The sequence below is a fragment of the Podarcis raffonei genome, chromosome 17 (assembly GCF_027172205.1).
Source record: "Podarcis raffonei isolate rPodRaf1 chromosome 17, rPodRaf1.pri, whole genome shotgun sequence".
NCBI classification, from domain to species: Eukaryota; Metazoa; Chordata; class Lepidosauria; order Squamata; family Lacertidae; genus Podarcis; species Podarcis raffonei.
The window spans coordinates 37,471,011-37,588,107 of NC_070618.1; the positions used below are offsets into that span (position 1 = coordinate 37,471,011).

Sequence of the window (117,097 nt, forward strand, 5' to 3'; positions counted from 1 at the left end):
TCCCTTTTGCATTGTCATAGACCAAGGTTCACAATGACATACTTTGTGAAAATATAATGGGAATCTGTAGCCCTCAATGTTGTCAGAGTGAGATGCCATCTCCCATCAGCCTCAGACAGGTAATAACCAGAGGTGGTGGGAGTGATGGTTCACCAACATCTGGGGGGGGGCACCAGTTCCCCATCCCTGCACAACACAAGACCATATTTGGTATAAATCATGTGTGCTGTGTTTCTTTTACAGTTCACTGACTCATGTTTTTTACATAGTTTTCTAGTGCCTGTGGTTGACTATATTTACAGGCCTTTGCCTTTGGGGGTCTTTCCTTTAGAGTTCAGTGTTTCGCCTGTACTGTAGCAAAGGAAAAGATGCAACTGCCTCACCAGCGAAGGCCCTGGAGGCATCATTAGAGCGAACTTTCAGGGCTGGATCTTGGGCTCGCTATGCCTTGTATGTAAGATGTGGTCCAAAGCTCAGGAAAGCAACCTCAGAACAGTGGTATGTTTAGGCCACACCAAATGGTCTTACAGGGCAGTCAAACATTGGACAATAAAGTATATTATTTCGCTAACTTCAAAATGCGGTGAGTCAGCCCTGCGGCGCGCTGGGGGCTCAGGCTGCTGTCCTTTCCTGACAGCCCCACTTTCTCAAAACCCACTGGGTCATAAAGAGTAGAGATGCATCAGGGAGGGGGGGAGGTTGGAGAAAGAGACTTCCTTCCATTCTGCGCCCTTTGAAGGAGGCAAGAGATGTGCCGCGGTGCTCCTGTGAGCTGCACTCCTGGAAGCTACATCCTGGGCTCTGTTGTGCAAGAGCTGCCCCATCCCATCTCCGCTAGATGCCAAAGTAAGCCTGGCGCCATCCTGTCTTTTAAGAGGAGCTCCATCAGGTGGGTCGCCCGGTGCGAAGGGTGCGCTGGTGGGAAAGAGCTGGAGTCTGGAGGGGGGTGTCCTGCCCACCTGTCAAGGCGTCTCTCTCGCCTCTCCTCCTCCAGCCGGATCTGCCCCGGGCTCCTTCCAGCACCTCGCACGCCGCCTTCTCCGGCTCGGCTGCCAGGGACCCCCTCTCCTGGCCTCCTGCAGGTGCCGCCCTCCTCCTCGCTGGGGAGAGGCCAAAGGCGCGGCTGGCAGGATGCAAACCGCTCCCGAGGAGCGCCCCCCGGAGCCTCCTGGGCCCGCCTGGCACGAGAGGGGGCTGTTGGGACACGCAATCCTGGCGCAGGTAAAAGACCTCTCTCAGCTCCTCCGGACTCCGGACTTTGCTGCTGGAGCCAGATTCTCCCCCCCCCCCACCACCCAAAGGCTATGGGGCAGATTTGGAGGAGCGCCCCATAGAAGGCAAGGAGGCATCAAAGACACGGGCGCAGGGCTGAGACCCCCAGCTGGGGAAGGTCTTCCCCACCCCCCGCCCATCTGCCCGGACCCCTCCTGCTGGGGGAAGGAGGGGGCGCCACCCGCCCGCCCGCCCTCCTCGGGAGCGCCTTCCTCTTCGGCTCCGGGAGCAGCGAAGGGGTTAAGGCGTCCCGCCCGTCCCGGGAGAGGCGGCTCCGCTGCTCGGGCTCCAGGAGGCAGAGCAGGAACTTGCACGCCGATTCGCGCGGTGGGTTCAGCCGCTTCCCTTTCCCTCCGCAGAGTGACAAAAGGCAGGACCCCGCGGCTGGGGCGGCGGCGGGCAGCGATGCGCCTCTTCCCTTCGCGGCGAGCGGCTCTCCTCCGGAGGAACAGCGCCACCGAGAAAGTTTCGTGCGCGCCGGCGGCGGGGGGACGCGCCCGCGGGCTCTGAGTCGCCGCCTTGGTCGGGAGCCGGGAGCAGCGCGGGCGAGGGGCGGTGAGTGGCCTCTGCGCCTTGCCTTGCCGGAGACTCCGCATCCCTTGCCACGATCCTGGCCCTGCTGCTTCGCCCCTTCTGTGTCCCAGGAACAGATTGCCACCCCACCAACCTCCACTGCAATCCTTGCTCGCAACATTCCTCCTCTCCACTCCTGCTATTTATTTTTCCTCTAAAGCGGGGGGGGGGGCGCACCCACTTTGCGCCGCTTCTACTTCGCTTCTCGCTTTGGCTCTGCGCGCGTTTACCCAAAAGACGTTCCACGGGCGCTTGAGCAGGACTCCCGGGAAAGCGCGCGTTGGGGTTGCAACTTTGGTCTGAGATGCAGCCCCTTCTGGGCTGAGGGCCAGGCAGCAAATAACGGGAGGCTTCTGTCCTGCTCAAAACAAAAGTGTGGCGGATCTGGGCGCGGGGGGCGCGGACCTGAGTCTGGCACCCGAGGGGGACACGGAGTTCTTGCGTGTCGAGGGAGAGCGCGAGAGATGTGGCCCAACAGGCAAAGCACGGGCCCTCGATTTAGGGGGTGAGCCAAGGCCCTCTGGCCCCTGGGGCCATTTGGGACTCCAAGTCCCAGCATGCCCTGCTTCGCTTCGCTGCACCTGGCTCAGGTATGGAAGCGACAGGTTGCAGCACGTCGGCGGAACTAGGGACGGGACAGGCAGAGCCGCGGCGCGCACGGGCAGGGAGAGCCGAAGGGACGGGACTGGCAGGCGGATCAAAGCGCCCAGCCGAGCCCCGCTGGCACGGAGTGGGAGCTGCGTGTGCTGCTGGCATTGTCCCCTGGCACCTGTTCTGTGGCATGGGGAAGATTATAGCCCGGCTGGGGCTCGGGGAGGGATTGCTGCCGTTCCTGCCCCCTTGGGCTGAGAGTGATGGCGTCAGGAGGCCGCCGCAAGATCGGTGCCCTCTCCAGAATGAAGGGGGCCGGCCCAAGGCGAAGGGCTCCGGGCGGGGCGCCGGCAGGGGGCGCCATTTCCCGGGGTCCAGGAGCAGTCCAATGAGGTAGAGTTTTTTTGGGGGGTGCGGTGGGCTGGGAGCCAGCCCCCATTTGGGGACTCCCAGCCCGCGTCCCCCAACTTCAAAGTGCCGCCGGCCTGAGGGAAGGAGGGGAGAGCAAGAATGGCGAGGGGGGAGCGCGCCTTTGAAGTGCCCGGGAGCCGCGGCCCCGCTCGGGTTACAGCGCCTTGGCCGGGCGCCGGGGGGCCGGGCGAGGCAGCGCCTTTGATCCGGCGCCCTCGGACGCAGCGCCCTCTAGGCCTCTCCCCGCCAAGCGCCCAGGGGCGCGCGCGTAGCCCTCGCCCGCTCCCTCGCCAGGTGCCCCGGAGCCTGGCAGAAGAAGGGCGCGCCTCCAGGTCTCTCTCTCTTCCCGCCCAGGTGTCCCTCGGACTCCCTCGGCCATGGCGCCCGGGGCACCCCTGATGCTGCTGCTGGCGCTGCTGCTCCGCTGCTGCTGCTGCTGCTGCCTGGGCCAGAGCAGCCTCGCCGGCGCCCCCCGGGTCTACCTAACCTACAAAGGTAAGAAGAAGAAGAAGAGGGCGGCTCAGCGGGTCTCAGGTGAGGCTCAGGGCTGGGGGGGGGAGGAGGACAAGGCCGCGTGGGCGTCGCCTTCCAGGTGGGCACGGAAGGGAAGCGGGAGGTGTGGCACCACCGGGCAGTGCCGGCGCCGGGCTATTTTGCCCCCTGGTCAAGTACTCGGCACCCCGTCTCCCAAATTGCTAACTTCACTCTTCAGAAACACATGTCTTGTAGACATAAGATTCTTCAAAATATAAAAGTATAACATTATCAGGAATTTATAAGATGTAACCAAAACTAATCTGTATAAAATCGTGCCCCTCAGAGGTCTGCACCTGAGGCAGCTGCCTAGTTGGTCTAATGATAGTGCCGGCTCTGGTACTGGGGCAACTCTGGAAAGGGGCGCTGCTTAGAACAGAGAACTGTTATGGAGGGGTGTGTGATTTTCATTGTGTTGTATCAATGTTGTTTCATTGTGTTGGTTAGTCCTGTTCAGAGTAGACCTGCTGAAATTGATGGACATTACTAACTTGGGTCCATTAATTTCAATGGGTCTACTTTGAGTAGAACTTAGTTGGCTACAGCCCATTGCATTTTTATTTTATTTTATTGATATCCTGTCTGGAGGTTCAAGGCAATGCATTGCACACAGTTCTGGTTCCCCTCCTTTTTATCCTGTCAACAACCCTGTGAGGTAAAGAGGTAATGACTAGACAACCAGTGAACTTCGCAGCTGAGCAGAGATTTTAATCGATTTCTCCTTAGTCCAACACCAACCATTACACAACACTGTCTTTCCATACTAAAATGTGTATGTTTGCTTCTGTCAGCCAACCTAATATGGGGTTCTCATGGCAGCAGGCAGCACCAAAAGATCAGGATAGTTAGGGCTGTCAGCTGGTGAAAGAAACCGGTAAGCTGATTAAGCCATGCAAGATTTTCAGTCAATTGAACAACTGACTATATCTGCACTGGTTTGCATGTGAATAAAACTACAGTTCTGGGGCAGGAGTGTAGCATTCTTTGATAGTGGGCGCATGTGGGTGTCCCACAGAAGGTGCCCGCCCCAGAAGAGGCATTCCCTCCTTGGGAGAAAGTTGGAAGGGGGTGATTCCTCTCATCTGAATGTGCTTGCTGCCTGTGAATTCAAAAATATGTGCATGGGTAAAAACTAGTGAATTATTTTAAATCTGCTTCCCCCAGTTATATCTACAAGATTTTGAATTGCTCTGTCTCACTGATTGGCTAAACCTTTCAGCCCTACTACTAATAATAGTGCATTATTACTGTGCAGGAGCCTTGTCATAGCTGCCAACTTTTCCCTTTTCTTGCGAGGAATCCTATTCGGAATAAGGGAATTTCCCTTTAAAAAAAGGGAAATGTTGCCAGCTATGAGCCTGGTGGAGGGGGTGTTTGGGGAGAGAGATCTTTCACTCCTCGAATTTGCACTTGAGTTCATCTTGAGGATCTCCACATGTGGCTTTCTCTATAGTGTTCACTTGTTGTGCTTGTACTCCAAGCTCCTTGGAATTGTTTGAAGTCATAGCCATTCATTGAGGAGGAGGAGATTGTGTGTTGATCAGTCAGAGGGCAGGTTGTATGGGAGTAAGCAGTGACATGAGAGGAAAGAAGAAAAACAGGGGCAGATTCACAGGTGCTTGTGGCAGTGGTGGGCAAGGGCTTTGGGTTGTGTGTGTAAAATGTAGGCAATCATTTCACAACTCTAGCATGATGCAGGGCCACTTGGGCTAGAGAGATATACAATTGGCTCTAAAACTTCCTGCATGATGTTGGGCCAGTCACTATTTCTGCTCCTAGCCCACCTCACAGGGAGACTGTGAGGATATAATGGGATAATCCCATTGTGCTGCCGTGAGCTGCTCAAACAAAGGTGGACTATAAATGTTGATATCTGCCCGTGTGCAAGTGGAGGAGGACATGAAGATGCCCTTTTTGCATGCGGATGAGGCCCGTAAAGAACAATGCCACATTTCTCATCTCGAAAGTTGGTTGACGCAAGGAAGCATGGATGTTCCTTTTTGAGAACCACAGAACCCACAGTAAGGTGTTCTAGAGCAGGCATGTCCAACAGGTAGATCGTGATCTACTGGTAGATGGTGGGGTGTACCTGGTAGATCCTGGTAGATCTTTGGCCCAAGTAGACCTTTGCCTTTCCCTAAAAAGCTCAACAACTTTGGTCCATTCAATGACAGGGATGGGTAGATCGCTGCCAGTTTTTCTATATACTGTGAGTAGATTGCAGTCTATTGGGAGTTGGACGTTCCTGTTCTAGAAAATAGGTACCCTTTTCTACCTATGTTTATGCTTGTGCAGTGGGTCCCTCCATGGGGCAACAGGAAAAGGTCTCCTGTCAGATCAGGAAATTTGTTTGTTGGTATCTGACCGATGGCCTGGATTTTTTTGGCTTGGAATTCTGGCAACAGCAACCAACCAGAATCCTCAGAGAGATTTGCAAGCACAGTCTGATGCCCATGTCCATCCCTCATTGTTAAGCCTTCTGATGTGGTAGCCAGAAAGATGCTGCTTTCCTTTATGGTGGCTGATTTTTTGGCTATTATGCCTGGAAGCCACCAGCAAAGTCTGCTTTCCTCACATCCATCTAATTGTGATTTTTTTAAAAATTGCTTTTGCTCATTGTAGCAGCCGCACCACCATGTGGCAATAAGTTCCATAGTCACCACATAATCACGCAGCCTTATTCCGGCAGCTGTATGTGTGTAGTCTCACAATAAGCAACACCTTTTCATGTGCTGGCAAGTGTGTGAGCAGTTGGTTACACTTAAATGGGAACATTTAGCCACAAGCAGATCTTTGGACAGAGATTGTCAACTATATATGTGAACTATAAAGCCATTCACACATAAGCAAAAGTGAACACATTCCCACAATGGTTGCCATGAGTTGTATGTATATAAGCAGCATTTTGTGCCATGTGTAGGACAGCATGAGTGGGCCATGCAGTCAATGTGCACAGGGCCAAGTCTGCTTGTGTGGGTTTCTCTCCCTGACGGCGTCCTATACAGCAAATCATGTCAATTCATGTGCCAATGACACCTGCGAATTTGGCACAAGCGTCACCTTCAAGGCATGCCCTTGCATGCTGAGATACTGCCAGAAGGCAGGAAAATCACCTAGACTGTGTTCTTACTGTGCAAAGTGCCTTACTACAGGTGTCTTTTCCCCCCAGTTGCTCAAACGCATGCCATTGTATGTGTGGGTCCTCTGCTGTCATGTTGGCTTCTGCTGCTGCCCTCCCCCCCATCCCCAAATACATCTCCTGTGACCTTGCTGGGTTCCCCCTACACTCTGTTCTCGGGGATTCCGGGATCTGGTTACTTGCCAGTCACAGGGGGAAAGGATTTCCCAGAAGGGCTTAAAATACCCAGCATGCCATACAGAGAAGAGGCTGGAACACACTTGGATGGATTCCCCTTTTCAAAGCACATTGTTGGGAAGGGGAAGTGAGAGAGATTGGGGCAGAGAGGAGGTCGTTTAATTGCTGGGGGAGCGCGTGCCACAACCCCCATTACGGGCACCCAACCCTCTGTTCTCTTTGCAGCCCTTTTCCCCTCCTTTCCTTCAGCTAAGGCATTTGGTGCTAGCCCAGCCCTTGAAGTGGATGGGTGTGCATGTGTGTGCAAGAGAGCGAGAGAGAAACATCCTTGGCCAAAGGACAATTCATTCCTTTTGGCAGCAGCAATCCTGCCTATAAAAGGCAAAGCCCTGAACACCCCTCTGCCCAGTGTGTGCGTGCGCGTGCGCATGAATGCACACATGCATAGACACGTGTGTTTGCCTGTGTCTGTGTGCACCCGTAGGACTGTATGTGGTGAGGACGCATGTCGTGGATTGCAGCCTTGGGGAGTCATGTGGAGCCTGGCCATCTTAGGTTTCATGAAGGCAGGAGGGTGTGCAGTGGAAGTATGGCTGGGCATTGCTATTTGGGAACAGTGTGGGGAGAAGAGTGTTGTGCAGTTGCTCTTTGTGAACTGAAGCCGCTTGGTTGCTGCAGCCTAGATTGCACTGTGGGCTTGGCCAGGGTGTGGCAAAGATCTGTGCTGGGGGCGCAATGTTCTTTGTGGCTGTTCAACACGTCTGCCGCATGACGAGCCCATGCACCTTTACAAAGCGGGTTCTGCTTGTGTGCGCCTTTGATATGGTGGGTTCTCCTGCTGTTGCACAATGTGGGAAGGTCACTTTTTTGTTCATGTCCAACTGATTGTCTACCCTGTGCCAAGGCATGCAACAACATTTTATTTTTTAGTGATATAAAATAGAACCAGTGAGGCCACCCAGTGAGCTTGGGGCAGAGGGGACATCAAGTTCTATTGCAAGGGTCATTTGCCACTCGTACTGACTTCCAGAGGCTTGTTAAAGTTCATGGCTTTCCAAAAGTGTTGTAGTCTTGCTGTGCTAACCGTAGTATGTAGATGCAGGAAGTGTCAAGGCAGTTTTATTGGGAAAAGAACATAGACCCAACTAGTCCAGCATCCTCTTCCCACAGTGGCTAAGCAGATGTCTATGGGAAGCCTCAAAGCAGGACCTGAGAGCAAAGGCACTCTCCCCGCTTGTGATTCTCACCCACTGGCATTCAGGAGCATCCTGCCTCTGACTGCGGAGGTAGAACATTGCCTTGGTGGCTCGTAGCTGCTCGTAGCCTTCTCCTCCATGAATCTCCCTCATCCTCTTAGAAGCCATCCAGGTTGCTGATGACCATCACTGCATCTTGTTGGAGTGGATTCCATGGCTCAGCTGTGTGAAGAAGAACTTCCTTTTGCCCACCCTGAATCTTTGAAAGTTCAGCTTCATTGGGTGTCCCCAAGTTCTAGCGTTGTGTGAGAGAAAAACTTTTCTCTGTTCACTTTCTCCTTATGCCATGCTAAATTTTATACACCTCTGCCATGTACAGTGGTACCTCGGGTTACAGACGCTTCAGGTTACAGACACCGCTAACCCAGAAATAATACTTCAGGTTAATAACTTTGCTTCAGGATGAGAACAGAAATCGTGTTGGCGGCAGCAGGAGGCCCCATAGGTTAAAGTGGTACCTCAGGTTATGAACAGTTTCAGGTTAAGAACGGATCTCCAGAACAAATTAAGTTCTTAACCTGAGGTACCACTGTATTCTCTTACTTGCCTTTCTTCTAAACTCAAAGGCCCCCTATGTTTCCGCTGTTCCTCACAGGGGACTTGCTCCTTGATCAGTTTGGTGGCCCTTTTCTGAACCTCTCCTAGTTCCACCATATTCTTTTTTGAGGTGAGACCACCAGAACTCCACACAGTATTTAAAGTGCTGTTGCACCAAAGATTTGTATAATGGCATAATGATATCGACAGTTTTCTTTCAAATTCCTTTCCTAATGGTTCCTAGCATGGAATTTGGGGGGGCGGGGCAGCGGCGGCAACTTTTCCACGCTGTTTTCACAACGTCTTAATTGAGCTATCCACTACAAACCCACAGTCAGGTAGTGAATAGGTGTATTGGGATAGGTGTTCAAACCATTTAAACATGTTTTTCACCAACAGTTATCCAGGGCTAACAACCAAGTGCTTTATTTGAGGAACAATGAAAATAAATTCAGTCAGCTGAAGTCTGGGATGAATGCAATTAGAACCAGTAATCTCCTAAACCCATTCCCACTCAGCTAATCCCCTCTACCCTTCATCCTCTCCCCCCTCCACTGTCAAGCGACAATATTTGATCACCATCCCAACTGTCAGTCCATAACTGCCTCCCACATTTCATGCCCCAACTGATTTCCTCCAGACACTAACCCCAAACGTGGTTCCTTGCAAGAGGATACCCCACCTGGTTCTAATAAATGCCTGGTGACAGTTTTTAATACCTTCTCTGTGTGGAAATGGACAAAAGGAAGTACTTCTTCCCGCAGCACATACTCAAACTATGATATTTGCTTCCACAGGATGTGGTGATAGCCACCAATTTAGACGGCTTTGAAAAGGAGATTAGACACATTCATGGCGGATAAGGCTAGCAATGACTACTCGTCATGATAGCAGTTATGTGCTCTGAGCTCCAGTCTTTGCAGGACAACAGCAGGAGAGAGAGTATTGCACTCGTATTTGGTGTGTGGGCTTCTCAGAGACCTGTGGGTAGCCACTGTGACCACAGAATGCTGGTCTAGATGGCCTATGGTCTGATCTAGCAAGGCTCTTATTAGTGGCACATCTCTGGTCTGGATATGCATTTCAGGGAGTCTTCCTGCCCACTCCTGACAAAGTTGCCCAAATGCCTGTTGTGCGAATACAGGAGATGATGCCTGCTTTTGATTTGTTTGTTTTTTGGCTGGTAGAAGTCTCCCTCCACCTTGGCTGTGCAAATTAGGGGCAGCTTTCAAAGTATTCTGTGTATTGTTGTGGTGGAGACACATCTAAAATACCATCCATGCCACTGGTGGGCCCAATCAAGGAGAGAAGACGTGAGGGGTTTTCAGAGCCCCAGAAGGTCCTTTTCCTTGCAGATTTGTGTTCCTTAGCAACTATGCCTTTGTTTACCCAGCAACAGAATCACCACATGAATTTCCCCAGACAGAAAAAACAACAGCATGTTATTTCCAGAGAGATTCCAGATTTATCCCTTGTAAACGTCATAAACACATTCTTTCTCCAAAGTCTCTGGGGACCCATATAGACAGCCTCCCAAACTGCTGCTGGTATGGCAAGAGCACCCTGTGATATTTCTCCCCTTCCTGTCAGAGGAGAAAATCAGGGAAGTTGTACCTTCACCTAACACCTAGTAATTAATTATCATAACTGACAGTTTTCCACTGGTAATTATATAACATCCAGTTTTCATATGGCACAGGTGGGGAGTGTGTGACCCTCCAGATACTGTTGACCTCCAACTCCCATCAGCTCCAGCCAGAATGGCCAAAGGCAAAGGATACTGGGAGTCCAACAACATCCAGAGGGTCACAAGTTTACCGCCGCCACCTTCTTTATGACTGAAAAACTCTCCCATACCCTCTCAAGTTGCTGCTTATAATGCCCAAGAAATAATCCAGTATTGCTTGGTTGTGTGTATATCCCTGAAAGGGGTCCCCAGCACAGTGTTATATAATGGTCATTGTATACATCAGATCTGGGTATGCGTGACACACCCTGCCCTGGGCATCCTGCCATGGGGCTGCCTGACATTTATTGCAGGGTGGGGAATGATAGTCTCCCACCTGCCATGTGTTAATGCTTGGGGAATTCCACCAGGTTCCCTGGGTTCTGTCTCCGGCGTTCAGACTCAGTCGTTCGGCTGAATCGGAGCAGAAGGAACAGAGGAGAGGGCCCTGGAGTCCTGCTCCTGCACTTACTTTTGTTCCTTTCATTTTAATTGGATCTCAATTCCTCAGAATACTCAGGCTCCTTTCCCTCCCCGCTCCCCACCTGTCTCCCTCTCTGAGCTCCCCGGAAATCTGCTCTTCTGTCCACTTGTCCACAGGGATTAGGCCAATTTCTGTCCCTGGTCTCTGAATTCTTGCCCAGACTTGGCTGCAGAAAGTAGCTGGGCAAAGAGGCTGATTGTCCTCTGGCCACATCCCCAAGGTCACCGCAGGTGGGAAGCTCACCAGGCCACTCTCTGATCTTCGCCTCTGGAATGTGGCCAGGGGGATTGCTGGGGGATTTAGGCTCTTTGCTGTACCAGCCGCTGAGCGCCCTCCCCCCACCACCCACGTCGGCTCCGCCTTAGCCACTTCATGGGACCAAAATACCCCCTGAGCTCAGCTCAGCTCGGCCTGAGCCCAGACCAGGGATCACATAGATTAGCTTGCTCCCGCTGCTGCCCATTCTATGGGGAAGGCAGCAAGAAAGAAGGGGGATGAGGACGCTTGAGACTTACTCTCCTTTTGGAGACCAGTGGGCTGAGGGAATGGGCTGGCTTGTGGGACTGACCCTTGACTCCGAGGATGTCTCTCCCCAGAACTGCTGGAGACACGCACTGCCCGCCCCTTCAGCTTCTCCTTCAACACAAGCGATTATCGGATCCTGCTGATGGACCAAGACCAGGAGCGGCTCTACCTGGGGGCACGAGACTTCCTGGTGGCCTTGGATCTTCACAATATCAACAAGGAGCCGCTCATTGTAAGCCCTGCTGCAGAGGGCCTCAAGGAGAGCCATGCTGGGTCAGAACGAAAGGGGCCACATTGCCCACCATTACTGGGGTTGGGCTGTGGTCCACTGGATGCGTCCAGAAAAGGCTGGGTTTGGTTGGTGGGGGTGGAGGAGGTGAAGAAGAACATGGGATAGGCTGGAGCAGAGGCAGCCAGGGAGATGGGCACCCTGGATTCTTGGCCAAGCTTCAGAAGGCAGCTAACTGCAAGTGCGTGAAGGCCTGGCATGGAGGGAGAAATACCTCCAGTCTCTCAAAGCCAATCCCCATCCTGTTCATCTCTCTCTGTCTCTCTCTGCACAGATTCATTGGCCAGCACTTCCCAGCCACCAGAATGAGTGTCGCCTGGCAGGGAAGGGGCAGAGGGTGAGTCGTAGTTGCTGCTCCATTGCTCTCTTATTATCACCCTGGGTATCACCTCACAACAGCTAGTGGGTTTTTTGGTCTAAATGCCCCAAATCCCTGTGGAAAGACCATTTGTCAATGTGGCTATGGCTGTCCCTGAATCCATCTGACTCCTTATTTTAGTTTCTTACATTTATATCCCGCTTTTCTTCCATTGTGGAACCTGAGGTGGTATGCATGTGGTTCCCAGGCCCAGACTCGCCTACCTTCAACCAGATGATATGCATTCAGGCAATACCCCTTCAGGCAATACTCCTGGGTTTTCTTGTGTACCTCTAAGAACAATATTACAAAAAAAGCAAACAAAGCTGTTACCTCCATGACAGCATCTTTGCTATCCATTGATCCTGCATAGCCTGTTTCTGAGCTGTTGTGTTTCTAACAACACTACCCAATCTGAAAGTTAATCTCTGAGCAATGCCCCCCACCAGAAGTCAGCTCCCCTTCCTCTTTATTTTTTGTGGAAGGGACAGGGTAAGAAAATGGGGGTTGAACCAACGTCTGGCTGCCAGGAGGATGTCTGCCAGCTCATGCCCTGTTTCCTCTTGACCCTCCAGGGCGAATGTTTCAACTACATCCGGCTTATGCAGCCATTGAACCGCACTCACCTGTACGTGTGTGGAACAGGGGCCTACCACCCAGTCTGTGCCCTCGTCAACCGTGGCTGGCGCTCTGAAGTAAGCAGAGAACCTGGATTGCTTCCCGCCGGGAGGAGAGCCACTGCTCAGTGGTAGAGACATGATTTGTATGCCCAAAGGCCCAGGTTCAATCCTTGGCATCTCCAGGCAGAGTTGGGAAGGACCCTGGAGTGCCACTGCCAGTCAATGTAACTGAGGTGTGGGCAACCTATGGCCCCACAGATATTGCTGGGCTACAGCTCTTATGATCCCTGATCATTGGACAGGGAGGCTGAGACTGATGGGTGTTGGCAGCCAACAACATCTAGAGACCCACAGGTTTCCCTGTTGTTGACCATAGTGAGTTAGAACATAAGAAGAGCCTGTTGGATCAGGCACATGACCCATCTAATCCACCTTCCTGTTCTCCCAGTGGCCAACCAGATGCTTGTGGGAAACTTGCAAGTGGGATTCGAACACAAGAGTAACATCCCCTCCTGTAGTTTCCTGCCAGTGGAGTTGAGAAACATTGATGCCTCCAGCTGTGGAGACAGAACATAGCCGTCATGGCCAAGAGCCATTGATAGCCATCTCCGCCATGAATTTTTCTGATTCTCTTTTAAAGCCTTCCAAATTAGAGGGACCAATAGTACGCTGGACAAATGTATGCTACATACATCCTATACCACTAAAAAACATTCTGGGTTCTATAGTTTGCTCAGGATTTTTGGGCATTGTAGCTCTGTGAGGGGTGAACTACAGTGCCCAGAATTCTTTAAGAGGAAAGAATGTTCTACAAATGTGCTTTAGTGAGTACACAGCCTTAGTTTAAGGCAGTTACCTGTGTGAGCTTCTGAAGAGAGAGGGTACTTCTGAAAAGGAGAGCAGGTCAAGAGTGGGATTTTGTCCCTCCACAGTTTTGGAAATGAGCTGGGCTTTAGGTTAGGTGTTCAAGGTAGGTTTCCATGCTCATATTCATGCTCTCTTCTTTTTTCATCCCTTCAAAGGAGTACCTTTTCCGCATGGTGCCTCGTTCACTGGAGCCAGGGAAGGGCAAGTGCCCATATGACCCCCGGCAGCACAGCACGGCGGTGCTTGTCAGTAAGTGACTTTGAGTGAGTTTGCATGTGTCCCTGAATGCAACCCTGCTACCAGTTATCTCTATGAAGGACCAGTAGTGTTGTGCATATACATGTATTTGTCTTTTAACTCTTGTTTTTCTTACAAGAGAGCTCTAGATGAGTGTGATCCATCTTGCTTGTCAGCATATAAATGGCCACAGGTTGCCCAATGGAGCCAGAGACCTTGTCATTGTGTTTTTACAGCCACCATTGTTTGATGACTTGTCTTTCTCTTGCATTTACTAGACATGCTGCATTAGCTAAGCAGCCAGTTAGCGCTAAACAGCTGATTGGCAGGGAACAAGAAGCTGCTGAGGATGTTGCAGGCCAAGAAGATTTTTTCCACTGAGGGGCCATGACTTAGTTTCAGAGCACATACTTTGGAAGTATAAGGTCCCATGTTTAACCACAATTGAAAGGAGATTCAAAAAGAGGGTTAGGAGACCCATGCCTAATGTTCTGGATTTCTGTTTCTCAGTTAAAGCAGACAATACTGGAGCAGATGGACCAAAGGTCTACGCTCTTGTACCCAGTTCCCTTTCCTTCAGGTTTGCATCGGCTATATGTCTACATGCGTCTCTGTGTCTATTTGACTAATGCTGTCATGTGCCTCTTCCACCGTTCTCCTCTCCCCAGATAACACACTGTATGCTGGAGTTCATGTGGATTTCATGGGCACTGATGCTGCTGTGTTCCGAACGATGGGGCCTCGACCGGCTGTGCGCACCGAGCAACATGATTCCCGCTGGCTCTATGGTATGAGGCTGATGGAGGTAGCCAGAAGAGGGTGGGGATGAGTGCTGGGATAGCGGACTGTGGATAATGGAGAGAATTATGGCTCACCTCCTGTGGCGTGAGTGGCACAGGTAGCAGGGTGTGTGTTGCAGCACACCTGGAGAGCCTTGGACTTGGCAGTGCCATAGAGGCGAAACCTACAGCCCTGCCTGCTTCTCTCTTAGGCTGCTGCCTGCCACTCAGCTCAGCAGACTGACGCCCGTCCTCATCCTCATTATTATTTGTGTTCATTTGTCACTTTTTTCACAAAAGTGAGTTAAAGTGATTTGTGGCATAAAAAAAACACACCCTTAAAACTGAGTGCACAAAGAGCAGACTGTGAATCTGAATGCTCATCATGCAAAAGGACAGATCCAACTCACCCACCCTGTGAAAAAATGAGCATTACCCCAATGCATAAAAATATGTGTTATAGTACAGACTAAAGCAGGCTTTCTCAACCTTGGCCCTCCAGATGTTTTTGGCCTACAACTCCCATGATCCCTAGCTAGCAGGACCAGCGGTCAGGGATGATGGGAATTGTAGTCTCTCTTTTTTTTAATTTTTAATTATTTATTAAAAAGAATTTTTAATACACATATATTACAAATATACAAACATACATTTCATACAATCCTTAAAAGTGTTCAAACATATCTACACTCAATCCCACGAATAATTCATTTTCCCATCACCATCCACCACCCCTCACCCCACCTTTGTGTTTGACTTCCAATCTACTCAATTGCCATTTCTTTCCACTTCTATTACTTTCTTTCACACACCTTTAACCTAATTTCATACTTCTTTTTCTGTTACACATTGTTATCCATCTTATTTAGTATTTCAGTATTTGAAACGGAACTTGATCATTCTAATAGGAGTTCTGATTTTTCGATATGGTTTTGCAAGTATCTTTTAAACACCTTCCAGTCCCTGTCTATCTTCTCTTTTGAGATCCTTCCAATTTCTCCCATTGTTTTGGATATATTGTAGTACTCCAATAATTTGGCAAGCCACTCTATTTTTGTCGGTACAATACCGCTTTTCCAATTTTTCGCAATCAAATAGCCTTGCGGCTACTGTTGTGTATAAATATAAGGTCTTGTCTTCTTCCTTTAGGCTTCCTGGTACTATTCCCAATAGAAAACCTTCTGGTGTTTTCCTAAATGAATATCTGAACATTTTTTTCATTTCGTTATAAATTATTTCCCAAAATTGTTTAATGTTTAAACAAGGGAATTGTAGTCTCAAAACATCTGGAGGGCCGAAGCTGAGGAAGCCTGGACTAAAGTGTAGAAAATTTCCTAGATGTTGTACTTGGCTTGTTGTGGCACGCTTGCCCCCAAAGGTTGGCAGCCACTGGGCTAAAGTGTTTGCTTGTGCAGCCTAGTGGCGGACCCAGGTAACGGCACTTTTCCCCTCCCCACCAGACCCTGTCTTCCTCCACGCCCGCGTCATCCCCGACAGCTCCGACCACAACGATGACAAGCTCTACTTCTTTTTCCGTGAGAAAGCGCTTGAGGGTGCCGTGGGGCCTGCTGTGCTCGCTCGGGTGGGACGGGTTTGCCTGGTGAGCGACGCTTGGAGTGGGGGAGACACCCACCCACACGGTTGAGTTTTGGCTTGAGGCATGGGGAACCAGGCTGAGAAAGATGGAGCAGGCTGAGGGCTGCTGCCTGAGGGGTGTGTGAGCGTGTGTTTTGCTGGTGGCGATGGCTGTGTCCCTGCTCCTGCAGAGCTAAAATTGCACCTGGAGATCCTAGAAAAGGGTTCCAAATTCTGGGTTTCCTTAAGTGTAGCTAAGTCAAGGTCCAACTAGCCGTAGGATTACTGCTTGCTCAATGGGACTTCCCCCCATCTTACCTTTGAATGCATCTAAATTTCTTCTAGGGTTCCTCCAACCCCCTGGAGCAAATTTTGGGGCACATGTAGGGGGAGGAGATGGGGAGGGAGTCCTGTTGTGCTAGTGGTAATCCACACACTTACAGGATGTATTAGTTGACTACCATACAGTGTGTTTGATTTAATAACCGGACAATGCTTTACTGTACTGTAGGAATTCAGAGTATGGCAGATGCTGCTGTTGGGGAAATCTAATGGGAGCTGCCTGATGCCTTGTTTGTAAACTCCCCAAGGAACAGGATAATGGAGTAGAACTTTCATTGGTCTGTTCCAGCAGGGATCTTCTTTGGGCCATATCACTCCCTTTCAGCTAGTGAACTCTGCCACTGAGTGTCCGCAGGATTACAGCACCAAATTAGGCAACTGAGGAATAAAAGGGAGGTGTCAGCATGCTTGGGAGAACCTCAGAGTTTACAGAAGTGCAAGCTATCTTTGGCCGGGCATGTGTTTGTGCGGCAATGAAGAAACCAACACAGAAAAGCTAGCAGCCCAATGAACACTCGGTGTCTGTTGTTGTTGGGTGATGGTGTGTTGTGAAAGAGAGCACTATTGGAGGGCTGGAACCCTGAACAGGAGCCCTCCCCGCTTCCACATTACTCTGTGCCTATCTCTCTGCATTCCCACAAGCACACAGAGATGCAGACACACAAGCAAGCACACTGGTCCTGTGCCAGTTGTGGCACAACTGTGCACCATAGCGAGCCTGTGGAAGGTGTAGGTATATGCACAGCCATTCTGGTCTTCGTTGTGCACAGGTTGTGACCACAACCAGCTCAAATGTTTTCTTGCAAAATCCCTATTGAAATTCATGGGAGCTTGGAAAAGAGCCCAGATTCCCTCATCCTTTCATTGTGGCTTGTGCGGGGAACTTCCTGGTAGACTGTGTGTGATTAATATTTTAAATTTCCCTGACAACTGAACACATGGCCACTGATACCCTGTCATGTGATTAGGGAAGAGCCACTACATTCTGAGTTACGGGACATTCATGAGAGTTCAAACTGTTGTTCAGGTCTGAAATGCTCTCAGACAATTACATTAAGTATAGAACCCTACCCAGCGTGGGGGGAACCTAATGATTTACCCAGAAGCACATAATAAAGGATGCCTGAACAAATTACCCCAAATCCTTACTGTTGTTTTTTTTAAATATTATTTTTTATGTTGACAAAGCAATAATAATAAATAAAGAATAAAAATGTGCACCCCACCCACAAGACCATTCCATTGTAGCTATCCAACACCCCAAAATTTCAACACCTCTCTTGCAATGGTTTGACCCCTTTCCATTTTAACAGTAAAAATTCTACAGACACCTTCCATATCCCCTCACACTCATTTCTCTTGCATATTCCCCGTCTTACCTTAATAGCACATGTTAATTTATCATTAATAGTTATATCCCACACCTCTTTATACCATTCTTCCATTTTATATTCACCTTGCCCCTTCCACTTCCTAGCTATAATGACTTGTGCAGCTGTCAATAAATTTGTGAGGAAGTCCTTCATAGCCTGTGAACTTTCCACCCCATCGTAAATTGATAATAATGCTACCTTTGGACTTTCGGACAGCTTTTACCCAGTGATTTCTGTTATTTCCTTAAACACCCTTTGCCCCCCAAATTGTACATATTTACACCCCCGCCACATCCTGGCATCCCTTTTACTTACTGTTGTCCCTTTGGCCAGTTCATTTTTATTTTTAAACTTTTATTCCTTATTTTTCATTTCATAAGCAAACATGTACAAACAATAAACAATGTATGGCTCAAAGAAAAATGGGCCAGACCCATGTGCTTTCTTTTCTGTAACCTCTAAGTTTTTCCAGAGTGTGCTGTGAGTGGGTGGTGGGGCCCATAGAATTGTTGGGACCAAGGACAATCTTGTTCAACCTCCTGCAATGCAGGAATCGCAACTAAAGAATCCCTGACAGATGGCCATCCACCCTCTGTTTAAAAACCTCCAAGGAAGGAGAGTCCTTCACTTTCCAAGATCCACCATAGATCCTGAATCTTTAACTGTGTAGACGGTGCCACTTCCAGGCGGTGGGATTCAATCAGATACCAGCAAATTCAGGTCGCCCAATTAAAGTTGATTGTGAAGAGCTCTCCTCTGGGAATTAGTGCTGACCCAACTGTCTTCTCTATGGGTAACAGTGCTATTGCTGAAAAAGAGTTAGGGCAGGGGTAGACAGAAAGACCAAGCTCTGTTGATAGATCTCTGGCTGATTTGCAGTGGATCAGCAAAGGTTTCTGATGTGATCAGAGGGTACCCTGTTCCTTATTTCTGTGTTCCCCCTCACCAGCCACTATTTTGCACACTGCTCTGATGGGTGGACCTTGATGTTTTGGTTAAAAAAAAGATACAGTTAAATATTTCAAGCCTGAAGCCTGCCCATCCCTGGGTTAGAGAATTTTGATCCACCCCCTAATTGAGTCAACTAAGAGTCTCCTGCTGCTCTTAGATCTCCAAATCCTAGGGTCTCTGTTTGGCTTTCTCTGCTCCTCTGTGATAAAACTTTCCTACCATTTCCTTTTCCATGCCCTCCATATTCTATTTTTTTTTAAGCTTTCTGATTCTTGCTTGCATGTTGGTGTTAAGGCAAGAAGTCCCAGTACAAACAATGGCTTTCTTCATCTTCCAGCCCAGAGGTGGCTGCTGAATCTATTGTTCTTCAGGGGTGAATGAAAGCTGACCCAATGCAGATTGCAAGTACATCACCCTCTTTTCCAGAATGGGAGCATACTGGTGGCGGGGGAGAACTAAAGCGCCCCCCCCCCATATCCTAATCCAGACTGGGCTCTACATGCTGTCTATTTCTGCAAGAAAAGCTGTGCACTCAGAGACCAAAAGCATGTGATTCGCTTTGGCCACTGTAGGGGTTGGCTGACAGACCCTTGTACATCTCCCTTTTCAGAACGATGATGGTGGGCAGCGCTCTTTGGTGAACAAGTGGACGACTTTCCTTAAAGCTCGGCTTGTCTGCTCGGTGATTGGAGAGGACGGCGTGGAGACTTTCTTTGATGAGCTCCGTGAGCTGCTGTTTTGGAGAGAGATTTTGTTTTGGCGGGGCAGAAATGATTTATGTTGGCAGGGGGAGGTTAAGGCCATAAGGATTTCAGGTTCCACCCTTGGTGCAGAAACCTGAGGCTTAGTGATTGTCTCTGTGTGTGCAGGTGACTGTAAGAGGGTTGAGGCACAGGAGACAGAATTGCACCCTAAGCTCTGGAGAAAGAATTAGCTTGAATGGCTTAAAGCCAGGCATAACCAGAGGGTGGCCATTGAAATATCTTGGCTCTGTCAACTTCAAGGGGTTCTTGAGGCCATTCCAAAAGACATCTGCCAAGATGCTTGTTGTTCTTAGCATTCCAGGTCAAGGTGGAAGATCCCAGCCCTGTGTATTCCAGTGGCCATTGGGATGAACAATGCTTTTCTTCGTTTGGCCATTTGTAGATCTCCCTAAATTCACTGTGTAGCCAAGGATGGGGATCCTGTGGATTCCCAACTCCCATCAATCCCATCTCCAATGTAAGCAACCTATTTCTCTGGACTTGATCCATTCCTATGACCCTTTGGAAAGGAACCCTTGGATTTCCATGTCTGTTCATAGAATCATAGAATTGTGCGGTTGGAAGGGATCTGGGGATCATCTAATCCAACCCCTTGCCATGCCATTTGTTCGCTGCCATTTGCTTCAGTATGTCCCCCTAAGCCACAGCATAGATGTAATTGAGAGATACATGCAAGGTATAGGCCCCAACTTCTAGGGGCTGAGTTCTATTTGGCTCCCAAAAAAATATTTGAGGGGGCTGCCCCTCTAAAGTTGATGAGCATTGCCATTCAAATGGTGTATGTGCGTCTTGTGATTGATTATGCAGGGCAGAGCTTACCCCCCTCCCCCAAATATTTTATTCAGGTTGTCACGCCTGATGCAGGGGGTTGGCCATAGGCTAGATGGGGACTGGCAATCTTTCACGCACAACCTACCCACCTCCCTCAAGAAGCTCTGCCTCTTTGTTTCCCTCTTCCAGGTGACGTTTTCCTGCTGCCGACTCAGGACGAGAAGCACCCTCTGCTCTATGGGGTGTTCTCCTCATTGGGGTGAGTGAGCACCCCGTGGGGGGGACAGCTGGGCTTCAGTGTTGGGGCTTAGCCTGCTCAGCAAGCCTTGGGCCTCACACAGGTGCAAGCCCCTTTCTCCCTTCTCCCTTCCTCCAGGTCCGTGTTCCGTGGCTCTGCGGTCTGCGTTTACTCCATGGCCGACATTCGCACAGTCTTCAATGGGCCCTTTGCCCACAAGGAGGGACACAACTACCAGTGGGGCCCTTACACGGGACGGGTGCCCTACCCTCGCCCTGGAGCTGTGAGTCACCAAGGCCTCTCCCTCTCCTAATGTGTTATTCCCCTCAGCGCCTGAATTTCACTGTCTGCCTCCCTTTTCTCCTTCCCTAAGCCCCTTGCGATTTCTTCCTTATATTTACCCCCTCTCCTGCTTTACACTCAATTGTGTGTTTCCTTTGCATTATGGGTACAAAGAAGGTTAGCAGGGTAGGGTGGGGAAAGCTACAGTTCCCCCCGCCCTGGCCAAGACTCTGACTCTACTACCCGGCTCTCTTTCTCAGTGCCCAGGAGGAACCTTCACCCCAGGACTTCGCTCCACACGTGAATTTTCGGATGAGCTGGTGACGTTTGTGCGTGCCCACCCTCTGATGTACAATGCTGTTTACCCACTGCAGCGCCGCCCCCTGCTTGTGAGGACCAATGTGCCTTACAGCTTCACCACCTTGGCCGTGGACCTAGTGGATGCAGTGGACGGGCGCTATGAGGTTCTCTTTCTTGGGACAGGTAAGTAATGGGTGCTATAGTTGCTGGAGAGTGCTGAGCTAGGGATGCTTTCTGACATTGTCACTCTTCAGCCACCCCCACCGCCCCCATCAGACAGGCTGTGGTGGAAGTCACCTAGAAAACTCACCTCTTGACCTGTTCTTGTTAAAGGTGCTAATAGGTGCTTCAAGTGCATATTGAATACCACTGAATTCCCAGCTGTGACCTGAGTGACTTTTCTTTTTCTTAATTTCCCCGGCTGAATGGGAAAACTGTGACTCTCCAGATGTTCTCAGACTACAACTCCCATCATCTCTGACCGTGCTGCTTGGGGCTGAGGGGAGTTGGAGTCCCACAACCTCTAAAGAGCTACACAGGTTCCCCATCCCTAGCGTAGGGTTTTGAAGGTAAACACCAACACCTTTGAAGTTGTCCCTAAAGACCGTCCACAAGCAACCAGTTCAGCTCTTTGAAGCACTGGAGTAAAATGTCCTCCATAGCTTCTGAAGGAAGATGTCTGGTTCTTCTTCCTCCAGACCAGGGCACAGTGCAGAAGGTGATTGTGCTGCCGAAGGAACAGGGCAACTTGGAAGAGCTGACCCTGGAGGAGGTGGAAGTGTTCAGGGTGAGTGAACACGTGGCTCCCTGTTGTTGCTGCCCTAACACTGCCACCGTCTCTGCCCTCCTCAACTTTGGCCTCTCCTCTTTTTGCCCTACAGGCTCCAGCGCCTGTGAAGACCCTGTGGATATCCTCTAAACGGGTAGGTGGTTGAGGTGCCTGTTGCTGAGGAGCAAAGTAGGAGATGAGCACTCTGGGTCACTGCTCTGACAGGGGTGCAGGTACCTGAAGGACCTTGTGGGCTTAGTCCTCCAACTCTGAGAAGGGAGGTTAGGATTCCGCTGCTGTTACGCGGAGGCTGAAGACCAGGACCCTTGGCTTCATCTTGTAGGAGGCAAGCGGGTGGTCTGGCAACAAGAGGAGAAATTCAGGTTCCCATTCAGCCGCTGCTCTCTCCTCTCCTCTCTGCTCTGCAGCAACAGCTGTACGCCTCCTCAGACGTGGGGGTCTCCCAGCTGAGCCTCCATCGATGCCGCGAATACGGTGAAGCTTGTGCCGATTGCTGCCTGGCCAGGGATCCCTATTGCGCTTGGGATGGGCAGCGCTGCACACGCTACAGCCACACAGCCAAAAGGTAACATCCTGAGAGTGCGAAGTTGGGAATGCAAATGCTGTGGGAAGGAGGGAGGGAAGTGTGAATGTAAGGAGAGCCAACCATGGCCAACCATGTGCCTGTGGGGAGCCCTCAAGCTGGACCCCAGCAATTCAGAGGCATACTTCCTCTGCCAGTGTAGGCCAGCAGCCACTCCATGGATTTGTCTAATCATCTTATAAAGCCATCCGTGTTGGCGGTGACCATCACTATATCTTGTGGGAGCGAATTCCATTCCAGGGGTAGGGCTTGCTCTTTGCTCTGGCAGAGGCACCCAGAAACACCACTGGCAAGGGAAACAGAAAGAGTCCGTTTCTCCAAGCCCACTTCTACGAGGGCTATTTACTGCCATCAGGTCTGATGCCTGAGCAAAAGTACAGTGGTACCTTGGGTTACAGATGCTTCAGGTTACATACGCTTCAGGTTACAGACTCCGCTAACCCAGAAATAGTACCTCGGGTTAAGAACTTTGCTTCAGGATGAGAACAGAAATTGTGCGGTGGCGGCACGGTGGCAGTGGGAGGCCCCATTAGCTAAAGTGGGTTAAGAACAGTTAAGAACAGTTTCAGGTTAAGAATGGACCTCCAGAACAAATCTTAACTAGAGGTACCACTCAAATGTGTGGCTGTGGCTGTGGCAGAAGCATCCCTGGCCTGGCGGTTCTCTCCTCCACTCTCAGATTGGTCTGGGCGGTGGCTGCTCCGAGGCGGCTTCCCCAGCCCCCCTGCTGCCACCAATACTGAGATTTCCTCCCCTCCCCGCCTTGCCCTATTTGCCTCTGGTGTGTCCCTTCAGTGTTGACAAAGGGCAGAGAGCAAGGCAGCTTGTTCTAAGAGGAAGGTCTGCATGTGGAAACTTGACTGAAAACTATTTTGTTCAGATAGAAGCAGCCTTGAAGCACTAAACTGAAGGGAGGCAGGATGAGTCGGTTAAATCAGTGATGGGGCATCTGTGGCCCTCCAGATGCTGTTGGACTCCAACTCCCAGCAGCCCCGGTCAGCATGGCCAATGGTCAGGGGTGATGGGAGTTGTAGTGCAACAGCATCTGGAGGGCCACAGGTGCTCCATCCCTGGCTGTTAAACAGAAAAATAATAAGCACCATGATTGATGGGACGTGGGTGGTGCTGTGGGTTAAACCACAAAGCCTAGGACTTGCTGATCCGAAGGTCGGCGGTTTGAATCCCCACGGCGGGGTGAGCTCCCGTTGCTCGGTCCCTGCTCCTGCCCACCTAGCAGTTCAAAAGCACGTCAAAGTGCAAGTAGATAAATAGGTACCGCTCCGGTGGGAAGTTAAACGGCATTTCCGTGTGCTGCTCTGGTTCACCAGAAGCGGCTTAGTCATGCTGGCCACATGACCCAGAAGCTGTACGCCAGCTCCCTCGGCCAATGAAGCGAGATGAGCCCCAGAGTTAGCCACGACTGGACCTAATGGTCAGGGGTCTCTTTACCTTTACCTATCATCATGATTATGGTTGGTCGGTGTTTACCAATTTCCTTTAGCTGCTCAAAAGGAAGTCTCCTGGGTTGGAAAAGGGAATGAGTTTGACCTCTTCCCTCTCATTTAGGAGGAGCCGCCGTCAGGACATCAAACATGGCGACCCTTTGCGGCAGTGCCGGGGCTTTAATGCCAAAGGTAAGTTTTCACAGCACCACCCCAGCCTTATTCTCCAAGAGTTTGTCTAATCCTTTTTTTAAAGCCATCCAAGCTGATGGAGATCCATAGTCCATAGTCCAACTGTGTGCTGTGTGAAGAAGTGCTTGCCAACAAATGTGCCGTTTCCCTTAACGCAAATGTTGACAAAATTTGGCAAGTCTCGGGAGGGCTGCGGGGAATGGGAAGTCGGGCTCCTCTGGGGATCAAAAGGCAGAGGCAAGCTCAGTTCCTAATTGCCAAAGGAGGAAAGGGTTATCTCAGCTGCTCAGACCAGGACATGCCTGCTCAGCACTCTCAAAAGAAAAACAAATTCACTGCTTCTGCAAGGAAGGTAATGTAATAAAGGTTGAGAGAAAACTCTGTGTGGTTTGGCTGCTGCAGCAACTCCTGGCTTTATAAAAGCCAGCTCTGTTGCTGAATGAAGAGGCCATAGCACATAGGATGAATACAGAAGGTGTCAGAATCAATCCCTGGCATCTACAGCTTTTTTTAAAAGAAGGGTTGGTTTAGCAAGTGATGGGCAAGACTCTTGGCTGAAACCCTGGAGAGCTGTGGCCAGTCAGAGTACTATACTGAGCTGGATGGATAAATATTCTGACTGGTAAAAGGCAGCTGCCTTTTCCCCTAAAAGTAATGTAATCCTAAATTAGAAGGGGAGGATTGCATATGCTGTGTTAAACGTAATGAGGATTTAGAAGATTAATCGGAAGGTATTTCTTCTCTGCATTGAGTGTCAGAGGACAATCTAGATTAGAGATTTGTGGGGGTGGGAAATGAACTGAATTGACCATTTGAGGATTTACTAGTGCAGGGGAGATGGGTGCCAGGATCTTCAAAAGGGGAGCACAATGACCTTCTAGTGGATCAGGAATGGGGAGTGGATGATGCTAAGAACTGGGGTTGTGCAGGGAAAGGTGGCATGGGCAAACAATGTGATCTCCACGCATGGGAAGCATTTGTGTAAGTTGGCACAAAGCCCTCCTGATATCTCTGCCTGGCCTTCAGGAGTCTTCCCAGGCCACTTTTGATACCCCTTTTGTGCTTTTGCCTGGTGGGAATGTGTCCTTGGAGCGTGAGAACTCTGGCTTGCCCAGATAAAGTATGGAGAGAGGTTGAGTGGAGGTAGAAATCTCGTCTTTTGGCTGGCTGGAATGTAGTCCATTGGCAAAAGTAAGCATCTCCACCCCCTTTGGCTGCCAAACCACCAGCAGTTGGTTGGCAGGACTGCCAACCAACAAGCCTCCAGAAGGTTGGCCATGGGGGAATGAAAAAGATTCCCCACCCTTGTGAGACATAAACATTACTACCCCTATGCATGATACTCCTGTAATGGAAGAGTAATTCTTGCACAATGGCAAGATGGGTTGCCCCACAAGAACTGCTGCGGGTTATCAGAAGAAATGCCACCTGTGATGGGTTGTGTATGCTGGTTCTGAAAGAGAGTCTTGCTCTCTAATAAAGTTACAAGGTGCTCCAAACCTGTGTTTCTGTTTCATCCTTTTGGTGACAAAGGTGAAAGATGGGAGATCCTTTTAGAGTCTTGTTTTTTAATTGTTTATTTTGAATACTATGCTCAATTTCTTTGTTAAAGACCCTTGAGGCCACGGAAATCTTATAGAAGTGTAAGAAGAGCCCTGCTGCTTCAGAACAAAGGTCCGTCTAAGTCTGGCATCCCAGTCAGATGCTCCTGGCAAACAGAGCATGATGCCAACACAGCTCCGCTGCTTGCCCCACAGTAGTTGAAATTCAGCCTCTGAAAGTGGGTGTTCCATATAGACCTCATGGCTAATAGCTACATCCTCTGTGACTTTGGCATAAATGACTTTAAAGGAGGATTAGACAATGGCCTTCACCTTGTTGTGAGGCAGTGAATTTCATAAACCAATGATGCACTGGTTGAAAAAAATGCTTATTTTTGTCTGGCCGGGGATCTGCTGCCCATGAATTCCATTGGGTGGCCTAATGTGATGACAGAGAGAGAGAAACCTCTCTATTTACAACATGCGTAATTTTATGAACTTCTGCTGTGGTTCCCTTAGTTGTCCTCCTGCATTGTAAGCCACGAAGCTATCAGACACTTTAGGCTTGTAGTGATGATGCTTTAGCCCCTTGATCATCTGAGGTTTCTTTTTCTGCACCTCTTCCAGCGCTGTGCTCTGCTGAGGTGGGTTCAACTAGGACTGTATGCCGCTCTATCCTAGTGACCTCATTGCTACTTAGGTGTACTCTGCCTCCTTTTCTCCAGACAAATCCTCCTAAGGATTTGAGGATGGCCTGGTGGGTCCACAGGGCTTTGCTGAAGCAGTTTCAGACTGTTCAGCAATAGTCTGGGGCTCAGCACAAAATCTTCAGTACCTTTGACAAAGGGAATTTCAGCAAGTGTAAGTGGTATTCATATGTAGCACACACACACAAAACCTTTATGTACCACCAACCTCTAAGCAGTTTGCAATTTATTTATTTTTTACAAATATGGCACCTATGGCAGTGCTAATTCTGCAGATCAAAGTGGTCAAGTGGGCATACATGGCGTGATTCCACAAGTACATAATTGTGTTGCACAAATCCACACACACACCCTTTTTCACATGAACGCTGGTACATGTGTAGATACGGCTTGTGCCTATGTTCAATGTGACATGTGAACAACCCTCTATTCTGAAGACCTTAATAATGTGAAGAGCCTGCTGCATCATGCCAATGGGGCAGCTAGCATCCTGTTTTCACAGTGGCCAACCAGATGCCCAAGGGAAGCCCAAAGGACCTGAGCACAACAGCCCTCTGCCCAGCAAATACTTCCCCCTTACACACTTCCTTATGTTACTATTCCTTGTGTTAATATCTAGTTCCTTGTGTTCAGTCTAGTTCCTAATTTCTTGTGTTCTGTCTAGTTCCAAGATGTCTGGGAGGGTTTATAATTTTTTTAACAGGGGTTGGTGAGATTGCTTACAGCTATGCAGCTCTTGGGCTTCCCTGCTTATGAAGAATACCTGAGGGACATCATCGCAGAAGGAAAGACAATCTACTTTCGAGGCAACAGAAAAGAATGGGGCTAACACTATCAAGGCTTATCGTCAGGAAGGCTTACTAAAAGCCTACTCATCTTGCCAACTGAGTAGAAGCACTTGCCAAGTCATTTCCTTTCTTATTGTTATCAGTGGCAGCTTCTGACCAAGATTCTTGCAATTTATTTACTTTTTCCAAAGGAATTTGTCTAAGGCTGGCCCAAGATGTTTTGGTTCCTGGGGCAAAGAACAAGATGGTGTCCCCTGCTCCTCACACACAAACAGATTGGGGCTGAAATTGAAACAAACTTAGCACTAGCAAAGGGACGCGGGTGGCGCTGTGGGTAAAACCTCAGCGCCTAGGACTTGCCGATCGTATGGTCGGTGGTTCGAATCCCTGCGGCAGGGTGAGCTCCCATCGTTCGGTCCCAGCTCCTGCCCACCTAGCAGTTCGAAAGCACCCTTCAGTGCAAGTAGATAAATAGGTACCGCTTTATAGCGGGAAGGTAAACGGCGTTCCCGTGTGCTTCGCTGGTGCTGGCTTGCCAGAGCAGCTTCGTCACGCTGGCCACGTGACCCAGAAGTGTCTCCGGACAGCGCTGGCCCCCAGCCTCTTAAGTGAGATGGGCGCACAACCCTAGAGTCGGACACGACTGGCCCGTATGGGCAGGGGTACCTTTAGCACTAGCAATGGGACAGTGTCTTCCAGTTTAGAGGTTGCAGGAGAAGCTATAGGCCACACACAGCTCTGGTTGGCAACAGAGGGGAATGGCTGATGTTCTCAGGTGGAACATAGGCAGGCACTGCTGCAGAACACACACTTGTTGCCTGAGATGATTGCCTGCCTCCGAGTGAAAACATTGGTGGAAGAATGTGAGATGCAAAGGTTATCTTGACTGATGCCTGTCTTCATGTTAGTGTTTCCAGAAATACAACTGTCTTAGTCTGTTTCGGCAAAGACAACAAACGTTTTGTGGCACCTTAAAGAGAAATTATGGTGCTGGAGGAGACTCTTGAGAGTCCCATGGACTGCAAGAAGATCAAACCTATCCATTCTTAAGGAAATCAGCCCTGAGTGCTCACTGGAAGGACAGATCGTGAAGCTGAGGCTCCAGTACTTTGGCCACCTCATGAGAAGAGAAGACTCCCTGGAGAAGACCCTGATGTTGGGAAAGATGGAGGGCACAAGGAGAAGGGGACGACAGAGGACGAGATGGTTGGATAGTGTTTTCGAGGTTACCAGCATGAGTTTGACCAAACTGTGGGAGGAAGTGGAGGACAGAGGTGCCTGGCGTGCTCTGGTCCATGGGGTCACGAAGAGTCGGACACAACTAAACAACAACAACAACAACAACAAAGAGAAATACTTTATTATGGCACAAGCTTTGATGGACTCAAGCCTCCTTCCTTAGATACAGTGGTCATTTTTGGTGTACTTTGCTTTTGGAGTGTGGAAACTGTTGCAATGGGCAAGGCCTTCTCAAGGAATCGGAATGGAGAATTTTGTGGTCCTCCAAATGTTGTTGGACTCTAACCCCCATCAGTCCCAGACAGCAGAGCCAGTAAAGGGAGCCAGGGATGATGGGAGTTGTAGTGCAGCAACATCCAGAGGACCATAGGTTCCCTATCCCTCTTGTAGTGTGGGATTTTGCACCTCTAGGCCAGCTCTGAGAGGAGTTGGCTGTGATATCAGTCATTGTCAGGATGTGTTAGTTGCTAACTCAGTGGCTGAGAGTTTAATCAACGGGAGAAATGGTATGCAGAGCTTAATTTATTTTAAAGTTGTTTTATACTTCCCCTGGAGAATGTTTCTTTATCACTAGCCTGCCCCTTTAGCACAGTCTCCTGGGCCAAATCTTATGCAAATTGTGGCAAAGCAATCTACCTTTTAAGCCAGATCAGGACGGTCAAGATGTAATCATACACAGTTTTGCTGAAGTGGCGTTTCCAGCTTTGCTCGCTTTCCTGCCTTAGCTGGTGCTTGAGTGGGGCTGTGAGATTGTGAACATCCAGTTACTGCTTTGTCAACTGTACTGCAAGATCATCTCAAGCTTGGTAGGTTTGAGGACCACAGGAATCTCAGCTATCAAAGCAGGGTGTGTGCAATAGTACTTCTTGCTATTCTCAGCTTATCTGAAGGTTAAATTCTTCTATTAAATTCTTGGATATCAGGAATTTCCAAGTGTTGCTTGCTTGCTTCTTCTGGCTGAAAGTGTGTGTGTGTTTTTGTCATACGCCTATTCAGATGCAGAATGTTTTATCTTGGGTATACTAAAAAGATGCTACATCAGTTCCACAATGAAGGCATTCCCTCATCTCAAATTGGCAGTGAACACTTCCTAAGAGCTAACTCTATACATCCCTGTTCCTGGACTTTTCTACATTAATTTGGCAATTTTGGCAGTCTTCCTGCGTTGTGAGGTGTGGTAATGGTTGTCATTCCTCTTGTCCTCCACTTCAGAAAGTAGGAAAGTTGGAGAGGGGAATGAAAGGCATTTTTGATGGCCCAGAAGATACAGGATACAAAATGGAGTCTAACTAAAAGGAAGGTGGGCTGAAATGTGGTAGGCAAATTTAGTCTCCATAGCATTTCTGATCTCTAATAGGAAAGCAGCAAATTTCTGTTTTTTATTTAATTTTTGTAATTTTTGCAACTGAGGATATGTCCCCATCCAAAGCAACACATTTTTAAACAGATAAGGTGGGTATTTTTTGTCCATGATTAGCCTCTGTTGGAAGTTGTGACAAAGGACTCTCCTAAATTTTTGTAATACTGCTTAAGCCTTACTTACACTTTGGTCCAGAATCCAGCACTAGCTCTTTTCCTAGTGACTGACTTGGCTGCTCAGCTCTGTCACATTTAATGCAGATTCAGCAAAGTGTGATCTCCAACGTATTTACTTCTTGCCAGGTGGTTGGCAGCTTTACTAATCCTCCATTGGAAGACTTATTACGATGTATCTAAATCAGGCATAGGCAAACTCGGCCCTCCAGATGTTTTGGAACTACAACTCCCATCATCCCTGAAAGCTGGTCCTGTTAGCTAAGGATGATGGGAGTTGTAGTCCCCAAACATCTGGAGGGCCGAGTTTGCCCATGCCTGATCTAAATCAAAGGCACCATTGACTTGTGTTTTTCGTGGGTTCTTGAACAACTCATTCCTATCTGTTGGAAGCACTGGAGAATGAGGGCTGCTTGTAGGCGTTCAGTAAGGCATCACTGGTGTGATCCATAGCTCCTAATGACCAAAGTGCTTTTAATATAGTTCATAACATGCTGTTACGGCTTTAGATAACTGAACCCACACCACTCTCATCTAACAAGACTGGGATGAAATTATGTTGACTTTTGAAATGTCTAGCAGAAAAAAGCATTGGTCCTCCTGGGATTTATATTCCCAACCATTGAACAAGCTGATCTGGTTGGGCCTCTCATTAACTGAGCTCATTGCTTTGCTTTTGAAGACTTACCAGGACTTGGCCCTGTCTGCACATCTCCCTCACAGGTGCAGAAGTGCTCTGTTTTGTGCTAAGCTGTAATGCTTGTCATTTTACTGCCTTTCCAGGAGCACTGCCTATATTCTCCTCAACGTAGGTGTAGCCTAAAACTGGCTGTGCTGCAGGTAGCTGTACTTAGTCATGGTGCCCGGTTCCAAGGCTGTGGGGAATTCCTACTGCTATCTCTTACTACATGGAACAGAGATGAAGCTTTGGGCAACACAGATGTGGTGTAGGCATGGGGGACTGGGTGATGACTGCTGAATTCTTGAGTTAACTATTTCTGCAGCAACAATTCTGGAAAAGCAAACCTATGTGCTAACCAAGTAAGACAAATTTGCAGAACATACAGAATTACAGTGGGGTTATAATACTCAACAAATCCTGGACTTATTTGCAAACTTTTTTTTTTTTTTTTTTTACAGTAGAGCAACAATTACATGAGCAGGTTCAATATGGACTAGAAGGAGGAAGTGTATTCCTAGAGTGTGAACCTCGATCTCCCCATGCCTCCATCAAGTGGCTTATGCAAGCTGATAATTCTGACAAGCGCAAGGTGGTAAGTCCCTCATCCTGAATAACCTTTAGCTATGAGTGTGTGGACTGTGGAGATGTTAAACTTTTTCGGGGGGGGGGGGAGTAGTCACACTGACATTTGTCTTAAAAAAAAAGCAGTCTGATAGCATCTCTGACATGACGAATGTTGGGAGCAGCTTTTACTTATCTCACAAATTTCTAAAGAGAGAATTTAAATCCCTTCAGTTACCTCACTCTCTTCTTCCCTTTGCAGCTGCCCCGTGATCGTGTGTTGCTGCGCACACCCCAGGGTGTGCTTTTAGGCCCAGTGACACCGGCTGATGGTGGGCTCTACCAGTGCATAGGCACAGAGAACAGATTCCGCCACACACTGCGCCGTCTTCGTTTGCACGTACTTCCACATGCCTTGCTGGAGGGGGCCATCACCCAGGAGGCCCCTGCTCTTGGCATTTGCGAGAGCTACTGGCGACAGCTCAACAAAGGCCAGGATACACGGCGTAGTCGGAGCGGCCGCCAGTCCCACACTGGACCTAGTCTGTGGGACTCGGAACAGCAAAGCAGCTGGTACAGAGCCACCCAGCACTCTCTGAACTGGACCAGAAGTAGTCCCCAGCACTCCCAAAGAAGCAGCAGCATCAACAGCAGTAGCCGCCGCCGCCAGCACCACCACCGCTCCAAGCCATGGACAGGCCACCATTCCCCTCCTCGGAGTTGAGCTTCACGGGAGGGGAAAGAGCGGGGAGAGGATTTGAACCCACGTTCTCTGGCGTGAGAGAATGACATTCCAAGGGACTCTTTGTAAGAGATGGGTGGATACAGAGACGGGGGAAACCTCTCTCCTCCTCAAACTGAGGGGACAGCACTGATGCTAATAGTGTGTGTTGTGTTGTGTGTCCAGGCTAATTCCAAGGTTTTGCAGGACCAAGGCTCACTGGCTTTTCCCACAGCTGTAGATATATGACCAGTGCAGATTCCAGGGGCTTTGGTTTTAGAGTCTATTTTTTACAATGCTCATTCACTCCCACCCACCTACCACCACCACCCCTGCTAACATGACAAACTGTTTTTCCTACTGTGATAGGAAAATGGTGGGGCTTCCTTCAACATTAACCTCGTGGTTTATTATCCCTCTGTTACAGGAGCAGACTGCAGAGAATAAAAATGCCAGTTTATTTTCTAAACAAAATGCAGAGGGCCATGGTGAATTTCTGAAAGTAACAACATTCCTGCACAGTGATCCTAAAATTATATTTAAAATGTAGTTGTAATGCCCCATCCAGTTAGATCAAAGACCTACCGAGAGTGGGAGGGGTCAACACCAGAGAAGGATAAAAAACATGTTATTAAGCTGACTTTTACCTTGGCTACAACACAGGTATAAAACTGACCCTTACCCTTGAATGGAAGTAATCAACAGACAGATCTATCCTAGGTTTTGTCTGGTCTCTGGCCAAATAAGCAAATACAGTTAATTTGCATGAGTGGGAAGACCAATTGCTCTGTATATTTCAATATCCAACTTAGGAAAATACTTTTATTAAGTGAACCAAAATGTTATAAAGGTTTCAAATTCTTTAGAATGCTTCTTCGGGTAAACAAAAGCAGGGAGGGGAGAATTGGCTAGTGTTGAAACCATGGAGACTACATTTAGTCAGAATCGTAAGATGGAATGTGGGAGGATATAGCAGACATTCAAATGAAACACTGCTAGGTAATTTGCAGGTTTCATCCATCATGTGTGCCTTTTCTCCCAGCAGCCATAGATGCAACCTGAAACCTGCAACTATAGCATTTTATTTAATGTGCTTTATATACCGCTTAATCATCAAAACCTCATTGAATCATGGAACTGTTCCATTGGGAGTGTTCCCAAAGTCATCTAGTCCAACCCCTCCAAGGAAGGAATCTCAACTAGATCATACGATTCTTTGCCTTGGCAATGGTTCTCGCAAACACTGCTGGTCACCAGCAGAATGGGTGCATTTATGCCTTTTGCCATCCTTGGTGGATTGACTGGGCTCTCATTTCATAGTCTGGGGAAACAAGTCATCAGGCTCAAGTCTCTCATTTTAATGTCTGCCACCTCCTTCTACATGCCACCATAAGACTGACAAATGCTGACATCTACAGTCCCCCCTGCTTTGCTTGCCATCTAGCCTGATGAGAGTGTTCTGGATAACAATTTTGTGAGAGTTTGGTTGGGTTAAGTTGTTGCTCTAATGTGAAGTTTGGAATTTTTCTTATAAGACAAGGCTACTTTTGCTTATTATTATTTTTTTGAGTCCTGTATAAAATGCTTGTTGAACTGAAATGCAGTAGCAGGCTTTGGACTGCAGGTTATTCAGATGATTGGAGTTCTCCAGCTTTTCTGTTTTGTCTACAGCAGGAAAGACACCCTTTTACATGTTCTGTGTGTGCAGACTCCTTCTCCCCACGGCAGGGGAACTGCCTTATGCCTCAGTTGTAGGAGGGTTCTGCCTACACCCCTGCAGCCCCACCTTCAAGTGCTGGACCAAGGAGGAAGGGTAAGGGGGGAAACCTAGCAATGGTGCTACAAAGGCTCCAGAAGGACATGTATCCAGCTCAAGAACCAAAGGTTTCCCTGATGGATCAAGCCCCATCTAGTTCAACATTGTGTTTTGCAGAAGCTGCTGGAAACAATAGCCATCTTACCATTCCCCCCCCCTCCAAAAAAATATGGTGTTCCAGAACACTGTTTTGGCACATGTAATTTCCATTAAGCTTCTATTGTTGATGGGTAGCAATAGCTCTGTCCTCCACACATTTATGTAATCCTTTTTAAAAGCCATCGAAGCTTGGTGCTATTATTATAACAACTAAAAGCACATTGTGTAGGCTAGTTACACATAGCATAAAATAGTATACACCTCTGTGGAGGCCCCTTTTGAAGCTTTGCCCTGACTCCTTTGAATTTCACCATTTTGAACAAGTTGGTGTTATTTGCAGAACTTGGCTACTTACTATTCCCTGCCTATAGTTTGATTAAAAATATTACATAGCATCAATTCTAAGAGGGACACTTAAAACACTACTGGCTGCTCTTCTCCATTGTGAAAACTACTCAATCACATCTACCCTTTGCTTCTCCCTGCTTTATAGCCAGTTACTGGTCCATGGGAAAATTCTTCCTCTCATCTCTCACTGCAAAGCTTTCCTACAAAGCTATGGGGAGGGACAGTCAAAAGCATTCTGGAATCCCAAGCATCTAATGCTGATTGGTCTTAGCTCAGTGTTTGAGACACTGAATTCCAAAGATGTTAAGGAGGCAAGACTTCCTCCATGTTGATTCATCACCAGGAAGGCCAGTCCTATGTAGACTTAAGTATCTTAGTCTTAAATAATGCTTTCTACCAGTTTACCTGGGGAAATGGCTTTCTAATTTCCTGGATGTTTAAAAACCCTGTTATTCCACTGCCTGCCTTCAACTCCTCTCCAAAAAAAGGAAAAAATTAATTTTCCTGTTATCAATGATTTAATATTGGAGGAAAAATGCCTTGGTTAAAGTGTCATGCAGCCCAACCCAGCTGATGTTAATTTTTTATTTGACAATTGAGTTCTGAAATATCATCCTTTCTCACCTCTCTTTAACATAGCTTTTCAGGTGCACTCGCTGTAAAGTCTCAAAGATCATCTGACACAGAGAAATCTATTAACCTGACTCTTTCTGTCTTTGTTCAGTACCCTTCTGTCATCTACTGCTCCTTCTACTTCTCTGGGCTTTTTGGGGGGTGGCAGGGCTTCTGAAGTATTAAAAAAAGTTTTAAATATTCATTTTCAGAGCCATAACAATTTGCCCCTCAAATTCCTTCTTTGTGTCTTGTTGGCAACGTATGTAGGTTTGGCCTAAAGGACTTTCTCTTTTCTTGGTGATGTGCAATTCACTACTGGAGGGAGAGCAGGGCTTGCTACAGCTAGAGGATGGGAAACTTTCTGTCAGGAACCATGTGCCAATGATGGGCCAGGTTGCTGCCAAAAGTGGGCAACCTTTTTCTCTATTTTCCTGTCACCCACTTCTCCCTAGAGAGTGGACTGCTACGGAAAGGGACAGATTACATTTGCCACAGGACTGAACTGATCAACTGTGGAATTTTCCACCCCCCTCCTTCTCCTCTTCTGGTAGGTTCCCCACCATCACCAGCAGTATGGGAAATATGCTGACAGCTACATGCGGCCCTTGGGATGCAGGTTCCCCACTCTGGCTCTACAGTGACTATTAGGCACCTGGAAGAATCATATCACACTATTTTTTACTGAAAACTAGGCTGCCAGAACTCAGAATTTCAAAAGGAGAAAGCAGCTAACCAGGGCTTCTCAGTGCTCCACAGCTACCCTCCTACATAGCAGGAAGTTACAAGACAGGAGCAGTCACTAGACCTGTGCATGCCTACATTTTACATGACAACTGCTAAAAGCACCCCTGACGGATGAGGTGGCGCTCACCCCCAAAATCCAAGTAAGTTCATTAACCTCCAAAGTTTAATAATAATAAAAAATCATAATACAATAAAATAACACACCCCTCCCTACCCTCAACAGCCCACCCTCCCCTGCTGGAAAAAAGGAAAAACACTAAAAAGAGAAAGACAAAAGGACTTTAGTGTCAGAGCCTGAGGCAGCATGGGGCCCATGATTTGGGGTAGGAAGGTCAGGGTGGAGTAGAGGCTGGAGTGGAACGGGAAGATTCCTTGCCCCGTCCACCACCCTAAAGAACAAAGTGGTTACCCCAGTTCCTATAAAACCCAACAGGTACCAGGAGGAAGATAAGGGTGTTTGGGGAGAGCTGCCCCTCTGTGCAACAGGAGGCGCTGCCCCTGTTGTATCTAGGGAATGCTGGTACGAGGAGCAGGGCACTGCCCTTAAGAGGGCACCTGACTCCTTTTACTGCCAGAAGCAAGGAGCTGGGGATTTTCCCAGCACACACTGCTATCGCCACCCACAACAGGTCTCTGCAAGGCTCTAGTCCTTACAGCAACAGGGTGCACCCTGCTGCTTCCACCAAAGGGAACTGGTGGGTCCTGCATTTGGTGCCCATGGTGACCCCTGCAATGCCTCCCCCTGCCGAGGTATCAACAATACAAAAGGAGGAAAAGAAGAAAATGAAATATTACATCATCTGAAAATAGTCTGGTGCAGGGCCAGTGCTGAGTCCGGGTGGGGGAGATTGTAGCCTCCAGCTTCTGGGACTAGGTGCCTCCCCCCCATGCAGAGTGCTAGTCAAACCAACAGGGTGACATGGGGCTGCCAGAGTCCCTTGCAGTGCAGTATAGTCCAGGAAGGGGAAATCCAGGCATCATCTAGCCGTCACAACTGCTAGGAAAAAGGAAGACAGTTACTACACATTAACTATTCGCCTGACTTAAAAATACCAAACACCAAACCCCTGAGTGCCCCACTACTAGCTCAGAACATGCCCCATTCCACATTTACCCCAACTCCATTGTGGCTGCAATCTGTGCCTGCTGCAGGGGGAGCCCCACCCTGAGGCAGCGCTGGGTCTGCCCCCCGGATCTTCTTTGGCTCTAATTCCTCCTTGGGCAAGGGTGGGTAGTCGCCGCGCTCTGTCTTCCGCTTCCGCCTTCGCTCAGAGTCTCGGCCTCTCCCACGGGTGCCACGCCGCTCTGCTTGCTCCAGCTGAAAAGGAACAAACAAGAAAGCAGGGGCTGACAAATCCTGTTTTTTCTGATACTTATGTGGGGTTATTACGTAGTTTATGCCTCTTACAGATACACAGTGTAATATCCTAGCCTACTGCAAGTTTAGGGACGCGGGTGGCGCTGTGGGTTAAACCACAGAGCCTAGGACTTGCCGATCAGAAGGTTGGTGGTTCGAATCTCCACGACGGGGTGAGCTCCCATTGCTCGGTCCCTGCTCCTGCCAACTTAGCAGTTTCAAAGCACGTCAAAGTGCAAGTACCGCTCCGGTGGGAAGGTTAATGCTGTTTCCGTGCATTGCTCTGGTTCGCCATAAGCGGCTTAGTCATGCTGGCCACATGACCCGGAAGCTGTACGCCGGCTCCCTTGGCCAATAAAGCGAGATGAGCGCTGCAACCCCAGAGTCGGTCATGACTGGACCTAATGGTCAGGGGTCCCTTTACCTTTTACTGCAAGCTTTGGCTTAATTTCAAGTTTTTTTTCATGGCGAAACTACACCACAGATACAGATCTGTCATGTGGGCACTCATCTGTGCCTGTGAAGTTGCTGCAGCCAACTCACTCAAGGCTTTGCAAAAGTATTCAAACTATTCTGAAACCCAATATTGGGAAAATGTGAGAAATGTACAAAGTACAACAATGGGCAGGGTTGATTTCCTTGATGCCATATAGAGCAAGACCAGGGTGCTCCAATTCTGCCCCTGTGTGACTTCCAGAGAATATCACAACTGCTGCAATTACTGCAAAATGCAAAAAGGAAGAAAAAGAAAAAGGATGGATTCAAAGCTAATTCCAAGATAATCCTGTGCAGGTAATTCTAATACCTAGATAGTAATCAGTTGCTTCTACAATGCTGTTAACTTATGACTCAACCCCTCTGCACTGACCTGCATGATAAGCCCTTCCTCAGGCCCCTTCACACAGGTAATGCAACTACAGGCACACTTATTCTACACCTGAAGTCTACCACTTATTCTAATAAACCGCCTTCAGCTTTTCTGGATTCTAGATCTGCTCTCTGCTAGAGAGCAGGTTGGATAAAAGAAGCCATGTTAGGAAAACAAAGAATGTTGCAGCATTTTAAAGACACAATAAATATGACATTTTTAAAGGTGCCCCAAGGCATTTCATTGTATTTTTGTTTATTGCTGTTAGCTGAGCACCTTTTTTTTGAAAAGCAGGATACAAATGTAACATTTTTTAAAAAAAAGAACAACGAGCTGCTCAGTTCATGAGCGACTCCAGCTTTGGTAAGAGTCCCTTGACGTATGAATCTATTCCTAATTCACTGACAAATGCCACACCCACGAGTCCTCCTCCAACACTCCTGTGATGCAGGAGGCCATAATGAATTCATGGCTAATGAAAGAAGTCCCAACAAATTCAGATCAGGATTTCTGATGATAATTAGAATATGCCCCCAGAGGGGGGGAAAGCATGGTCACTTACATCTAGCAGTTGGTGGAATTTGTCGAGCTGGGGAGCAGAAGCCGCCTGCAGCAGGCGCCAAATGCTCTGGCTCTCATCTAGCGTCACCTCCAGAAGATCTCCCTCCATTAGCAGCTCCTCCAGGGGTAGGCGAATGGCATCTGTCACCTCCAGCACAGGGCCCTGCAGCCGTGGCAGGTAAGAGCAGAGCGTCTCCAGGTCTGTGAGAGGGGCAGAAAGGCAACTGAGGAGAAGAAACAGCTAGAATCCTCTGCTGCACAACAGGGCTAGGACTAATTTCCCCAAATAATTGTTAAACCAGGCAGACACCAAAAGTGCCTAAAAATAAGTGGAACACTCAAACGACAAACTTCCTAAATACTAAGTAGGGAAGCTGGCAAAATAAGGGCTTTACTAGAGAAATACCTGAGGCACAGGAGCCATTCTTTTCTGGAGCTGTGCAGTCTCCGTTCTCCAAGGAAACCTGGTTGAGGAAAAAGAAGATGTGTGATGAAATGGACTTCCAAGTCACAAATGCAGTTTCTGCACAGGAACTAATGTAGCCCTGCAGAGAGATTCATTTGATCAAGGTAGTCAAGGCAAGGCAATTCAAAAGATGTATATTACATCACACTTTGTCATGTTCAAACCTTTGAGAGACAGAGTGGCTAAACTGGTGTGATGGATTGGAATGCTCAGCTGTTTAAGGAACAAAGCAGTTGGCAAACCAGCTTTTGAGGGAAAAAAGAGGTAGGTTTGGGTGAGGCTGAAATCTCACACACAGTTTGAGGACTGTGAGGAGGTCCCAGGACATGAAACAGCTACAGAAACAGGGGTGCAGAATAAGCAATACAATAAGAGACCTGTAGAAAGCGTCAGGAGAAAAAGGCTTGCAGAAATGCAGAGAAAACTAGGAATTGAGGCAAGGGACTAATCAAGAAGAGCAGAAAAGGACACTGAATGAACTTTCCAGTGCTTAAGGAGAGGTGCTGCATACTAAGTGAGGGAGAGAGAGAGGAATGCTGGAGGTGGTGGTCCAGAAAGAGGGTGGCTAAAACCAAATGGGACAAACTAGACAGTGGCCTGAAGAACCAATGGGTAATGGACGTGGGGCAAAGTAACACACAGTGTCTGGCGATAGGACAACTGCGCATTAATAACAGGAAGTGGGCAGGCAGGGGTGTATAAGGGCTAGATGCAGGAAAATTCTGGCAGCAGTGGCTTCTCCTGTTATTATAGCAGTGTGTCAAGGGAGATGAAGGCCAAGCAATAGGGGTGGGAGATGAATTTCACATATTGATCTGAATCAAATAATTATTTGGTTTCCAGAACAGATTAAAAGATTTAAGATTGGCAAAGAATTGTATTTTTCCAAGTGGCTCCATTCTCTTGCATATTAATGGCTCCAGCACTTCTTTTTGTAAAAAGGAAAGTAGATTATTGTTCCTCCTTATCTCCCTCCCTACAGTATCTTTTTGTAATTTACGTTTTTTTAAAAAACCAAAATTACCAAATTCTTTGAAGGCCCCAAATACAGTAAAGTGTATTCAGAATTCTACCAGTAGGCGTGGGCACTAACAAATGTACAACAAAAGAAGTTCCTTATTGCAAAGGCTGGAAGGATGAACACCCACCATCCACTGACTGCACGAAGATTTCACTGCTCTTTCTACAATGGAACATGTGGATTATAACCATCAGACTCATTTAGATACCTATTTGGACAGAAAATCTATACATTTACTTTTTATTGTTATTGCTAAGCTGACCTTTCTACAAAATAAGAACATTCTGCTACTGGAAAGCAAACACACCTATTTGAAAGACAAATACATGCACCACACTTACGCTCCCAATCCAGACTTGACTAGTTAGCACTAAAAACCAACCCATCTCCCCCTGTACTCACTTACCTTGGTCTGTTCATTACAGCTGCTCTCTTTGAGAGCACCTGCCTCCTTGGCCGAATCTCCAACCAGTCGCTGCCGCAGCCCCGCCAGACGCTCCAAGGCAGCTGCTACATCTGAGGAGGCTAGGAGCTGGCGGGCACGGTCCTGCCATGTAATGGCTCGCTCTGTCAAGCACTGTAGAGCTTCTCCCTCAGGCAGTCGCACAGGAAGCTTTTGTAGGGCTACAAGCAGAGCCAGGATCGTCTCCAGGCGGGGCCGGCGAGAGCGCTGGCAGAGTGGGCAGAGGAATTTTGCTTCCCATTCCCACCATGCAGGAGAGGGGCGGGGGTTGCCAAGGCGGGGCCAAGCCACACAGGTGGTGTGGAACCAGTCCTGACACAGTTCACACTGCAGCATAGCAGGGCTTGGAGGCTGGGAACATACACAGTACTGGCCCCCAGGAGAACTGTGCGTTGATGGAACAGGCTTCTGGGCATTTGACTGACGTAGGCGTAGGATCCCCGCTTTCTCCTTCTGCTCACCTTCTTTGAAGGCCAAGATCTGCTGGCACAAGGTTACATAGTCGTGATTACACAGAAGTAAAAACTTAAGCAAAATCCCATTCTCCTCACTAGAACCTAATTTCCCCTTCTCCAAACAAGGTACTACTAGATTAGTGATGGGAAATCTGTGGTCCTCCAGATGTTGCTGCACTATCTGGCTGGGTATTTATAGGAGCTGGAAGGTTACAGCTACCTCATCTCTGAACTAAAGTAAGTTATTAGCAGAAATCCATACATGCTACCCATTTCCCAGATTCTTCAGTACTCATCTACAAAAGGACAAGTCCATCATATCAATTTTTATATTTCAATAGCAATGCAGTCCTACTTACTTTCAGAATCATTAAAATTTAAATGTGGACCTCAGCAATATCTGAAGCATTGCTATGATTTTATTGAATTGTATAAACATTGCTAAGATTTTGTTGAATTGTATCAATCATTTTGATGAATTTGTTGTTTGCTTTATTCATGTGTTACTGTGTTTGATAGTATAGTGATTGCAATGTCTGTTGTTTTTTAATGCTATTGTGATGATTGTGAGTTGCTTTGAGCTCAGAAATATTAGATCAAATCAAATCCATCACCATTGCAGGTGAAGGTATGAGAAACAATCCTACCAACCTGGGGCTAGTTCAGAACCAACACCTCTCATAGGAGAAAAGGCCCCAGACCCCATTCATAATACAAACAGCCCTCTCAAGCCAGCCACTCACAACGGAGCCAGGGTCCCTGAGGTCTTGTGCTGAGAGGCCCAGGCTTTCTGTATCAGATTTGTATAGGCCTGGTTCCTTCTCCCGCTGCCACTTGGTGCGTTTGACACTGTCCGAGTCGGCATCAGCACATGGGCACAGCACCTGGGAGAAAGAGGCGAGGTATGAAGCCTTTGATTCAAGAGGTCAGGCCCTAGAATGGCATCCACCCATCTCACATGCACAACGCCACCACTAACCTCAAGTAACGTGTAACAGGAATTCTTTTTGAGGAAGGTTTTGGAAGCCTTTTCCCGCCAGGAATGTGCAGTAGCCACTTGCACTTCTAAGTGACGCAGTTCCTCCAGACGCACCGGCAAATCCCTACCCACAGCTACAAGCCCCTCCAGGTCATCCAGGCAAGGATAATGATCCCCATTCTGTAAAGAGGTTATAGTACATATTGAAGAGGTTACTGTGTGATTCTGGGGCCTTTACAGCAAAGTTACCCAAATCCTCAGGGCTACAGCACACCTGGATCTCCTCAACATCAGCAATCCAAGCCTGTGCCTTAGAAAGAGCCTCCTTGAGTGACAGGATATTGGGCAGGTGCACTGGGATGTTCTCTGCCTCTTTGATGATGGCCTCTAGTGTAGCTGGTGGGTGCTTCTGCCTGCAAGTGATGGGGAGGGAAGTCATCAGACAAGGATTTTCATGGGCATGTTTTGGCACATACACAAATAACTAAGTTCTGTTGAGGTGAACCCTACCAACAAGAGCTGTGGATACCCAGGCATCTGAACTCTTCCCTGTCAACAATGGTGCTTAAACCTCACCTGGCCTCCAGGCACATCTGGGCTTTTTCCTCCCAACGCTGGGCAATAGTGAGTAACTCCTGTAGTTCAGCCATGGCTTTGTCCACAGCAAGGCTAGGTGCAACCCCACAACCAGAGGTGATGAGTGCTCTCATAACAGATAGAGTGACTTTATCTTGGGGTGAACGCAGAGTCTGCTTGACCTCCTCCAGCCAGACAGCCTGTTGCACCTGTCTCTCCAGTAGTTCCATCTCTGGCACCTCCACCCCTAGGCATGTTCCCTGAGCCAGCAGTCTGTGCAGCTCTGGGGAGTTGCCTGGGAGATCCTGTAGAGCTTCCTGAACCTCAGCTTGGAAAGCTTCCACCTTCTCCAACACACCCTAGAATATGATACATATCATCAAGTCAGACAGATTCCTTTACAGTCACTAAGTGTTTCACCTAGAAAGCAACACCAGTCATCAGTGTTCCCAGTGGAGCACAATATATCTCCAGTTGTGGCAGGGGGCCACAATACACCACCAATTATCCCACCTGGACTTCTTTGATTTGGTGCATGACACAAGGCAAGTTGCTCATTTGCTCTAGGAAAACACGTAATTCTTCCACTGTCATATGGACTGATGGTTCCCTGTAAGAGCAAGCAGGAAAAAGGACAGAATGCACTTAGCAGCTATAAAGAGAGAAACACAACAAAACTTGATCCCACAGAAAACTACTGAAGAAAACAGCCCCCTCACTAATACAGTACGATTAAAACAAAGAAGAGTATCCCTGCAGAAGAGGCACTTTGGAAAACGGACTGCCTCAGCCCAATGGACATATAAAGCTGGATGCAAGACTATGCCATCCACACTTTATATTGTTGTATATAAAACTCATTATCTGCAGTCTTCACTCACCCAGTTTCTTGGCTGCTTATCAGACCCAGGGCCTCTGAGACACACTTCTCTGCTTCACTCAAGCAGCTTTTGAGTCGATGAAGGAGCTCATTCTCAGGGAACTTCCTCTCACGTGCCTCAGACTCTAGGGCACGCAATTCCTCCAAGGCTGCAAGAGCAGACACACTTCATGAAGTTCAGAGCCAATTACACCTCTTCAGCTACACCTCCTGCTATCAACCTCAGGAACCCAGGTCAGAAAAAAGCCCATGAGTTGCCAAAAGCTTTCCAACGATTGTGGGATTCTTGTCTCTCAATCAGTGGGTGACACATTACCTGATTCCCAGCTCCATCACTCTCATTCTGAATTTTATGCTTCAGTTCCTACTACCGTGTCCCACTTGTCACTGCTTTTCTCACATTCTGCTTTACAAAAGGAAGCCCTAATGCTTACAGCAAGGGTGCATACTTTCTGCTCACATCATACCTCAGCCTGTATGCAGGGCCTTGGGGGATAATTGCACACTTCCCCACTGAGACCAGAGAGATTAACCTTATTCGTTAGAAGACACCAGTGCCTTATGAAATAAGAAGCCCAAGGTCACTTACTTCTTTTGCGTCCGTCTTCGACTTCCAAAGCAATTCGAACCTTGTTGGCCCACATGTCAAAGCACTCAGCTCGAACCTTCAGCTTGTGTAACATGGCTGGGAGCTCATCCAGAGTGTACCGATACCTGAATGGAGGAGTAAAAAGAAGGGATCAGTCTGATCTCAAAATCAGAGCAAAGCCCACAAAAGTCCATTCATCAACCCTTAAATCATACCTAACAACCTGTACTGAAACTATTATTTCCTCCTCTCACAAAGCAACACACCATCTTTTTAAGACTTTGAATGTACCTACAATTTATTTTAGTGTCAATCTTCCTATCACTTTCATTGTGTTGTAGTTACTAGAGTGGCTGGGGAAACTGAGCCAGATGGGTGGGGTATAAATAATAAATTATTATTATAATAAATTATTATTATTACTACTGGCTACTGCTTATCACTTCCAAGTTAGCATCTCTGAAAAAGTGAAACCTTCAGCATTCCTATTCTGCAGCCTTTTTACAGACAATAGGTTTATAGGAGCACTTCAGAGCACTCTTAACATAGTAATAAGGTATCCTCCAAACTTCCACATGCAAGCCTGAAATGTCAGGCAGGCACAGATGTGCCACTATCTTGCAATGTTCTCAACAAGTTTCCCAAGCCCACCCACCCCTTTTCCCCATGGTGTCTCCCAACCCCAACATCTGAGTCAGGGTACCAAGATGTTGCCGTGTGGACCACTGGGGTAAACACATCACTCCTAGAACAGTTGTGACTGTTGCCAATTTTGTGTGCTAGACAGATGGCTGCTTATGTTAATTTTGTTTTTGAATGAAGTGTGACAGTCATGACGATTTCACCTATACAGAAGCTGAGCCTAGTAACACTTCAGGAGTCATAAACCATACATTTCCCTGTGTCCAACTCAGCACCTCTCCTCTAAAGTCACACCAAGAAAACAGTCTTAAGATCTTAGCTGCTTTTAAAAAAAAGCAGTGTCACATGTTTCCAATGCTGCTATAATACTCAAATCAATGTAAAACACCTAGAGAGCCAGTGTGGTGTAGTGGTTAAGAGCGGTAGTCTTGTAATCTGGGGAACCGGGTTCGTGTCTCCGCTCCTCCACATGCAGCTGCAGGGTGACCTTGGGCCAGTCACACTTCTCTGAAGTCTCTCAGCCCCACTCACCTCACAGAGTGTTTGTTGTGGGGGAGGAAGGGAAAGGAGAATGTGAGCCGCTTTGAGACTCCTTAAAGGGAGTGAAAGGCGGGATATCAAATCCAAAACTCTTCTTCTTCTTCAGCATTGAAAGGGCCAGTCAGCCAGATGCAGGGTAACAAATACAAATAAGGGGTGGAGACAAAGAACTTGTTCAAAATAACTCATTTAAAAAGATTTATCTTTTTGCTCTGGCTGGTTAAATTACCTGATTTCTTCTTTTCATGTGCTTTTAAACTGTTTTATTGCTTTTATGTTACACACTGCTTAGAGCTTTTAAGAAGTCTAAAGTTGTTTATAAATGCATTTAAATGAACAAACAAAGCAGTCTACTTCTTTCTGCCCACCTGAGGTACTGCTTGCTGCTGGGGCACTTGCAGAGGTCATTGATGTGGTAGAGGCAGACAAGACAATCTGGACAATCATAGCAAGCTAGTGCTGACAAGAAGCATGTTGTCTTGCACTTGTCACATTGGCGCTCATCATCTGGGAGCAGCTCAAAGGCTTCCCGCTCTGCCTCCGTGATACCCTGGGGTGGGAGGAAACAATGATCAACTGCTCAGGAATCCACAGCTATCATACAATTGTTCCCTGTCCCTGCATCATATACCCATCATATTTCCCTGCACCTTGTCAAGAAGAGCCTTGCGCAATTTGCGCTCCTCTTGCACCAGAATAAACATCTCTTTGTGCACAGCAGCTGCCAAGTTCAAGTCCAGCTTCTCAGGGCATGCCGCCATCTTACAGATAAGCTCCTCATGTGAGAACACACAATATCGACGGAGGCGGCGGTAGTGCTCAATGCACTGGCGACCAGCTGGCAACTAAGAAGAAAAAGAAAGAAGTCCATTCGTCAATACAACTGAGGATCTCTGGCTCCCAGGATTGTCAGGTGAACCTTACATACGCCACAGTCATAAACTGCAACCCACGTTCATCACCCTGAAGTCCTGCTTTGGTATCCCACCACACTCTTTCTTACAAGAAAAATATTCTAAAAATGCAGAAATATGACTCACCCAGTCAGCAGTACAGAAGTTTACTGCTTCAGCAAAGTTATAGCCCTGGTTGAAACCACTGTGGTAGGCTCTAGGGAAGGTAATGACAAACTCTCCAGCACACTGGTTGGTTCGGACAACCTGCAGAAGCATACAGGGGGAAGCAGTGAGAACAGGGCAGTGCAAGGGAGACACACATACATGCTACTTAGACAGATAGATTACTCACTGGGACCCCATGAGCCATGAGTGTGTTGGGGTTCATGAGCGTCACCAACTGGTGCAACAAGTCTGGTTGACTCTCAAACAGTTCTGGGGTCAGCTTCTTCATTACATCTTCCAGATGTTCAGCAGCAAATGATGGGACCCCATACCAGGTTTTGGGCTCACCCCTGAAAAAGAAATTGAGTCAGAAGTGCTGCTTTCAGCTATCCCTAAAATACGGGAGAAGGCAGCCTGAGCATCCACTGATTTGCAGCCTCAAAATGCCCCCTCAAGACATATGGTTACTGAAGTGTATAGAAAGAGGCAAATTTTATTTCAGACAATTTTGTCTCCCAAACTGGTTCACATCAAGGTTCAAAACAGGTGGTAATGAAGGAAGTCAGAAAAAGAGAGGAAAACTGACAGAGTAACAAAAGAAAGCGTACTCGCTGCACTGCTTATTTTAAAGGCTTATTATTTAAATACTACATAATGCAAGCTCCATTATAGCAGAATTCTTTCTGGGGTCCTCTAAATTCCATGCAAAGTGCCACGAAAGCAGACTTGTGTTCACTGTTTTCTCTTTCATCTGTCTTTCTAATTAGATTTAATAAAAATAAAATAAAATATTCTTTCGGCCTTATTTGTGATTTTTAAATTTTTACTGTTTGTAATAGACTTTCTTACTTCCAACTTGGGCTGCCTTTAGAGAAGCCTTGCACTCGACAACAAATCCAGCCTCCATGGCCCCTCCCCTCCCCACCCCAGATGTCTTACCAGTGGAGGTAGTTAATAGAGTAACTCCAATGATCCTCGATGTGCCAGCAGAAAGCAGAGAACACCATGCCCACGTAGAGCCATGGAACCTTCATGCCCGAAATATCAGCATTTATGTGGCATAGCACTGATTGCTTCAGCACTGGCATCACATTGAGGTTCCAACCGCTAGCTGCATACTCCTGCAATCACATGTAGAGAGCTAAGAAAGAGGGTAAGGCTAGTAGTACAATGTAAGCCTCAAGTTACAAAGGGTGAGGGGCTTAAGATATGTAGGCAAGAGGACGTCTGCCTTCAATAGGGTACACACCGCTTCCTCTGGAGAGAGCTGCCTTTTGCCATCATTGATGGGGAAGCCACTTCCAAATTCCTTGGAATGGATATCAGCCCCATACTCCACTGTTACATCTTCTTCAATGCTGTTTACTAAGCGCCAGAACTCCTTTTCCACCAGCTCTGTTGGCACCATCTGGGAAAAGAAGCAGAGGAAGAAGTCAAGAATACAGACCCCACATTTTTAAACTCAAGAAACTAGAAACTGCATGGCAGAATCTGCAAAATAACGGGATGCTGTGTTCCTTCCTTCCAACACCCAGCATATTCCACAACCTTCCCAGAAATAAGGTGAGTCCTACTAGCCCATGGCCTAGCCTACAGTGAGGGTACTGTGACTCACATGTACAGGCATATTGAAATAGTCTGCCTTGAAAGAATCTGCCATCTCGCCAAAGCTCTGTAGTGTGTACTCTCGAGTGGCCTGCTCAAACCCAAAAGCCTCTGGGGGGCGTTTGCATTCCTATAGAAGAACAAAGACAGAAAAAAATAAGTAAAAGGATTCAGACATGGCCACTGCCCCCTCCCACCAAATTATCAATGATGATCAGGTTAGCAGTAGATTCATAATTATTTTTTAATCAAAAACAGATCCATTTAGATCAGGCATCTTCACATCTAGACACACAAAAAATGTTCCACTGTGCCTGCTGTCAAGAGGCAGAAAGGGACCCCTTACCGCCATGACACATTTAGGACACCTCCAGACGCCTTTTGGAATTTCAGGTAAGGGGGGCAATAGGCAGAAGATGTGGTAGTTGTCATCACAGCCATCACATAACAAGAGCTTGTCATCCTCATCTCCCCGTGCACAGATACGACAAACAAAAGACTCAATCTGGAAGAAAATAGAGCAAACCCTAAGCACTCATATAAGAATCAAGAACATGTGTCTGCTAAACCCCATCAATGGTGTTTCTTTGACAGCAGCCATCACTGCATGTTCCAAAGGAAAGTACAGGACGCTGATTCAGCTATTGAATACAAGCAGGCAAAGTGTGACTGAGGTCACATCTCCCTGCAACCAGCATCTATTAGTCACTCTTGATCCATTCCATCACTGATAAAGAGGAAAATGAGATCCTGAGACCTTGAACAAGAGAGAGGAGGTAACCCGCTCTAGATGCCCTCCTCCGCCAACAAAGGATACTTAATGCAAAGGCAGGATATAGAGGGGCAAATGGAGGGCACCTGACTAATGAGTAGGAACACAGAAGATTCCACTTACAAACTGTGTGTTGTGGTTGCGACGCAGGCGCATTGTCATCTTGGTGCAAGGTTCTGGACTGTGCCTCAGCTCCTCCTTCATGTTTGCATAGCGTCGGGGTGATGTGGGCTCCAGCTTAGTCTCTGGAACAGGGGCCTCCTCTTTCACTATCACTGTTGGAGGGCACTCAGGCATCTCCTTGTCTATATTTGGGGAGAAAAAACCTTAGGAATGGAGAGGGCCGACTCTGCCTCCGGCTTTTCAAATGCAGGGCTAGCTCACAATTCCCACCTTTCTTGCGCATATTCTTGTCCTTGGCCACAAGCCCCAAACCGAGCATTTTAGGACCAGCACCATAAATCTGCAGTTTCTTCAGTTCTGGATTCTTCTCAATGTCTTCCTCTGTTGGCTCTGGCTGCAAGGAAGGTGTAATTAGAAAGGGGATAACTATATAAGGTTACCAGCCTTAAACGGTGTCACAAACACTCGAAGAAAGCAGCAGCAAAGGAAAGCAACAGTAGAAGATAGACTGGGGAGAAGAACTGTTGCATAGGGAGAACTGGATAATGCAAGGATAGTGCTAAGCTGTGACTGAGCTCCTGGGGCAGAACCTCACATTGTGCAACAGAATTCTTGATTACATACATCCCTGATGTGAAACATGCCATACTGCAACATAAACAAAAGTCAAGAGTGTATTATGGGAGATTTAGTCTCCTTAGGCCGTATTTCCCATTTTATGTGGTCTATGGACTTCCAGCCATGAAGCAGGATAAGTAAGAGTAAAAGAGAGGCAGGAGAGATGGACAGAACAGGAACTGTACCCATGCTTGAGGCGCTTGCTCAGGTAACAGAGCTGGGGCGCTGGGAGGCTCAAGGCACGATTCGGATTCCTGTAGGAGGGCGACAAAATGAGTGGGGAGTAGGGATCAACAACAGGGCTGCAGGAATTTTTATGAAGGGAGTAGTACTGGATTGTAATGAAGGAGATGGCTGCCTGGTCTATGACTTCTTTTTCTTGAACATCTAGAAATGAAAGGAATTAAGGTGCCTTACAATTGAAAGCCATCTGCTACAATGGAGCTAAAACTGGTTAGGCTTTACTCTCTCCTGGAATTCCTCAAGAATTTCAGGGTAGTCATGGTGGGGGAAGGGGCAAGAAGAAAAGGGGGGGGAAACAACAACTATTTTGTGGCTCATTTTACTGATGGGGAATCAAGAGGGGAACTATTCAGCAACACAGCAAAGCTTAAAACGTGGGAAGGGAGAAATAATCCTGAAATTTTAATTCTTACCACCACCCCTCATCCTCTATAGACACCCAAGGCACCTTAATGTAGATTAGCTAGCCATTCACACCTTTAAACCATGCTGTCACCCTAGTTCTTTCAGAGTTTTGAGAGTAGGAAAATGTGGATTTTGAGCTATCCTTTCACTGTAAACAGACAAAGTGGGGATTCTAATCCATATTCATGATGAAGACCATGGAATCATGAGGTTATTTCAGATTAATTCATGCCAAAGATCTAACCTTGTTTGCGAGACATACCCCAATAAATTTCCATGCTCCTAAAGATGAGCAACTCCCAACCCCTTTGCTATTATCGGTTGTGTCTTTCATTTTATAACTGAAAACAAAATATGAGGCTACGCTCCAACTGCACACTGTTAACCACAAGACTCATGTCCCTGCCAACTCTGAGAGAAGTTCTTAAAAGGTTGGGACAAGGTCATCCAAAATGTCGTTTGCTCTTCATGATCCTGCTCACCCGCTGAGATATGGCAGAAAGGTCTTGCTCCATGTTCCACCACTGCCTAAAGTAGGGATGGGGAACTGCCAACTTCTGAACCAGATACAGAACTCAGCGGAACTCCTTCAGGCTCGCCAGTTCCAATCCCACCCATCAGCTGTTCAGCAGGGAATAGCTGAGAGGGAAGACTGCTTTGGTGTTGTGCAAAGTGTGCAAATACAGATCCTTTCTTTGTAAGAAGATCAGCCAAGAGGTAGTCTTGTGTTCCTGGCAAATATGCAAAAAGAATCTGTACATATTGCAACTGAATGCATGAAATGAGGCTTTGAATAGCTGCAAAGCAGGGCCTGAAGTTCACCGATGCATTGAGGTTATCTGCATTCTTCTGCTGGTATTATAGGGTATTTTTTGTTTTTTGTGTGCCTTTTGCAGTCAGGATAAAGGGTTTTGAAGAACTTTTTTTTTACACGTTTAAAAACAAACTAGAAATGGTGAAACTAGAGCAGATTCACTAAGAATTAAACATACGTCTCTGTTTCCATGGGAAATAGCTTTGCGTGTGAGTGTGTGTGAATATGACTGTGTGGTCTGGCTCCATCCACTTTTGGGGCTGGTGCCCCCCCCCCCCCCCGCTACTGGAATGCAGCTGACAACTTCCCACTGGGGTAATATGGTTTTTCACCTATGAGTTTTCCCTACCTCTAGACAAAAGGATAGCAAGTGGCTATGCAGGACAGGGCTCCCTCAAGTTGCAGCACCCATACTCTGGAATGCTCTCTCTTGTGAGTCTGCTCTACCCCTTTCCTCTACTGAAAGACGGCCTCTTTAGGCAGGCCTTCATCTTGGAATAATACACACTCCACAAACCAGCATATTTTTATCCAACTCTTAATGACATGGTGTCTGCTGTTCTTTTATTGAATCTTTATCATATTTTAGTTATTTTATTGCATGCCACTTTCAAAGAAGCTGCTGCAAAGCAGCTTATGTATTTTAATTAATAAAAATGCATAAACACACCTGTCCCTTGAACATGCTCTAAACAACTAGATTCAACATTTACACATACTGTACTATACAAGAATAGTCAGCTTTTGCTTTTTTAAAACCAACCAACAAAAAACATAACTTTTTTTTTAAAAAAAACCCAAATCTACATTCCAATAAACCTTTAGTGGTTCACAGCTGACTAAGGCTTAAACCTACATTGTTAGCTCATAAAGATGAAGCACGCACACAAAAAAGTGAGGCAATATCCCTTCTATAGAAAAGAACACCCACGTTTGTAAACTCTCATCTACTTGGTCTTATCACCATTCCTTTCTCTTCCTGCCATAGTAATTTAAAATCACTGAGCTTGTTCCTTCCAAAAGCAAAGCTTTGTCCCAGAAGAGCCAAAGACAAACATTTCCAGTCTTTAAGACCTGTGAGGACAAGACTTCTTTATGTGGGAGGGATGCACCCCAGCAGGTCTAGGAAGAAACAAGGCTTTCTGCAGAGTCAGGGAGATGCTTGTGTGTAACAGCCCTGGGAGTTAGTGACTGGCCCAACCCAGAACAAAAATTGTAATTAGGGCTGAAGGTGTGTCTTATACTCACCTCCTGCTGCAGACGCTTGGCCCGGCGCCCATAGCTGTTGAACTTAGATGGCTGAACCGATTGGCGCAATGGGATGCTGTGTGGCTTATACTCCTTGTCTTTCTCTTCGTTGTCAAATGGATGGGTATTGCACTGCTGGGGGAGAGTAGAATTAGCACCAAACAGACCTCATGACTACAGTGACCCCATCACTAGGGATCAGATAACAAGTGCCTAATCCAGCTCTCTCACAAGAGCAAGAGACTAACACCAGGGAGCACATGACATCTTTGTGCAGCTCAAGTCTCTGCCTTGCTGCCTACAAAAAATCATTTTCCAGAACAGAATAGTTCCCAAGGGGAATGCATTCAGGAGGTTCCAATCTTTCCTATAAGCATCTAAAATAAGAAGGAAATGGCAAGCGCAATGAGGTTTTAAGAAGTTGCGGAACACTGTTGTAAAGAGATCTGCTACTCACCACCAGGTTGGCACCGGACTGGTACATTTCATAAGGGTAAATTATGCGCTCATAGTGGGAGCGAAGAAGGGATCCAATGTTCTTTCCCGATGGATAGGAAAGGCGTTGAGCCACTCGTGCCCACCGCCGATCCTTGCAGATGGCTTCATATCCACCTTCCTCCATCACAATCTGGAATACAAAAATATTGAGAAATACTATTCCTCCCAAGCTTGGCTAATTTCGCACAATCATCACACAAAAGGAATGCATATTCCAGTATCATACTTGGTTTTTCCTATCCCTGTCTCCAAATCGATCCACAGCAACCCAAGGCTGAGCCCTGGCAGTCCCTTCACCAAACCAGTAATGAAATCCATCCATTCTACCATCCCTTTTAAACTTTACATATTATCTCCCATCTCTGTTTTTAAGGAATAGCTTATTTTCAATGGAGGAATTTAGTTTCCAACTTACTTTGCTGAGGCTGTACAAGTCAAGGATTCGCCTCTCTACATTGGGGATTTTCAGTGCAGAACCTTGGATTTCCCAAAACTTTGCAATCTGGTCTAAATAGTTCAGCTTCACTCTGGTCTGTGCCTGGCAATAGGGACATGACAAACTGCAGTCAGCTTTTCTCATATCAATGACTTACATTAGTTTCCGACTAATCATGGAATCTTTCAATCACCAATTACTGACCTCTAACATATTTTCATGATGCCATGATGAAATCAGTTTTGTAGATAGCAGACACACTCATTGAACTTGGCTTAGACATGTACACTACAGTAATATTTCAACTTTTCTCATCTACATAGCTAAGACTTTAAACTTTGACTCCTTCACTCCAAAAAGGAAGCTAGAGTGCTAGGTCACCATCTCACACCTTAACTCCTTACAGCACAATCCTATGTAAGTAATTCTCAGTGCCTCCAACAGGGCTTAACAAGTGCATTTAGGATTGCAGCCTCAGAATGTTCACTTATTTCATCAAGTACAACTCAAGCTGCAATCCTATACACATTTAAGTGGGAGAAAGACTCGCTGAATTCAATGGCGCTTTCTTCTGAGTAGACATGTATAAGATTGTACCATCTTGCCAGTACCTTATGCACATAAATTGTTTGAAAACTACAAGAGAAGAAAGAACAAGAGCAGAGAATCAGAGATACTCTAATTAAAGCAATGAAGATGTGGGGAAACCCTTAAAATACATTGTAAAACAATTACTACAATACAAATAAATATACTACATACAAATCTGACGCAGAAATCCCACAATTTCTCATTATCCTCCAGGATGCTCTCATATTTCTCGAATTATATTAATTTTGCTGCAATTGATTAAAGGCTTCTCCTGATAACCTTTTCCAGTACCAAAAAACAAGAAGGCACGGCATCTGTATTAGCTAGCCTATTCATTCTATCAAAAATGTGCAAGGAACCTTACAGTTCTCTGTCTGTACACTTGCAAGACTCACCTCTAGTTCATTGAGCCTCTGTATTCGTGGGGTAAACCGGAAGTTATCCACTTCCACAGCAAAGGGAGGCTGCCAGTCCTGAGAATGAGAGGGAAAGATGGTGTGGTTAGGATCCCAATGCTCTTTGTGCACACATGTAAATCTTTTAAATCTAAACAGCAAGAGATTCCAGTACTTTTGCTCACAACACACCACCATGAGCAAGGATTAAGCTAAATATCTACGTGCCTTGAAGCTCAGAAAGTAGTCTCACAGGATCCCGTTTGATTTTAAGCTTAGACTGCTTAAGCACGTTAGTTAGATTAAAAACAGGAAAACTTTGGCAGAAGGGGGAATACCCTTGATGTAACAACAAAACAGCCCCCCATACACAAGAGAGATCAAGCAGAGACACAGCTGACACTTGAAAGAGGCCTAGCTTTCCACATGGATGCCTCCTAGTGAAGCATGAATGCATTAGGCAGTGTAAAGTGGTGCGCATGTGTATGTCTTCATCTTGACCATTTACAAGCACAGGACATCATCAGTGTCTCTTTCACCCATTAGCAATATTCTTCCCCAAGGCACTGGACATACAGGAACTGAACTATGCTGATGCTGATACACAGGCACTTCAAGGGTGGGGCAACTGCTTATGGTCATCAAATGCCAGACATAAAGACAAGGGAAGGCCTGTGAAGGAGTGTGTGTGTGTGTGTGTGTGTGTGTGTGAGAGAGAGAGAGAGAGAGAGAGAGAGAGAGAGAGAGAGAGACAGACAGACAGACAGAGGGAGACAGAGACAGAGAGATTCCAGGTCTCCTAACAAAAGTGGGTCAAATTGATGGTTACACATTTTAATTTCATTCAGCTTAAACAGCCACCAGGATTTGTGTGTCCCCCCCTTCCGATATGATTCATATAAATATGTGCTATTTCTTGGACTTGTGGCAGCAAAGAATAGTATTTTATTGGTTTCTAACAGTATAACTCAACTAAAAAAACAAACTTAAGAGACAGGCTAAGTTGGAAAATTCCTGTTTTCTCAGTTGCAAGGCATTTTATCACGTTGCTGATTTCTAGTAAAATGCTTGCTTAAGGAATAAAGCAGATCTACAATGCCATACATTCTACTAAATGTTAGCACACACACAAAATCATGACAAAGATATCAAATAGTAATGCCTCTTAAAATTCCAAAACCTAAAAATGGAAGAGGAAAACCAAACATGCTAACAAGACAACTCTTAGGCACCATTGTCCAGACTCACATCATTGTCCAGACTCACATTGTCCAGGTTCCCATCCTACATCAAGCTTGACTACAGCAGAAACAGTCGATATGGAGGACACTGACTAGTTTCAACTACAGCATATAGCTCTCTAGAAACAAATGTGGAACAAACCACTTGTTCAAAATGTTCCATTTTACCTTCACAAAAACGCTTTTCACTGGACAGACGTTGGTACACTGACTAAAAACCACAATAGTTTCTCAGTGAAGAAGAGAAAGAAGGGTGGGTGGAGTTGTTTCAATAGCTTAAGTGGGACCAGAGGGCAAGAAATGCTAAAACAGATGGGCCCCCTCCTCTAGACACACCTACCTGAATTCCATTTCACCATCTCTTCTGGTCCCACAGAAGAATCAAAACTCTATGCAATGCCTCGTTTGATACAATCTCTGCTAGAAAAGCAGCATTGCTCTAATAATACTTACTAGCCTTTCCCTCTACTGCTTCTTAGAAAAAGTTTATGTCATTTGGACATTACAGAAATGCTGTCTGTTTTGGGTTTTGAAATCTTTAGGCTATGACCAGTTCCCCTGCATCAAAATAATACAACAGGGAAAGAACTAAATAACATACATGCAAATCAATAATATAAGCTTAACTTCATCACTGTTGAATGAAACTGTTAGCTGTAGTGCAGTTTACAGCTGAGGCCCAGCAAGGGAAAAACTAAGAAATTCATGAGACATCAGAATGTAGAAATAATCATGAAGTAATAGAAGCAGGAGATAACCCAATCTACAACTTCTACAACTTTGCAAAAGAACAAGCTCTACATCAAAACACACATTTCACCACATCTTGACAACTCAATCAGAAACTGAGGCCTCTTCCAAGCCCACAAAAATATGACAGAGGTTGATACAAATATTATGAAGACCGAGAATCAACATTCTTCCAAACAAAGCCAATCACTCCATCAACTTGCTCATCTACTCAGCATCCATTCACTGATTATGTCACAAGTGATTCTCCAATGTGAATGCAGATGGCTCAGCTCCCAAACAGCATGCTGGGCATCACTGCCTCTAGCATCCACAGATGCTACGTATCCATTCGTATTATCATGCCAAGACAAGCATCCCAAAGACTGGTGATCTCCAGATATTGTTGGACTACAACTCCAATCATCCTTGATCTTAGGCCACTCTGGTTGGTGCTGATGGGAACTGGAGTTCAACAACCTCTGGTGGGCACTGGGTTGGCTCTCACTGCTATGACTTGCTGGAAGAACCCAAATATTTCAAACCCACCAAGGCCACACATCTTCCACATCACACTCTATTCTTTCCATAACTATGACAGCTCTCAATAATTCCTTTCAGGAGTTACAACAGCCCCCTACATCCTTATGACAGCTCTCAATAGTTCCTTTCAGGAGTTACAACAGCCCCATACATCCTTAAAGTCATGTTATCCACACCCAAGCTCTGTCACTGGTGCTTCTTGAAATTGAACTCTCTCACCCACTGAAAGGGGAGCACCCCAATACAATTCCCACTCAATCTACTCCACTTGCTCACTGGCGGACACCAGCCCCAACGGCACTCAACTGCTCTAAGCACCTGCCTGTCGCACACCAAGAACCTGCTGTTCCAAATTCCGCATGCCCACTGGCAGGCACGGGCTACTCCGAAATCCACAGGCGCCCCCCAACTCGTGTCCCCTTGCCCACTGTATTCCATACTTACGGCAGGAGGGCGGATCTTGCAGATGCCGCTCTTCTCTGCGATGGGCCGGATTTTCGCAATGTAACCTAGTGGGTCGCTGAATTCTGCCCAACTGGGCTCAAAGACGGGACACTCGGGCGGCGGCAAGAAATCCTCCGGGGGCAACGGGGGTTCGGCTTCCCCGGCCCAGGCCGGGCCACGCTCCACCCACTCGCCTTGCTCTGCCCCCCACAGCCCCCGGTCCGCCTGGTCCGCCCCTCTGGGAGCCCGAAGAGCTCGATCTCCCCGGGGACCCCCATCCCCTTGCTCAGCCTTGTCGCCCCTGGGAGCCCCTCGCTCCCCCTTGGCAGCCCGCTCGGCCTTCTCGGACCTGGGACCACGCTCCCCACAATCCCCGTGCTCCCAACTCTCGCCTGAAGGGCCTCTCTCCGCCCTCGAACCCCGCACCCCTCGCTCCCCTTTCTCCTCGCGAGGCGCCCAGTCTCCCGGGCCTTGGTCTCCCGCCTCGGTCTGCTCCCCCAGCTCCTCCCGGGACTCCATGCCCCCCGCCCGCTCCTCCCTCCCGGGGCCCCTCAGGGGGCCATACCCGGCCCCTCCCCCTCACTTGAGCCGCAGGCCTGACTGAAGAGGGTTAACTAGGCCGCTCGGCCGTAGCGGTTCCCCGGGGTCGCCGCTCCCCTTAGCCTTGCTCCCGCCTCCTCTCCGGGGTCTCCCTGGGGCCTCTCCGGGCCCGGTGCCGCTCTCACAGCCCTCCCTTCCCGGACTCAGGGCCTGCCGGGTCCCCTCGGCCTGGCAGCCGCCGCCATCTTGGACTTTCTCAATACCCTCCGCTGAGGCTGTGCCATCACAACAAAGCGTCTCCCTCCGCCACTCTCCTCAGGTACGAAAGGAGCCTCCCCCAAATGTCGCCGCGCGCCTCTAAAACGACCTATCTCATGCAGGAACCCCCATCCAAACGGCTCAGCTAAGTGCGTTGAGTTACGTCGGGAGCTCCAGAAGCAAAAGAAAGCAGAAGAAAAAGTCCCTCAGGGCCAAGGCGGAAGGATTCAACCAGCAGGGGAATGTGGTTGCTGGAACTCCTTGCGCACGTTTAAAGGACCGCATCGCGCCTGCGCCAGAGAACAGAAAACAGGAAGAGGGGGAGGACGGTCGAGTGGGCGGGGCAAGTTCTAGCCCCACCCATTCAGTTGTCAGAAGAGCCTGAACCTCACAGCTGGTTCGGTTCAGTTCAGTTTCTATCAGCAGGATCATTACCTGCATATTGTTGACAGATTACCTCATGCGGACTCCTTTAGGCGTATATGCGATGCGTTTAGGAACAAGGCCAAGTCAAACTTTTGACTCCCGATTCTTTGCGATCTAGTTTTCAAATATATCTTGGTCCAGCAGCTGGCTTTTCCATTTTAATTGTAATCCATCCAACAGGGTTCAGCATGAGCTTCTTCAGCGCACACAGGGCAAGGCAATCTTGTCCCTAAGAGAACTGCTATAATATAGAAGTTTATTTCTTGGAGCCTGACAATGCTGGAGGACAATGCGGGTGGCAACAAGCAGGGTAGTAACTAAGATGTTGGCATGTTGCTGCTGTCTCCTGGTTTGATAATTTCAGAAAAGTATTCTATTAGATGTTCCTTTCTACACTCATAATGTCTACAAGGGTGTGTTGCATACTGCTTGTGGAACAGGCCAATGCTTATCACTGATGCAATCTATCCTTATTGTTTTTCTTGTTTTTCTTTTTTTAAAAAATTACATGGAAATAGTGAAGTTATCAGGGGTCCTTTGCCAAATATCTTTTTTTTTAAAGAATATTTATTAGATTTTACAATTTTTAAAACAAACAAACAAAAACAGAACAAACAAAAACATTAAAAAAGACATACAGTTCATAAATCATACTTTTGAATAACAAATTTCTCAGACCTCCTCATACTTCTCTTCCTTGTATCCCAATTAGAATTATTAGTTCAGCAAATCCTTCATTTAAAAATATCAGTGGGCAAGGAAAATTACCAAATGCCTAAAGTAACTGGGGTCTCAAACAGGTAAGAGACCTTCTCAAAATAGATTAGGGAAAATAACTTAGGATTCTGCCTATATCACAAATGATATAGAGTGGCTGGGAAAACCCAGCCAGTTGGGCAGAGTATAAATAATAAAATTATTATAATGATTATAATGATTATTAATGCTCATTTTTGTGGCTATACCACTTCAAGAACACCGGAGTATATTCTTTCCATTTTTTATATAAAACAAACAAACAAACAAACAAACCTGAAGTTCATTCCCATGTTTACAAAAGAAAAAAAGAGAGGGAGACATAACAGAGCACTGCTGAGATCCACTGAACCCAGAAGTAAATTCCACTCTAGGGAGTCATGCAGTGCAAGGTTGACTTTGTCTTGACACAGGAGTTGTAACACTGATTTTGAGTATTTGAGTAATGTTAATTTGGCAGGGAGAACTTATTGAAGTTATTTATTGATCTGTTTATTTATATGCTGCTTAATGCCAAAATAGGCTTCCAATTGGTTTGCAAGTAAAAAAAACCAATTAACAATGAACTCCGTATTTCATCTAGGCATTTTTTTTTTCACTTCTGCTATGAACCCAAAATTTCACTTCTGCTGTACATCTTCTGATTTCTTCTCTAGGGCTTCCTGATAGCCTAATGAGGAATTTAAATTAACATTGCAGGGTCTAACTTACCTCAATAATTTTTTTTTGTTAAATTCTACTTTTGAAGCATGTTACTAGTAAAATTACTTTTTAAAAGTTAAAGTGTAGTCATTTTGAAATCAATCATTTACTTTATTTCCAGGTAGGTCTTCAAAGGGGGCTTTTCAACCACAATAGCAGATTGATAGTGGCAAAAGTTGGGGGCAGGTGAGATTTGTGACGGCTTGATATATTCCACCATTATAAAAACCTGGATGTTCTAAAAAAGAATAAAATGAAGAAAACTTGTCTAAACTTTCTGTAATTTATCATGACATATCTACCTGATGAGTGCTATGAGCTAGCCATGTTTCAGGCAGCTATGTTGAGAAATGGCTATAATGCAACACTTTAAATCCATTTCCCTTCTTCAGCAATTTTCCTTTTACGGCCATTACTCCACATAAAGTTCCTTCTATCTCCCTCCCCCCCCCCCAATACATATATTTTGAAGAAAAATGGTAGAGAATATTGCAATGGTCTTGGTTTTCCCATGTTTGTGAAAACCATAATGCCCTCATAAAGATATGCACGTTTAAAGCTACTATTGTAAAACAGGGCAAATATTTCAACCCATGCTCGGTGTCAGATTTGTTTCTTCTCAGATTTGTACCTTGGCCAGCAGTTGTCCTGGTGCTGGTCAGCAGTAACCTGTGCCTTGTGCATGCAAGTAAGTGCCAGGGCAGTGGGGGGGGGGGAGAGAGAAAGGCCCTGGTGGTCTGGATTGGCAGCACAGAAGCAGTCCTCCCACATGCATGGCGCGATGCCCCCAGCCCCTAAATCTTGGACCTAAGCTGGCACCTCTGGTTGAGGGAGCTAGGTATGTTCAGCCTGGAAAAGAGGAGGCTGAGAGGAAATATGATAGCCATCTTCAAATATCTCAAGGACTGTCACATGGAAGATAGAGGTGGGGGAAGAAAGTATACCTGTCCTTAAGCAAAGCAAAGTGTGTTAAGTCCTGGGGAGAGCTGGGTAAGTTGTCCTGTTGAATGTGGAAAGCTAACTGCCTACTAGGAAACTCCCCCCCCCCCGAATTATAGTTGGATGATCATCTACCTTCTGCAATGCAGGCATCTCAACTAGATCACACATGACAGATGGCAATCCAACCTCAGCTTAAAATTTTTCAAGGAAGGAGAGTCCACCACCTCTTGTGGGAATCTGTTCCACTGTCAAACTGCTCTTACTATCAGAAAGTTCTTGCTGATGTTTTGTTGAAATCTCCTTCCATTGGTCCCAGTCCTAGCCTTGAGAGGAGAAAATAAGCTTGCTCTGTCCTTGTGTTGAACCGAAGGTGAAGTGTTCCAGCTTTGCTAATGTAACCTTGGTAGTCAAAATAACCCCACCATTAATTGGTAGCAATGAGGTCATATATGTTTATATTCAGTTGCTTTGATATAAGCTACCATACTTTTCACTCTATAAGACGCACCAGACCACAAGACGCACCTAGTTTTTGGAGGAGGAAAACAATAAAAAAAATATTCTGAATCTCAGAAGCCAGAACAGCAAGAGGGATCGCTGCACAGTGAAAGCAGCAATCACTCTTGCTGTTCTGGCTTCTGGGATAGCTGCGCAACCTGCATTCGCTCCATAAGACGCACACACATTTCCCCTGACTTTTTAGGAGGGAAAAAGTGAGTCTTATAGAGCAAAAAATACGGTAATTGGCTTGCTGTGATGTTATCCTTATCTGTGGGCTTGGGGTGCTGGGCTCTGAGCTCAGAAAGGGGAACTATTTGTAAGACTTGGGTATTTGCCACCTATGCCATCATTTGGGCAGGTGAAGTGATGGAAAATCCCAGACAAAGAGGGTATGGAGTTATGCAACCCCCGAGCCAAGGAGAGAAGTAACTTAAAAACCTTTAAGAAGACATTTGAAGGCAGCCCCGTATAGGGACTTTTTATTGTTTAATGTTTTTATATGTTGGAAACCGCCCAGAGTGGATGGGACAACCCAGTCAAATGGGCAGGGTATAAATAAAAATGGTTTTTGTAAACCTAATTTACCCTTCCTACATATTTAGGGCTTCTGAATGAATACTGACTCCCACTGTCCCCAATTATCATTTAACTTTTTCCTGCCTCCCCCCCCCCCAGCTGTCCCAGCTTCCTTTTTTTGTTTAGTCATTTAGTCGTGTCCGACTCATCGTGACCCCATGGACCAGAGCATGCCAGGCACTCCTGTCTTCCACTGCCTCCCGCAGTTTGGTCAAACTCATGCTGGCAGCTTTGAGAACACTGTCCAACTATCTCACCCTCTGTCATCCCCTTCTCCTTGTGCCCTCAATCTTTCCCAACACCAGGGTCTTTTCCAGGGAGTCTTCTCTTCTCATGAGGTGGCCAAAGTATTGGAGCCAGCTTCCTACTTATGTACAACAAACTCTGGGATGGGTAGTTCATGAAAGACAGAGGAACTATTTGGATGCCGTGCTGCCTCTTACCTTCCTTTTGCACTTTTGAGCAGTGTGCATGTATGTGGCAACAGTATACAAGGTTTGAACCACTGTGTTGCAGGAACTCCTGGAGACCAGCAGTACACTGTGCAGTGGAGGGTGCTCTGTCATCTGGAAGGTGCCATGGGAGCACAGTCCCATCAGTGCGAGTGGATTGGCTCCTTCCTTGGAGGAGTGACACAGGGATGTTGTCACCACCATAACCCATTGTAATAAGAATTTTAAGGTCTTGGGCATATAATAAATGTTCATAAATGTACCAAGCAAACACATACATAAATATATAAACCACATGCGGCAGCTATAGCATACATGAACAAATTTTGATCTCCCATTTTAATTTCTGTTCCTATTAAGCCTAATAGACACGCTTCCGGTCTTTTGGGGAAAGTATATCTAAATATTTTTTTGAGTTCATTATAAATTGATTCCCAAATTTTTTTTACCATATCGCAGGTCCACCATATATGGAAATAGTCCCCATCTGCCTTTTTACATTTCCAACATTTTCTTTCTTTTTTTCTGTACATTTTACCTAATTTTACTGGCGTCAAATGCCATCTATACATCATTTTTAGCAAGTTTTCCTTTAGAGCCATGCATCCTGTAAATCTCGAACCCTCCTTCCATAATCTTTTCCACGCATCCAATTCAATGTTATGCCCAATATTGATTGCCCATTTTATCATTGATTCCTTTACTTCTTCGTCTTTTGTATACCATTCTAGCAATAAACTATACATTCTTGATAAAATTTTATCTTTACAGTCTATTAACTCGATTTGGAATTTCAAATTTTTTATCTTTGAACCCATTTCTCTTTTTATCTTCCTTTAATAAGTCACTAATCTGGTGGTATTGCAGCCACCCTGTTAACATCTTTTCAATTTGGTCATATGGTTTGAGCTTTATCCCTTGGTCTGTTTTTCTAGTAATATCCTCATATGTTACTCTTTCCCCTTCCATGTTTACTTTTTTTGTTGTCAGCACCTCAATTGGTGATATCCACCATGGTGTCTTTCTTTCCAGGAGGTTTTTATTCCGATCCCATACTTCATATAAAGATTTCCTAATCACATGGTTCAGAAAACCTTTATGTACCTTTACTTTGTTATACCATAGGTACGAATGCCAACCATATCTATTATCGTGGCCCTCTAGATCTAATAGGTCAGTGTTTTCTAAAGTCAGTCAATCTTTTAACCATACCAAGCACGGAGCTTCATAATATAAAGTCAAACCTGGTAAATCAAAACCTCCTCTCTCTTTCTTATCTACTAGTATCTTCATTTTTATCCTTGGCCTTTTCCCCTGGCCCAAAGATGGAAAGTACAAGATATACCAACTATCCAGGAGTGGCAAGTCAAGTTGACAGAATATGTAGAACTTGCCAAACTGTCAGGGAGGATCCGTGACCCGGAAGATCAAAGATACCAAAATAACTGGAGTAAATTTATTGAATATTTCAAGAAGAACTGTAAAGAGGTCAAGACACTAGCAGGATTGACATAATACCTCCAATGTATAATAGTACTAATATGAGAATGATGTGTGCGATGGAAAGGGGTTAAATATACCAGTTGTGGGGAGGGAGGGGGGTCGCGACTCGGCAGAGGCAAAGGGAATGTATGGTGTCATTACAATTTCTTGGAAAAGAATATGTAAGGAAAACAATAAAAATTTACTATATATATAAACCACATGTCTGAAGCAGCACATGAAGACAGTCCTGAAACCATTTTAACTCTCCCAAACTGACCAAATGTTTCTCTGCAAGGAAAGAGGGAATGAAAAAAACCTTCCCCTTGTCTTAGGAATTAAGTAATTACCATCTCAAAGGAGTGAGAAGACTACCAGAAAAGGCAATCAGATAAGGCATTATCAGATAACCTGGCAGACAGGAAAACAACAACATTCAGATTTCTGTTGTAGACCGCCTCTTCTGTGATCTTTGTATGATGTATGGAGAGGTGGTCTTGAGCTCCAGGGCAGGGAATTTCAAAATGGCTATATAACGGCAAGCACACATGGTTCGTGGTCCTCCTCCTCTCTCCTGCGTGTGGGGGGAACACCCCGTTGCAACAGTTTAATAAAGATCAGGCTTACTAGCTGCTTTGCTTCTCAATATTCTCTGGTTGGCCTCTGTTATTTTCTCCTACCGATGGAGAACCTACAAAGGACTCAAGGAAATAAGGGCAGATTTTGTTTACAACACCATAAATGGTAATGGACAACAGTGTTGCCACTACTTTAGGGTTGCCATATGTCCAGATTTTCATTATTTGAAATATGGCAATCATACACTAGTTTTGGATGTGTGCTTTTTTTTTTTTACTGCGGCTCTGCCCTCTCTCCACTTATGTACTGGGAATATATATAGTGCATGTTGCGATACCACTATTTTGCTGGCATAAATGTCCCTCCTCCCTTGTGTAAGTGGAGTAGAAGAGCCTGTGCTTGTAGCAAGGTGAGGGGTGGGGAATGCACAGATGTTCAGACCTTATGCCAAACCAGTGATAGGGATCCTGTGGCCCTGCAGATGTTGTGGGACTAAAACTCCCATTGTGGAATAGCTGCCCCTGGTCCTATTACTGGTGACCCCCTTAAAATACTGAAACTGAGCTTGCAGTGAAAAATGAAATCTGAATTTTGGAGGATAAAACAATGCAGCTAACACCAGCTGCAGTCCCAAATGCATGTGTATAATAAAGCTACTTTAACTTGCAACACCCTTGACAAAGTTCAGCATGAGTCACCCAGATGTCACAGTGCAATATCTTAGGTAGTTAGCATTATAAAAATTTAGGTTGCACAAACATAGCAGATACACACTCAACAGAAAACCAATCCTTCACCCTTCAAAATTTAGGAAATGTTCCCTAAGAAAATTGCACCTTATTTTAACACACAGAGCAATCCCAAAAAGTCATCTTGGCTCTCCTGGTGACTCTAAATATTTCCTGTACAGAAGAGAAACCTTTTCCAATAGTTCTTTCACTTACAAATCCTAGGGGCATATTTTGTACATGAATAGGGTAGGACTGTGACCTGGATTCAAGAACCAAAGCATTTACCATCTGAAAAGAATGGTCAGACTGCCCAGGTAATGTAATCAGTAAAGCATTATCTTGGCAGGCAGGGGAGAGCCTCACTCTCAAATTTCTGTTGTGTAGACCACCTCCTGTGATGTACACATGATGCCTTGAGGGTGGTCTTTGGCTAAGGGGTTGGGCAATGTCTTTAAAGGTTCCTGCACACTTTTGCTCTGGGTCTCTCCTACCTCCTTGCAAGAAGGTGGTGGGACTCTGTTGCAAACAGAAAAAATAAAAGATCTGCCTTGCTTTCTATGGATCTTGCCTCCATCCATTCATCTCTGACCCATGATGGACTTAGGGGACTCAGTCCCTTGGGGAATTGGGCAGCAAAAGCCAAACCCCCCCCCCCTATTTTTTCTGCAACAATAGCTATGCGACTTATCAACATTTATTTTTTTGATTTTTTTTTACTGCTTTTTGCCAAGGCACCCAAGGCAGTTTACCATTGTAAAGCACTGGTTCTATATACGTTATATAAAACGTCGAGAGACTGAGAGCTCTCATGCCAGCATTGGCGTCCTCCGTGGCCTGGGCGCCGTCCCTGCCGCCTTCCCTCAGGGCGCCCAGGTAGCAGCGCCTCAGGTGAGGTGGGGGAGCAGCTGCCCCGGGACTCCCGCTCTCAGGCCTCGCGCGCTTGATGGTCCCGTCAGGAGCAGGTGGTGTTATGGGCGCCGCTCCGTGGAGCTGGCGCGGGTCGCCTCAGCTAGCGCCTCTGCCTGCGCCGGCTGCCTCGGGGCGCTGGGCGGAGCCGGCGGGAGGAGCCGCTGCCGCCGCCGCCGCCGCCGAGCTCCAGTAGCAGGAAGATCCTGCTGGAGGCCGGATCCGGGGGAGGCGGCGCAGGAGCGGCGGGATTCGGAGGCCTCTCGGAGGCGCTTTTCCAGGCCGGCGCCTCAGGGCGAGGATCGAGGGGCGCCATGAGGAGGAGATCGCTGGGCGGGGGAGTTGAGTATGTGGGCCGCTGGACGAGGGGCTGCCTTGGGGTTTGGGGGCGGGCGGAAGGGACGGGGGTGCGCGAGGGGCTGTCGGTGGGTGGTCGAGCGAGAACAACGGGGGGAGCCGTCCTCTCTCACGACGAGGGCCCGGCGTCCTTTCCAGGGGCGCGGCAGGCAGAAGTGCAACAGGTCTCGCTTCCCTGCAGCATCTTCTGCGTAGCGACTGGTGGGCGGGAGGGAGGCTTCAGGAGCTGCGCCGCTGCCGCCCGGGCAGCTGTTAAAGGCTCGGGGCCCGCCTGTCACCTGAGGGGAGGGAGGGAGGGAGAAATTTTTTTAAAGGGTTGATTTTAGAGTAACGTGGGGAGGGTTGAAGAACAGGATAGGGGGTTGAGCTCCGCTGCCCCAAAGGTCCAGCTTGGAGGGAAATCCGAGCAGCTTTAAATTCTCTCCGTGTGTGTATCAGATTCCCTTCCCGTGTCGAGCGATGAGTGGATCATTGGCTCCCCAGCCCCGAAGCTGTCGGGAGAGAGGTGATCCAGGGCAGGTTAAAAGGAAACGAGCCCCAGGGTCAAACAAGGAGCGGTTCACTGATGGCAATTGTGGCAGGTCAGGCCCCACCACCATATCCTGGGCTGAGGAAAGATATGGAGGTCAATTCAACTCCATAGAAGTCAGGGGGTTGTTATTAACTACAGTACTGTGCAATTTCTTTGAGGTGATTACCCATTTTTCCCCCTGTGGCTTTTGAGGACAAATGATGATGTGGTGCAGAGAGGAACAGGATTAGCCAAGGTCCCATGACCAGAGAGATCATAGTGGAGTAGGAACTTGAACCCTAGGCCAATGCTGCTAATATACAGTGGAAGCCACTTCAAGCCTGGTCTGCAGACAGGCGGCAGAATAAGAGGGTGATAGAGATTTCTGAGGTTCTGCAATGCATTGTACCACTTCAGTCACTAGGCCAGAAGCCACATTCTTTCCCCAAAACTCTCCAATGTAAACAAGCAAGTGAACAGAAACCACCTAAAAACATAGCAGAATGGGAGGAGAGTTCTAGCCCAGATCTCCCTCACAGTCTACTGTGCACCTGTTTTTTGTTTAATGTGAGAGAGCATTCAAAACATTGCTCCTGCCAAAAAGGGTATAATCCATCCTACCACCTCGTTTTGCTGCAGACCAGGCCTCACTGCTGTCCAGTGAGTGGTTTGACAACATTTCTGGGACATTCCTTAGTCACTGCATCTCAGTTGTAAAACATCTTTACCATGGTGACTTGCTGAAGTCCTCTTCATGTGTTGGATTTTTAAACAGGACAAAGACATATTTAAAACAGAACACAGTTGTTTGCACAGCTAGCCATAAAGATTCCTGCTCTGTTTACTTTGAGATTGGACAGTGTCCAGTAGTTACAATTGGTTAAAAAATGTAGGTGCAAAACTGTTGCTTGAAGTCTTGTAGTATAATGCCTACTTTGAAGGAGCTGCACTGGTTACAGATAAGTTGTCAGGTGCAATTCTTGGGCTTATGTTGACCTTCAATCCAAACCCACTGATATTTGACTAAGTCCCATGGAACCCAGGGAGACTAGCTAGGGTCTTGGGTATCTGGAGACTGGATGTATCTGGATACATCCAAACCTGCCTTACAGGTTTACGAGGAAGTCCTATTGGACATACTATTGTACTTTTTCAGGTTGCTTCTTTTTGGATGAGCTAGCATGCCTGTAACTTTATTGTCCAATAATTGCACAACTTCAATTGTACTCACAGGAAAGTTTAAGTTACTGAAGTTACTGATCATAGTTGGGTTTTGAAAACATTTGTTGAGGGAGTTTGGGGGCAACATTCTTTCTTGCCCATCTTCTTAAGCTGGAGGCCAACCCATCTGACATGTCCAAGGACATGGAGATGTACTTGTTAGACAGACTGGCCCTTCATTCACCACCATTCGGTATCCCCTCCTCAGCCCTAATTGAGTTGCACATTTATTGCCCACAATAATTAAGTATCCAAGAAGAGCATCATCAGAATTTTGCTCTTGAGAGAACTGAGCAATAAGATTCTTGGGAACCACTAGGAAATGGGTTGGAGCTTGTGGGGAAATGTCACAGAAGGCAAGGCACTTATTGTCCTCGAAGATAATCTTCCCTGGGATCTCTTTGTGGGTGAACTTCCCAAAGATAGTGTTTCTGCCTGGCTGCACCACATGTGCTTTGCTGATCTTGTCAGCCATCGCTCTCCCCACCGCCTCACCTGCTCACTTTTCGTATGTTTGATTGAGAGGTATTGCAAATGTTGGCTTAGTAGCTCTGAGCTGGAGAGAAAGAATTCAAAACTCATTTCTGTCATTCTTCCTTTAGGGGTGCAACAAATGCTTCTGATGCTAATACAAGTCCAAGGATAAGCTCCCCCCCCCCCAGTTCGGAGCTGGGGTAGAAGGCAAGGATGAGACACTTCATCCTGTTGTAACATAAACTAAGGACAGAGAATAGGCAGGGGTTTCACCCTGAATTTTTGTCTAGCTCCCAAGTCACTCAGAAAGCAGTGAGATGCTAGGTGCCTCTGAGGTCAGGGAAAGCCAGGTCTGTTTGTCAGTCATACGCCATTGAGGAATTGGCAGGTATAATTGTGGTCCCTTTATGGTTGGCAACAACATGATTGAGGGTTGTGATGTTCCAGAAATGGAATTCCCCTGATTGGTCTAAATACTTAGGAGGTTAATGAAAACTATTCATTTTTAGAAGAGTATTTGGATAATTGGTTTAGCACAGGGTTGGGGGACTTAGTGTCCTCCAGATGTTGGACGCCAGCTCCACCATCCTTACAGCAGCCAGCATGGCCAGCAGTCAGTGAGGTATAGTGGTTTGCATGTCAGACTATGACCTGGGAGACCAGGGTTCCAATCTCCACTTGGCTATGAAGCTCACTGGGTGACCTGTGGCCAATCATTACCTCTCAACCTAACCTACCTCACAGGGTTGTTGGGATTAAGCTCTTTGTGATATAAAAGCAATAAAGCAATAATGATGGGAATTGTAGTCCAACTACACCTGGAGGGTACAGGTTCCCCTTCCCTGTGGGTTGATGGGGTTTTTTAGGCAGTCTGATGTTGATATATTTTATTTATTCATTTCATAAAATTTATATATATATACCACTTGATTGGAAGAAAAAGCCTCAGAACAGTTTTAAGTAATTGAGGGTTTTGGTTTTGTACAGATTCATTTATTAGTACATAAATTATTCTTAATGATTTGCCACCACAGGGGTCTGTATTGACTGTTTTGGCAGAATAAATCTATTTCAAATAAAATTAAAATTGGGTTTCACTGTGGCTCCCTGCTGAGAGGGCAAACCAGGGTTTGTTGCTGTGTAAATGTATGAAATGGCCCATAGTCTGGAAATAGTACAGGATTGTTATCTTGGTTGTCTCGTTGGGTGCTGTGAAAGTAGTACTTTAATATTTGTTTGAGATTTTTATGTTTATGTCTTTTTGAGTAGTGCAGACTACAGTATGGGCTGTTTGCGTTTTAAAAATTCTTTGGGCTGATTCAGATTACCATTTCTGATCTTTGTAGTTTGAAGGGTGCATGTGACTAACCCATCTCAGAATCCCTCACCTGCCCTGGCACTTCAGGAGCCTAGTAGCATTGGATTGTCGCTGGTTCCGGACACCCTCAAGGGGCCATGAGACTAGCAGGTGAGTTTTAGCTTGAAAGAAGCATTGGAAGTTTTAGCTTGAAAGAAACATTTAGATTTGGTTAAGACACAGAATTGCAGCACTTAGCCAGTGATATCAGATATGCCTTTTGGAGCCCTTAAGCTCCTGGGACAACAAGGGAAAGATGTAGTAAGAAGGACTGCATTATGGCGGCAGTTAGGTTCAATCATTCAGGGGTTTGCTGGTGTTGTTGCAGATCTGACTTTGTCTGTCTTAACCATCTCAGGTCCCCTTCGTGTTGTTGTGATCGTCTTGACAGCAGGACTGACCTGGATCCTTGTCAGCGTCTTGTTGGGTACCCAGAGTGGCTTCTCTCGCCTGCAGCAGTTCCTCAGGAGTAAGAACCAGAACAGCTAGGAGTGGGGATGGTGGGCTATGGTGGGGAAGGGTCGGAGCACTGGGTCATGGCGGAAAAGTTGCCTTTGCAGCTGCCACTGCCTTACCTGTGCCTGCTTCTTCATGCTTCAGTCCCAGCCATGTTGTTGGGTTCAGGAAAAGGAGAAAGAGGACAACTATGGTTGTTAAACCTGGAGCAGGGATTGGATCAGTGGCCCTCCAGATGTTGTTGGACTCTGATCATCTGATCATCTCTGGCCATTCGCTATGCTGGTTGAGGCTAATAGAAGTTGGAGTCCAACAGTCTCTGGAGAGCCACAGGTTCTTCATACCTGATCTAGTGGTGGCTGTGTGGAACTGGCAGCAGAATAACTGGAAGGCTAGGGTGATTTTTAGATTAGCATTGCATAGGTCTAGTAACAGCTATTAGCCATGAGATCCCAGTGGATCTTTTCAGACAGTGTAACTCCAAATACCAGCTGCTAGGGACGGACAAGGGGAGAAGGCCCCTGCCTTCATTCATTTCATGCTTGTCATCTGCTCCATGAGGGCTGCATGGTGAACTGCAGAGAAAGTTCCACTGTGCTATGAGCATATTGTATCTGTGAGTGTTTCAGTGTCTTGGGCTAGCCCTACATGGCCCTAAAAAAGGAAGTGAGATTAGAGACCTTTATGGAGCCCAGTCGCAGGTCACTAAAGTCTCTGTGCCTATAACATGTGACTTTAGAAGAGTAATTAGGCTTAAAACAGAAGCTCCCTCATGGCAAAATCTTCTGACATTTACTGAGTGCAATTTATTTTCTGCTGATGTTTTCACACTTACTTCCTCAGACATGAGATGTTACTCTAATGAATAATTCCAAGAGTACTAATTATGTAACTTCTGCAGAATTTGCACTTACTGTTCCAATGCAGTTTATTTATTCCCCCCTTTCCCTGCCTTGCTAATTTTTTGTAACCCAAGGGAGTTGAGGGCCATGTACATGGGCTTTAACACTTCCCCCCCCATCAATGTTCCTGTAAAGGAGGTTAGGCCAGCCTTGTATTTAAGCACTTGTTTGTTAGCCATAGCATGTAGGCTGGTAGAAGATTGACAGGGTGCACCATCACACCTCTGAACCTAGCATGAGATCCAAGCAGGCTGCTGAGGTGGGGGGCAGCTGTCTCCTTCATGCCTAGTGTAGAAATGCTGGAGAATATACAGAGCTTAATAATATAGATATAGACATACATATAGATATATCCCAGCCATCTGGCTGGGTTTCCTCAGCCACTCTGGGTGGCTCACAACAGAATTAAAAGCATAATAAAACATCAAACATTAAATACTTCCCTAAACAGGGCTGCCTTCAGATGTCTTCTAAAAGTCAGGTAGTTGTTTATTTCCTTGACATCTGGTGGGAGGGCATTCCACAGGGCGGGCGCCACTACCGAGAAGGCCCTCCGACTGGTTCCCTGTAACCTCACTTCTTGCAGGGAGGGAACCGCCAGAAGGCCCTTGGAGCTGGACCCCTCAATTCCTCCACTGCAAACCCCCAGCAGGCTACTAAGAAATTTTGAATGCTTCTAACTTTTTGTGAGCTTGTTTACTAGTCTGGGTTGGATCAGACAGAAAGTGATGGACTTAGGGCCACTGAGTGAGCTTTGTGACAATGTAGGGGAAAGATGGGGAACCTGTAGCCCTCCAGATGTTGTTGGACTCCACCTCACATCAGCCTGAGCCAGCATGGTCAGTAGCCAAGCCTGATAGGAGTTGTAGTCCAACACCTGGAGAGCCACAGGTGCCTAATCCCTGAAACATAGATTTGGACTCTGAAGACCCATGTTGAAGTGGATAGTGTCAAACTTGATCACATTTATTTATTTATTTATTTATTTATTCATTCATTCATTCATTCATTCATTCATTCATTCATTCATTTGATTTATATACCACCCTTTATCACAGCTTATAGTGTGGAAATGCAGGAGCCATCCCATATGGTGTTTTTTTAACTGACATAATTAAATTTTACTAGTCAGAGTAGGGGTGGGAAACCTGTGGCCCTACTGTTGCTGGACTACAACTCCCATCATCAGCCTGGGGCTGATGGGAGTTGTAATCCAGCATTGTCTGGAGGACCACAGGTTCCCCATCCCTGAGCTAAAGTGTGATCTACATTTTTTTCTGGCACCTGAGATTTCACTCCTGTTAAATGTCTAGACCCTACATCTAAATCCTCATTTGCCTAGTTCTTATAGTGCTTTAGAGATGTTACACATTTATTTCTTCAGTGATGGAATATATGTATGCTCAGGTAGCCTTTGGCACCCTTGGTTGCTTGGCTGGGAAGTTCTAATCTACTTTTCACCATAAAGAAGCTGACTTTCCCCCTGCAAAGCATTACACTGTTATTTTAATGATGAAATGGAGACTTGTAAAAAGTGATTTTGCAAACTGGATAGCTCAACCTAGTGATACAAGCCACATAATTTCCAAGTTTGCAAGAAGAGTGTTTCTTTTCTTGCTTTTTGAGTATTGCCTCCAAGCCTTAGAATTTTATATATATCTCCTGACCTAGTATTGCATTGTGATGATGGGTGGGATAAAATACTTTAAATAAATAAACCGAAGAGGATTTAAATCAGTTCTTTGGCACCTGTCCTGTTGGGGTGTTTTGAGTAAAAGAATTTTAATCTTGACATATTGCTGCTACATCCTTGAAGTGATGAGGCAAAGCACAAGATCTGGAGTGGATCTTGCTAATACAGCTGTTTCTTTGCTTCCTTGCAGGTCCTGAGAATCCTCCTACATCAGGTAGATGGCTTTGGCTACATTCTTATGGGGTCTACACTAACACACACCCGGTTTGCAAACCCATCGTTCACTCTGACTTTGTTGGAAGCAACACAGGTTTTGGAGCTTGGGCACTCTTAAACTGTGTTGAACTGTTCTGCCACTTAATGGAGAGACTTTTTAAACTTCCCATAGTGCAACTGAGATAAACCAGAGAGATCCTGCTTGTTTTACAGTGCTGATTGTCACTTTGGATCAAGGAGAAGGCAAAGGGAAAGAGCAAGGAAATCCTCAGGGGGAAATGGGGAGATTTATCTCATCATAGCCCATCATACAGCATCACCAGCTGAGGGACATACAGTTTGTCATGTAGCACCAACTACCAAGCAGTGGTGGGAGACCAAACAAAATGCACACAGAAATTAAGGGGGTGGCAGAAAGAAGTCTTCATTGGCTGTCTAGGACAGTTCTGTGCTGTATTGCAGTTCTCAGTAGCTGTCTGATAGAGTGGGGTTCAGTTTGGGGTGGCTTTGTGGTATAGCTTAAGATAAAGTGGAATCATTAATTTCCCTTAGCAGCAGATGTGGTGGTAGTGACTCCCTGCCACTCCACTGTGGTAGGAAATGAGTTTGTGGTGACCAGTTCAGGAGGGATTATGTTGTACTGTGAACTCCAACTCCCATCATCCCTGGTCGTTGGCTATACTGGCTGGGGTTGATGGGCATTGGACTCCAACAGCATCTAGAGCAGAGTTTTCCAAACTTTTCATGCTGTGGCACATTTATTACATGCATCATTTCACGACACAGTAATACAGTTTTACTAGCAAACCAGAGGTTAAACTAACCCCTTTCCAGCCCTGGGAGAAGCACATGGAGCATTTGTGTGACGCGCTGACACACTAACTTGTCATGAGACACAGTTTGGAAAGCTCTGATCTAGAGGGTTTGCCCATCCCTGCTTGTTAGGGTAAGTGGGAAATGAGGGTTCCACATCTCTTTTTCTTCTGCATCTCCTCTGGCTCTTTATGTGTGTTTTGCCATCCCTAGAAAATACTGGTTTACCTCAATGTCCTCGGGTTATTCGCCAAGAATTGGCCAGCATGCTTGATGAGATCAGAGTGGTCACGGCAGAGAAAGCAGGCAGCAACAGTAGACACCGCAGTGAGTTCAGATGAGCTGAGAGAGTGGAAGTAGAGGATAGTACAGTGGAGCATATGAAGGCCTGTTGAAAGCAAGACTTATTCCCAGCTTTCTGCTTTTGGTCCTGCTGGCTGGGGAACTGATAGGAGCTGGAGTCCAAAAGGAGCATCAGAAAGCCTCATTCCTACTTCTAAGCGAAGGTCTGGCCTGCCCTAGCTGTCAGAAGAAGTATTATCATAGTTCAGTCACAGAGCACGTGATTTCCATGTAACTTTCTGCTGTCTTTGGGTTTAAAATAATGTTTGCTTTGATGTCAGGAAAATCCACAACCTGGCATCTTGGAGAGCTGTTGCCACTTCCATGGAAAAGTCTCCTTCAGTTCCTGGCAACAGCTTTCCTTCAGCTGGCTATCAGTGGAAGGGAGATGTCCAGACATGGGGTGTCTCCCTCAAGACAGGCAGGGTTAATTGATGCAGCTTTGAGGACTGAGGCAGGTAGAGGAGGCTCCCCCCTGGTTCCTTCCCTGCCTTGCCCAAGTTCAGATTAGTTACACTTGCCTCTCTTGGCCTTTTTTTTGCCTGGTCCACTCTTAAGCCTTTTATCTTTCTTGTCTAGTTTTGCCCTAAAACTTACTTGCCTTGTTGTACTGCATTCCTTATCCTAATAGGAAAAAACCCATTGCCTCTGTTATTCCCCCTCTGCTGTCCCTTCTTTTTTTCTCCTTTCTAGAATTGGGGGGGGGCAAGGATGGTCACTCTTGCAGTGAGAAAAGCAAAAGAAAGCACGTCAGCCTACTTGGGGAGGAGACGAAAAGCATCACTTAGTCCTGTGGCATTGGCAGCCATCAAAGAATCTCCTGCAAGGCATTCCCAGAGAGAATTGCCCCAGGAATTCCATTATTATAATGTATAAGGTGGGCAGGATCTTTTAGGTGACGTTCACTGCTGTATCTTGGGGCTGGATGACTAAAGCACTGTCACGCCTCTCCTCACCACCAGCAGTTAAGAGCAATGCAGCAGTGTGGGGTTGGGGAACCTGTGGCCCTCCAGATGTTGCTGGATTCCCATCCTTGACCATTGACCCTGTCGGCTGGGGCTGATGGGAATTGGAGTCCACAGATTGCTCAGCTCTTGACAGGGCAAGAAATCATCCTGTTTGGCGCAAAAGGATACTTGTAACGATGGGGCTTTACGATTTCTTCTTTGCTGTCTACTTAGAACCTAGGCCTAAGAAGTACAAGTGTGGCCTTCCTCGAGCCTGCCCAGACAACTCGTTCGCCTTCCGGATCATGAGTGGTGCAGCTAATGTCATTGGGCCCAAGATCTGCCTTGAGGATAAAATGTGAGTCATTTCCACTAAGGAGGACTGTGGCTCTCAAAGCCTTTCTGTAACCAACCTGACTGGAGTTGGTGATGCTCATGGGCTGCATCTACCTGCTCAGGTGCAATCCCCTATGGGTGGCTATTGGAGTGGGGGAAGAAACTAGGGGAAAGCCTTACCAACCAGATGTGACCCCACTCTAGCCTCACTTTGATCTCTTGATGGGACATTTTCTGACCAGCCCTGATCTTCCTTTCAGGCTAATGAGCAGCGTGAAGAACAATGTAGGCCGGGGCCTGAACGTTGCACTGGTGAATGGTAAGGTGGGCTTTTGAGGGTGGTGGGCATGAATGATGGTGTTGTAGGGCATCATAAAAACTAGTCACCAACACTGTCCTGTTCTGCTCTGCTTTGCAGGAGTGAATGGAGAACTGATTGATGCGAAGTTCTTTGACATGTGGGCAGGAGGTGAGTGTGCTGTGTTGGTAGGAGTTTGGTACTCAAGATGGGGCAAAAAGAAGGGGAGATAACAGGGATTATTTGAGAAATCTTAAGGATGTGTTCCAATATGGTTATGGGGGCACAAGCAGCCTTTGGATTTGGAGGAAGGCAAAATAATTTTAAAATAATAATAATAATAATTTTTATTCATTTTAAAACATATTAATTGTAATACATTCCACAAAATTTCACCTCTTATACAATCTTTTGGACTTCCATCAGCACCTCTGATGATCTCCCATTTTTATGATTTCTTCTGCATTTCTTAAATTCATATTGCCTTTAATTATCATAACTAACGTCATCCTTTTCGTTCAATAATGCAATAATTCAAATTATTCCCCTTACAAAACTTCCTGCAAACCTACAAATGTAATCTGATCATCACAATTACTTTTCAAATAGTCCGTAAATTTACGCCAATCTTCTGTGAATCTCTGGTCCCGCCGGTTTCAAATTCTTCCCATTAGTTTATCTAGTTCTGCATAGTCCATCAATTTTAGGAGGAAGGCCAAATAATTTCAAGGAAGGTTGCCATGTTGACTAACATTCAGTGGATTACAGAAGATGGAGGTTGCCTAAGAAGAGGCTGTAGCATAGGGTTGCTGTCGCTTTATACTGCCTTTTCACCAGGCCAAGAGCTCTGGGCAGGAGGTGGAACAACAGTGGATGGATTTGCAGACTAGGTCTGTGTGAACAGGGGCACCTGAGGCTGTGCAAATAGCTTGTGGTACTGGTGCATACTGGACCTGAATGGAGACCAGAATGTGCTTTGACACCCAGCACAACTCCAGATGCTTGATGGGAATGGGCCCTGGGTCAAGCAGAAGACCCAGTACAAATGCATGTGCTGTAGGCTCCTCAAAGGTCAAGACACTGCATCAAGAGGGCACATCCAGATTGCAACATATTGATGATGTGGAGGGCATCCCTTGTAAAGGAACAGACTTTAGGGGTCATGGCCATAAAATAATTGCTTTGCACATTGATCACACTTGCATATTTTCTGTGTTGATACTTACTTACACCCTTTTTTGCACATTGTATTCCTAATTTGTCTCTGCTAGTACTGAGGAAGGGCTAGAGGTTAAGCAGAGTGCTGAAACCTCACACCTAACCTCTGAGAATTGGGTCCAGCCACCCTTCTATCATCTAATAATTCAGCAGGCATTGCCCACTTGCACTTTGGAGCAAATCTGCCCCAACCACTTTGGAGTTTTTAAAGTTAAGTTTTTCATAATGCTGAATTCTACACCCTATGCCACCATCTCTGCAGAATTGCACTTCTGCAGAATTGTAGCCTTTATGCAAGCCTTTGGTCTATGACACTTGGGAGGAACAGTTGTTCTGAGATCTCCTTCCATTCTCTCCCTACCCTTCCAGATGTGAACGAGTTGTTAAAATTTATCCGGCCGCTGCACGAGGGGACGCTGGTGTTTGTGGCCTCATACGATGATCCTGCGACAAAGTAAGTGTTAACAGGGGGACAGTTATACTTACTTCTGTAAAACAAGAAAATCTTTAATAAAAAACAAAACAAAACAAAAACAAAACGGGGACAGCCAGCACAGGTTACGCTCAACTCATGTAGTAAAAATGTACTCAACCTGAAAGGAAGCTACCTAACTTATATAAAACTAATGCAAAGCAGTTGTTGGGGAGGCTGGGGAATCCCCCTTTTAACAGGTACTCAAGTAAAATTGGGAGTGTATTAAGAAAAGACAGCCGTTTGTTGCATCTGTTTTTCGATGCCTAGCATTTGAGACTCTGAGATCCAAAGTTGGTCTCCTTCAGAGGACTGAGAGGGTGGTCTATCCTATATCTAGCATGGGGGCCACTGAGGGCTTATTCAGACCTGCATGCCCATGGCTTGATTACGTATCCTTTGGTTACTCAGCCTTTGTGTCCTGAACCGCTGGCTCAAAGGAGGGATCATGGGAGTGGCTGAGTGCAGGTACCCTGAAGAAGGATGCCAAAAACACCAGAGTGCTTTATTAAAGAAAGGAGTAGACTTACAGCCTGCCAGGTCTCCTAGCCGTTACATGTTCGAGACAGACACAGCAGCAGGGAGATGGCTTGTCTGCACCCAAGCAAATGTGCACACATTCTTTATATACAAAGCAGTACATCACTTTGACTAGAATTTCCCATCACTTCTCCTCCCCAGATGAAGGCATAGACTGGCAAATATCCAAGTCAAAACAAAAAAAATTTTTCCTTCCAGTAGCACCTTAAAGACCAACTAAGTTAGTTCTTGGTATGAGCTTTCGTGTGCATGCACACTTCTTCAGATACACTTGAAACAGAAGTTGCCAGATCCCTCTATATAGTGAGAAGGTGGGGAGGGGTATTACTCAGAAGGGTGGTGGGAATGGGTGATTGGCAGATAGCTGTGATGAGCCTGTTGACGACTCTTTCTCAAGCTCTGGGAGGAAGACCTTTCATTGCCTACAGACAGCCACCCAATCTTAAACAACTCCTAACCCACAATAATACTACAACCAGACGTAACACGGACACTGGCACCAGAGCCTGCAATAAACCCAGATGCCAACTTTGCTGCCACATACACCCGGACAACACCATTACTGGCCCCAACAACATCACACATACCATCTCGGGACTATTTAATTGCTCATCGTCTAACATTGTATATGCCATCAAATGCCAACAGTGTCCTTCAGCTCTCTATATTGGACAAACAGGCCAAACCTTACGCCAAAGAATAAACGGACATAAATCGGACATCAAGAATCACAAGACAGAGAAACCAGTAGGAGAACACTTCAATCTCCCAGGACATTCTATACAAGATCTCAAAGTAGCTGTTTTACTACAAAGGAATTTCAGAAATAGACTGGAAAGAGAAGCTGCTGAATTGCAACTCATTACCAAACTTAAAACCATGGAGAGACCTGGTCTGAACAAAGACATTGGATTCTTATCTCATTATACATGACAAAGCCATTTTTCACCTTCTCACCCCTTGCTTTTTCCTGTAAGACCTATTGCAGTCGTTAAGAGTCGTCAACAGGCTCATCACAGCTATCTGCCAATCACCCATTCCCACCACCCTTCTGAGTAATACCCCTCCCCACCTTCTCACTATATAGAGGGATCTGGCAACTTCTGTTTCAAGTGTATCTGAAGAAGTGTGCATGCACACGAAAGCTCATACCAAGAACTAACTTAGTTGGTCTTTAAGGTGCTACTGGAAGGAAAAAATTTTTTTGTTTTGACTATGGCAGACCAACACGGCTACCTTTCTGTAAATATCCAAGTCTTACAGATAGCTCCCCTTTCTGGGCTCAAAGCCCAGTACCCTAAACCCACAGATAACGACAGCATCAAAGCAAGCCAATTAGCTTATATCAAAGCAAGTGAATATAAACAGTGCTTTTTTTCTAGAAAAACAGGTGCAGGAAAGCTGCCCTGCCCCTCCTGCTTCTGCACCAGTGGAAGAGGGAGGGCTGCTGTGTGAACGGGCAGAGATAATGCGCAGGGAAGAAGCCTCCCTGTGTGTCTGCTCTGCAAGCTGCCCTGTCCCTCCTGCTTCCGTGCACAAGCAGGAGGGGCAGGGCAACTCTATGGAGGGGGAAGAGCAGATGAGCAGAGAAGCTTTTTCCCTGCGTGTCTGCTCTGCAAGCTACCCTGTCCCTTCTGCTTGCTTGCACAAGCTGGAGACGCAGGGCAGCTTGCAGAGCTGAGGCTGGGGAGGTATTCTTCCCGCGCACCAGCTGTTAGCCCAGGAGGCTGAAGAGCCTCATTAAAGCCCCGGTGCACCTCTGGCTCATGCGAAGACCCTCTCCATTGCCCATAGAGGATGTCCTCTTTGCGCTCCAGGGAGAATCTTCTTGTGAGCCAGAGGTGTGGTGAGAGGTGCCGGAACAATTTTTATTCATACCCCAATTTTTATTTATTGCCCCAGCCACGCTGGGCGGCTTCCAACATATATAAAAAACATAACAAAACATTAAGCAATAAAAAGTCCTTATACAGGGCTGCCTTCAGATGTCTTCTAAAGGTTTTTAAGTTACCGTATTTTTCGCTCTATAAGACACACTTTTTCCCTCCTAAAAAGTAAGGGGAAATATGTATGCATCTTATGGAGCAAATGCAGGCTGTGCCGCTATCCCAGAAGCAAGAACAGCAAGAGGGATCGCTGTGCAGTGATCCCTCTTGCTGTTCTGGCTTCTGGGATTCAGAATATTTTTTTTCTTGTTTTCCTCATCCAAAAACTAGGTGCGTCTTATGGTCTGGTGCGTCTTATAGAGCGAAAAATACGGTACTTCTCTCCTTGGCTCAGGAGTTGCATAACTCCATATCATCCAACATATGTTACTTTGTCCATCACTTCACCTGCCCAAATGACAGCATAGGTGGCAAATACCCAAGTCTTACAGATAGTTCCCCTTTCTGAGCTCAGAGCCCAGCACCCCAAGCCCACAGATAAGGATAACATCAAAGCAAGCCAATTAGCTTATATCAAAGCAACTGAATATAAACATATATGACCTCATTGCTACAGCAACTGCCAATTAATGGTGGGGTTATTTTGACTAACAAGATGGCGTTAGCAAAGCCTCTGGAACAGTTCACCTTTGGTTCAACACACCTTGATGAACATGCAGCCTAGGCCTGTTAACAAGCACATGTGTCCAAATGTCCTGAGAAATGTTTGGTATGCTTATATGCCACCATTCAATGTAAAGTTGCCACAGAGACTCTCATGTTAACATAATAGGGTAATGACAAAAGTGTTTGAAATATGAAAACATGAAATATGAAAGTTCCATCTGATTGGTAATTCCTCCACACAGGCAATGTGTGGTGCTTGATGCTGCAATTTTCAAATGATGGGCATGCATGTATGAATAAGCTTATAAGAGAGAGGGTTTGAAAATTAAGATATTGTGGCTTTATATTATGGTTTAGGACAGATATGGGGAACCAGGTGTTGTTGGACTCCTAACTCCCAGCAGTCCCAGCCAGCATGGCCAGTCATTGGGGATGATGGTAGTTGTAGACAAGAAACATGGTGGGGGCACTGGTTCCCCATCGTTGGATCAAAGGGAGATTGCCAGACTTGGTGCAGGACAGGGCTTTTTCACCTGAAGGAATAACTTGTGTTTAAGTACAACTTCTCACACCACTACAGCATTTGGATGGGAGAAGAAATTCCAGTTGAAAGTCTTGCTCTGTACAGTAGTTTCTTGGCACCACACTGAACTTTTTCCAGAAAGAAGAATGTTTTACTGTGTTGATGGGACCGGAGGAGTGAATAGTAGAGGTTTGTTTACTCACATTTTCTGTTCCCTCTAGGATGAATGAGGAGACCCGTAAAATCTTCTCAGAACTGGGCAGCAAGGTTGCCAAAGACCTAGCTTTTCGAGATAGCTGGGTTTTTGTAGGAGCCAAAGGGGTGCAGAACAAAAGTCCTTTTGAACAGGTACTGAACCATTTTTCCTTTTCACAGATATCACCTTGAAATGTCTGTATTTCAGAGAAATTCTGAAATCATTAGCTCACACATGAGGGAAACTGGAGCACTCCAGATATTGTTGGTCTCCAACTTCCATTGATTCTGACTTATTGGCCATGGTGGCTAGGCTGATGGGAGGTGGAGTCCAACAATATATGGAGGGCTGGAGGTTCTCTACCTCTGCCTTATATAAAATCTGGGAGGAGAAGCAGAGGAGTGTGACATATCCATGTAAACCCTGATTTTGTTATTTTCATAGCACGTCAAGAACAAAAAGAGCTCCAACAAGTATGAGGGCTGGCCTGAAGCACTTGAGATGGAGGGCTGCATTCCACAGCGAACTGCTGAGGTCTAGTGAGGACCTGTTTCCTTGAAGCCTGCGGTGTCTTTTTGTGGTGGGGGAAAGGTCCTTGCTTGTCCACCTGTTATTGTCTTCCCATATGGTGGCAGCTATCCATTCTCCTCTCCAGCAGCCTCTGCCTCAACTAGGCAATCAAGTTTTCCTTTCCAAAAGGCATGTCTGGCCCAAACCCTGGGAAAGGAAGTGAGGTATATGTGAGGCCACCCCCCCAACTCTCCCCTAGTGCCTTATTTTTCTCTTGGCTGGAAGAACTCATCCTACTTCCCCTTTCCCTGTTGCTCTGAATGTGATGAGCAGATTGGTGCCCTCTGCTCAGAGGAAGCAAGTGTATTTATGTGACAGTCTTTCTTTTTCCACAGTGATCTGCTCACATGGTGGGGAACCTGTGGCCCTTTGGATGTTGCTGGACTCCAGCTCCCATCAGCCCCAGTCAGCCCTGCCAGTGGTTATGGGGTGATGGGAGTTGTAGTCCCAACTACGTTGGGAGGCCCACAGGTTCTTCATTCCTGCATTAAAGGGGCCACTACTTTTCTATAATAGTTTATGTGGTTTATGTTAGTTCTTCCACTACTACAGACACTAATATATTGGAGGAAGGAGATTAAGGACAATCCTTTTTTTGGTTTTGGTGAATCTCTTGAAAAATGTCAAGTTGCTGTTTCCTGAAAGACAATGTTGGTACTTAAACTGTGATGGGAATTGGAGATGGATCACTGTTCATACATTGTTGTGGAAAGGAATCAAAGCTGAGTTTCTTTTTTTCAGAACACTTGTTGATAAACGGTATCTCCAATAAACAATGTGCACAGCAGCTGTTGGTTAATTGTTGTTCTTCAAGAGCAGAACCAGTGCTGTTCCCTTGGGATCCCCAATTAGTGGCCAAGAGAGTGATTGCACTCTTGTAAACTCTTCCATTTCTGCTGTAGGTAGAGGTCTGCCACCAGCATTTTGGCCTTCCACTGCAGATAACGCCTAATCTGCCCTTGGGGAGTGGGCTCCTAATTTCTTTCCTGTTGCAGTAGGAGGACCCAGCTCACACATTCTTGGAAGGAAAGGATGCTACCTATGTCTGAAGCTGGGCTACTGCAGCTCTTTTAATAGCTGGGGTGGGGAACCTTAGGGACTGAAGACAAATGCTTCCCTTGGGACTCTTCTCAGCCCTACCCCCTCCTAGTCTTGTTTTGTGCTCTCCTTGAGTGTTTTTGTCTAGCCTGGCTAGAATGTGTCCTTGACTCTGATAAAGCCTCTTGCTTCCCTGGATGGAGGGAAAACAAAGAAGAGTGTGAGTAGAAACTAGCCTAGTGTACAAAGGTAAAACTTTACATTCTTTGCTCTTCTCACCTTTGCCTCTGGCTTTGCACACAACTGAGTTGCCCAGAGGTGAATACAGCTGGAAAGGTTCTCTAGCCCTTTTCCAGGATTTGGGCTTACTATCTTCTCCCTCACCTGTTCCCCTGCTTTCTCCCCAACATGTACCCTGCCCAAGGTTTTTCATCACCGCGAGCATAATGTAAGACTGTGCACAGAGTTATGGTGATCCAAATCATGTTGCCACCAGATGGGCTTATCCACACCTTAGTTTGCCCCAGCACTTTCCTCAGGAAAACCCTCTGTTTAGCCCTGACTTGGAACAAATGGCAGTCAGATTTTCTGTGGACTGCCTTTGTTCCAATTGAGTGCTAAAGAGTAGGATTTCCAGGGGAAAGTGGCAAAGGCAAAACTGCTCAGACTTGTGCCTAGAAAGCACAGGACAAGCAGCAGGGTGGACAAGCCTGATGTCCTCTGTAACTGGGAGCATCATCCAGAAGAGGGAAGCACTTCTACCAATCTCACAATCACCCTGATGCTTGGGACTTGGGACATACATGTGTCTCTGTGCTGAAGACTAAACTGGATTTTACTCACACTTCTTTTTTAAAACTAACCACTTATGTTGAAGAAAAAGTAGCCACTGCCCCATTCCAGTATTCGCTTCTTATCATATCAGTTTTTTCTCTCAACATCACCTTGCTCTCAAAGGTGCTGTTTGCATTCATTGGCACCTTTGAGGGTAAATAGCAGCTGAGGATGGAGACTTAGGTTAGGAAACTGGCATGGGACCTTGTGAACTGCCCTGAGATCTACAGAGCAATATGTAATAATAATAATAATAATAATAATAATAATAATAATAATAATACTGGGGCCCCAATCCAGATCAGCAGCTGCTTTTTCTTTAAAATAGTGGACACTTGACACATGTTTCTAGAGTGTGAATAACATGTAGTTTTTCCTTGGATCATGTCCATAATAGCTGGGCTGGCTGCATCCTATGACTGCTGTTGTGCAGTTTTAATAGAGCATTTAGGGAAGCCTAGCTTAAACTAATCACTTTTGCCTGTTGAACAGAGAGCAAAAGGTGTCCTCGGACAGTACCTGCAGAAGAAGTTCCAGGTAATCTCAACTTTTGCCTGCCCGGGATGGGGATTCTTCTGGATCCATAGGTAGCCATTCTTTCAAGTGTTGCCGAGTACCTGGGGCAGCCTTCCCCAGCCTGGAGTCCTCCAGATGTTTAGGACTCCACCTCCCAGCTGGCCAGTGATCAGCAATGATGGGAGTTGTAGCCCAATGATCTCTGGGGGGTACCAAGTTGTGGAAGGCTGACCTGGGTCAATCACTTTCTGCTGGAAAGGGGGGAAGGAAACAAAGATATGCTGCCTTGGGTTTACAGGTGCTCTTCACATACTTATGGTCATCTAAGGCACAGATTTGCAGTCAGTTCTCGTTAGTAAAGAAACAATACCTACCATGCCATGCCTTGTGCAACAAATTCCTTGTGGAATGGGAATGGTTTGAGGAAGAGAACTTAGACAAGTTCCTTGAGCTGCAGAAAATCAAGATGCATCAGAGGAGCAAGACACAGGAGCATGTCTCATGGCCAGTGGAGCCTGGTGCAAAAAACAGAATTAAGAATATGCTGGCTCTGGGCCACTGCTGAACAAATGGATTTAGTTTAAGTGCCAGAACTGAGCTGAGCTCACAGTCCTTCCATACAAAAATCAATTGTTGTCACTGTTAAACAATAGGGAGTCAGAAACCTTGCCAACTTCTCACCCAGTGATTTACCAATGGAGCTCGCTCTGCCTTCTGCTGGTGTCAGTGACCAAAGTAAGCACACTGGAGAGAAGGAGCTGCCTTGTATGGAGTTGGACAACTGGCACATCTAACTCTTAGAACAGCTGATCTACTGACAGGAGCTCTTCTGGGATTTGACATGGGGTTTTTCAGTTCTGCTTTCCAAGACTGACCACAGGCTCTAGGGTGCTCAAGGCACCCCTAAGCTGTCTCCCTCTCTCTGTCCCCTCACACTTTTTGCTATTGACACATACTTGGTGGTGTTCTCCCTCCACTGGGCTTTGTTGCAGCTTTGTGACTTCTGAGTGGGCAGCAACAAAGCAAAGGATTGAAGTATTTTGTCTGCATGGTAATATTCCTTTTGTTCCCCTGCCCCGTTTTCCTGAAAGCAATAATAAAGCAATTATTTTAAAAAGTCTATCTGTTTTGGCCCACCAGAGTCCCTCATCTTTGCTCACAATTATAGTGATCATTACCATGCAGACAAAATACATAAGAACCAACCTAGATCAGACCCAAGGCCTATGTAAGCTGGCATCCTGTCTCCACAAAGACCGCCTTTGGCAAGGGGTGAAACTAGGCTTTATTTCACCCGAGTCAAAGACCCTGTTTGGAACACACACACCCCATGTGCATTTGCACACACACAGGCTGGGAGCCTCAATAGAGTCCCTCTGGAGGCTTCACCCAGGGCAAAAAAACCTGGCTAGCCTCCCTGTAGCAACGGCTCTGCCTTTGGGAAGTCCACAAGGGGATTTTACATGCAGGCGAAACTCCTGAGTGGTGAGAGATCTCAGGGATACCAATACACACCTTGAGTGTGCTACCCGTAGAAATAAGGATGCTAGAGACACATCTTTATACAGGTTGAGTATAAGATGGAAAGGTTCACAGCATTAGCACTCAAACACACCATGCTCTACCATTAAGTTTCCAGACTTCCACAAAAGCCAAAACTGACCTAGCTGAGGATCTCCTCTCCTCCAACATTCACTGATGATATCACTTCAAGGGTGGGGCAGCGACAGGGAACCTGTCAGCTTCTGAAAGCATCTCCAGTCATAGTTTCTGCGGCAAATCAGTCACTTGGACTTCTTAGTCATGCAAAGAGATGCTAAACAGGCCTGGCTAGCGCTATTAAGAGACTGGTTTGACTACTTCAGTAGCCTTTCTTTCTTCAGAATATAATTTTACAGAATTAAAACTACAGGCTTGGAGGGAACCTACAGACAGGGTCGTACCTAGGGGTCCGCTAGGTTGGCCCCCACCCAGGAAAGGGTGCAAAAATCATACCTCTCCACAGCAAAACATCTTGCCAAAGGTGCACATGACTCTGTGTGTGTGTGTGTGTGTGTGTGTGTGTTTGTGTGTACCAATGCAGTTCCTTGTCAATGACACAAGGGAGCCTAGGTATGCCTCTGGCCACAGGTGATATCCAGACCACCACTCCCCCCAGTCCCATAACAAGGGGATGAGGGCAATCACCCTCTCCTGCTGCTCTTCCCCAGTGACTGGAACTCAGATGCACAAAGACTAGAATTGCAGCAATCAAGCTTGCCAGTCATTAAGGTGGTTAAATTGATATACTTGTTACATCTTTTGAAGGCCTAATCATAGGAGCTTTTAATAGGTGATGGGACTACAAAGCAGGAGGGAAATATCTTGAGATGGAGCTATAAAACAAGGAAAATTATGATTGCAGTCCCAATCATAATCCCTACAGATGTTAAAAATTTAAAAAAACACAGATAAACCATGTGTTTTGAAAAAACCTCCATTGTTATCAAGTGCCATTTGTTCCACTTTAATGTGGTGGTTTGGAGTGAGTTACATAATTTAGCAAGTTGAAACAATACAGTCTTGTGGCTAATAGTACAATCCTATTTCATATCATAGCTGTCAACTTTTCTCTTTTCTTACGAGGAATCCTATTCAGAAGAAGGGAATTTCCCTTAAAAAAGGGAAACGTTGACAGCTATGTTTCATATATATTTAGAAGCAAGCCCTGTTTAGTAAAATAGGGATAACGCCCAGGTAAATACGTACAGTATTGCAAAAGACATGATGAGTAAAGTGCTTTGAGCAATCTGAAGTGGTATATAAATCACAGAGAATCATAGAGTTGGAAGGGAGCCCCAGGATCATCTACTCCAACCCCCTAAAATGCAGGAATCTTTTTGCCGAATGTGGGGCTCAAACCCCAAACCCTAGAATTAAGAGTTTCATGTTCTACCAACTGAGCTATCCCAGATCCTAAATATTAAGTTCCATCCATTATCTTCTATCAACCTCTGCTTAGCACAGCCTCTGGTGCCATATTGTTACTGAGCTGACAGGAAATGGCATTGGGAGGACTCTTCTTGCTTTTTTGTTTTCTTCCTTGCGTTTATATCTTCCCCACAACATTGCACAAGGGGAACAATGATTAAAGTCCTCCCTCTCATCATCCCTGAATAAAAATAATAATCCCAAACCCCCTGCTTGAGCACAGGAAATACTCTAACTAAATGTATTTAATTGATACAAGTGAATCCGTAATCCCAGCAGAGCAAAAAGCCTCCCAATCCCATCAATCCGAGGATAGAAGGCCTTTAAATTGCCCAATCGAATAAAAGGATGAGCATAATCCTGTCCATCACATCACCGCCTAATCCCATTGAGATAGTTAGCGGTGGGGTGCATCCGTTTCTTCCAATCAGCGCTCAGCGAGTTTCTGATCCAGCCAACCAGGCAAAGGGTTTTTGCTAAACGGAGCAGAATGTAACTATTAATCTCCCATTTAGGACAGACGTGGTTGTCCACTTCCTCCAATCAGAACCCAGAGGGCCCCTATGATCCTATTTATCGAGGCACAGAGGGAGCTTAATGCCTCCTGCTGCTCTCTGAGATTTAAAAACACACACAAGCCAGCCAACCAGCGCATGGCAGGGAATTCTTCTTGCTTATACCAGATCCGAAGTGTTTTCCCTGTTGTTCTCTGCGCCTAAAGAGCATTTGTTTATTTTTTGCGGGGGAGACTACAAATCCCAGCATGCCCTGCTAAACTCCCGGGGTGATCCTGCCATGAATTCGCATTCAGTTGGTGTGGGCGTAGCTATGATTGTGATGCGCCGCCACCCCCGGGGGGCGGAGTCGGAGAGGAAGGAAGAAGGAAGGAAGGAGGAGAACGCGAGCAAATCCAGCGGCGGAGTTCAGCTCTGGGGCGGCGGCGGCGGCGGCAGGTGAGGCGGTGGGAGCGCGATAGAGGCGGAGGGGTCAGACCAGGACAGATTTTCGGGCTGAGGATCGGGGCTTCCCTGAGCGCTCCTTTGCAGAGGACTTGTTTAATGGACGGCTGGGGAGAGAATCGGGAGGGGGGGAGCTGCCCAAGGCTCTTGCTGGATCGTTGGTGACTTTGGGGGGGTCCTTTTTGGTAAGACTCGTGTAGCGGGTTTTTTTGGCGGGGGTAGGGGGAGGGAGAGAGATAAGAGGACGCACTGGGTGGGGGGGGTGAAGGGACGGGCCGCCTCCCTTTCAGGGAAAGTGGAATCGGTTTGGAGGAAAGTGTTGCGAGAGCGCTGCGAGCTTTTCCTCTTGCCTAAGAAAAAAGGGGCAAGAGAGAGAAAGCAAGTTTTGTGGCCAGCGGGCTCTTTCCCAACAGGTGCTTATGGCTCGGAGAGAGAAGTGACTCAGCTGAACTGCAGGGGAAGCAGGAGAGCAAAGCGGGGGGGGGGGCTGCTGGTGCCCTGCGCCTCCTGCTCCCCTTCATCTCCCTGCCCCTTTCTCGCTCACACGCGCGCCCCCCCCTCTTCCAAAGGGGCCACTGAGTGCAATGGGTGGTGGGCCAATTCCTGCGGGAAACAGCTTGCCCTCGTGGGCTTTAACAATGTTTGAGGAGTTGGAAACACTTCAGGCCTGGACAGAGCAGCTTAAAAACACGCGCACCTCAGATAGAAAGCCAAAACAAATGGAACACACCTAGAGCGAGTACATTTATGGCAAGCCTGGTGCTATTTAAAACAGTCCTGAGATGGAAAGGCAGGGGAAATCATTGTTTAGTCTTTCTCTGCATAGGGGAAGTGGCAAGGTTCTCTCTTTTTAAAACTATCTGCTAAATTTAAAAGGGAGGTTAAGGGGAAACGTACTTCCTTGTCAGGTTTTTAAGAAAAGATAAATGTAGGGCTGCCCCGTGTATTATTGCTGCCCTAGGCTAGCTGAAATGTTGACACACTGATTGTTATGCCCGTCTTTACCTTTAACACAGGGCAGCCAATGAAGGTCTGAGGGTCACTGGGGTGCTGCCAAGCTTGAAAGTGCAGGCAGGCGCTTCCTCATACCATTGTTTAGCTATTTGGGGCAGGCACCCCTGGAATTTGGGTGCCCCAGTAGGTTGCCCAGCTTGCCTTTTTGTTGGATTAGCTCTGTTGAGCAAAGGGTTGCATAGACTGGGAGCACTCTGGCAATCCCTCTGCCCCTCTCATAATCCTGATTATGTCATCCACCCTCCCATATTCAAGCCAGCCTGTGAAATTGCCCGCAGATGGGGTTTCCTGGCCATGCTCATTGTCTCAGCACCCACTCTGTGGGCCTTCCTGCCTTAGGGTCAAATGAATGAGAGCCCTCCTTGTTCCAGTTGTTGGGAATGGAGGGAACAGTGGAACTGTAGCTGCGAGACTGTTAAAGATTAGAGGGTTCTACATTTTGTATTATGACAACCCTCACTTGGGATGCTCTAGGCCAAGGGTAGCTAAACTCACTGGCCGTTGGCTGAGGCTGATGGGAGTTGGAGTGTAGCAACGTCTGGAGGGTGTCACATTGCTATAGGCCCAGAATACCCTTCCTTGGGTTAGGACATGGGTAGGCAAACTAAGGTCCGGGGGCCAGATCCGACCCAATCGCCTTTTAAATCCGGCCCGCGGACAGTCCGGGAATCAGCATGTTTTTACATGAGTAGAATGTGTCCTTTTATTTAAAATGCATCGCTGGGTTATTTGTGGGGCATAGGAATTTGTTCTTTTTAAATATATATATATATATAGTCCGGCCCCCCACAAGGTCTGAGGGACAGTGGACCGATCCCCTGCTGAAAAAGTTTGCTGACCCCTGGTAGAAGATCAAATGAAGTGGTTTACTTGGTCATGGTGTGTGTGCCTCTAAGAATTATCCAATGTTTATTTCCTTGTAGGTGAACACTGTGCACTGTGCTTGAACACTCTGCCTCCCTATCCACTCCCTGATTTGGTTGGATGCTTCTGCACCATCACTGTTGCATCAGCAGAGGGTGCCCTTGGACCTGAGCCCAAAAAGAGAATGACCCCAGCCCAGTGAATCCATGTTTTGTCCATGCTGGAGAGGGAAAGAAGTTCTGCATGGAATGAGTCCTTTACATGACTTTGCCAGCCAGCTGTGCCATGGGTGGGGCAGCCCTCTTCTTTCTCCACCTGTTGGTGGCTGGTTGGGCTCAGGGAGCGACTGCTGACAGCCCTTACCTTAGTGTGGGGGACGGGACAGCATTGGAATTTGACTTCCCTGCACACAGCCGCGGTGTCTTGCTGGTTTCCTGCCGCTATTCAGGGCCCAACGCCTGGCTGAGCGTGGAATCTCTAGAACCTACCGTTGTTGCCATTGAGAACGTCAGCGCTTCCTGGGGAGGAGGTTTTATGGTTGGGTTTCAGTCCAGCTTAGCTGGCCTAGCTCCGCTGCAGCTGCAGTTGCTGGAGCAGAACCGACTTATCGAGAAAGCCGATTTCCAGATCCGTGTCAGTGCTCCAGAGCCGGTGGCATCATCAGGGCTGGGCCACTTCTCTGAGAACCCCATCCTCTATGCTCTCCTGCCTCTCATCTTCCTCAACAAATGTGCATTTGGCTGCAAGGTGGAGGTGGAGGTTCTGTGGAACCTGGTGCGCCAACCCCACCCGGTCATGCTAGGCATACTAGGCCAGTTTGTCGTCATGCCGCTATACGGCTACCTCATGTCCGTGGCCTTCTCCTTGCCTAAGCCACTGGCCTTGGGACTGGTCATTTCTTGCTCCTCACCTGGTGGTGGTGGCGGCTACCTGTACAGTCTGCTGCTGGGTGGCGACGTCACCGTGGCCATCTCTATGACCCTCCTGTCCACAATTGCAGCCACGGGGCTGATGCCGCTCTCCTCGACGTTCTACGGCTGGTTGCTGGGCGCCCACGAGACTCTCCACGTCCCCTTCCTCAAGATCTTCATCACCCTGCTCTTCATCGCTGTGCCCATCTCCACTGGCATGTTGGTCAAGTGCAAGCTGCCTCGCCTCGCCCGCCTCCTGCTGCTTCTGATCAAGCCGTTCAGCTTCACCCTCATTATAGGAGGACTCTTCATGGCGTATCACATGGGCGCCTTTATCCTGGCGAATGTGCAGGCCCCGATTGTGCTGGCGGGCGTCACTGTGCCCCTCTTTGGCCTGCTGTTGGGCTACTTGCTAGCTTGGTGCTTAGCGCTGCCTGGGCCACAGCGCCGGACGGTTAGTATTGAGGTTGGGGTACAGAACAGCCTGCTGGCTCTGGCTGTGCTGCAACTCTCCTTCCAGCGGGCCCAGGCTGACTTTGCCTCACAGGCTCCTTTCATCGTGGCCCTGAGCAGCACTTCCGAGATGTTGTTGCTGGTTTTGGGGAACCTGGCATACAACAGACTCTGTTCTGCTGGCTCCTGAGTGCTCCTGGGTAAGGGGAGGCAGATACCAAAGATGTCAAAACATTGGCTGTGGCCGGCAAGAAGAGACGGATACCATAGGCCTTAGAAGCTGGTTTTGGGGTGCTTTCCCCCATCCCTGGGGTGTGGATTCCAAGGCCTCAGCCTCTCAACCTTTCAAGGGGTGGCTTGGGTACCAAAGGGGCCCTTTGAAGTGAGAAGCACACACCTCCCAGAGGCTGCTTGTGTGTTAGGAATCCACATCATCTGGCCTTTTTGTTTTCTTTTTTCTTGTCTACTTGTTTTTCTACACAGCAAGTGGTGCCTCTGGAGCTTAGAGCTAGAGCTGTACTGACTGTGAGGTGGAAGATGGGGGGTGGAACTGACCCATTTCTTCTCTCCCATTCACCAGGGATACAGGGTTTGAATAAAATGAAAGAGATAATATGTTCTGTGTGGCTGTCTTTCTTCTTATTTCCTTCCAGGAGCTGCAGAAATGGGGCTTTGTGGAGTGATGGGCAGATGTGGAGGCAGTCTAGGAGGATTTTTTCACATTTTTTAAAAAAGCTAGCATCCCTGAAATGTGCTTGAAGGCTTGGGTGAAAATGTCAGAAACAAATAAAAACTCCAAAATCCACACTTGTGCGATGCCTTTTATTACGGCCAACCAAAATGTCACTTGTAGGACCTAATAAAGGTGTTGCCCAACTGTGGATTTTGGATTATTATTATTTTCTTATAGACCGAGATGGCTACCTTTGCTTTTTATATAATGAAGTAAAAAAAAGTTTGGAGTTGGGTGATCGTTTTCTTCAGAGAATTACAGGGAATATGAGAGGGGCATTGTAGTCTCCCTCCCTGTGTGTGCATAAGTGTGCGTAAGAATATATATGCATCCTCTCTACTGTTGCCTCTGGTAAACAAATTTCTTATTAATGTTTTTGCACCGTTAAACAAGTTTTTTAAATGGAGGCAGTGAGGAATATGCAGTGTGAGTATATGCAGACCATGCTGTCGCTCAGCCGTCTGAACAAAAGGAACTCTACCTCTGGCCTGTGAAGAGTCAGCTCTGCTTCGTCAACATTCAGTATCCTCTGACTCCAGCACGGCCAGTGGTCAGGGGTGAAGGGAGCTAAAATCCAACAACAGTGGGAAAACCACACGTTGGCCACCTCTGAGCTAGTTCAACTTCAGCTCTCGCTACTCATGCGGAATGCCTGCTGAGTATAGATCACAGTCTGCTTGCCTTTCACTATTTCCAGGCTGGCTGTGTCTGGCATACCACAGGGGAGGGTGGTGACATTTGTGCCCAGTCCTCTCGTCTAGCACAGTTTGTTCTGAGGGCAGTGATCGTTTGCTGCGGTTGGGTGTCTCAGTTAAAGGTGTTTGATCTTGTGCCAGAGGGAAACAGTGACTTTACTACTACTAAACTGCCCTTCTCACCTGTCAGCTTAAAGAGTCCAATCTACTTTTTCAACTATGGCCCCAAATCCATTTTATGGACCACTTTCCCTTTCATCACCCACCTCACCCTCCCCTGCACTGCCTGGTTGGGTGGACAGTGCTGGAGATGGATTAACAATCAGGCAGAGAATGGAGTAGAGTAGGGCACACCCCCCCACACACACACCTAAACTGAGAGCCCCTTCTGTGTTGTAAGTATTAAGGAGAGGTAAGGAGACGCCTGTTCTGTTCTACGCTTGGTGGGGAGAGGCATGTTCTGCTCCAAAAGTCTTCATGGAATGGTTTGTTTCATTGTTTGATAGGGCAATAAGAATGAGTACTAGCTAATGTTTGCAATCCTACCCGCACTAGGGAGTAGATCTCATTGAAATTCAGTGGGAATTGTTTCTGAGTAAATAGGCATAGGATTACATTGTAAATTTGAGTAATGGTCGGGGTGTGCGTGATGGCAGTTGTAATCTAGCTTTGAAGAGGAAGTTAAATGAAAAAGAGAAGTGGTATCATAGATGCATTCTGGAAATGGTCGGGGTGGGGTTTCAACTAATGAAAATTGTGGGATTAGCAGGACGTTCATAACTGTTCCGCATCTGAGGATGAGGGTTGCCTAAGGGCATCAGATGTATAGAATTCAAATTCAGTCGTCGTAGAGCTCCCGTATCCTTTAATCCATTGCTGGGCATTATCTTTGTCGATTTGCTGGGCTATTTCCATTACTTAGAAGTGGGTGTTGGAGGACGGTTACTTTCCACTCTCGAAATAACTTCTTTGTGGTCAGGTGTCGTGTTTTTCTCTCCTCCTTGCATATCCCATGTCAGCCCAGATAGAGCTGCTCTTCCAAGATGTCTGCATCAATTTTACCAACACCTCCACTCAGCAGCCCCGTTGGGTAGCAGAGCTGGAACTTGCTCACCTAAGAGCTTCTTTCTGGGCAATGTCTTTATTAACATAGGCTTCACAGATTAAAAAGAAAAAAGTGTTGGCATGAAGGCCACTTGGTAGAGCCCACCTAGAGTGCCAAGTGCACCCAAAGGTAGGCTGTTGAAGGGGCAGAACTAGCAGGACTGCCATATTGTGCTTTGCTAAGTAGAAGTGGTCGACTAATATTTCCCAACCCCTGCTGATAAAAGAAAAATCCCATATCCTCTAAACTCCTCTACTTCCCGTGAAGGGAGTATGAGATAGGGCTTGAAAGGCAAGATGGGGGGACACTCATGTGTTGGAATAAAAGTATTTGGGGAGATTTTATGAGGACTTTTTGCTCATTTCCCCCCTTTGATATCTTTCTTAGTTCCCACAGCGTTAGAGGTTGTGATGTGTAGATAGCCATTCAAAGGAGCAGGTTGAAATTTGTCAGTTTGGCTTAGGAGTTTCTGTGACTATGTTAACACAAAAACAGTGATTCCATACAAGTATTATATTATTAATTCCATATCAGCATCTGTTTCTACAAATAAATAAAATGTGTAGATTAGCAATTGGGAGTAAATGGCTGAAGGGCACAAGAGGCTCCTGCCAAAAGCACAGGGGAGCTACAAAGGTGAGGAGTTCTTCTCAGGCAAGATATTGCCCAACTCATTTCAGGAGGAATACCTTTGAAAGCGCAGGTCAGGGCTGTGTACACACCATACATTCAAAGCCCCCACACCCCAAATCCTGGTAACTGCAGTTTACCCTTCGCAAAGCATCTTAACAAGCTGCAGTTCTCAGGATTCCTTTACATGCAGCCCAGCCTGGGTGTTAGTGGGCCCAGTTTGCACTTTCAGAGCACTGGACAGCCTCTTAAATGAGGTGAGCTGACTGAAGGTACTGATCAGACTGGCTGACAGCCAACCTGATTCATGTTTTCAAATGTGTCCCTCTGGCCACTGACCCATGGGGTGGGGAATCCAAGCTCCTCACTGATTTTTCTTCTGTAGGTTAATGGTCCCTGATAAGACGTACCTCACCCCTATGCCAAAGAATCATTTGTGTAAGGAGTGAGTCAGTGAGTGGAGCAAGTGTTGGTGACTTAGCATGTTACCAACATGGAATTTGAGGGCTCTTATTGAAATAAGACTTATTTATCTGAAGATAAGCATGCCCACATTAAAAACTCTTGCTTCTCTCCCCATATTCTACACCCACTCCTAAAATCTTGAAGAATGTGGAATATCCCATAATCAGATGATGACCAGTGGATGGTTGATAGGTTGGGGGGGAGTGGCTCATAGTTTTAGAATAGTTCTACAAATCTCTTCATCTTGTACTCCTCACATGCATAGAGCTTTGATGGTCTTTCTCAGTCCCCAGCCTACTACTGCTGAGCTCTTGATTTTTCAATAAACGAAAGCAAAAATATAAACATTTTGTGCAAATACCGGTACATATATTATGCATTTGTAAAAGTTGCAAGAAACCCCATCAGGCTTTTCTTTGGGGGAAGTTATAGAACTGTAATGCTCATTTCTGAGAACTGGACTTCAAGGTGGTGGAGCTTTACCTCAGATGTTCTTTGGAGTGGTATTGCCAGCCCAGGCAATTGGATTGGACGTTATATTGTGGCAATGCCTCCACTAGTTTTTAAAACTAAGAAATGCAAACATAACATGTCTAAGTCTGGCATTTCTTTTTCTTTTGTTGCTTTGCCTAAGATATTGAATCCAAAAATACAGGCTATTCAGCACCTGCTCCCATCATGCACACAGATAAATTATCCACAAATACCTATATATTATCCTTTGAGTCAGGTCAGAGGCAAAAAAAAAAAAAGGAAAGAGAGACTGATAAGTGGAAAGGAATGAAGAGAACTAATTTGAGGGCAAGGTTAATCTAACTTGACAGGGCAGGTGGAATGCAATCCGCTCTGCACACCTGTGCGGGCATGCACATGCCTGCAGTGGCACTGTAGACAGGAAATTTCCATGAGATAAGATCACACTCCGTAATTACCTCCAGTTTACAAAAGAAAAAACACCTTCTCCCTCTGTAACTAGAGACATATATGCCACAACAGTGGAAGATGATTCCGCAATATCAGCAGCATTAACGGACGGAATACAGTGAGACTCACAAATAGCAGATTGGCTTTATTTCTGAAATAATAATAACACTGTGCCTGTCTGGCCACTACAAGCATCTCCTAACATATGAAAAAAATACAAAGGGGGGGGGGCACTTCACTAAGATGTGAAACTGGTTAAATATCAGTCTTTACAGAGGTTGCCAAGCTTTTGGAGCAGGTGGACACATTTGCAAAGTGGAGAAACCTCGCATACAAGGCAGGCTATTGGGGAAGGACCATCGCTCAGTGGTAGAGCATCTGCTTTCCCAAGTTCAATCCCCACTGGCATCTCCAGGTATAGCTGGGAAATAACCCTACCTGGAATCCTGGAGAGCAGCTGCCAGTCAGTGTGGACAGTACTGAGCTAGATGTACCAAGGGTCTGACTCAGTAGAAGGCAACTTTCTATTCTATTGACTACAATGAAGTGATTGTTTCAAGGTTAATTTCAGCAGGGAGAGGGTAGGTGGACACTGGGCTCCAGAGAAGGCCTGGGTGGTCGTAGAGGAGTACTGGGAGGGGCCAAGTTGGCAACCCTGTAGGTATTTCAAATCTCAGTTTTAAAACTCTTATTCCTCTGGCACAGGTATTTATGTGCAATGCTATTTATTGATGTTGAAACTGTCTCGATTGACTCACTTGTGAATTGAATCGGATCAGAGATGTTTGTTTTTTAATCACAATAGATGGGTTAATTAGCTGATCAATATGCTACAATGTCTGTGACTGAAAAACTTTGTGTTTCAGATTCCAGTATCTTTTGTTCCAGCCCAAGTTTCACCCCTCTGCAGATATCTTTCTGTGCCTTCCTGACAGACAGCTGTAGCAATATCCCAAGGGACATGGCTAATTGTGGTAATAAGATTTTACCTGCCTCAGATCCCAGTGCTGTTACCTTCCTGTTGTTCAATCCATGTGTTAATTAGCTTGCCATGGTAGACAGAATAGGCTTGAACTGGTGAAATGCCAATTCAAATCCTCACAAAGCCATGAAGCTCACTTAGGGCTCAACTACACTTACTTTTGCTATGCACTTTCCAGGCACAGGTCTGGGCTTTCCAGGTCTGCGTCTGAGCAGGGGTTTTTCCTGGCGCTTTCCCTAGGAAAACCAGCATTTCACTGCTGAAGCAGATCAAATGGCAATCCATGGACACATGGCACAAAAGGAAATGTGGATGAGCCCTTAGTGGGCCTTTGATGACCAACCAACTGGAGAACTACAACACATATATAAAGGAGGGCGTTGGCTTTCCCCAAGAATCCTGGAACTGTAATGGTGGCGGGAACTGTAGCTCTGGGAGGGGCACATTACTGTCCCCAGGATTCTTCAGAGGGAGCCATGTGATTTAAATATGCTTTAAATGTATGGGGTGTGTGCAGTCTCAGTATAAGGCAGCTTCCTATGTACCTATGATCTCTCCTTCCTTCTGTTTCAGTCTGGTACTCAGAAATGCTGCTTGTGTGCTATAACTTGAACACCTGCCCCTGGAGCAACTGGGTTACTGCTGCCTGTTCCACTGGACTCTTGGGAGGGTTTGATTTTTTGTTTTTTACAAAATGATTTTTATTGCAATTTAAAATTCCAGGTACACATCAACTTTTTCTTTACATTGACATACATCTTCTACTTTATTCTTCTACACATATTTGCATACTCTAAATAATAATTATTGACTTCCCTCTACCTCTTAACAGCTTCTTCTTCTCTATTTCATTTTCTTTTGTACTGTGTCAAAATCCTACCAACCTTCTCTTTATATATGATTAAATATTTTGTAATTTTGTGAAATTTACTCTAGGCACATCCAAGCTTTGATTTGGGAACCATGTTTACACATATAATTTTTAAAACAATCCCATTCTTTTTTTATCCTTAAGCTCGAGTGATATAACAATATCACCAAGTGTTCCATGCTGCCCATATTTCCAGTGCAATTGGCACACTCAGAGTGAAGGGGCAAGAACAGAGGGGGCTCAGGAAACGAAGCAAACTTTTAAAGCAGGGCTGAGTTATATTCCCATTTTGTTCAAGTGTTTTGAAATAACCATGCCCATTTGCTCCCAAAGAGTTGTATCACTTGCTAGAGGAGCCTGCTTCATCTTTGATTGTTAAGAAGAAAAGATTTTACGGAGAAAAAGGCAGCCCAATTTATTAGAATGGAACACTTCCCCATGAAGAAAGGCTATATAGATTACAGGTGTACTTTGGATCCTGAACGCCTTGCAAGTTTAACGTTTTTGCTCCCGAACGCCACAAACCTGGAAGTGAGTGTTCCGGTTTGTGAATGTTATTTGGAACCTGAATGTCTGACATGGCTTCCTGCAGCCAATCGGAAGCCATGCCTTGGTTTCTGAACATTCTGGAAGTCGAACGGACTTCTGGAACAGATTCCGTTGGACTTCCGAGTTACCACTGTAGTACCTTTTGGTTTATGAAAAAGGTAAGTAAGAGGGGTTGGGATGGATGATAACAGCATGACAATCATAGAACTGTAGAGTTGGAAGGGACCCCAAGAGTCATCTACTATAACCCCCTGCAATGCAGTAATAAAAAAGCCTTACCGGATCATGCTAATGCCTTATCTAACACAACATTCTGTTTCCAACAGCCACTACATTCATGCCTATGGGAAGTCCGCAGGCAGGCTATGAGTACAATAGCCTGCTGACAACGCTAAAGTTGGTATTATTAATTAATTTCCCTGCCTTTTTCCCTGATGGGACTCATGCATGAAAACTTTAAAAAGAAGCACCTGCCTAGCCAGCAAAAAGAGCAGATGGCTTGTAAAGGCAAAATTATAGATATGATATGCTTTCACAAATCAGAACCACCAGTTTTGTAGGCAAGTGCACAGGCGAGTCCACTGAATGTGCTCTGGTGTGTGTGTCAGGGACCCCTTTGTATTTTTTTGTTTTTTGGAAGGAAAAAAAAACAAAACTCAACATTTTGCTCTCTCCATAACAGAGGAAAGAAAGTGAGGACCAACCTACTGAAGTTCATCCTTAGTTGAAAGAAGGCTTAAAGAAAAGAAGGTTAAGAAATTATACGTGTTTATATGTTTGTTTGTTTCTGTATTGTTTTGTATTGTCTTTTAATATGTGTTGGAAAATTAATAAAAATTTATTAAAAAAAAAAAAGAAGTTCATCCTTAGTGTTTTATAGACACATGACAGACACATGATGTAAAGGAGTGTCAGCTTGGCCCTGCGACTGTGGGTGCCCGCAGTGCCCATGGTCCTGGCACTGAAATCTGTGGGTCCCCAGCCCCTTTCACGGGGAATTTTATGGGTGCTTCCAGGGCCCCAGGAAGTTGGCATCTCTGTGAGTGAGCCTGCCCAGAGAGAGAGCGACACAGCGACATTTTCTAGCCCGGGCCTCCGATTCCAAAGGGGGCCTCGGTCAGCATATTTATCTATATTTTCCATTTTGTCTTTCTATGCAGATACGGTTCAAGGCTTGAAATAAAATTATTTGTCAGCATAACTTCTGTGAAAATTATTTATATACTTACTTATTTATAAGACTTCAGTTATCCCCAGGGTAAAAGGGGGGGGGCCACATGATCTACCTGGCTCGGGCCTCTGCCTGGCTCTGCAAGGCCCTGGCGGCACAACTACTGTGTTTATTTCAAAGCACTTCAGCGAAGGAAAGCTTCGAGTCCGCCTGGATTTCGGCCTTTTATCTTGCCTCCTGTTCATTTCTACTGATTTCGCCCCGCGCTTGGCAGATTTTAAGCGCCGCAATGTACAATCTGGAATCAGTTAATCAAATAATTAATTTCATAAAATTTACACACCTCAAAAACCCTCAAAGCGGTTTACAAAAAGATAAAACAACAGAATCGGGGGGGAAACTCACAACCCTGCTTCAAAACATACACAAGTTAAAATACCGAAAATGAAAATAAAATTACCTTCGCTTTCTAAGCATCTTATTAAAGTCTCTCAGGCTGCGGCCCCGAGTCTCCCTTATTCCCGCTCTACCCCACCTCCACTCTATGGTTAATCACTCCCGGGCACGTGAGCCTTTGCATCATAGAGTTTCATATGACGTGAAAGAGGTTGGGTTTCGCCGCGCCCGCCGCCTTCCGGTCTCTCGGGTGTTGCCCTCCTCCTGCAGACTCAACTTCCGCCTCTCTGGCCGCTTTCTCTCTCTGGCAGCTTCACTGCGCGTGCGGCCCCCGTCGAGATGAGAGGCCTCCGCGTCTTTCTTTCGCCTACGTAGCTTCCCTTCGCCGCGCCGCTCTGTCTTCCGGACAGCTTCTTCCGCGCGTGTCTATGGTTCAGTTAAAGGGGCCGCTTCTGGCTTTCCGAGCTGCGGGGTCCCGAGATGCTGCTTACGGTGAAGGCGCTCCAGGGCCGGGAATGCAGCCTCCAGGTATCCCTCCTCCTGCTGCTCCCGGGCGGTGGGATGCTGAGTCAGGGGCCGAGGCCCGAGCGGGGTGTGGGCTGTTGCCTGGGTGGAGCCCCGAGGAGCCACCGGGAGGAAGGAGGCCGAGGGCGGCAGGAGCGGGTGGGGGGTCGGAGGGCGGCGAGGGGTCCCTTCCAGGATGAAGAGAGCGCAGCACAGGTTCTATTTTCTGAGAATCTTCCGGAAAAACAATCTCTCAAAGGACCTGCTGGTGGCATTTCACCATTGTACACTGTGGAGAGGAGTGTCTTAACTTATGGTCTGTGTGTGTGGTTTGGGAGCTGCACAGTCAGGGGAAAAACAATGCTGTCCAGGGTTGTAAACACTGCGGAGAGAATAATTGGGCGCACTCTTCCCACCTTGGATCAAATCTACGCTTCCAGGTGTCATAAGAAAGCTGCAGAGATAGTGCAGGACAGTGTGCACCCCAGAAATGATCTCTTTCAGCTTCTGCCCTTCTAGAAGAAGGTACAGGGTTATAAAGAATAGGACTGGCTGCCTGAGAAACAGTTTCTATTCAAATGCGATTTTGGTTTTAAACGCAGTGTAAGGCAGTCTCCAAAGGAGTGTATTGCATTTAATTATGGGGTATCAGTTTTTTTAGGGACGCGGGTGGCGCTGTGGGTTAAACCACAGAGCCTAGGACTTGCTGATCAGAAGGTCGGCGGTTCGAATCCCCGCGACAGGGTGAGCTCCCGTTGCTCGGTCCCTGCTCCTGCCAACCTAGCAGTTCAAAAGCACGTCAAAGTGCAAGTAGATAAATAGGTACAGCTCCGGCGGGAAGGTAAACGGCGTTTCCGTGCGCTGCTCTGGTTCGCCGGAAGCGGCTTAGTCATGCTGGCCACATGACCCGGAAGCTGTAAGCCGGTTCCCTCGGCCAATAAAGCGAGATGAGCGCCACAAGCCCAGAGTCGGCCACGACTGGACCTAATGGTCAGGGGCCCCTTTACCTTTATCAGAGTTTTTAGGGGGCTAACAAGGCTGGGATAGCTGGGATAGCAGGCTTGTTGGGTTTTGAATGTTTGATGTAGATTTTTTCAATTTTGTTGTTCTGTATGGGACAATGGCAATAAAGATTATCGTATCATATAGATGGCTGTGAAGGGATCTCATGCACTCTGGGGGTGGGGGGCTCCTGGGCAGATCTGACACCTCCCGGCCTTCAGCTGTTTCTCCTGCCGCCTTTTTCTTCCTCTGTTTACGAAGTCGAATTCAGCTCTGCTGCTGGAATATTTATTTTCATAGAGTCATAGAACGGTAGAGTTGGAAGGGACCCCGAGGGTCGTCTCGTTCCTTTCAGTCTCCTCTTCTCCAGGCTGAACACACCCAGCTCCTTCAACCGTTCCTCATAAGGCTTGGTTTCCAGACCCTTGAGCCTCTTGGTCTCCCCCCTCTGCGCATGTTCCAGCTTGTCAAATATCCTTCTTAAATTATGCTGCACAGAACTGGGCACAGTATTCCTGGTGTGGTCTGACCAAGGCAAAATAGAGTGGTGGTATTGCTTCATTTCATAAAATGTGTACACAGCTTGGTTGTAAAAGAGAAACAAACAAAAAAACCTCAGAAACACAAAACGGCAGAATCAAGTTAAAATGCTAAAACAGATTAAAAGTGGCATCAAGTTCTACGTATCTGGGTGGGGTAGGCTTGTCTAAACAGCCTGTACCTATTTGAGATCAAGCAGGAACCCTCACTGTACCAAAAGGAGTACAGTGAGGGCTCCTGCTTGATCTCAATAGGCAGGGAGTTCCAAAGTGCAGGCGTGGGCATGCTAAACAGCCAAGTTCTTACAAATGTGGAATGGGTACGGCACCTGTAGTAGTGCCAATTGTATCCATTGGATGAGTTGATTAGGGTAACGCGATCTTATAGGTAAACTGGTCCTAAGTTCTTAAGGGCTTTATAGTGTCTGCTATCACTAGGGCTCACACCCAGGATCTGGATAGAGGAAGGTAAGTGTTTCTAACCATGCATTCTGTGCCTTCCCTTCGCAGGAAAGTAACCACATGCCTTCGGGTCAGGGTTAAGGGCTCTTATTACTAGGTTGGGGTACCTGTGGAAGTTGGGAGCCCAGCAACATCTGGAGGGTCAGAGGTTCCCCATCCCTGATTTAGCACATTTATACCCCACATTTCTTCCATAACGCTCAAAGCAGACCAGACCCAAACCACCTCAGCTTCAGCAAGTGGTTGCATCATGTGGGGGGGTTGTTGTACTCGTGTTCTGTTTGCAAACTTCCCACAGGCGTCTGGTTAGTCACATTGGAAACAGAATGCCGGACTAGATGGTTTTTCATCCGACCCAGCAAGGTTCCTCTTGTGCTTTTATATCCCCTCAGATTGTACCTTGAAAAAAGATTACTTCCTTCCAAGGTTGGAACATCCAGTAATGTTAGAAGTACATAAAAAATGTATTTCATTTTTCATAAATCTCAAGTGATTTAGCAGTAAAAAAATCAACAACTAAGACAGTTTCTCATATAAGAGCAAAACAATCTCCACTTAAAAGAACTGTTGAAAAATCAGAAGGTCTTCAGCAACACCAAAAAGACAATAGAGATGGTGTCTGTCTGATATGCAGTGGGAGGGAGTTCCAAAGGATAGATGCTGCCACACTAAGAACTCAATTCCTACATTGTATGGAACAGACCTCTTGCTGAGATAAGTGTTTGCAAGAGGCCCTCTCCTACCGAGTGCAGTAGTTCGTTGGCTATATAAAGGGTGAGACCATGTTTTAGGACCAAGCTGTATAGAAGGCTTTGAGCACCAGGACCAACACATTGAACTTAATGTGCGTTGCTCTTCCTAAGCATTGCACACGCATGAACATGGTCGTTCTTATAACAATTGCGTAAGGCATCCCTGTATTTATAAAGATATCAATAAATGATAATAGTATTGTCATGTTACAGCTGGGGGAACAGACTTTCAGTGGTTTCAAGGGAAAAGAGAGATTTTAACTATGAATTTCCAGTTCATACCTTGTACAGTCAAACCTTGGCTCCCATTTTGGAACGTTACGGCTTCCAAACACCGAAAACCCAGGAGTAAATGCTCCAGTTTTCAAACGTTTTTCGGAAGCCGAATGTCTCACACGGCTTCCGCTTGAGTGCAGGAAGCTACTGCAACCAGTCAGAAGCAGCACCTCAGTTGTCAAACATTTCGGAAGCCGAATGGACTTCCGGAACAGATTACTTTCACCAGTGAGGTTTGACTGTATTTTCTACCTTCAAATGATTTCAGCATTTTCATGCCTGGGAGAAAAAGGGGCCAACACTAATTTAAGTTGAAAAACACTATATGCATACTTAGTAATATTATTTAACAACTACCTGAAAAGCAGAAAATATTCATGATGTGAAAAGCTGCACTTACTGATCTTCTCCCTTTCACAGGAGCTTTGCCAGAAGGAGGAAGAAAAAAATGCCAGCCATAAATAGAACAAAATTATTTCCTGTGGACCAATTTGTCAATGTGGCAAGCTTCTTAGAGCAACTGGAGGGGTGGGGGGTGGGAATTCACTCTGAAAAGGACCTGAGATCGGACAGGTACTGTAAGTGTAGGGTATATTACTGAACAAAAGGTTTGATCAGCTTTTCTAGTTCTGTGCTTGACCAGGGCCTATATTCTCCAGCATATGAAAGCCCTTGCTCTGAGCCTGTCAGTTTTGGGGGCCAGCTCCACTTCAGCACATTCTTCCTTCTTAGGTCTCCCCAGATGAACGGATCTCCTCTCTCAAACGCTTGGTCTCCGAGAAGTTGAATGTCCCAGTATCCCAGCAGCGCCTGCTTTTCAAAGGCAAAGCTTTGGCAGGTGGGTGCCAATGGTGGTTTAGTGTGACTGTGTTGGTGGCCCCCTATGTTAAGAGTATTTCAAGGCCAGTCCTATCATTAGGTAGAATAGGCGCCAGGTGAAAACGTTCCTCTCCAGGCCTTTGGCTAAGTGGCATCCGATACCCTCGCTGTGGGTTAAACCACAGAGCCTAGGACTTGGCGATCAGAAGGCCGGCGGTTCGAATCCCCGCAACGGGGTGAGCTCCTGTTGCTCGGTCCCTGCTCCTGCCAACCTAGCAGTTCGAAAGCACGTCAGAGTGCAAGTAGATAAATAGGTACCGCTCCAGCAGGAAGGTAAATGGCGTTTCCGTGCACTGCTCTGGTTTGCCAGAAGCAGCTAAGTCATGCTGGCCACATGACCCGGAAGCTGCACGCCGGCTCCCTCGGCCAGTAAAGCGAAATGAGTGCCGCAACCCCAGAGTCGGTCACGGCTGGACCTAATGGTCAGGGGTCCCTTTACCTTTTACCCTTTTAAATGTGTGATGGGAGGGAGGTGTTATTGGTTTGTTTTTGTTCTTATTTTTATTATATATTTTGTGTTTTTTATATTGCAATGTTATGTTGTAAACTGCTCTGGGATCTGCAGATGAAGGGCGGTATACAAGTTTAATAAATAATAATAATAATGAAGCAGCTGTCTCAGGCAGCTAAGTTTATTGAAAGGGTAGGAAGAAGTTTATTTATTATTATTGTATTTTACTCTCAGAGTGAGGTGTTTGTGGGATTTCCTATCTTGGACCAGACCTGACTGTGTGTGAGGGAAGGAGGATATATTTGGATAGGGATCAATGGGATTGGTTTTGGGGCATGTAAGTGGGGTTGTAAATTGTGGAGGGAGGAACATAGTAGCATAAATGGAGTAGAGATTGCTTGTGTGGAAGAGTATAAGAATGACCTGTATGTACTGCTACCTACAAAAATTGCTACCTACAAATGGAGCTTGATAACTTCCTTTCATTTCCCTAATGTCTTCCCGAAGCATCCCAGCTATAGCTCTGATTTGTGCTGTTTTTTTGTCTAAGCCTTTTCAAATCTCATTTGCCCTTATTTCATTTTAGACTCATGGCAGTGAGATTTGTGACATGTTTCATAGAAAAGAATAGTCTGTTAAGATTTGCCAATGTGCCCGCAAAAAACCCTGCTATGTCACTGTGGGGACTGGATGTTCTGTGACAATATGAAATAACCTGGTTTTCATAAGCCAAAACACAGATTTATTTTGCAGCAGATATTAAGAATCTCTAATCTTTGCCTTTATGGGGGGCATATATTTTCTGCTCTGAACTCACAGCAAATGATGTTTTGACTTTGAATGCAAATGGAGATGTGACTAGGATTGTGGAAAATTTAGCACTCTAGATGAACAACTCCCATAATAATAATGATATTAATTTATTCCATACCCTGCTCATCTAACTGGGTTTCCCCATCCATTCTGGGCAGCTTCCAGCTTAATAAAAGCACAGCAAAAACATCAGACAATAAAAACTTCCTGATACAGGGCTGCCTTCAGATGTCTTCAGAAAGTTGTGTAGTAGCTTATCTGTTTGACATCTGATGGAAGGGCGTTCCACAGGGTGGGTGCCACTACCAAGAAGGCCCTGTGCCTAGTTCCCTGTAACTTCACTTCTTGCAGCGGGGGGGACGGACACTCCTGATCATTGGCTATGCCTGCTTGGGGTTGTTGGGAGTTGTAGTTCAGCAGCAGGGGTGCCAACTTGAATAAAATATTGGGGTGGGGGGAGCTAAGCCCCACCCCACATAACTGATCACATGACACAACACACACACACACACACACCATTTGAATGACAATGCCCATGAACTTTGTGGGGGCGCCAGGCCCCTCAATTATTTTATAGAGGGAGCTGAAAGAACCTCGGCCCCTAAAAGTTGGCTCCCACATTCAGCAGCATCAGGAAAAACAGAGGTTCGCCACACCTGCACTAGCTGGATGCTTTGTCCTTTAGTTTTCTGTAGTAAATTGTATCCTTCCAGTCCGTGCAAAGCTATGGCTGGTGTGAGACCATAGCTTTGTGGCCCTGTGGAAGTTCTGGTTGCTAGAGTGAGGCCTCTTACTGGCTGGCACCTGGCTTTTCAGCAGCTTGTGCTTCCTTCCCAGATGAACACCGTCTCTCTGATTACTCTATTGGACCCGAGTCAAAACTGAACCTCGTGATCAAGCCGCCAGAGAAGGCATCGCCTGAGGAACCTGGCCGCAGAGCTGGACCCCCACAGAACCCTGTCATCTGGCACACACTGGCCCAAGTCCTAGGCAGGCATTTCAGCGTAGCTGATGCTGAGAAGGTGTTGGAGCAACTGCAAAAGGTAACTTTCTAACAGGAGTGTCAGGGCCGTCTTAAGCATATCTGGCGCCGTGGTGCAAAGCTCCCTCCTGTCGTCCCCCCCCCCCCCCCATTTCCCAGAGTTTTTTAGGGAGGACGGCAGGGCTGGAGGAGACGGGCAGCTGCTGGAGGGCGGCTCCTCCAACGGGGAAGAGGCGGAGGCTGGGTGTGGCTCCTCCCAGCTCAGCTGGCCGCTTCGTGCCGTGGTGGCCATGGCAGACAAAGGCTCTGTGCGTGGTGCTGCTTCGGCGCGGCATGGCGGCGGCGGGCGAGGGCGGCAAGCTGATGCCGGGAGGCGCACGTCCCTGGCGCCCTCTAGAACTTGGCACCCTGCGCCACTAGCCTCTATGCGTAAGACTGAAGAGTGTAGGTGGGAATCCCCTCAGGTTTGGCTTATTGGTTCCTCTGACACTTGTGCAGCCTGATCCTAAGTGCCTTTAAAGGTAAAGGGTAAAGGGACCCCTGACCATTAGGTCCAGTCGTGACTGACTCTGGGGTTGCGGCGCTCATCTCGCTTTATTGGCCGAGGGAGCCGGTGTACAGCTTCCGGGTCATGTGGCCAGCAGGACTAAGTCGCTTCTGGCGAACCAGAACAGCACACGGAAACGCCGTTTACCTTCCCGCCGGAGCGGTACCCATTTATCTACTTGCACTTTGACGTGCTTTCGAACTGCTAGGTTGGCAGGAGCTGGGACTGAGCAATGGGAGCTCACCCCGTCGTGGGGATTCAAACCGCCGACCTTCTGATCGGCAAGTCCTAGGCTCTGAGGTTTAACCCACAGCGCCACCCGCATCCTTTAAGTGCCTTTACTTGGAGGTAATTCCTTCCGAGTTCAGTGAGGCTTACAGTGCAATCTTAACTATGTGCCATGGAGGGGGGCAGGAATCTCATTAAACTCAGTGGGCTTACACCCAGGCAAGTGGGGTTAGGACTGCAGCCTTGATCTTGACTGAGTGTGCTTGTGTTTGCAGTTTCAGCCTGCAAAACATTATTGCTGTCTTTATCTTATTCAGGCTGCAGTTCTGTACCCAGTTATCTGGGAGTAAGTCGCATTAAACTCAGTGGGATTTACTTCTGAGAAGACATATATAAGCTGTCGTGCTGCCGGTGTCCCAGCAGCTCCTTGGGAATAACCTGCTTTTATTTGATGGCAGCGGGAGCTGAGAATGAGCCAGGCACCTGGTTCACTCGCACACATGCATCAAGTGTGTATGAATCAGACTCCAATGACTTGCCCAAGATCACCCAATAAGCAGGATTTTTAGCTTTTGTCTCCCACATCAAAATCTGCCACTGTATTTTAAAAGATTGCATTGGCTAACCTCCTGCAAATCTACACACACAGCAGTTTCTCATTGGGACCCTTTTAACTACAAAATGTCTGACTACCTAGCAGGTGTGCTTCTGAACGCTGTGTTCAATTCTCTCTTTCTTTCTCTCTCTCCTCTCCCCCCCCCCATCCCAGGATTATGAGCGGAGCCTTCGATTACTGAGCTTGGATGACATTGAGCGCTTGGCCACACGCTTGCTTCACCCTGAGGTGGCTGAAGCTGTAGAAATGGGCTTTCTGGATTAGCTGGTGAACTTGGGGACTGAGCCTGCCTTTTTGGACAGAGAGCCCCTGGGCAGGGCCCAGCTTGGGGCTTAATGGGGGCCATCCCTCTGGACTGCTGTTAAAGGGGCACAGAGCATCTGTAGCCACTCCCCGTCCATTAAAGGTGGTGATGGCTGAGGCTGATCTACTCTGTCTGGTGTGTTCGTCCGAAGTGGGGGAATGACTCTTGGGGAAAGATTGCTTGCCCAGTGCTGAGAGATGCAGCTGCCATTGGGGTTGGGTGCTGCTGTGTTTAATAATATGGGGAGTTTCTTTTTCATCACCTAAGCCTGGTTGCATCTAATAGATTCATATTTATTGTTGTATCCAAAGGCCATCCTAAAAATAAAGTTTACCAAAATTTTCAGACAGAAAATCAAATCTGAATAACCCAAATTTAAAATACAAGTTTTGAAAACTTGCTTTCATGTGTGTGTGTGTGTGTGGAGAGAGAGAGAGAGAGAGAGAGAGAGAGAGAGAGAGAGAGAGAGAGAGAGAGAAGCAGACTTGCATTGTGCTGTGAGCAGAACGATTTGCCTTTTTGCCAGTGGAACATCCACTGAATCCAATATATGCTCATTGGAGGAGGAAAAATGCACAGCCCAACACAAAACCAGGAAATCAACAGGAGATGCTTACAGCATTCCTGGACACCCTACTAAAAACCATTAACCAGGGACTGTGCTGGCACTGCCGCCTGTATAATGCTTACCAGAGCATAAAGACAGCCAATGGAATCACCAAGGTGCAGACATGTTCTCATCACACAGCCCTCCATCACTGCACACATAATGTCAACAGTAATGCCAGTGTGCCCACTTTCCATCAGTTCCTGTAGCACAAACAGCAGTGGCCCCAGCAGCACTAGTCCCTGGGCATTCCTATAATCGGAGGTTTTAATATTCTGATGCTCCTTATGAACACAACACACAAATGCACAGAGGGGAGAGATGATGACCCTCATAATGAACGTAGCACCTCCATAGTTCCTTGGGTAGGGGTCCTGCAGGAAGTATACATGGCCCTCCTATGGACAAGGGTTCAAGACCTGCCCTGGGTGGAGAAGATTCCTTTGCCAAGCAGCCAAAGGCAGGGGCGAAGACACACTGGTAGTAGCCCCCATAGGCTCACTGCATGGGCCATAGGGGCTGAGAAGCAGGAGCCAGGAGTGTGAGCCCCTTAGGAGGAAAGGATAACTATGGTCCTAGTTGCCTTCTGAATGCCTGTGAAGCAAGGGAAGTACTGTATTTTTCGCTCTATAAGATGCACAGTTTTAGAGGAGGAGAACAAGAAAAAAAATTCTCTCCCTCTCTGCGCAGCGCCCCTTCAGCGAAGCAGCAGGAGAAACGGAGCCCCTTCCATTTCTCTTCCCACTTCGCTGAAGGGGTGCTGTGCAGAGAGGGAAAGCTGTGCAGTGCCTCTCCAGCACCGATCCCTCTTGCTCTCCTGGCTTCAGCAAAAACAACACGAAGCCTCCGGTGTGCAGCGGGAGCTCCATAAGACGCGCACACATTTCCCCTTACTTTTTAGGAGGGGAAAAGTGCGTTTTATAGAGCGAAAAATACGGTAATATCATTTGCAAAAGAGTAAAGTGATGTGCAATTGGTTCTCAAGCCCATCCTGCAGATCTCACAAAGCAGGTCCCTCACCACTCAGAAACAGCAGCAGACAGGGATCAGGCAGATCATTCATCTTCCCCCACCACCTCCAGCCTCAGCATCCAATCAGATGCCAGTAGGAGGGGAAAGGGGAGGCAAAAGTTACAGAATGATTTGTCCCTTTCTAAGAGTACAGATCATTCTTGACTCATCCTGTTCAGATTGTATGAAAGATTCCCCACCTCATTCAAAAAGCATGGTAGATCCTCCATCTTCAGGATGCCACAAACAAACGCTCTGAAGATGTTTAGTTGTTGCTTATGTGGCTGTCAGAGGCAATTGCTAATATTTCTTTGTGTGGTGTTTCTGGATGGTGGCCAGATAACCAGCTCAAGGAAACTGGATCTGTCTTACGGAAAGGCATCCCAAATCAAGGCTGTGTATATTCCAGGATTGTGCAGAAGAAAAAGACACTGTTCACTACTGGCAAGCCAAAATGGACATGATGCAGGAGATCTGGGACTGAATATCCAACATTTTTTTCTTTTTCACTTAAAAGCAGCTGCAGAGAGCTATGCATGTCGTCAGAGCCATGGCTCAGGGGAGGGGAGAGAGTGACCAGCCCCTACCCCACCAGCGATGCTGTCAGTTCTAAATCTCCCTGCCCAAAAGGTGCTTTGAGTATTTCCTAGCAAGAAAAGGCAAGCCTCTCTTTCTCCCCTCTTCAGCACTGTGGGGATCATAGCATCTTTGGTGTTTGTGTGTCTAGATAGGGTAATTTAGATCTGGGAAACAATCATAGAATTGTTAGGAAGGGTTTAATTCCTATTTCTCCCAATATCTTTGCTTTTTAAGTAGGTGAATAAACACATAGGAAAGTCCAGTCATTGATCTCTTTGTTTCAGGCCTTACTTACAAGTTCTGCTTACTTACTTACAGTGTATAGCCCAGGGGTCAGCAACCTTTTTCAGCCGTGGGCCGGTCCACCGTCTCAGACCATGTGATGGGCCACAAATAACCCAGAGATGCATTTTAAATAAAAGGACACATTCTACTCATGTAAAAACACGCTGATTCCCGGACTGTCCGTGGGCCGGATTGATAAGGCGATTGGGCCGCATCCGGCCCCTGGGCCTTAGGTTGCCTACCCCGGTATAGCCCATACTGCAGTGGGAATCGGGGGTAACATCTGCCACTCCAGATGTTGCTGGACTCCTATCATCCCTAACCATTGGCCTCATTGGCTGGGGCTGATGGAGTCCAGCAACATATTGGGGGCAGAGGAGAACCGATTCCTCACTCCAGATCTACGCCAAGATGTTGCCACTTGCGTAATCAACACCATAGACGGATGTTGGCACAATATTATCAATCTATGCTCTCGGACTTAGACAATGAACAATCTGGATTCTGCAAGGTATTCATGAACGTTGTTCCTGTGAGGTGAAAAGGCAACAGTTCAAGTTCAGATTTATTTGGATTAAGGCGCAAGCCAATTAGCCATGCCATAAACTTAAAATATAGCACATTTCACATGAAATACTTAACTCTCAGGCATAAGGTCAGGCCAAGAGAGCCTGAGAGGAGGAGGAGGGGGTGGTGGTGATGGTGGCTAGCAATAACATAATTTACAGAGATGTGAAGCAGCAGCAGCAGGCTGCTATGGACTGAAGAGAGATGTGCCAGCAGTGGCAGCAGGGGTTATGGGAGAAAGGGCTGGTGGGGTTTCTCTTGGCCCTATGACACTGCAGCTAATTTTAACAGGGATTATATTTTGAGTTAAATAGAAGCTATCAAAACAGTTGGCTCTGCCTCTTCATTCTCTCCCATCCATGTGAACTAGAATGCAAACAGACAGTTCTTTAACACCTTTCTTCCCAGTGTGGGTAGCAAACATCCTTGATAGAAGAATAAGCTTCCTTTAATTTTGACAACTCCTTCCCCTTGTTATTGTTCATACTGGGAGGGTGGGATGGTCAAGTGCCCTTTGCCAGTAGGCTTTGGAAGAAGCAGCTGCTGTGTGTGTAATAAAGTCAGGAGATGCTCAGGGCCAGTTGGAGGCTCTGTGCTCGCCCAGCAATTATTTTTGTTACGTGGCCTTCAGTGGTTCCCTTCCAAAGCAAAACAGCCAGCTGTGCAGTGCTGAGTTGCTGTCTTTGTGATTGCTCTGCACCCTGATTTCTGACATGTGCAGGCAGGCTCGGCCTAAACAATGGGGAGGGAAATGTGTGCTGTGTACATTCAAAGGCATATGCTTGGCTGCTGCTGTTGTTTGGTGAGGGAGGTTAAAATCATATTCTGCACTGAGCCCTGCACCTCAAGGTTAGGCACTGTTGGGCTGGCATCACTGTAGATATTGGAGTCTAAAGGAGGGAGGTAATTCTGCACTAGGAACAGAAGGCAAACCTTTGCACAGCTCAATAGTGGAAGAGAACTGGGAATGATGGTTCTGCTAATGGCTAGAGCAGGGAAGGGGAACCTGTGTCCTCTAAGATGCTGATGAGCTCCCAACGGCCATCAGCCCTGCCACCATAGCCAAGTGGTCAGGGATGATGGGAGCTGTGGTCCAACAACGTGTGGAAGGGCACAGGCTTCCTCACTCCTCAGCTAAATGGAGCCTCCCTATTCAGTGGCAAAATACCTCTGAATATAAGCGGCTTGCGGAGCAATGGCAGGAAATTGATGTTGTTGCTTTCATGCTTTGCTTGCGGGCTGCCCAGAAGCATTTGGCTGGCTATGTTTGGGAAGAGGATGCTGAATTATAGAGAGCTTTTGATCGGATCTAGCAGGTCTCTTCTCATCATTCTATTTCTGATGTTGCATGCTGTGAGTGCTATTGTTTATTGTATCCTAAACAGCATCTCTCCCCCAACTAAGAGAGAGGTAGCAGCAGAAGTACACAAACCAGGTACAAAAAGGCTAGAGAATCCAGAACCATAGGACCAAGCATGCTCTGTGGCCACATAGGACTGATTGATTGTTGGAGGAGCTGAAAGCCAGTGCGGGGAGAGGGGGAAATAGAATAGAGTGGCATAGATGAGGGTGGGGGGAGAAAGAGACACAGTCATAAAAAGTTCAGAGAGCACCATCTCATTGTCTGGAAAGGTCAGTTCCTGATTCACATTGAGATGCTATTTACAAATTTCCCCAGGGGGGAACGGATGCGAGAACTGCCCAGTGGTGTAAGTGGAGAAATGAAATGATTGTACCTGGCGTTGAGGACAAGCATGTCTATCACATACAGAGAAAATTAAAACACAGAAAACCCAAATGGAGAGGGGAAATCCCCCAAACAGGTCAAAGAGGATTCAGCATGCCCAGTGGCCACGAAATGCCAGCTGAGTGTTGGGAAGAAAGGGAATTTCGGGGCCTGGGGAATTCTGAACAGGGAACCCTCCACAATTAAATGTGTGCTCTTCAAATGAATGAAATGCCCCGGCTGCAGGGGAAGTGAATGGAATTTTCTTCCTTGTTGAGGATCTAAATGGAAGGGAGAGCTATAGCACGTACACACCCATGTTTTTTTGCAAGCTTTCTTTGAATACTGAAAACCTTGGCTTTCGTTTTACAATAGTGAGCTCTGAAAACGAAACTTCTAGCCCAACCCACACGGCTTAAGGAAGGAATAAATGAGAACTTCAAATAGTATGCAGCATGATGTACCCAAAGCTGAGCGGGCAACTCCATTTTCTCTAATGCAAATGGTTAAAGGCAAAAATCTAGCAAACACACGCTTCCTTCTGATTGCTGTACTTACGTGTTTTGCATACACACAGTGCATTTTTCTGGGGATACGCACACCCCTAAACATTTTGTGAATCTTTGTACTTTTGTCCATTTACTGTATTTATTTTCCCTGATTTGAACTATAAAATGGTGATTTTCTTGAGTCAAAATGAGAGTACCCCTAAACATTTTTTAGGGGGGAAAGCACTGCATACACATATTGCAAGGATGGCATATCACTGACTATATGAGCCAAGGAGGCAAGCAGATTTCTCCTGGAAACTCATTTACTGAAAAGCAAGTTTCACAATAATCAATGGAGCCTCCAAGTACAGGTTGGCACTTCTGTGGCATCCACTGTGAACTTGCATAAAGAATAGAATCATAGAATTGTAGAGTTGGGTATGTGTCTGCATCCTCACAGATCAAACTCTACGGGCAGAACATAATTATTTGCAAGCATTTAAAGCACTTTAACAGTCATAGCTTTCCCCAAAACAATCCTGGGGACTGGGAATTTGTTAAGGGCACTGGACTCTAGCTCAGGGCAGGGTTTCCTAACAATTCTCAGCACCCTTAATTCCTAGTATTCTTTGGAGAAAGACTTGTTATGGTAGTGCCTTACGTGTACAATGTAAATGTGACCATTGCGGTATGGATTAGTGATTACATGTGAAGAGCTGTCGCAGGCAGATAATCACAGGCGAAACCTTTTTTCCTGTAGTCATCCATGCATTCTGCTGTAAGGCCTCAAAAGCTGGGGCATACGTGTTTACTATTTGAGCACTACCACATCCTGTCATAACTTGCATGTAGGAGAAGAAATAAGAATGCAACCAGAACTTGCATATCACCACAATGCTTTCAATAGAGGTGGGCAGTCAGCTTATATCTTCAGCTGCAGAGAGCTTGAGATACCCACCACTGATGTACATACATGTGTGAACTGAGTATACAGTTAGGATTGATATGTAAGGCATTGTCATAACTTTAACATGCCCATTATGAATCTGATGCTGAACTAAAGATATGCCAGTTCTCGTGCCACCTAATGCTGCCAACCAGCCTCTTCCTGAACAACTACATGCCATGCATAAATTCAGACAAACACTGTTTTCTTCACTGGCACATCCCTATGCCAGCAAACACTGTGCCTGTTGGATTGCTGCCTGCTGTACAGCTGTCAAAAGCTCAGGATGTGGCGGCAATTCTGTTGCCATCCCCACTGGTTCAAAGAGTCCTGGTGATGAGAAAGGACTTGGCACATCTCCCAACATGCCAGGAAGCATTTCTTGTAATACAGAAAAGAAACCAAGGCACAGAGTTATAGATAGTTTGGGCCCAAAGGGGAAAACAACAGATGATATTTGAAGGAAGGTGCATTCCGGTTAGAAACAAAGATAGCACATTGCTATGTAAACTGATGATGTTTTATTTATATCGTGTCCTTTCCCAGGTCTCAGAGCAAGTAGTAGCATATTTGTTTGTTTCAGGTGAAATTCGTAAAAAGTAAGTTTTGACAAAACAGAAAAGCCCCCATATTTCCACACCATCAGTCCAAAAGAAGATGTTAGCATGTCTAGGTTCATGTGGTGGGGACTTGACTCCTGAAACAAGTATTTAGTTTTGTAGTTTGCTTTCAGGGCTGGTACACACACAAATATTCATCACCAGATCACTGCAACGCCCAGCAATGAATTTCACCTGTGAATGGACACCACAGACTGGACTTTTACCATGCTTCAAATGCAATATTGTTTCCCCTCAATGAAATCTGTTTGCACATTCAGCAGGTAAATGCAGAGAAACGAAATTATGGAGAGGGTTTTTATTTTAATTATAAAGTGTCTAATGTTTTCTCTCTAACATTTTCTAAAACAATGCAGGCCCTGCTCACAGAATTACGGTCTTTCCTTTGTTTTCGCATGTCTCATATATGAACTTAAACCCCAGACAGCTGATTCACACAAGCAATTCATCCTCTAATGTTACAGTGTCTAGCGACAAACATTGTGGGAACAAAACCACAGTATTCTGAGGTGTGAGTTGTTGTTGTTGGCCTACAGCTTCCGTCATCCCTGCTGCCTGGGGCTGATGATGGGAGTTGGCTTCCAGCGTCTGGAGGGTCACAGCTTCCCGGCTCCTGCATTAAGGACCAACCATGCACATGTTGTGTGAACAGGCCTGCCAATAAGAGGAAATAAAATGACTGGTTACTTGTCTCTCCATTGGTCCAATGGTTTGCAAAGCCCCATCCCGGTAGGGAAGAAATGGTGCAAAAAAACTTGTGTACCATTTTGGCAAAATAAGCAATCAAATAAATTAATTAATTCTGAAATCATTATAATTGGTTATAAACTAAACAGGGATCCGTGGCTCACATTTTTTGGTTCTTGGGGGGGGGGGAATCTCAACCCCAATATTCCTTTCTTTGACCATGGTCACTTTTCTGACAGGCACTGCCAGAATGGAAATACCGGTAGCTGTCAGGTGGGAAATGGGGGGAGGCCCTCACTTTACAAACTTGTTTTTCCCAGGTGTGGGAAATGGCACAATCTGGGAGTTTGAATCAACACAGCAGTGTGATGATAAATGGGCAGGGTAAGAAGGATAAATTTCTAAGTACATGGTAATTGTTCATCAACAAATTGGCACTGTTGCTATGACCACCTGCCATGGGTGTAGCCAGGATTAATTTTAGGAGGGGCAAGTTAGGGTTGCCACATTTCAAAGAGCAAAAAAGAGGACGCCATGAAGATTCTCATTTTAAATACTGTACTCCCTCTATATGTAGGCTATAGAAGCTGTGATATCTTGCTGGGGGAGGGGGGCAGGAGAAGAGAAGAGATGGGGAAAGCAAGTCCTCAATCACCAGTCTTGTCTAGGACTCATCCAGAAAGTATAGCCAGAGACATTATGGCAAATTTTAAAAATGTTACCCCTGAAAAAGAGGATGTGTCCTGGAAAAAGAGGAGAAACGGCAACCGGGGGTGGGGGGCAGAATTGAGTTACCTGCAACACAATTGGTCAGTTAAGTATTTTTTTTATTTACTTGATTAGGGGGGCAGTTCCCCCCCGAACCCCCAGCCACACCACCTGCAACCAGGGGTGAAGGAAGGGTGGTACTTTAGGTGTGGGGCCGCCCCAGGTGTCCCCACTGAGGGGGCTGACAAATTGCCGGACGGCACTCACCATGGGGCCTGCAGCAGGGCCTGCAGCTTCTGGGAGAGACGGCGTTCGCAGGCTCTGTGCTGCCCAAATGGTCTGCCCACTGCCTCCCCACAGACTCTGGAGGCCCCACGGTGCACCCTGCCCCTATGGACACCTTGCTGCACCTTCGCCCTGCCCCATAGGCAGCAGCTTGCACCCCAGGTGCCCGAGTGGCTTTCTCCGCTGCTGGCTGTCCCTGGCAATAATACTGGTTTTAGCCCTCTCACTGGTCAGAGCTGAAGTTGTTATTTACAACTTTAAAACGAGATGCAACAAATTTTCCCTTGTGATCTCCATAGTAGACAATTTTAAATGTTGCTTGTAGATAGAGAGAGGGGGGGTAGACAGCTTTAAATTTATTAGCATTTTCTTAAAGCATTTTCTTAAAGCGATAGGCTATCCATTTTGGGGCCCCTGGGGCCCCTCCCACAAGGAGAACCTCCAAAAAAGCACACTGTGGAGGAGAGTTTCCTGGCTGTCACTCAAAGAAGAATTCAAACTCAGGCTGCAGTGTCTACCAAAATCTTTACTGTTCAGATCAGTGCGATACTTGGGCAAAATGTCATTAAAAGGCACAGCACATTCTACAAATAGCCAAGCAAGTGAAGACATTGATCCAGGAACGAGACATACCCTGGCTTAGGAGGTAACTCCTCTTAAGCCCCCCCCCCCAAATATTTAAGGGGGCTGGAAACACCCCCCCCAAGTTGATGGCCATTGCCACATACCAGTAATTGTGTGTGCCATGTCATGTGACTATGTAGGGCAGG

The 117,097-nt window shown here is 46.7% G+C and overlaps 5 protein-coding genes, 1 long non-coding RNA gene and 1 pseudogene across 27 annotated transcripts; 4 read left to right on the forward strand and 3 right to left on the reverse strand.

Moving 5' to 3' along the window:
• Positions 1-734: 734 nt before the first annotated feature.
• LOC128405287 (semaphorin-3F-like) lies at positions 735-33,353 on the forward strand. Of its 9 annotated transcripts, none has more exons than XM_053371765.1 (19): positions 1,065-1,221; positions 1,632-1,827; positions 3,202-3,381; positions 11,297-11,457; positions 11,789-11,851; positions 12,448-12,567; positions 13,515-13,608; positions 14,265-14,384; positions 15,836-15,975; positions 19,227-19,341; positions 20,341-20,410; positions 20,528-20,672; positions 20,932-21,154; positions 21,670-21,758; positions 21,853-21,894; positions 22,169-22,326; positions 23,911-23,978; positions 30,930-31,060; positions 31,292-33,353. In XM_053371765.1, exons 1-19 carry the CDS (start codon positions 1,132-1,134, stop codon positions 31,751-31,753), a joined length of 2,667 nt encoding a protein of 888 aa, XP_053227740.1. In that variant the 5' UTR covers positions 1,065-1,131; the 3' UTR covers positions 31,754-33,353. The 9 variants fall into 9 exon arrangements, with proteins under 9 accessions (XP_053227745.1, XP_053227748.1, XP_053227740.1 ...); XM_053371764.1 differs by having other exon boundaries at positions 1,066-1,221; positions 30,927-31,060; XM_053371768.1 differs by having other exon boundaries at positions 1,066-1,221; positions 3,202-3,342.
• A 1,231-nt stretch (positions 33,354-34,584) lies between these two features.
• Positions 34,585-57,574, reverse strand: KDM5C (lysine demethylase 5C). 7 transcript variants are annotated; one of them, XM_053371754.1, is made up of 28 exons: positions 56,536-57,574; positions 53,579-53,656; positions 52,572-52,694; positions 52,116-52,286; positions 51,659-51,790; positions 49,134-49,202; positions 48,601-48,724; positions 48,331-48,512; positions 47,782-47,940; positions 47,446-47,565; positions 47,080-47,238; positions 46,770-46,951; positions 46,018-46,180; positions 45,810-45,929; positions 45,420-45,614; positions 45,138-45,319; positions 43,588-43,712; positions 43,000-43,147; positions 42,632-42,728; positions 42,119-42,477; positions 41,817-41,955; positions 41,543-41,722; positions 41,307-41,447; positions 40,052-40,591; positions 38,565-38,622; positions 38,160-38,359; positions 36,487-36,690; positions 34,585-36,369 (listed from the first exon to the last, which is right to left on the reverse strand). In XM_053371754.1, exons 1-28 carry the CDS (start codon positions 57,052-57,054, stop codon positions 36,361-36,363), a joined length of 4,878 nt encoding a protein of 1,625 aa, XP_053227729.1. In that variant the 5' UTR covers positions 57,055-57,574; the 3' UTR covers positions 34,585-36,360. The 7 variants fall into 7 exon arrangements, with proteins under 7 accessions (XP_053227729.1, XP_053227730.1, XP_053227727.1 ...); XM_053371755.1 differs by having other exon boundaries at positions 34,585-36,366; positions 51,659-51,793; XM_053371752.1 differs by having other exon boundaries at positions 51,659-51,793.
• Positions 57,575-65,539: 7,965 nt separating this feature from the next.
• Positions 65,540-82,167, forward strand: FAM3A (FAM3 metabolism regulating signaling molecule A). Of its 8 annotated transcripts, none has more exons than XM_053372097.1 (11): positions 65,544-65,732; positions 69,296-69,417; positions 69,665-69,775; positions 72,548-72,571; positions 73,600-73,713; positions 74,910-75,033; positions 75,272-75,330; positions 75,430-75,480; positions 76,897-76,981; positions 80,836-80,962; positions 81,255-82,167. In XM_053372097.1, exons 2-11 carry the CDS (start codon positions 69,405-69,407, stop codon positions 81,348-81,350), a joined length of 804 nt encoding a protein of 267 aa, XP_053228072.1. In that variant the 5' UTR covers positions 65,544-65,732; positions 69,296-69,404; the 3' UTR covers positions 81,351-82,167. The 8 variants fall into 8 exon arrangements, with proteins under 8 accessions (XP_053228074.1, XP_053228075.1, XP_053228072.1 ...); XM_053372098.1 differs by lacking the exon at positions 65,544-65,732 and adding an exon at positions 65,809-65,907; XM_053372099.1 differs by lacking the exon at positions 75,430-75,480 and having other exon boundaries at positions 65,540-65,732.
• Positions 67,416-68,179, reverse strand: LOC128405446 (adenosine 5'-monophosphoramidase HINT1-like; annotated as a pseudogene).
• LOC128405447 (uncharacterized) lies at positions 82,160-99,570 on the reverse strand. Its single transcript, XR_008328308.1, has 3 exons — positions 99,525-99,570; positions 84,143-84,283; positions 82,160-82,611 (listed from the first exon to the last, which is right to left on the reverse strand). It is a non-coding gene; the product is annotated as an uncharacterized LOC128405447 (long non-coding RNA).
• On the forward strand, positions 86,839-91,554 carry SLC10A3 (solute carrier family 10 member 3). The gene is made up of 2 exons (XM_053372096.1): positions 86,839-87,691; positions 89,635-91,554. Exon 2 carries the CDS (start codon positions 89,837-89,839, stop codon positions 91,127-91,129), a length of 1,293 nt encoding a protein of 430 aa, XP_053228071.1. The 5' UTR covers positions 86,839-87,691; positions 89,635-89,836; the 3' UTR covers positions 91,130-91,554.
• Positions 99,571-99,779: 209 nt separating the features above from the next.
• UBL4A (ubiquitin like 4A) lies at positions 99,780-108,160 on the forward strand. The gene is made up of 4 exons (XM_053372106.1): positions 99,780-99,988; positions 103,728-103,833; positions 105,976-106,181; positions 107,665-108,160. The coding sequence occupies exons 1-4, from the start codon at positions 99,941-99,943 to the stop codon at positions 107,773-107,775; spliced, it is 471 nt and encodes a 156-aa protein (XP_053228081.1). The 5' UTR covers positions 99,780-99,940; the 3' UTR covers positions 107,776-108,160.
• The last annotated feature ends 8,937 nt before the right edge of the window (positions 108,161-117,097 follow it).

Excerpts from the sequence above, each read along its gene's own strand:
- LOC128405287 (XM_053371764.1), top strand. The coding sequence starts at position 1,132 with ATGCAAACCGCTCCCGAGGAGCGCCCCCCGGAGCCTCCTGGGCCCGCC. Across the intron at positions 1,828-3,201 it reads AGCAGCGCGGGCGAGGGGCG|GTGTCCCTCGGACTCCCTCG; the intron begins GTGAGTGGCCTC and ends CTTCCCGCCCAG. Across the intron at positions 20,411-20,527 it reads GGGGTGTTCTCCTCATTGGG|GTCCGTGTTCCGTGGCTCTG; the intron begins GTGAGTGAGCAC and ends CCCTTCCTCCAG.
- KDM5C (XM_053371752.1), bottom strand. The coding sequence starts at position 57,054 with ATGGAGTCCCGGGAGGAGCTGGGGGAGCAGACCGAGGCGGGAGACCAA. Across the intron at positions 41,956-42,118 it reads CAGATGTGCCTGGAGGCCAG|GCAGAAGCACCCACCAGCTA; the intron begins GTGAGGTTTAAG and ends CATCACTTGCAG. Across the intron at positions 41,723-41,816 it reads CTGATGTTGAGGAGATCCAG|AATGGGGATCATTATCCTTG; the intron begins GTGTGCTGTAGC and ends ACCTCTTTACAG.
- FAM3A (XM_053372097.1), top strand. Across the intron at positions 72,572-73,599 it reads TGAGAATCCTCCTACATCAG|AAAATACTGGTTTACCTCAA; the intron begins GTAGATGGCTTT and ends TGCCATCCCTAG. Across the intron at positions 75,034-75,271 it reads ATCTGCCTTGAGGATAAAAT|GCTAATGAGCAGCGTGAAGA; the intron begins GTGAGTCATTTC and ends TCTTCCTTTCAG.
- SLC10A3 (XM_053372096.1), top strand. The coding sequence starts at position 89,837 with ATGACTTTGCCAGCCAGCTGTGCCATGGGTGGGGCAGCCCTCTTCTTT.
- UBL4A (XM_053372106.1), top strand. The coding sequence starts at position 99,941 with ATGCTGCTTACGGTGAAGGCGCTCCAGGGCCGGGAATGCAGCCTCCAG. Across the intron at positions 99,989-103,727 it reads GCCGGGAATGCAGCCTCCAG|GTCTCCCCAGATGAACGGAT; the intron begins GTATCCCTCCTC and ends CTTCCTTCTTAG. Across the intron at positions 103,834-105,975 it reads CAAAGGCAAAGCTTTGGCAG|ATGAACACCGTCTCTCTGAT; the intron begins GTGGGTGCCAAT and ends CTTCCTTCCCAG.